At 34.6% G+C, this 141,484-nt stretch overlaps 16 protein-coding genes across 26 annotated transcripts; 9 read left to right on the forward strand and 7 right to left on the reverse strand.

Annotated features, from left to right (window-relative positions):
• Window positions 1-4,276: 4,276 nt before the first annotated feature.
• On the forward strand, window positions 4,277-7,632 carry HBP5 (SOUL heme-binding family protein). Of its 2 annotated transcripts, none has more exons than XM_007013261.3 (8): window positions 4,277-4,755; window positions 4,901-5,038; window positions 5,136-5,204; window positions 5,335-5,406; window positions 5,974-6,056; window positions 6,163-6,294; window positions 6,437-6,650; window positions 7,448-7,632. In XM_007013261.3, the coding sequence occupies exons 1-8, from the start codon at window positions 4,375-4,377 to the stop codon at window positions 7,490-7,492; spliced, it is 1,134 nt and encodes a 377-aa protein (XP_007013323.3). In that variant the 5' UTR covers window positions 4,277-4,374; the 3' UTR covers window positions 7,493-7,632. The 2 variants fall into 2 exon arrangements, with proteins under 2 accessions (XP_007013323.3, XP_007013322.3); XM_007013260.3 differs by having other exon boundaries at window positions 4,286-4,797.
• Window positions 7,633-11,629: 3,997 nt separating this feature from the next.
• Window positions 11,630-14,612, forward strand: LOC18588689 (3-ketoacyl-CoA synthase 11). Its single transcript, XM_007013264.3, has 2 exons — window positions 11,630-12,190; window positions 12,822-14,612. The coding sequence occupies exon 2, from the start codon at window positions 12,829-12,831 to the stop codon at window positions 14,371-14,373; it is 1,545 nt and encodes a 514-aa protein (XP_007013326.3). The 5' UTR covers window positions 11,630-12,190; window positions 12,822-12,828; the 3' UTR covers window positions 14,374-14,612.
• A 1,290-nt stretch (window positions 14,613-15,902) lies between these two features.
• On the reverse strand, window positions 15,903-17,841 carry LOC18588691 (putative histone H2A variant 3). The gene is made up of 2 exons (XM_007013266.3): window positions 17,597-17,841; window positions 15,903-16,581 (listed from the first exon to the last, which is right to left on the reverse strand). The coding sequence occupies exons 1-2, from the start codon at window positions 17,705-17,707 to the stop codon at window positions 16,285-16,287; spliced, it is 408 nt and encodes a 135-aa protein (XP_007013328.1). The 5' UTR covers window positions 17,708-17,841; the 3' UTR covers window positions 15,903-16,284.
• A 2,383-nt stretch (window positions 17,842-20,224) lies between these two features.
• LOC18588692 (uncharacterized) lies at window positions 20,225-24,619 on the reverse strand. The gene is made up of 7 exons (XM_007013267.3): window positions 24,068-24,619; window positions 23,602-23,737; window positions 23,028-23,109; window positions 21,886-22,061; window positions 21,245-21,382; window positions 21,010-21,149; window positions 20,225-20,748 (listed from the first exon to the last, which is right to left on the reverse strand). The coding sequence occupies exons 1-7, from the start codon at window positions 24,183-24,185 to the stop codon at window positions 20,489-20,491; spliced, it is 1,050 nt and encodes a 349-aa protein (XP_007013329.3). The 5' UTR covers window positions 24,186-24,619; the 3' UTR covers window positions 20,225-20,488.
• A 256-nt stretch (window positions 24,620-24,875) lies between these two features.
• Window positions 24,876-29,535, forward strand: LOC18588693 (26S proteasome regulatory subunit 8 homolog A). The gene is made up of 9 exons (XM_007013269.3): window positions 24,876-25,180; window positions 26,139-26,236; window positions 26,425-26,649; window positions 26,798-26,860; window positions 26,957-27,120; window positions 27,502-27,658; window positions 27,771-27,869; window positions 28,502-28,612; window positions 29,196-29,535. The coding sequence occupies exons 1-9, from the start codon at window positions 24,985-24,987 to the stop codon at window positions 29,334-29,336; spliced, it is 1,254 nt and encodes a 417-aa protein (XP_007013331.1). The 5' UTR covers window positions 24,876-24,984; the 3' UTR covers window positions 29,337-29,535.
• A 21,208-nt stretch (window positions 29,536-50,743) lies between these two features.
• On the forward strand, window positions 50,744-51,722 carry LOC18588694 (EG45-like domain containing protein). The gene is made up of 3 exons (XM_007013270.3): window positions 50,744-50,929; window positions 51,057-51,354; window positions 51,480-51,722. Exons 1-3 carry the CDS (start codon window positions 50,809-50,811, stop codon window positions 51,484-51,486), a joined length of 426 nt encoding a protein of 141 aa, XP_007013332.1. The 5' UTR covers window positions 50,744-50,808; the 3' UTR covers window positions 51,487-51,722.
• A 3,235-nt stretch (window positions 51,723-54,957) lies between these two features.
• On the forward strand, window positions 54,958-58,240 carry LOC18588695 (RING/FYVE/PHD zinc finger superfamily protein). Its single transcript, XM_007013271.3, has 7 exons — window positions 54,958-55,081; window positions 55,293-55,491; window positions 55,721-55,806; window positions 55,924-56,070; window positions 57,143-57,266; window positions 57,459-57,745; window positions 57,870-58,240. Exons 2-7 carry the CDS (start codon window positions 55,311-55,313, stop codon window positions 57,960-57,962), a joined length of 918 nt encoding a protein of 305 aa, XP_007013333.1. The 5' UTR covers window positions 54,958-55,081; window positions 55,293-55,310; the 3' UTR covers window positions 57,963-58,240.
• A 909-nt stretch (window positions 58,241-59,149) lies between these two features.
• Window positions 59,150-63,107, forward strand: LOC18588696 (boron transporter 4-like). The gene is made up of 13 exons (XM_007013272.3): window positions 59,150-59,253; window positions 59,349-59,431; window positions 59,520-59,712; window positions 59,800-59,938; window positions 60,042-60,207; window positions 60,298-60,464; window positions 60,606-60,779; window positions 60,889-60,984; window positions 61,076-61,192; window positions 61,327-61,643; window positions 61,846-62,128; window positions 62,587-62,718; window positions 62,823-63,107. The coding sequence occupies exons 1-13, from the start codon at window positions 59,150-59,152 to the stop codon at window positions 62,859-62,861; spliced, it is 2,010 nt and encodes a 669-aa protein (XP_007013334.3). The 3' UTR covers window positions 62,862-63,107.
• Window positions 63,108-63,193: 86 nt separating this feature from the next.
• On the reverse strand, window positions 63,194-70,152 carry LOC18588697 (potassium channel AKT1-like). 2 transcript variants are annotated; one of them, XM_007013273.3, is made up of 11 exons: window positions 69,800-70,152; window positions 68,095-68,460; window positions 67,902-67,959; window positions 67,493-67,813; window positions 67,039-67,284; window positions 66,830-66,928; window positions 66,635-66,667; window positions 66,365-66,550; window positions 65,946-66,140; window positions 65,772-65,847; window positions 63,194-64,372 (listed from the first exon to the last, which is right to left on the reverse strand). In XM_007013273.3, exons 1-11 carry the CDS (start codon window positions 69,985-69,987, stop codon window positions 63,483-63,485), a joined length of 2,658 nt encoding a protein of 885 aa, XP_007013335.3. In that variant the 5' UTR covers window positions 69,988-70,152; the 3' UTR covers window positions 63,194-63,482. The 2 variants fall into 2 exon arrangements, with proteins under 2 accessions (XP_007013335.3, XP_088665892.1); XM_088809766.1 differs by having other exon boundaries at window positions 66,365-66,667.
• A 17,793-nt stretch (window positions 70,153-87,945) lies between these two features.
• On the forward strand, window positions 87,946-88,696 carry LOC18588698 (uncharacterized). Its single transcript, XM_007013274.3, has one exon. It carries the CDS (start codon window positions 88,049-88,051, stop codon window positions 88,436-88,438), a length of 390 nt encoding a protein of 129 aa, XP_007013336.3. The 5' UTR covers window positions 87,946-88,048; the 3' UTR covers window positions 88,439-88,696.
• A 1,573-nt stretch (window positions 88,697-90,269) lies between these two features.
• Window positions 90,270-93,255, reverse strand: LOC18588699 (SH3/FCH domain protein). 2 transcript variants are annotated; one of them, XM_018126460.2, is made up of 4 exons: window positions 93,057-93,231; window positions 92,857-92,939; window positions 92,647-92,737; window positions 90,270-90,557 (listed from the first exon to the last, which is right to left on the reverse strand). In XM_018126460.2, the coding sequence occupies exons 1-4, from the start codon at window positions 93,083-93,085 to the stop codon at window positions 90,527-90,529; spliced, it is 234 nt and encodes a 77-aa protein (XP_017981949.1). In that variant the 5' UTR covers window positions 93,086-93,231; the 3' UTR covers window positions 90,270-90,526. The 2 variants fall into 2 exon arrangements, with proteins under 2 accessions (XP_017981949.1, XP_017981948.1); XM_018126459.2 differs by lacking the exon at window positions 90,270-90,557 and adding an exon at window positions 90,675-92,231 and having other exon boundaries at window positions 93,057-93,255.
• Window positions 93,256-94,702: 1,447 nt separating this feature from the next.
• Window positions 94,703-97,341, forward strand: LOC18588700 (GTP-binding nuclear protein Ran-3). The gene is made up of 8 exons (XM_007013276.3): window positions 94,703-94,843; window positions 94,966-95,035; window positions 95,474-95,530; window positions 95,649-95,766; window positions 96,162-96,251; window positions 96,355-96,534; window positions 96,621-96,698; window positions 96,939-97,341. The coding sequence occupies exons 1-8, from the start codon at window positions 94,841-94,843 to the stop codon at window positions 97,006-97,008; spliced, it is 666 nt and encodes a 221-aa protein (XP_007013338.1). The 5' UTR covers window positions 94,703-94,840; the 3' UTR covers window positions 97,009-97,341.
• A 15,496-nt stretch (window positions 97,342-112,837) lies between these two features.
• On the forward strand, window positions 112,838-116,796 carry BAS1 (Cytochrome P450 superfamily protein). Its single transcript, XM_007013277.3, has 5 exons — window positions 112,838-113,157; window positions 114,341-114,564; window positions 114,661-114,905; window positions 115,099-115,468; window positions 115,795-116,796. The coding sequence occupies exons 1-5, from the start codon at window positions 112,881-112,883 to the stop codon at window positions 116,245-116,247; spliced, it is 1,569 nt and encodes a 522-aa protein (XP_007013339.1). The 5' UTR covers window positions 112,838-112,880; the 3' UTR covers window positions 116,248-116,796.
• A 5,668-nt stretch (window positions 116,797-122,464) lies between these two features.
• On the reverse strand, window positions 122,465-129,435 carry LOC18588703 (Plant Tudor-like RNA-binding protein). 7 transcript variants are annotated; one of them, XR_001929556.2, is made up of 9 exons: window positions 129,224-129,433; window positions 128,089-128,521; window positions 127,132-127,737; window positions 126,206-126,260; window positions 126,002-126,098; window positions 124,637-124,759; window positions 124,398-124,532; window positions 123,186-123,362; window positions 122,465-123,021 (listed from the first exon to the last, which is right to left on the reverse strand). XR_001929556.2 is itself a non-coding variant. In XM_007013282.3 (4 exons), exons 2-4 carry the CDS (start codon window positions 128,488-128,490, stop codon window positions 126,901-126,903), a joined length of 1,146 nt encoding a protein of 381 aa, XP_007013344.2. In that variant the 5' UTR covers window positions 128,491-128,521; window positions 129,224-129,435; the 3' UTR covers window positions 126,584-126,900. The 7 variants fall into 7 exon arrangements, 2 of the variants coding, with proteins under 2 accessions (XP_007013344.2, XP_017983430.1); XR_016028426.1 differs by having other exon boundaries at window positions 122,465-122,682; window positions 122,797-123,362; XR_001929557.2 differs by lacking the exon at window positions 123,186-123,362.
• A 4,251-nt stretch (window positions 129,436-133,686) lies between these two features.
• Window positions 133,687-135,808, reverse strand: LOC18588704 (uncharacterized). Its single transcript, XM_018128196.2, has 3 exons — window positions 135,484-135,808; window positions 134,813-135,083; window positions 133,687-133,875 (listed from the first exon to the last, which is right to left on the reverse strand). Exons 1-3 carry the CDS (start codon window positions 135,586-135,588, stop codon window positions 133,859-133,861), a joined length of 393 nt encoding a protein of 130 aa, XP_017983685.2. The 5' UTR covers window positions 135,589-135,808; the 3' UTR covers window positions 133,687-133,858.
• A 145-nt stretch (window positions 135,809-135,953) lies between these two features.
• PRMT10 (protein arginine methyltransferase 10) lies at window positions 135,954-140,982 on the reverse strand. Of its 2 annotated transcripts, none has more exons than XM_007013286.3 (8): window positions 140,672-140,982; window positions 139,968-140,160; window positions 139,763-139,868; window positions 138,687-138,876; window positions 138,054-138,239; window positions 137,882-137,965; window positions 137,307-137,530; window positions 135,954-136,231 (listed from the first exon to the last, which is right to left on the reverse strand). In XM_007013286.3, the coding sequence occupies exons 1-7, from the start codon at window positions 140,858-140,860 to the stop codon at window positions 137,354-137,356; spliced, it is 1,125 nt and encodes a 374-aa protein (XP_007013348.2). In that variant the 5' UTR covers window positions 140,861-140,982; the 3' UTR covers window positions 135,954-136,231; window positions 137,307-137,353. The 2 variants fall into 2 exon arrangements, with proteins under 2 accessions (XP_007013348.2, XP_007013347.2); XM_007013285.3 differs by having other exon boundaries at window positions 135,954-136,519.
• Window positions 140,983-141,484: the final 502 nt, after the last annotated feature.

Below are 141,484 nucleotides of genomic sequence, written 5' to 3' on the forward strand. Positions count from 1 at the left end.
TCCTACGTGGCTTTATTGCAAAACAAGTTTACAAAATGCAAGAAAACGGTTGATTCTGTGTGGTGTTGATACAAGTGAAAGCTACTTTAGGCTTTTATTCGCGAGGATAGTAGCGGAGGGAAAGTGGTAAAGGTAATGTCGGATGGTGCAAATGAAATCTTTAGCATTTGTAGACATGAAAAGTCCTTTACTTTTGTGGTCAAGTATCATTCCACCGAACTTGTCCGTTTTCCAATCTGAAACCTTGGCAAATCTCCGGCCTCAAAATTAGCTTTCTCCATTTTTTTATTTAGTTATATTAATATTTTGTCCGTGCGTAATTATGAGGTAAAATTTTTTATTTACATTAGAAATATTTATTTTTTGACATATTTTAATATATATTAGTATAAATATAACTATATATTTTTTATAATAAAGGTAATTTTAATAAAAAATTAAATTAAAATTAAGAAAATTAAATATATTAAAAGTAATTATTTATAAATCACATAATTTTATGTCATAAACGTACTTATGGATATAATTGATATATTTTTTATTTTTTAAAATCATATTTTATTTTTTACCTTAACATATGTTAGTATTCATGTTATCAAAAAATGTATTAATAGTCATGTTATCAAATTTTTTCAAGGATAATAGTGTAATCTTGAAATAAAATCATCATTCAAAACATAATACTATAAATAAAATTATTTTCAATTTTTTTTCAATTTTTAATAAAAAATCATAACTTTTTATGATGCTTTAATTATATTTATGCAAATAAATATGTATAAACATGTTATATTTGTAATATGGCATTGAACAAATGCAGATTTTAAAATCATTCAAAACATCATATATAAATTATTAACACTAATTGACACTAATTGAATTTTTTTTTACCACACTAATCATATTATTATTGCAGTAATTATTAATTTATTCATTATTTTTCAATAAAATTATTATTTAATCAATTACATAACCATTTTTGTACGAATTATACCTTAAACACCTTTTTTGAAATTGATTTTGAGTCTAGGCTTAAAATTAGTGATTTGAGTCAAATCAGTCGGGCTTTCTTAGCATGGCCCAAAAGACTTCTTCCTCCCTTATTTTCTTTTTCTTTTTTCTATTCCAGCGGCCCATTTCGAGGCTTATATTCATGTCACGGGGTCTACCCTTTCCTCAAAGGATTAATATGATATGATGTGTACGGTCAAGTTTTTTCAATTGTAGGTTAATTTGATGAAGTATGCAACATCAAAATCTTTTTATTATTTGATATGAGATTGAAACATTTTATTTATTTTTTTTAAAACACTTATCATGACATTCTTTTCCATTTAATTTAGTGATACTTTTATTATTGTCAACCACCTCACTAGCTTCCTTATCTAAAAGTTTTTTGAGCAGGTCGTTGTATTCTCCTCCATCCAATTTAGTGATACCTTAGTCATTGTTGGTCATCCTATTAGCCTCCCTATCTAAAAGTGCTTGGTATTACAATCCTCGTGTGGACGTGAATCCCACATCGTCGAGATAATGCTCTCAATAGATTGAGCCATAAAATCTCACATCGAATAAAAACTTTTAACGAAGAGTAAAGGAGGATGTCATGGTCTTAGATAAGGGAGTCATAAATCTCACATCAACTTTATACTCGAGTGATTCTGAGAATATAAAAATTCATATTCTCTTCAACTCATGAGATGCCTTTTGTGGAACACAATCGTGAGACAAGTGGACCAAAATAGACAATACTTCACAAGAGTTGACACTTGGTATAGGTCGAGTTTAAGTTAATTAAGTTTGTTTTTATATCACTTTGTCACTTGATAAGATGTGCAATGTCCATACTTAATAAATTTTCTAAGATCCTTTTACTTATTTGATGTGAAATTGAAACACTCTACTTATTTTTTTTTTTAAGTGTTTGATGTGACATTTAAACCTAACAAAAAAATAAACCCTAAATTCTTATTTCACCTCACTTTTTTCTCTTTTCCAAGATCCTCCTATTTACGAGATGTGAAATTGAAGCACTTTACTTACTTTCTTTTAAGTGCTTAGTATGACATTTAAACCTAACAAAAGAAAAACCCTAATGGCACGTTTGGTTCACGAAATAAATAATAATGAAATAGAATAGTTATTACGTGAGAATAGAATGAGGTGGGAATAACATATAATAAGTATTATGTAGTTTGGTATAATGAATGGAATAGAGTAGGAATAATTATTATGACTTATTACAGTGTTTGGTTGGTAACAATAGCTTTAGAATAGGAAAGAAATAGAAAATAAAAAGATAAAAATACCCTTTTATTATATTTAATTATTTTATTTTTTAAATATTAATAATTTATAATTAATTAAAATATTAATAATTAATAATTTAAATATCAATATTTTAATATAATTTAATTACTAATATTTTAATTAATAATATTTTATTTATAATTTAATAATAATATTATTAAAATATTAATAATTTTTATTTTATATTCATTAAAAATTTAATATATTAATAATTTAATAAATAAAAATATTAATAGTTTAAAATATTAATATTTAATATTTTAATCATATTAATATTAATAATGTTTAAATTATATATAAAATATTAATATTTTAAATTTTATAAATAATTTATTCTTTTTATTCTATTTTTTCCCTTTTTCTTTTTTTCTTTTTCATGGGCCAGTCGCCGGAAAGGCGATCGGTGTAACAAAACGCCGATCTGGAGTACCATGTGGCCGGATCTGGCCACTACGGTGCCAAATCGGCGCTTCCCCGCGGCTGGATCTGGCCGTGGAGTGCCAGATCCAACCGTGGGATCTGGTCAGAAAGCACCAGATCCGGTGCTTCCAGCTGCCAGATCTGGCCGTTGAGTGCCAGATTTGGCTGAATTTCCGTTTGAATCTTGTCCGACCATATTTGGTCATAAAATCGCCGTCGCTTCCGCTGCCGTCACCGTCGCCACTAACATCATCTTCGACGTTGATGCCACTTAGAGAGAGAATAAGAGAGGAAAGAACATGAGAAGAGAGAGAAAGAATAAGGGAAAATGAGAAAAAAATATATATACATATATATATATATATATATATATATATAGGTATAGGGTTGTAATATTTTTAAATGATAAGGGGCATTTTAGTCTTATCATAATTCAGAGCTATTCCCATGGTCACGGAATAGCAAAAACCATGGAGAACCTCGGGTTTAACTATGCCTGAATTTTACCCCTTTTGAGAGAATAGCTATTACTAGGTAATAGCTATTCTTTGTGATATTACCATACCAAACGGAGCTAAGCTATTTCCTTAGGAATAGACAAGGAATAGCTTAGTTATTCATTGTACCAAACTTGCAGTAAGTTCTCATTTCTTCTCACTTTTTTCTCTTTTCCAAGATCCTCTTTCGTACTAAATGTAAAATTGAAACACTCTACTTACCTTCTTTAAAGTACTTAATGTTTTAAACTTAAAAAAAAAAAACCCTTAAGTTCTCATTTCTCTTCACTTTTTTCTCTCTCACCAATCGCCCCTTTCTTCTCTCTCAAACCTTTCTATTGCTAATGATGGCCATCACCTCTTCGTTACCAACAAGGTTCCCTTTCTCTCTCCCTTTTCCTTCCTTTTTTATTCTCTTCTTTTTCCTTGATTTCAACTTCTCACTTTAACTCTCTTTATTATGATATGCTTATATAACATTTATTCATAGTATATATATTAAGAAAATATAATTGATGATAATATGTTAAATATAAATATATTATTTTCAGATAATTTCATGATAAATGTATATATATAATTTTATTTAAAAAAAATTAAAAAAAATTATAAATAAATATATATATATATATCAATAATAACTTTATTAAGTACTTGAATATTTAATTCATTAATTAGTACATAATTTTTTATATAAAAAATAAAATTTATATATTTTTTCTCTTAATTATTAAAAAAATTCAAAATACGAAAAAATGCTCGATGCATCATTTTTTAAGGAGAAAAAAAAAGTAGAGGTTAGACAGTTCCGTTGGGCGAATGGCTCACCCAAGGCCCAAGCTCAACTTGATGAACACGTGTTTCAATATACTTTTAATGGGGGATGAGCTTGGACGAAGACACGTACGTTCCATAAATTTTTGGGTCGAGCCCAGGCTCAATTTGCCCTTATACTATTACTTATAGATTTATTAAAGGAAACTTTTGACAAGGGTCCCTCAAAGTCAAAGGCCGGAACCAACAGCAACCAATCATTTTCCTGGCTAACGTTAACCGTTTCCCTCAACTTCAAACCAAAGGACATCGCTAGCCACGTAAACTTAAGCAACAACACTCATTTTGAACTTAGGAACTCAAACAACTCGATATGGCTACCGCTCAACTTTCAACTCAAATTCTCCGGCCCATCCCCGCCGCTTGCGTCAGTTTCCGACAAGTTACCACCACCGGACTCCCTTCTACATCTCCTTCTCCTTCTACAACAATCTTCAAAACAAGAAAGGAAGCCATTACAACGAATCAAAAGTTGAAGTGGGCACGTAGACTAAGCCTCGTGGATCAAAGCAGCCCGACAAAGCCAACTGTTGATGTTGAAGGGTTAGTTAGTTTCTTGTATGATGATCTTCCTCATTTGTTTGATGATCAAGGGATTGATCGGATGGCATATGACGAGCAAGTCACGTTCAGGGACCCAATAACAAAGCATGATACAATAAGCGGTTACTTGTTTAACATTTCTTTGCTGAAGGTACTCTTTAGGCCTCTGTTTCAATTGCACTGGGTCAAGCAGGTTCGATTCACTATGAACTTTTTCTTTCTAATGTAAATTTTGATAGTGTAACAACTTCTTTTACTTTGGGTATTTGCTTATTTGACTGGTTGAGTTGGTATAGACAGGACCTTATGAGATAACAACAAGGTGGACTATGGGGATGAAATTCATGCTTTTGCCATGGAAGCCTGAACTGGCCTTCACTGGAACTTCTGTAATGGGCATCAATCCAAAGAATGGAAAGTTTTGTAGCCATTTGGTGAGGTTTAGTTCTCTAAATTAACAATTCTTCTTTTGATAACTTTAGTAATATTTGAGAAAAATATTTTAGTTTGTGTGTTCTATTATACTTGTAGGACTTTTGGGATTCCATAGAGAACAATGATTATTTTTCGCTGGAAGGTTTATGGGATGTGTTTAGGCAGGTATGGTTCTTTAATTATTTGATAAATGATTAGTCATTTGCTGCAAAATGACATTTAATGGCCATAAATTTGTGTATCTGCCCCATCTTACATATGGAATGTTATTTGTTATTTCATTTCTTTTTTGCAGTTGCGGATTTATAAGACCCCTGACTTGGAGACACCGAGGTATCAGATACTGAAGAGGACAGCAAATTATGAGGTCGAATTATTCTTTTTTTTTCTTTTAATTTTTGGAATAAAGTCAGTTGTGCATCCATGAACTATTGCTCTTACTGGTACATGCTATGGCCAAAACAAAATGTTTTGCCCAGCAATCGTGCGCTGGCAGCTGGGCAGACAAACTCATTTCGTTCTGGTTTTGTAACAATAAAGGCATAAGCCTTTGATTTGGAAAATGTGAATGAAAAATGGGAAATGTATTTGGTAAACTTGACTCATTATCAAGTAGGATCATTAGAGAAAATTTGTATTGATGATGTAGTATTAATACTCTACTTCTGGATTCTGTTTGTAATGTGTATTCATTTAACATTGGGGTTTTAATAATATGGACTTCGTATACTTTTATACATTTTCCTGTCATACTATTGTCATCAGTTTCTTATAAAGGTCTTTTCTGTCTAAAGTAAATTGCTGCACTTTATACACAGCTTTTATATTAGCTAGAATGACTCCTTTAACTAGTGTTTCCTGTTGCATTTTTTGAGAAAATGTAATTTGTTTGAATATCTGGTAATTGCGTCAGTAACACTTAGATGTTATGCAGGTAAGGAAATATACACCATTCATAGTGGTACAAACAGATGGAGACAAACTGTCAGGGTCAACTGGCTTTAATACTGTTGCTGGGTAAGTGTCTTTTAGTCTTCTGGGATCCAATTCATTATGTTGGTTTCAATTCTAATTTTCCTTTTTCTTTCTCACCTGATGTGGTTGATGGGTTCCATTGGAGCAGGTATATCTTTGGTAAGAATTCTACAATGGAGAAGATACCAATGACTACTCCTGTCTTCACCCAGGCACTTGATCCTGAATTATCTGAGGTATCCATCCAAATTGTTCTTCCATTGGAGAAAGATATAAGCAGGTGAGTCTTGTCAGTCTAGTTGAGGTCTGAAGCATCAACAGGCAGTTTCATAACACCAAAATGGATAAAGAAAAAAATAATGTTTTTTTAATACTCACATGCTTTGATTGAGCAACTAATCAGTGTATTTGTACCTCAACAGTTTGCCAAATCCTAGTCAAGAAACAGTTAACTTGAGAAAGGTGGAAGGAGGGATTGCTGCAGCATTGAAGTTCAGTGGAAAACCTACAGAGGAGGTTGTTCGTGAGAAAGAGAAAGCATTGCGCTCTAGTCTTATTAGAGACGGTCTTAAACCTAAGAAGGGTTGTTTGCTTGCCCGCTACAATGATCCAGGCCGAACGTGGAGCTTTACAATGGTATGATTTGGTTTTTCCTTATCACTTGCAAGGTTTCACTCCATGCTTAGCACGCAAAAGGGATTTTACTTCAGGCAATTGTGCATTTCACATCTGACAAATTTTTTGCATCACCTTAACATCGCTCATAGTAACTGTTGTTGGCTATACTGATAAATTAGTAACTGCATATTACAAATTTTGTACACATTATATTCACAGCCTTGAGGCCCTCGACCCACCACATGGAATATTATAGCAATCAAATGTAAGAATACATAACTGTCTGTAATTGCTGAGAAAGGCAACACACATTTCCATTGTGAAAAACATGGACTTATAAAAATAGAAGACATTGCCAGAAGTCCATTGTTTTTGTCTGATATTTTGTTTTGTTTCCCTGGATAAAAACAAACTAGAAGTGATACTCACCAACTTCATACATCTGGAGTCAAATTCCATGTAGTTACTAAATTTAGCCATGAATTTTCTATTTTGACGAGCTTGGTTTCCATTAATTTATTCTTCTTTTACCCAGTATGCCATGCTTTGTAAGCAGCATTGTTCTGTTTGCTTCTTTTAATGCAATTTGATGGTTCTTTAATTGGTTCTAGAACTAGCTTGGGGATGGTAGCTAGGTAGTAGCTAGTTTTCTATGCCGGCTGACTTGTTAGGACTGCAATGTTGATGATGCCATCTATACAATGCCAGATCCTTCCTTAACTAATTGTTAGTTAGTATTACTTTATTATCTGTTTTAATCATCTTAGTTATTGACTCCATTCTCTATGTTCTTTCTTTGGGTGACTACATCGAAGAGAAATGAAGTGCTAATTTGGCTTGAGGAATTCACTTTGGATTAGCAAGATTACTCCTTGCAAATCATTCTTTCCGGTTTTGAATTGACCAGTGACACTTTCTTGGAAGTTGTAATTAAGGGAACAGTATAGGCTTTCCTTGGCTAAAACACATATGGAATGTAAAGCATTTTGTTCTTGCTAAAGGTCATGGTCTCATGGATGCAGCAATTTGTTTATTCAAAGATGTTCAAAGCTCAGCACTCTCAACAGTCAATACCAGGGGACAGTTAAGAACTTAAGATCCAGTAATACGATCTCCGGCAGCGGAGCCTCTGCTTTAGGTCACAATGTAAAAGGAATGGAGGAGTTGCAGGAAAAATCTAATTACGGTTTGTGAAGTTTGCAGTATGCCTACTCAATTACAAGCTGAAGCAATAGTAGCTAATGGTCCTAATCATGTGGACGATTAATTTTAATTCATTGAATTTCTAAAGTCAGATAATTAAATGCTATTGAAATTCATTTAAAATGCTATATTGAGCCTTATTGCATGGAAGAAAATTTAAGGTCGTACCAACATGATAGTGAACTATTGCCTTAAGCGCCTGCATGAAGCTGAACTCTGAAGCACATTCTCATGCCTGAGATAGCAAGCATGCCTCTTTTGTGTCGAAAACAGCTAGGCATGGACCCTGAAGAATATTACAGCCATGAACCAAGGAGACAAAAGAATGGAAATCATGTGACTTCCAGTTGGTATGCATGTGACCAAAATCAAACCTGGGGGAAATTGCCATCGGTTTTGCCACCTGGAAAATCAACTGTAGAGCAGTGCTAAATGAGCTTGAAGAAAGATGTTTTTGCTTGGCATTAGCATGCAACTTTTAGCTCAAATTCTATGCACCTTCATCTTCAGTCTCAGCCTCAAGGTCTCGGCTTTGTCATTGTGTTTGTAAAATTTGAACAGTTGAACCATTTCGAGTAGCTGATCAACTGGAAACCAGTCAACCATCCGATTTGATTTAACTTTCTTTCCCAATATAATGAAAAGGTTTATAAACTAAAAGCGTCCAACCATGAGACCGAAGAACATTAGTATAATAATAATATTTGAGTATTTTACATAATTTAATTTTTTTTTGTAGTAATTTATGAAATAAATTATCATGCACTTAAATAGGTTCTGTTTGATGCTTGCTTTTGTTTATTTTCGTCTTGGTGCATTATTTTATTTATTTTTCCTTCCTCAAAAGTTGTCATATATATATATATATATTAAAGAGCAAAATCATATTTGACAAACAAAAAAGAGAAATTAAAACAAACATTCAAATGTAAATGCTTCATGTATATAATAAATATACTTTTTTATTACAAAATTAAATTCTATAGGATATTATTTTCTTTAGTTTTAACATATTTTTGTTTTTTACGATGAACAAAAATAAATAAATAGTAAAAGTAATAACTAAATTATGAAAGTTTTGTAGAATCCAAATCGAATACTCCACAGTCCACCCACCCTACATATAAGTGTCTTCCACTCACAAAAGATTTGGTCTAGGCTTTTAGTACTGGCAGGTAAATGTTCACATGAAAATGTTCCATAAATAGAAACCAACATGTGGTCCTAAGATGTGCTATCATTGGCTTTCGCTTCAAAAAAAAAAAAATTGAAAAATATTACAAATGCTTTAACTGTAGTTTTAACCACTATATAAATATATATATATATTGATTCTGTTCTACAGAAAGTTCTTCAATCCCGCGTATTCATGTTTGAAAAAATGGTCTCATGACAGTTGTAGTAGGATTTAGATGAAATTACATGGATTTTAAATGATATTTCAAATATTTCATTTGAAATGTCGTGTCAAAATGAACTCAAACTTGAAGGATGAGTCCATACTTCCTAAAGTTCCTTTGTTTTCCTTTTTAATTTTTCAAATTGCTTTTTTAAATGCTGGTTGATTTTTCTTTTTTTTTTCCATTGGTCTTATTTAGACTTGAAAATTTGACAACACGATATGAATTTAATAAGGCTTAAGTTTAGCAAAATTGTGTTAAACTCACTTAATTCATTTAAAATATATTTACAACATGATTAATTAATTATATTATTTGTACTCGTATAATCTGTCTTTTCTTCTTGAATGCCACATGTTCATTTTTGAAAACAATAACCTCATGACAGCTGTAGTAGGATTTGGATGACATTACATGAATTTTAAAAGGAATTTCAAATATTTCATTTGAAATGCATAGTTAAATTTAACTCAAACCTGAAAGATAAGTTCATACTTCTCCAAAATTCTTTTTTTTTATTATTTTAATTTTCCAATTTGGTTTTTTGAATGTTATTTGATTTTTTATTTTTGTTAATTATTGGTCTTGCTTAGACTTCACAATTTGTATATATCATGATATGAATTTAAGCGAGTTTATGTTTAGGGTCATCGTATTTCGTATATTAATCTTATCAACATGATTAAGGCACAAATAAATCGCGTCTTAATCATTTTATAATCATGTCAAACCCATTTACTTTATTATTTATCCACATATCCTGTGATTTGTTTATTATCTATTTATTTAGTCGTGTTCACGTATTGAGTAGATACATTTAGTATACAGTTAATATCTGTTTATTAATTCATATAAATACTAATATTTTTATGATGATTAAGATTTATTGATGTTAATAAATTTTACGATATTTTTTATTTTTTGTTGTAAATTTAAAATGTAGAATTATTATTTTAGTTTAATTAATTTAAACATGTTTTAATCATGTAAACAAATTATAAATTATATAAATTTTAACCATGTAAACAAATTATGTTATATCGTATAAAATTTAATCCAATATGTTTAATAAACATATTAATTATGTTGTATCATGCTACACACTTATTAAATGTATTCGTACACTTATTTAAGCTCTAGATATAATTAATTAATTAATCATGTTGTATTTAGTTTTTGATGTATCTTTTTAAAAGAATTATACACATATAAACATACAAAGTTAATTAGAAAAGTATCAAAAGAAAATATATTTAAAAAAGAGAAAAATAGAAAATAAAGTTAAAATTGAATAAAAAATAATTTAGCACAAATTTAAGAAAAGACAGTTCTGAGATGATATCAACTCTAGCTATTTGAAAATAGAAATCGATCATGTATAACTAGTAATTGTTTAGTTTTGAACTAATTTTTCTTTTAAAGAAAATTATTTTAATATAATATCACTGGAGCTTTTAAGGTATATTTAAAAATTATTTAAATTCCACCAACAGATCAAAAGATCATCACATAACTTTATCGGGTATATTTTAAAAAATTAAAAAATTTAATATAGCAAAATAAAAAACATGTGCGAATATTTTTTTTTGAAATTACATGTCATAATAGTTTAATTTCGTATGTGAAGTATAAAAATTTCACTATATATAGAATAATAATATTTTTTAATTAGATTCGTGGCCATAAAGGAAAAAAAATTATTTTGGCACATTTTTGTATAGATAATTTCTTTTTATATATAAGCTTGAAAATAATTTTCTCTTATTTAATTATTTTTTGTTTCCTTTTTTTTGTCACAAGCTGAAATCTAAGTCTAACCTTGTGTATTTTAAATTCTAAAAATAAAATTTAAATAAACGTATAAATTATGAGTTTACGTTTTCAATCAAAAAAATATATTTAATAAATAGTAAAAAATTTATTTTTATATTCTTAAGACCCAGACATTGCAAGAATGTACTCTTACTTTTCTCATACAAAATGCTATCTTAATAGTTTTAATTTAAAAGGTATAGATTAAAATATATTTTTAAAAAATAAAAAAAAGGCAACCATATAAATTATGTATAATTGTGGAGATATGGTTAAAGACATGATTGCTTATCAATCATTCAAATTTTATTTGTCCAAGATATGCATGAAATTGATACCAACCACTCATAAAAAAAATGAAAAAAAAAACACACGCACACAGAAATTCAAATATTTATTTGAATAGAGAAATTAATATCTATATTCATACAAAAAAAACAATAATAAGAAAATTGACAATTCAAATATGTGTGTACTATTTTTCTAGAAGACTTGAGAATGAAAATTTTGAATTCCACTTTATTATTTTTTGTCCTTTGGACCACTCACCAAAAATAGATAAAAAAATAAAATATTGCCGTCTGCCTTTTTTCTTTCTCTCTCTCTCTTAGCATTTTCTAAATTTAAAAGAGATGGGAAGCAAAAGTGATACTATAGCCAGTTACCAAGAAACTGGCAGCAACGGGCTGAAACCAAGCGGAGCCGTCTGATTGAAAACGACAACGTGTTTTTGGCCGTGAACCCCGAGAGAGAATACGGTCAAACGTTTCCAAACCCCAGACGGCGCCGCCTCTTCAATTCAAAACGCGTCCATTACGCCACTTTCTTCGTCGGTTTTGTCATCATTTTCCCATTTCCCTTCACGTTCCCTTTTTGTTTTTGGTTTATTTTTCTATTTTGGCAGAAACGGTTTTCATTTTTTATTTACAATTGATGATTCGGTGCTTTTTAAGGTTTACTGTACTTGATTCGTTTCAAATTTTTTAATATCCGTTGATCTCTCTTCTCTCTTTCAACGCACTTACGCGCCTCTTATTTGTAGTCTTTTCTTTTAGCATCTCTCTCCCTTCCTCTCTGTCTCCGTGGTATTTCTTGAATAGATTCAATTATCAAGCGACCCTTTGGTGGCTTTTGGGGATCAAGGTGAGAATTTTTTTTTTATTAATTTCCATTGACAGTTGATTTTATTTGTTTCAGTGTGAAATGTGATCTGGGTTTTTTTTGTAAGGTCTTTTATCTGGCTAATTGGTCTGAATTATTGGAAAAGTTTTGTCTTTTGATGCAAATTCTGGTCTGGGTTTTTATGTTTTTCCCCACGATCAGTTCTCACAACTATGTACGATTTATGAATTTGATGTGGAACTCTGATCCACGTTTGCAAAATCCTAGTTAGATTTGATGTGAAACCTTTTTTTTTTTAAAGAAAAAGACATTTTATGGTGACAGAAATGGGGAAAAGGAGTAACTTAATCATTTCTTTGGCAATGCATGTTCTTTATCATTTTGAATATAGGTTTTAAGGTTTTTAGGGCTTTGATACCAGAAAGTTTATCTCTTAAAAGGGAGAAAATTGATAAGTAGGTGCTGTGTTTTTTTTTTTTTTTTAGAAAAAATGACCATGTAGAATTCTCTGATTCAACTTTACCTTTGAAAATCCATCTTTTTACCTTCTTTTTGTCTGGCCGGCTCTGCACCTTGTTGGATTAAAATTGTCTCTTATTATGGCTCTTTTTTCACATTTGATCTGCTACAATTAGTTCAAATTTTTTTGCAGGGAAAAGATGGCTGAGTCCAAACCGGAACAACCTTTGATCCCATCATCATCATCATCATCATCTCGAAACCTTCCTGATTTTAAGAAATCCGTTAAGCTAAAATATGTGAAGCTTGGATACCATTACCTAATCACCCATGGAATGTACCTCTTCCTTTCCCCTCTTGTAGTTGTAATAGCTGCACAGCTCTCAACATTTTCTATCCAGGACCTTTATGATCTTTGGGAGCATCTTCAATACAACCTCATTTCTGTGATCATCTGCTCTACTCTTCTTGTTTTCCTATCAACCCTCTACTTTCTAACTCGGCCCCGTCCTGTTTACCTTGTTAATTTTGCTTGCTACAAACCAGAGGAATCTCGGAAATGCACAAAGAGGATCTTCATGGATCAGTCTCGAATGACTGGTACATTTACAGAGGAGAATCTTGAGTTTCAGCGTAAGATCCTTGAAAGATCTGGACTTGGGGATTCAACTTACCTTCCAGAGGCAGTCCTCAATATTCCCCCTAACCCATCAATGCAAGAAGCTAGGAAAGAAGCAGAGGCTGTAATGTTTGGTGCTATTGATGAACTTTTGGCTAAGACCGCTGTAAAACCCAAAGATATTGGAATTTTAGTTGTAAATTGTAGCTTGTTCAATCCAACACCGTCATTGTCTGCCATGGTTATCAACCATTACAAGCTTCGAGGAAATATACAAAGTTACAATTTGGGAGGAATGGGCTGTAGTGCAGGTTTAATTTCAATAGATCTTGCTAAAAATCTTCTTCAAGTCCATCCCAACTCCTATGCATTGGTTATCAGCATGGAGAACATCACCTTGAACTGGTACTTTGGGAATGATCGCTCAAAACTTGTTTCAAACTGCTTGTTTAGGATGGGAGGCGCTGCAATATTGCTCTCGAACAAACGCTCTGACAGAAGAAGATCCAAATATGAATTGGTTCACACTGTGCGCACTCACAAGGGTGCTGATGATAAGTGCTTTTCCTGTGTTACCCAGGAAGAAGACTCTGCGGGGAAGGTTGGTGTTACATTGTCAAAGGATCTGATGGCAGTTGCTGGTGATGCTTTAAAGACCAACATCACCACATTGGGACCTCTGGTCTTGCCAATGTCCGAGCAGCTGCTTTTCTTTGGTACATTGGTTGGGAAGAAACTATTTAAAATGAAAGTTAAGCCATACATTCCAGATTTCAAGCTAGCTTTTGAGCATTTCTGCATTCATGCTGGAGGAAGAGCCGTTTTAGATGAACTGGAGAAGAATTTGCAGCTGTCTGAGTGGCACATGGAACCATCAAGAATGACTCTTTACCGATTTGGCAATACCTCCAGCAGTTCTCTTTGGTATGAATTGGCTTATTCAGAAGCTAAGGGTAGGATTAGGAAGGGGGATAGAACATGGCAAATAGCATTTGGTTCCGGATTCAAGTGTAACAGTGCAGTGTGGAAGGCTTTGAGGGCAGTGAATCCAGCTAAGGAGAAAAACCCATGGATGGATGAGATCGATAGATTCCCTGTTGATGTCCCAAGGGTCTCATCCATCTAAATTCAGGAATCAGTTGCTGCGGGCTTCATGTAATGCTGTCTTGCTTTTGTGATTCATCCTTTCCATGACAGGATGACTAGTAGTTTCAGCGCATTGAGTGCAGGACATCTTGCATTTATTATCTAGTTTTTAGTTATTTCAGGGCTGTACCATTGTGCAGCTTGAGTGAGATTAATTCTTGGTGTAACAACTTTGGGAATCATTGATTTTATGGGAATATTACTGGCTCGTTTTCCTAAGATCAATTTGCGTGGCTTTTATGTTTCTCATCCTATGATCCAGATAGAAACTAGGATTGGAAGTTGTAAATAATTTAATTTTTGAGCAGTTATTTAGACTGGTGCTTTTGATCTTTATATGGTAAGCAATGGTTCACACACATCGTGCACTTGCTTAGTGGTTGACTGGTTGTGGTATTCTGTTAGGGTGGCTCTAATTGCAGTGCTATGAAAGTAGCCACTCGTGTTTTTTTTTTTTTTTTTTTAAATTCAAACCAATCAAACAAACCATAAAATCAAGTCCAAGGCCCATTTTTCCAATCCAACTCAACGGCAGCTTCATTGGACATTCTACTTATAGACCTAGTCAAGCCACAAAATTTTTGTATCCACTCTCCTAAGCTGCTAAAAAGTCCCATTAAAGCTTATGGACATCAAAATGGCACGGCATCTAAATTTCTTATGAAGGACCCAGATCAGTTACATGTCACCTGAAAAAGAGGAGTTACTTAATAGTTTTGACATTCCTGAAATTACCGGCCACTATACTCAAGCTGGTTTAACTCAGTAGGCATTTTATTGAGGCCGGTTCATTAGTCCTGCGCTTTCAAGGACACGAAATACAGTAACTTTGAGCACAAATTCCCTCGATCTGAGCAGCTCAAAGACACAGACATCTCCTTCCCCCAAATTATTCTCCAATGTAAATTCATACCAACACTGACTGAACTTAGCTCTGCCTCCTCTATAAAGACATCGCACAGGCCACTGTTTTCCATCAGGAAGCTGAAGTTTAATGAATCCTGAAACCCCACTTAGATGCTTGTCAGCCAAGCATGATGGTAAGTACATAATACATCCGCTGTACTCGTGTTAATCTGGTAAAACGAGCGGAAGCTAGGGAAGAAATGAAACATGCCACTGAAAGCATAGAGGGTTTCTCTGTCCTCATTCATTGGAAAATGGTTGTTAAATTGTGTACGCCTCCGCTGTGAAATGTTCTATGCCATTGCTTTGTGAAGGTCACATATCTTTAAACAAGAATATCACGATAACTAATCCTCCAGCAGTAATCAACAGGCGAGATTATGTAGCTTTAGTGACTGGAAAACCAACGAGGAACCGTGCGTAGTTGCATGTTTGAGCACTTGCATTGCGTCCAAAATTTTGTCTATGAATTGGCTCAAAATTTACCAAAGTGATCACAAAGAAAGACTTGATGATTTAGGCTTCTTCTGTATGCCATTCTCAGCCATTCCAGATTTAAAAAATTAAAAGTAAAAATCGGGCAAAATGAAAGCAGCTCAAGAATACATGATAATTTCCTGATATTCTTTGCTAAATCTCAAAATAACGACTTCCAAACAATACATCAATAACCCTAAAGCTGGTCATATATGTTAACCACGCAACAGCCACTATGTCAATCTGCTAAACAATATGCCAATGTCAATATTGACAGCATATATATTGGAAAAGGAGAAGAAATGAAAAAAAAAAAAAACAAACCAAGTCCAGCAGCTGAAAGAAGATTAAGCATAAGTATCAACAAATTAATTAAACACAATAATGCATGACCTAACTGTCATATCAGAACCTAACAAATTTATAATTTTAGTCTCAGGCTCACACCAAGGAAATGCAGCTCAGATAGAGACTTGGCAAATCTCTACAAGAAATAGCCCATTATAGTCTAGTCCTTGGATGACTTGTTAATGAGTGACTTGTGGATATGCGGAATCACACCACCGCCAGCAATGGTTCCCTTGATCAGGGTATCAAGTTCCTCATCACCACGGATAGCAAGCTGCAAGTGTCTGGGGGTAATACGTTTCACCTTAAGATCCTTGCTTGCATTTCCAGCCAACTCCAACACCTCTGCAGTCAAATATTCCAGGATAGCAGCAGAATAAACAGCAGCAGTGGCTCCTACTCTCCCATGTGCGGTGGTCCTTGACTTTAGTAGACGGTGGATCCGACCCACTGGGAACTGCAGGTTACACATTATAGCAAAAATTCACAAACGAAGGAAACATAGCATGCAACTCCAACCTCTAATGATGTAAAAAGAAGCAATTGGCGAGTAACAACTTATAAAAGTGATATTAATCAAAACAAACAGAAAACATACTCAAAAACAATTGGCTATGAGATACCACTTCAGGTCCCAAAGATTCAAAATAGATCAAGAGCAACACAGCATAACCACAGCAAAAGCACATTCAATTATTTCATGCCAGATATAATTGGAGAAATACTGAAGATAAATAGCAACTATAAACTATCTATACCATTATACTCACTTGGCACAAGTGAACAACCTATGGCATGAACAGATTTATGGGACCTGGCGATCCAAACATCCCAATACACTCCACCCATATCAATGAAACTTTCATGTGCCCGTTCAATGACAACACACACACACACACACACCGTTCATTAGAGGCTTTTTTCAAACTACAGTGACTGTTGAACCAGCTAAATCACATGCCAGAAATCCAAGGTCCATTTATGAACTCCAGGCATCTTGGATGACTGAAACACGTGTTCATTAAATTGCTAGGATATTACAGACAAACAATAACGAGCAATATCATTTGGCTTTGGCTGGCATAGCATCCCTTGGCATCCTTGTGCCAAGGAGAAGGATATATAAAAAAAAAAATTACACTACAAATCCTCTTATTGTCTAACCCGAAGGACGAAAAATGAAAAATAACAGTGGGCAACTTAGTCATCAACTATTAACCATAGTTAATGAATTAAACACCAAAACCCAAAAGCCGGCACTAAAAGCAGATCCTACTATAATTAGTAAGTAGGTAGATTAATTCATTATTTCTTATCAAATCATTATCAGGTACTCAAAACAAAACCCCGCAAGATTTAGAGGATAAATTCGTATCCATAAACAAAAGGGTCAAAACCCCAAATAACAAAAAAAAATTTAAAAAATATTACCATAAGAACAAGGAATTGGAAAGGACAAAAGAAAGATCTACCTGGAGGCCCGCTCGAGAAGACCGAGAGATAGGTTTTTTCTTGTCTTTGTCCTTGTTGGCAGCAGCGGAGGTTTTGCCCATAATCAAACCTTTCGCGCCTTTTCCAGACATCTTTCCCGCCAAAAATAAGAACGAACCCAAGATATTACAGATAAAATGGAAACGAAACACAGAATTTTTGTGGGCAAACAACGGAAGACAAAGTTTGAGGTCTCGCAGATAAGAAACAGAGAGAGCGTTTGGAATCGGAACGGAAGGGATACTTATATTGGATTCTTTGACTGAAGTGACCCTATTGTTTCTATGAAATTACGATAATGGTAAATATTATTTTTTAAGATAAAATACCTCATCTCAAATTTTTAATTGAAATTACATGAAAATTTATTAATTTTTAAAATATATATTATCTTAAAAAAATATTTTTTATTAAACAGGTAGGTACAATTTTTAGTTAATTATTAATATTTTTGTTAATTTAATGACATGATAAAAATAAAAAAATAATTTAGTCTTAATTAATTTTTAAAATTATTATTATATAATTTTATTAATTTTTTTATTAATTAAAAATAGCTCCCCATCTGGTGAACCTGATCGAGGCTCCCAAGGGAGCACAACTAGGGCTCCCCTCTCGATCGATGCTCCCCTTTCTTGAGGAGTTGAGGAGCATTGATAAGAGCTTTTTATTTTTATTTTAAATATTTTAATAAAATTTTAATGTAATAAAAAAAAATATTTTAATCTTTTCATAATATGATGTTTGCATTCTTAGAGTAGAGTATTTATTTTAAAAATTAATAGACTTATTTGAAATTTCAATTAAAATTTAAAAGTGGAGTATTATTTTACCTTATTTTTTATCGATTTATTTCCATTTAATTAATGTTATTGTTTACTTTAGCCACCGGCCATTGGTCTATAATATATACTGTATGCCGGTTGACTCCTCAAAGTTAGTGACATACCTTTGCAAAAATTGAATTTATAGAATAAATAAAGTTTTGATTTTGTAAGTTGATTTTTTATATTTTGTGTTTTTAAAATTAAATATAATAAAATTTCTAAAAATTAATATTAATCTGACCATGAAAATTTATTTATTAATTAATCAATATATTATTTTATCGATAAATTAATAATTTATTAATTTATACATTAATTAACAAAAAAATTAATTTATCAAGATATTTTTTATTTTTTTAAAAATATTGAACTTAATACATGCATTATGTATTGTGATTACATTAATATTACCTAATTATTGAATTATGAATTATCATTATTTATATCGAGTAAATTATTAAAAACGTCATAGGAAATGACAAAAAAAAAAAAGCTCAAGACTATAGTTTTGTATTGGAGTTTGTCTTATGTAAAGATACACTCAAAGTAACAACTACATTGTATAATTTAATCTTATAATACGAGAATACTATATCAAAGCTTCTTAACGCACTAAGAAAAGTTAGGGATGAGATCTAAGAATATATCAATTTAAAAAAAAAAAAAACAACATTTGAGTTATATTTTATAAAAATTTTATAAATAAATTATGTATAAATATAATTTGATATATAAAGAGATTATTAATTTATATATCAAGTGAAACTTATGTGTTTGTTTTAAAATGTGTTATTTTATAAATTTAACAAATTATTAATTTATCATGTTGGTATTAATAGAGATCAATAAAAAATTATTTAATTAAAATTATTAATTTATCGAGTGTTAATTTATAAAAATTTTACTATACTATGATTTTGTCTAACTTGTGCAGATTAAGCTAGTACTTTAACTATTTTTAATATTAAATGCATCAAAATTTTATAAGGCACAAGGGCTAAGTTTATGCTATTGAATTAGATGTTTCAAAGTGATCGCAAGATTACACGTTTTAGTGTTTAGAGATCATAAGCTAAGTAAGTGTACGTTGTTGTGACGAGTATATTACTTTTATTTCTAATTAATATTAGTAAATTAAAATGTTATGGAGATTAGATTTAAGTAAACGCATATCTTGTTGACATTTAAGTAGATACATTTAATAAAGGGTTCTTTTTAATTGACCAAATTTTATTTTAAAAATGTATATAAATTCAATACTAACTCAATCAATGAAATAAAATCACAGATATTTTTTTTTCTAAATTAATAGGACTTCTATAAATAATCATAAATGGTAGGTTCACATCATTTATAACTTTGAATTATAAGTTAATTAATATATTTATTAAAATGTTAATCCAACCAAGATTTATCAGTATAATTCACAATTTACACTTAATTGTTAATTACATAAAAAAAGAAAAAAGTGAAAAATTACATATGAAGTAGCCAAATCAATAATAATCATAAAAATGTTAACTAAATTCATAAATTTATCATTGCAATTAGTTCTTTTTTATTACTAATAATTATAATGTGGAAAATTATATTCGTTAATGAATTAGATGAAAAGACTACATTAATAAAGTGATAAGGAAAAAAATACAAGAGAATAACACAAATTCAAAGCATTATAGAGAAAAAATTATAATCCATAAAAGGTAGAAGAGACAACCAAAAAAAGAAAAAAAAAAGACTGCACTGTTGTACGAATATTACCATCAAAGAGAGGTGACACTGTTATGTGATTGAACCCTTCTTTAGTATATAGTAATACCAGTACGCACAGAATGCAGAGAGAGCACCATAAAGTTTAGATGCCACTATAACTTTGACAAAACATTTTTGGTCTAGTCTATATATGTTAAATGCACCAAGACTAGAAATTACACAAAAAAAAAAAAAAATGGGCTAGTCTATCTATCTCTGATAAGGTAAACTATCCAGAAGATCTTGGCTTGATGCGGCTATGCCAGCAGAGACAGCTCGAAACCATCCCCCACGTTACTCATTCCCTGCTTCTTTTTCTTTGGTCTTCACCTCTTCTGCAATGTGGAAACCCTCAATCTTGCGCGAAACCTCTTCCGCAGACACCTTCACCTGTCCAACTGACCCATTTGCTGCCATCGATTCAGCGTCGTCATGAGTCAAAGGGCCTGTCTGCCATATTCTAATGGTTCCATCCTCAGATCCTGAGGCATATGATTCCCCTCCTGGTGAGAACCGCACGCAATGTACAGGACCATGGTGACCCTTATTGCATGCTGCACACCAGATGTAAATCAGTAATTACAGGAAAATGCAAGTTCCCATACAGAAACAGAAACAAACAGAAAACGCTAGATCAGTATGATATTTGCATTCAAGCACCAAATCTACTGAACAAACTACAGCTACCAATCTTTTCTAGTATTTACGGAATTAGGAGTAGTATCACATATCATATTTGAATTTAAGCACCAAATTCACACACTAATCAGAATTCTGTCATCAAGTCCACTCCTATTTTATGTTTGAGAACATACCTATCTCATCCCCAGTGTGGAAATCAAAAACACGAACCCACATATCTTCCCCTCCAGCAACGAATTTATTTCCATACTTTGGTTCCAGTGAAGCTGATTCAACTGTGCATGGCATGTTGTGGCTCTTTACCAACCCAAAGCTGAAGTAAAGGCATAATGCACAGCATACTGTAATCAATAAAAGCAGAAATTCTAGCACAAAAAGCCAACATATCAGGCTTAAAAGTCATCTTACTGGTTTGCATCCCAGAACTTAACCGTAGATCCATCTGCAGTTGTGATATATCGACCATCTAGACTCACTTCAGCACTGGTCACAGAGGACTTGGTCTCTAGTGTTTGAACTATTTTACCACTCCTTACATCCCATAATCTGTATGGTCACTAAGAAATTCAGCACTAGGAGAGAGAAAAATGCCGTTAAAAATCAAGATAAGCAGTATATATAGTAGGTTAATAACAGCCTTGTGGGTAAACTCAACCTAGTTATATACACTGTTAAAACTATGCTTTAGATTAGGTAAAAAGGTTATTAAATCAACAAGCAGGCAAGCATCTGCAACTACTCATCCATCTAGTTGCTTCCTCCCTCTGGGCTAAACAGGAAGAAAATTTACAAAAACTTAAAAACCTTGCCCCCACTGAAATTCATGCATCCAAGGATTTGATCTCAAAAACTCTAAAAGAGTATCGTGGTACCAGAAATTGCAAAAGAATTTTGAGGTGATCCAATACAGTTTATACAACAAGACAACAACCTTCCACACATATAAATAACAAAAATACAACTAAAATGCTTGTTTATTAAGAACAATGAACCACACATGTTACAGAAATTACATTACAGAACCTTCAAACATGGCAAGATAAGGATACCTGACACCCCCCATATCAGTGCAAGAACTTAATATTGTCTGATCACTATGCATCCATGCAACAGTTCTGACTGAACCAGGAGATTTGTCCACTTCTCTTGGAGGTGCATCTGGACAATTCAAATCATAAATACGGAGGACTTTCTCTATTCCCCCAGTCAATAGAAGGTGTGTATCCTGTTACCAGATCAAAAGCCCTTGAATAAGATGAATAACTAAGAATAATAAGTAAAACAAACAGACATGCTAAAAAATTAGGGGTACTCGGTCAAGAAAAAAGTAATTAGGGGTACAACAAAGCCAACCATTCCATAACAGAATTTTACTGGAGATGAGCAAATACCTTTAAACACAACTGCAACTATTACTGTTTGCCAATAACATAGAACAATGAAATAACTAGCTTTAAATAATCTCAAGTTTCACCATGGATCCTATGACTTTGAATTTGGACAAAACTGCACTAATGTCAATTCAGAATTTTTTTACTATGGCTTTCTATAGTAAGATAAAGTAGTAATTCTTATGGCTTTATCAATGGAAAAAAGGTCCAGCTACATCTGTAACACCAGAAAAGAAAGACGTTCCTGGCTGAAAGTTAAACACATTACTAGATAACCTGTTGTGGTGTTACTAGTTAGAATCTTCTAATAAATTCCTTGCGCAAAGAAGAAGACGAACAAAAAGATGATGATAGTTATGACAACTACTCTTTAATGTTAATCAGGCCTTCAAAATTCAAACATGGTTAACATTTATTTGTCGAGTTAACCAAAGAAAATAAAGATCAGGAGAAACCACCTAAGAACTGAACTGTTGCAGAGTTAGCTTTGATTTAGTAACAGGCATTACTATTCACAACTACTGCAAGGGTTTGGCAGAAGCAATTAATTTTACTTTCAAAAGTTAATAATGAGGGCCATAGTAACCTAGAAAGCTGTACAACAACCTGTCTACAATATTGTAAAAATATCCATTTATCAAAAGGTTGATGGTTCATGCACCCACATTAGCTGTTACACAGTTCAAACACCATATCTCTCTTCCATTTTCCTACCATATTCCCTCATATACACTCACTTCAGAACACAATTAGGAATTACCTAAGTGAAAGTTTAAACAGAATGAAAGAACCAACTTTACCTCTGAAAAAGCACAGGCTCGAACTATATGCTTGTGCTCAAATGAGTGCAATTCATCACCTGTTAGTGCATCCCATACCTTCCTGCAAAGAAAAAAAAAGCATTTCACAGGATATGTAAACTTTTTATTATTGAACAACTCCATCCAGAAACAGCAGATGAAACAACACATGCCACTCCAGTTACAAGATCTCAATTCAAACTAAAGTGGTAAGAGTTCAAGTATGAGCAGCTATCTAGAGCATATCAAATCTTTATTAAGAGTTATGGTCCACTTTTGAGTGATAGAATATAGTATTTGTAAATCAATCAACAAGACATCATTAAACAGGAATATGTAAGGAGCAGGCACAAGAAAAAAGAATGATGCAAAAGGACAAACTATAATGACATAGAGTCTCTCAATGCTGTAAACATATAAAGAATTTCCCACAAGGCTCTTGAGATGTTCCAAGACATTTTGTATTAATAGGCAATCCGCATATATAACAACTAAGAGAATGACAAACAAAACAAATCATACAACTTTCTGAGTTAAAAAACAACATATTGTAAGGTCAAGAAGGATCACATACGCAGTAAAGTCAGCAGAACCGGAAGCGGCACGTAAAGCATTTGTATCCAAGCAAACACTCCACACCGCTCCCTTGTGTCCTTCAAACGTTCCTATCCAATCTCCAGTCTCTCCATTCCTCAGCATAGGACTGGAATCTGAAGCAGACGAGTAAAGCCCCATTTTTTTATGACCATGAGATCAATATTTAATTATCCCTCTACAGAAGTGCTTATCTCTCAGTTCTATGAAGAATTGCGGTCGTAAAATTTATAATACACAAATTATTACCACAATTCATACATATAAAGGCTTATATCTAATGATATCAAATCAATAAAATATAGACTAGAGCTTAGCCTAAAACGAGATAAAAAATCGCAATTTAAGATAATGGATTACTTGTATAAAAATTTATTTCCAGATACAATAAATCATAAATCATTTTACTCAAAAATTTAATCTTAGACCAACTAAATAGTAATTACCTTTGCTGGCACTAATGAGAAAAAAGCCATCTGGAGTAACAGGGCTGTAAAAGAGATCCACAACGGGACGTGAATGGCCATGGCATACAAGTGGGACCGCAATCCTCTTCTTATCCATTTTTTTATTCTTTTAGTTACAAATCAAACACACAAAAAAAAAAAAATCCCGTTCTTGTTTTTGTGATCTTTAAACAAAACGAGAAAAACAACCTTTAATCCTTACAAATCTACACAAGTCCAAAGAATAAAAAGACAACTTGGGTTCCTTTCTTTCTGGGTATTCTTTTTGGGATCAGAATGTACAGATACAGAGGAAGATTAGTAGCAGAGAAAAAAACAAAAGAAATGGCGGTACTTAAATACAGGTGGGAAGACGCTTGTATTTTTTGATTAGTGAGATTTGGGATATGATAGCGTGAATCCACACCTCCTAACCCTGGGCTCTGAGTGAGATGGTGGTGCAAAAATGTTAGGGAAAACGAGAAGAAACTAAATGTTTTACAGGAGTCCGGAGTCAGGTACAGAGCTAGGAAGAATCAAAGGGCTAGGCGCAAGGACAAACCTGCTATGGATCTCCCCTTATATTCTACAAGGCTGACTTCACACCTAATTTTCCCACTCTGCTTTTTCTTTTTTAATGAAAGCAAAATTTAAAGAAGGAAATCAGGCTACAGCCCAACAAGGTGGAATACCAGCCCAGCCCAATTAAAAAAAGGGTCTCAATACGGCCCAACCCACCTTACTGTCACCCAATAAGCCAGAAATTCCACCGAACTCTAGGACACTTTTATTGTCAGAACTCTGTATTTAATTCAAAATCCCAATCAAAACTTGTTGTCAAAGAAAAACCCCTTCCATAAAATCCCCTGAAGCGATTCTACTTACAAAAAGCGAAAAACTTTAAGAAGCAAGACTCAATGGCCACGGTGGGTATCGAGAGGAAGCAACCGGCGTCGACGGAGGAGATGTGCACCGCCAAGAGCGGCGCCAAGCAGGGGGAAGGCCTCCGGCAATACTATCTCCAACACATCCATGAGCTCCAGCTCAATCTCCGCCAGAAAACCCACAATCTCAACCGTCTGGAAGCCCAACGCAACGAGCTCAATTCTCGAGGTACTTTAACCCTAATGTTATATTTTTCACTTCGATTTATTGTCTTAATTTTTTTTAATTTTTGGGCTCGATTGAGATTGTCGATTGGAGATTAGGGTTTTGGTTGAAATTTTAGGGAAAGTTGTTAACTTTGTGTTTTGATCTGTGAGAAAATTTGATATTTAGTTGAATTAACTTTAGCAAGAATCTGAGGAAGATTGTTGGTTTAGAAATTTGTGGAGGTTAAGGTGGTGATTACATCTGCTGATTGCTTTGGAAATTGGGCTGTGTTAGTTGATCAAAAGCAATGAAACAAGAGATTTGATTGAGCTTAGAGGTTTGGTTGACTTTGTTCTAGATCTGAGAGAACTTTTTGGTTGATGCAATGGAAGTGAATTGGAAAATTTATTAATATTCTAATTTAACACCACCTGGGAAAGTCTTAACTGAAAGTTAATAGTAGATTATGAAAACTTTTGGTTGAATTTTGAAGGCCCCAATTTTTGCAAGTAAAAAGTGTAGCCAGAAGTTGTCATTTGATCTTGTCAATAAAATTTGCGTTGATATATCCATTTTTTCTGTATGGTTGGAAACTATGTGCCTTTGAAATAGAAAGGTAATATTGGCCATTGTCAATGCTGTGTAATAATCTTCTGTTGGTATTGCCATTTACTTTGGTGTTTACCAGTTTAATAGTCTTCTGATTGGAAGGGGTGGATGGGGTTTATTTGAACATCATTGCATTTTTACTTGGAAAGTGCATCTAATACATGTGACAATATTGTGCAATGGTTGTGGGGCCTTCTGTTTAGTATTTTTGTTGATGATAGCCCCTTCTCAGAAAGAAACGCATATATGGAGCCTTGAATCTTAGGGGGAAATATGTTTTTTTAAGAAAAATTTAATCTTTATTTTTGGTGCTTTCAGTCTTTTAGTCTGTTTCTTGTAGAAGTACTTATTATGTTTGCATACTGGATAGTGAGAATGCTTAGAGAGGAACTGCAGCTGCTTCAAGAGCCTGGATCCTATGTTGGTGAGGTTGTGAAAGTTATGGGTAAAAACAAGGTTCTAGTCAAGGTATGTGATCCTTTTATCCCTACTTAATTCTTAGCTCTCTCTTTAACTTTACTAATAGGAATAACATCTTGTTTAATACTCAAAATATGTCTTCAACATAAACTGTTTAAAACTGTAGATAATTTAAGAAGTCCATGGTGTCATTTATGGAGTGTGTGTTTCAATCTTACTCTGCTTTTATTCTCCAGGTTCATCCAGAAGGAAAATATGTTGTTGATATCGATAAGAATATTGATATCACAAAAATCACACCTTCGACAAGAGTTGCTCTACGCAATGACAGCTATGTGCTCCATCTGATCTTACCAAGCAAAGTAGATCCCTTGGTTAATCTTATGAAAGTTGAAAAAGTTCCTGATTCTACATATGACATGATTGGTGGTCTTGACCAACAAATTAAAGAGATAAAAGAGGTTTACTCTCACACTTCCTTAATTTGTTCATTTATGGCTGATCTCTTTTTGGTTTTTTCCTTTATCTGTAATGTTTCTCAATTATTTGTCCCATATTTTTCGTGGATTGGTTTAATTCTTTACACCTGCTATGTGGTAAACTTTGCAGGTCATAGAACTTCCTATTAAACATCCTGAATTGTTTGAGAGTCTTGGAATAGCTCAGCCAAAGGTACTATTATGGTACCAAGTCATAGCATTTTGTTGATTTGTTTCCCATATGATTAAATTGTAAGACTAAATTTTGCTCTCTATCATAAATTTATAGGGCGTCCTGCTGTATGGACCACCTGGTACAGGAAAAACTCTATTGGCTAGAGCTGTGGCCCATCATACTGATTGTACTTTTATCAGGGTGTCTGGTTCTGAATTAGTTCAGAAATACATTGGAGAAGGCTCCAGAATGGTTAGAGAACTTTTTGTTATGGCCAGGTTTGTTCTTTTTCCTTGCTTGTTATCCTTGAATCTTAGTGTTGAATGAGACTTGCATATTAAGCCAGCACCATAATGTATAAATTTAAATAAATGCAAATGCAGAATATCTTATATATAATAGCAAAGTAAAACTCTTTCAATATAGCAGCTATATGGATTTGATTTTAAAGCTCGTTTCCTTTTGATTGTGATCAAGAAAAGAAAAGCTTACTTGCTATCTAGAATTAGTCATTAGCCAATAGCCAGATCTTCTGTTTCCTGAAAGACGAAGTAAAGCTGCTTCTGTCTGATTACCTACCATGCTGTTATATTTTGCTTTGTCTTTCTTATTTTACTTAAATGGTTCCTTCCTCTGTTTTTCTTTTTTGCCCTTTCCAGGGAGCATGCTCCGTCGATTATATTCATGGATGAGATAGACAGTATTGGATCTGCTCGAATGGAATCTGGAAGTGGCAATGGTGACAGTGAGGTGCAGAGGACCATGTTGGAGCTTCTCAACCAGCTTGATGGATTTGAAGCATCTAACAAGATCAAGGTAGTGATTGCTTTGTGAAAATACTAATCTAATGAATGTGGAAGAACATCTCATAGTTTGCATGCAGCTATTTGTATTGCCTCCTTACCTGTATTGATGCATTGCTGAACAGGTTCTGATGGCCACAAATCGGATTGATATTTTGGATCAAGCTCTTCTTAGGCCAGGACGAATTGACAGGAAGATTGAATTTCCAAATCCTAATGAGGAGGTACATGCCATTTATTTTGTTAATTTATATGTCCCTGCAAGCATTTTAGTACCTTTCTCCATCTTTTTCATGTTAGGGCTTTATAAAGCCACTCCCTCATTGGCACCTTGTTGGGGGTTGTATTTGATGAAAATATGGAACTCTCACGAATTCATTGATTATGCATCATTGATTGTGTTATGTGTCAAGGTTGGCATTAATTCTTTTTCAACTCATTGTGTATTAACTCTCTCTCTCTCTCTCTCTCTATATATATATATATATATATATATGTATATCTGGGGGGAGAAACAAAGAATCATTATCATGTCATGGACTCTAGTGATTCCTGACATAACGAATTTTTATTATGCTCTTGCTGTTGTAATGTGCTGCTACTATCCAGTAGAAGGTTCTTCTGTCACTTCAGACGTTGTTATAAAGGCAAAAATTTTCAATTAGGTAGTTGTTGAGGTTCTTTTGCCATAATGATCAACCCTTTTGGGGTATTGTGCAGAACCTTCATTGAATAGAGCAATCATAATATGGCAGTGTGTTGCTGGTACAGTTTGTACCAGAATTTTTCTGTTTTTAGAGAGCATGCGGTGCAGATGCTATGCTGGTACTTATGTTATCTTTTCTATTATATGCAGTCTCGTCTGGATATCTTAAAAATACATTCTAGAAGAATGAATTTGATGCGGGGGATTGATTTAAAGAAGATTGCAGAGAAGATGAATGGTGCTTCTGGTGCAGAGCTTAAGGTAAGTTTGCAGATACTTGATCAATTAAATTGTGTGTGTTTTCTGGATAAAGAGATACCATTCTTGCAATGGTTGCAAGCTGCATATAGCATCTTTTCTTCTAGATCTTCCCCCTCGTCCCTATCCGTAACCTCCCAACCACACAGAGACAAAGAAAGTCATTTGAAGATTGTTATGTTTCAAGCTTTGTTAATTTTACACTATTAGCTCTCTCGTTTCAAGGTTTTATTATAATGTTGTGCTAGAAGCCTTGGATGGCGCTTATAATTATGATTCTGACTAACAAAAGAAAGTTCCTTAGTCCCAGTTAGGTTTTTTGACATAATTGTGTGGATTTTTTTTTTTTTTTTGTGGCACAAGTTGATATCTTGCTATTTATGCTGGAGGTCCTTCTTATAGCATCCATGAGGTTTATGATGATTGTTTAACCCATATTACAAACTTATTGAAAATGTTTATGCACGTGAATCTGGGTAATCAGATGCTGCTTTGAGAAGGCAAAAGGCTTTTGATTAATAACCAGTGTTTGTCAACTTAGTCCTGTGTATTTGGTGCTTGTTTGACGAACTCCTTTCTTTTGCAGGCGGTATGTACAGAAGCTGGGATGTTTGCTTTGAGAGAAAGGAGAGTCCATGTAACACAAGAGGATTTTGAGATGGCAGTGGCGAAGGTGATGAAGAAGGAGACGGAGAAAAACATGTCCTTGCGGAAGCTGTGGAAGTGATTCTGTTTCTTTTATTGTGCTCTTGTGCGTTTTGGGCAAAATGGAACATGTAAACCGGATTTATACGGTGAAAATGTATTTAATATTTGCTAGTAGAGCACTTAAATATATGAAGAACTTGGTTTGTCTTGCAGAGTTTATGAATGCATGCCGCTACGGCTTTACAATGGGGTAACTGGCTCCATTGAAATCCTTGCAACTTTTTTTGGTGGCACCATGTAACGACTACCAAAAGTCAAGTTTGAGTTTTGCTCTCATTGAAATTTAATTGGGTTCTCATTGTAAATCGGACTTGTGAAATTTGTTTACTAAAGTGAATTGGAGAACTTATGCCTGTGGATGTGACGGAAAATAAGTACGCATCCATTGGTAACCTTACATTGGCAATCTTATCGAAATTTAATAGGTAAATTGCTCAAAACTTTTTAAATTTTGATCATAATTTTATCTAGGTCTGATAGTATTAAAAATGGATAATTCGTTGTAAAAGGTTATATAGTTGTATATATCGTCGGACATATGAGTCTTGTCTTTAATATTTATTTATTTAAAGATGTGATACTGATATCATACCTATTTTATCCTTTCTGCATTTGATATATGCTTTTAAATGATTTTCAGAATTTTTTTTTCTCCTCACTTCGCTAGTGAGAATTCTTTTCCCCCTCCAAAAAGACATAAAAAGCGATCAATTAAGACACACTCCCATTGTCAAGATGCCCTGACTCAAGAGTGATCAATCAAGGCACTCGACGTGAAGCCATCACCAAAATATCGGCATGGCTACTTTCTGCTAGAAACTGATCACAAAAACTCAGAAAACCATGACCATGACTTCTTTCGGCCAAACCTCAAAGTTGCTTCTTACAAACAAAAACCCAGTCCAGAAACTATATGGTGAACCCAGCAATGCAAACAACAATAAAAATGCCACAGAAGCTGGCATCAGTTCATAAATATAACAACATTTTATCCAATTAAGCATGCGTCACAAGCTGGCAAACTCATAAATCTGGTTCTTGAACTTCCTAGCTTCAAAAACTTCCTACGAGTTGTATCCATTTTTTTTTTTTTTATGAAAAAGGAGCGAACAATTACTGCAGCTCCCTAACCTCTATACTTTATATATACGGACTTAAATTTACAAAGTTTGACAAGGCTGATCATAATAAACGAGGAGATGATTTATTGCACTATCTACATAAGGGACAAATAATTCAAACTAGCTGCCCTGATTTGTTAAGGTGTATACTTGCATGATGAGTACACGTGCACAAGATCTCTCGTTGGTTTGCTGTAAAGCAAACTTATAGCACATTAACTTGTTTTGTAACGTGCAGCCATGCATGTTCACTGTGTTGTTTAACCTAAACACTTGGTTCATGCAATATAACAAGTGTTAATCATGTATAATTCATATATATTACTTGTAATTAACTTTCAGATGAATGAAGCTAATGTTTGATGCGATTTTCTTTGCTGGTACTTAAGCTCTGTTCATCCCTGTTTCTCGTGTTCATAACAGAGGCTGTTGTTGCAGCCATTACTTCATCTTTTCACAGCATAACACTAATGGCACGTTTGGTATGGAGAATAACTAAGCCGTTCCCCTCAGTCCTTTTTCATTTTTATTCTTTCCTTTGGTTGGTTTTTGAGGTGAGGAATAGTCATTCCAAGCAATGGCTATTTGCTATTCCCAAAGAATGCAAATCTTCTGCCCCGAATTGGTGCCCCATTTCCTGCCCCCTTTATAAGATTATGCCATCAGTCCAATAAATGGAAGTTTATTAACGGCACGTTAACTCCTATCTTTTTTTTTCATTTCCAATCTATTCAATCGTTACTCTCCAGTTTTTGCTCTTTACTTCTTCTTCCGTCATGGTGGAGGCTTCAGACAATAGCAAGTTTTAGTTTTCACCTGGGTTCTTAATCGAGGATGACTTGTTCACAGACAAGAGTAAAGCTAAGAACAATCTCAAGAATCCCGAAGATTGTTTTGGATTAGACCACTTGTGCATGGACAGAAAGAAAGCTAAGAACAATCCCAAGAATTCCAAAGTTTAGTTTTTTGATAAACAATTATTGAGAGAAAGTACATACAGTGTCATTGTTTTGACAAGATGGACCACATTTTTTTGGATGTTCTCTGCTCTAACACTGTTATTGGGTTCAAATTTGCCAATATCAATGAAATGGTTGTTTTACAGAAAAGATTAATGCAATGGTGGAATAGCACAGAGCTTAAAAAATAGGGAAAAAGAAACGAAAAAGCCGCACTTGATCATCCTCTTCATATCTGGGTCTCTAGAGCAACCCCATTGGTCACAATATTTGAAACAGAGAGAACCAGATTGATGCAAGTAAAAGCCACATAAGCCATACAAGGCAATTGTCTTAATTTCATTACTTGAATCTGCGTATAGAATATCAAAATCAAAAAAATTGGTTACACTTGGGATGAAAACAAAGACTCTGCTAGACGCCCGACATATTCAGTCATAAGCTTAAACCCCACCCAAATATCATCCCACAGACATAATATCCCTGTACAGCAAAAGAGTCAAAAACACAGAATCTACAAGAGAAACACAATGAGTAGAAAGACCATCCTCCATTCCTTTAGCATGAAATAGAATCAGATTCGCCTTCACGCCCTGCTATCCTCAAAGCACTGCATAAACCAGAATAATGACACTATCTCGAGACATAACCACATCGGGTTACAGCACAGCAGCCAAAATATAATATCATGCCATTAATGCACACCAACATATCACAAACCACGCTAATCAAAGGCCATTGGTAAGTTAGTTGTCCACTGGATCCCATCTTTAGCAAAGAATCTCAAAGATGGCTTTTGTGTTCTTTTCGGATCTAAGTTCTCCGATGGAGTCTATTTTGAGTTTTGCTAAAACAGGGAATGACAAAGAAGATAGATACCACTTGAGTTTTTAACTGATGACTAACTGTTCATGAAGAAGAGCAAAGCGAAGAACAATCCAAAATCCCTAAGATGGCTGACGGTTCCAAGATTGGAGGGTAATGATTGAAAATATCTGGAAAAGAAAAAAAAAAGAGTTAACGTGCCGTTCATAAACTTCCATTTATTGGACAGATGGGATAATTTTATAAGAGGGGCAGGGAACGGGACACCAATTCGGGGCAGAAGATGTGCATTCATCAAAATCTTGACGTAGTCATTCCTCACCTCTCCATGTTAGTCAAAAATTTATTGGATAAAAAGTTCTTATTTTTGGAAAATAATTACAGCTTATAAATAAAAAATTATATTAATAATTTAACAATAAATTATTAATCTTTAAATTTTTAATGAAAATAGAAATTAAAGGATTTTAAAAATAAAATACATATAAAGAAAAATAAAAAATTGAAATAAAAAATTATATTAATAATATAATAATAAATTATTAATATTTTAAAATTTTAATAAACATAAAATTAAAAAAGAAAAATATTATTAAATTATAATAATAAGTAATTTTATTTAGTTTATTAAATTATAATAAAGGGAAGTTTTATAATTTTATTATTTATTTTTTAATTATTTTAAAATTATTTTTATCAATCAAACGTAAGAATGAATTATAATAATAATTCTTAACTTATTTTATTTTATAAATAAAATTAAATAATAATTATTTTATTTTATTTTTACATGATAATTATTTTATTTTATTCTATTTCATTCCAGCAAATGTGCCGTAATTGTTATCAATAAGTCAAACCACCGGCAAATGCATCTCCATCCTGAAGTAAACTCTGTGTCAAGTGTCAACCAATAACCATTCCATGAACCACCAATCCTCTACACCATTGTAAATTCAAATATTTCTTCCTCCTCTAGGCGACTTCCAAGTATCCAAACCTGTTGCTTGAATGGGTTCTCCTTCACAAAACAAACTGCTCAAGATCTTTCTCTCCTTGTGAACAAGCAATAATCGATAAGTTGAATGGTGCAGAGATTATATATACATACATACATATATATATATATATATATATATATAGCACAGTAGTTATAATCAGTTTGGATTCGGTCAACTGATTATATGTGTTGCTACCGCGTGGAACGTCCACAGAAGAAAAAAAAAAAAAGAAACTAACAATTCATGGTAAAGTTTAAACTGAAAACTTTTGCTTCTCGATTTTGACCTCAAGTACGTGTTTTATGTTGGCTTGGTCTTTGTATTACGGAGTGAGATCTAAGATGATACAGTTATAAGCATGTGCTATGGTGTGGGCAGTGTATAAAGTAAAGGTGGTGTTTTTGTGCTTTAATTTGTATGTTTGGGGCTTGAAAAGATTAGTGAAGTTGAATTGGTGTTACGGCTGTCAAGGGGTGATGACACATAGGCTCTCGGGATGGAGTACTTGTTTGGTGGTGCGAAGGATGGTGCTGGTGGTGGCATGGATCCGGGGATCTGCAAATGAACAAGGAGAGGTTTAAAATTGAAGAAACGGTTTTAGAGGGAGAGAGAAAAGAAGAAGAAAGAAAGAAAGAAAGAAATTAAAGCAAAAAGTGTGCATGCGGTGGCTTTCACTTCATAGGATGAAATGAAATGTCTACTTTTAATATTAAAGGATTTAAATTTAATTGTGATTAAAACTTAAACTGATTTCAGTAATTTACCCAAATTTAATTAATAAAACAATGATGCTCGTCAAAGGAAGCCTTCGGTTTAAGGCTTCTTTAGACAGCTCAAAGTAGGTGATCGAATTGATCGATATATTTTGCAATTTTTTTTTCTAGAGCGTATATTTATTATTAAATCAAAATGTTCAAACCCAACCTCGACTAAGCTTTACCGATAATGTATGAGCACTCAGCCTGGGTCAATGGTCAAAACCTACCATCCCAAATTATTAATTTCTCCAGACAACTGCACCAATTATTTAAACATGAAAAGTCAAATAAATTAGTTGTTAGTTTCATATGTAACATAAATGACTCTCAGTTCTCAACTTGTGTTGGTGGCTGGTTGCTCTCACGGGCAGCTCGCCGTGGACATTAATCAGATCCAACAGACACTGCATGCGTGGTACGTAATATCCACTCCTCCTCGAGTGATTTGAGATTAATAGTTGCATTTTCTTCAGCTGTTAAAGGACCTGCGAAAATCGCCAACTTAGGTAGGCCCTTAGCAGAATACCATTTAACTAAAAGATTTTCTTAAAGAATTCCTATTAATTCCTGTTGTGTGGGAGAAAGCCAAAGCCTGGTTACTCGTTTGGGAAAAAGAAAAAGACAGTGTAGAGATATTAGAGGAAATCGTGAGAAAAAGATCTCGTGATAAGATGATTTCAGAAATAACTATTTATATAAAGTTATTTATTTCTAGCAAAAAAAAAACATGAATAGACCAAAATGTCCTTAAAAATATCATTTCAAATTAAGATCCCGATATCTCCCTTCCACCAGAGAGAAAATAGAAATAAATAAATGCTCAGTTGTTTGAGCTCGATCATCTTTCTCTTTCAACTCTCTGAATTGTCTCAACTCTACCAACTCTCTGTTGAGCACCATCGTCATCAGCTCTTTCAACTCTCTGAACTGTATGAGCTCTGTCAACTCTCTGTTGAGCACCATCGTCATCGGGCTGTGGTCTATCTCTCGGCATCTGGCCATATTGTCGTAGATTAACAAACCCTATAGCAAAGATGACATCAAGGTATGTTATTGGGTTTGGGTTCATTGTTGCAACACTTAATTTCTGAAACATTTAGTGTAAATTAGAACTTGGATTAGAAATATTGCCCAGAGTTGTTACACACCATGCATCTATAACATGTGTTAAAGTTATATTAGCATGTCACGACATTAGTTATTTTAGACGTGTCAGCTTTGGCGTGTTATAACACTTTACGTTATATGCATGGTGTGTTACCACATTTTACGTTATATGTATGGTGTGTTACAACATTTTACGTTATATGCATGGTGTGTTACCATATTTTACGTTATATGCATGGTGTGTTACCACATTTTACGTTATATATATGGCGTGTTACCACATTTTATATTATATGCATGGTGTGTTACCACATTTTATATTATATGTATGGTGTGTTACCACATTTTACGTTATATGCATGGCGTGTAACAACATGACTGATAAATTTTTGAACACGCATGTATTGTGTAAAATGATTGACAAATTTTTTTTTAAAATTTCAGTGGGGTTCCAATTGTGCGACTTGTGATAAGACACGGTGGTTAGTGGGTGGATGGCATTTACAAGGGTGGTGAGTCTCGAATGCTGAGGGTTAGGAGTGTTTTGTTGTTTGCGGGCTTGATGAAGCTGGTTGAAGATGTTGTTGGGGTAAACTCAGAAATTGACGAGATTGAGTTACATGCATTGATCAGTACACCTGGAGAGCTATCACGGCCAATTATCAAGGACGATGACGATGTTGCATTAATTCTGCTAGAACAGAGGAATGTTTCGGCTGTGTATGTTAGCATTCAGGGACGCCAAACAAATGTTATGTCACATGAAGAAGTTGAACAATATGGTAATCAGCTTAATCAAAATGAGATTTACAATGCTTCACATATACCACAACATTCGGTCTGTAACACACAACAATGGCAATTGAGGTATGCACAAGAGTTTGTGCAGCCTGGTAGACAGATGACATTCACAGAACAGTTGGTTGCACAATTCCGATCAGGATGTGCATCAAACCAATTACTTGCTTCTGTCTAACAAATGCAACGATCAGGTGAAACTGTAGAGTGCGTAATGCCATTGTCAAATGAGAATACGACACTTAAGGACTACACTGTGAGGTTGAAAGGTGACACTGCGACACTGGAGGATAATACTGCATCTGATGAGGGAAATGAGGATTTGTTCGCTGCTAGTGAAGATAGATTTGATGACAATTCAGATGATGGGCTTGAACAATGGCATGATGACAGTTCAGACAATGATTGGTTTTATGATAGTGATATTCCAATTTGCAATAATGTTGAAGGCGAAATGGAATTTGTTGGAGGTGTTGATGTAGGGGATGTTCAATGTGATGACCCCATATACAATAACCCCATCGCTGGTGAGAACGGGATTCGTTCCCTTGATACATTGCTCGATGACGGTTATCAGGAAAGGGGAAATACAGGGATATCTCGTATGTGGCTAATTGCAGGTGTAGAAAGGTTCTCCTTCCAAACAATTACCACTGAGGAGTCGACATGTTCTGATGATCGCTTATACAAAGGAAGAATGTTTTCGTCGAAGGCCGAGTTGAAACAAGCTTTGAATATGTTGGTTCTAAAAGAGAAGTTTGCAATAAGAGTAAAAAGGTCATGTAAAGGTAGTTATGAGGTTGGTTGCACGGACAAGGCATGCAAGTTCAGTGTGCGTGCAACGAAGTTACTTGATAGAGGAAAATATTGGCAAGTTTGAACGTTCCACAAAGTACACACATGTACTGTTGATGGTTTGCAAGGGCGATTTTCAACTACGAGTGCGAAGATAATTGGTGAACTTATGTCACACAAGCTTCGGGTTAATGGAGTAACATTGAGACCTAAGGACATAATTTGTAAGATGAGGGTTCAGTAGAAATTGGAATGCTTGTATGGTAAGGCTTGACAAGTGAAAGTGTATGCGGAGAGGCTTGTTTTTGATCCCTCGAAGGAGTCATTGCAACTATTACCCTCGTATTTTTATATGTTGTCACAAGAAAATCCTGGCATAGTGACTGCAATGGCTACTAATGAGGCAAAAAGATTTAAATATTGTTTCTGGTCATACGAGGCTTGTATTCGGGGATTTAGGGATGTAATGCATCCTACGGTTGTAATTGATGCGACACATCTGAAAGGTAAGTTCAAGGGTGCTCTGTTTGTTGTTATATGCAAAGATACGAACGATTGTGTATATCCAGTTGTGTTTGGCATCGACCATGTTGAAGACGAAGACTCATGGACGTGGTTTCTTAGCAAGCTACGTGATGCCGTTGGTTGTCCTGAAAACACTATGTTCATTTTTTATCAGCATCTTGGCATTAAGAAAGCAATCCAAAATGCATACCCAAAAGTGCACCATGGTTTATGCGGTTACCACTTGAAAAAAAAAACTTTAAAACCAAGTTCAAGTGCGACGACATTTCTATGATTTTCACCCTTGCTCGAGATTGCTATAAGGTTTCTGATTTCAACAGACATATGAACCAGCTTAAGCAGATTCACGCGGAAGCCGACGCTGACCTTATGAAAATAGGACCTAAGAGATGGGCATGTGCATGTTCACCTACAAGGCGATACCAAATGATGACATCCGATATTGAGGAATGTGTTAATGCATGCTTGAAGCATGCAAGAAAAATGTCAATCACTGTTTTGATCGAGTTCATTAGAGACATGTTTTAGCGTTGGTTCCATGATCGATACGAGGAAGCTGTCAAGGTGACCATGCCCTTCAACCCTTGGGTTGCCAAGTAGTTGAGCAAACAGTTCAATGATTCACATTGCTTTGTAGTTAAGCCTATCAACGAGTGGAGTTCGAAGTTAAAGACAGGAAGATGGATGGACTTGTAAACTTGTCCAGGAAGACGTGTTCATGTTGTGAGTTCCAAACAGATTTACTGTCATGCAGCCATGCCATTGCAACAATAAGGTTAGAATATTTTTATTTCTTATTTGAACCCTAATTGACATAGCATTTACATTGTGCTTGAAGATTGAGTTTATTGTATTTTTCAGTAAATGTAAATGTGAAGCCATTGAATTCTACGCTGACTACTACAAGACAACCGTTTTGGTGGAGGGTTATTCGGGATCCATTCGCCCGGTAAGGCATCCTAGTGAGTGAGACGTCCCCCCTTTTGTGAAATAAATTGTCGTCTTGCCACCACCTTGGTGAGGCCAAGCAGGAAGACCTAGGAGGAAAAGGATTCCATCAGCTTGTGAAGGCAGTCAAGCACGAAGATGTTCGCAATGCAAGAGGTATGAGCATAACAGACATAATTGCCCATCCCCACTTGCAGTTCCATCCACAAATCAAGCACCATTTCCAAGTCAATCGACGCCTCCACGAGTGCACCGACCCAAAGCATGTTCAAGTTACAGACAAACCAGTCACACACGCAACAATTGTCCAATACGAAGGATAATGTCTGAAAATGTAGGGTGTGTTATGGATGAAGACAGCTTGTCTGCCTAACTAAATGTGTAACCCATGTGCAATACCTTTCTCACAATTTCCCCTTGCAGTACCTTACATTCATTCATAATTTTTAGTATTTGTTAGTTTCCTCTTGTAGATGAGTTTTTATTTTTTTATTAATTTTGTAGATATGTTATTTGAGTATTCATTTCATTTTGTTCGTAGTTTTGAACATTGAATAGACTTACGAAGTCCCTATACTGTTACCCCATTTCTCACATTTTATTACCACTTGTATTAAACAATTAATGATTTGATTTAATTTCTTTCTATTTCATTTAATTTAACCTTTTATGTTCTTACAATCAAATCTCCTAAAAGATATAAAATTTAATTAATTCATCTAAATTATGCTAAACTAATAAAAGAAATGCTAGTGGCAGTTTTGATCATCTGGTGTTAGGGTTGAGATTAGGCTGTAATTGGTAGATGTGAATGACATCTTGTGGTGACATGCTGAGTAGGAGCAGATGCTTGTGGTGACATGTTGAGTGCACACAAACTTATGGCGTGACACGTTAACTTGTTGCAGTCTTGTGGGGTGACACGGCACGGGCCAATTGTGGTGACACGTTGAGTGAATGCAGACTTCTGACGTGACACGCTGACTTGTTGCAGTCTTGTGGGGTGACACACCACGGCCCAATTGTGGTGACACGCTGAGTGCATGCAGACTTATGGCGTGACACGCTGACTTGTTATAATCTTGTGAGATAACACAACACGGGCCAATTGTGGTGACACGCTGAGTGAATGCAGACTTATGACGTGACACGCTGACTTGTTGTAGTCTTGTGGGGTGACACGGCACGGGCCAATTGTGGTGAGATGCTGAGTGAATGTAGACTTATGGAGTGACACGTTAACTTGTTGCAGTCTTGCAGGGTGACACTACATGGGCCAATTGTGGTGAGATGTTGAGTGTATGCAGACTTCTGGCATGACACGCTGACTTGTTGAAGTCTTATGGGGTGACACGGCACGAGCCAATTGTGGTGATACACTGAGTGAATGCAGACTTATGGCGTGACACGCTGACTTGTTATAGTCTTGTGGGGTGACACAGCACGAGCCAATTGTGGTGACACGCTGAGTGAATGCAAACTTATGGTATGACACGCTGACTTGTTGCAGTCTTATAAGGTGATAGCCATGCCCCACTGGGGTGACACGCCACGTGATTGCAGTATTAATTTAAAAATTTACATTAACTTCTAATATTTATAGGCACTGTGTTTGAAATGATAAAGAAGAAGTAATAAGAAAGTAACATATAAAATGTACGAATATTAAAATTAATAAAATTAATTGTATATACAAAAAAAAATTATGTACATACAATGGCCGATATGTTTAGGGTTTACTTTCACAACTGTTGAAAAAAATTTCTAGAGCGTATTGGCGACGCATATTTGCAATCATATTCTGCTTAATTTTAATATTTTTTTATTACAAAATATCGTCAATGTACCCTATCATGAATATACCGCAGCTGACATTATTATTCTACCGATACAGTTTAGCTTTTGGCAAATGGATTTCCAATGGCATCGATGTCAAATCCCGTGTCTTCCGGCGTGTTTTGTTGAAATAATCGGCTTGATGGCAGATGATTGGCATAATAGTTGTAAAAAGTGTCATCTGAGCTACACGTACTCCATTATCCTTAGTATCTGAAGTTCTTGCGAAGTCCACCACCTTGATCGTCCACCTCACCAAGTCGATCTTCGCTACCACCCATTGCCCACCTACATTGCAAGATGCGAGGATGAAATCGACATCTTCCCATTTTTTACCATATGTCGACCTCTCACCCTCCACGTACCCCCGTAACTCATCCGAAATTTTCATAGTGGACCAGGCATCTTCAGTTGAAAATGCGGTGTGTAGCAGATGGATGGTGTCCTATGAAGCATGTATACATTAGCTTACACTTAATGCAATCAAAAACTTAGTATTTTCATAATTGAAAATTTTTTAGATAAACTTACGAAGAATATTGTGTCAACCACACATGCACAGGTAGTGTACAACTTCGACTTCGACCCTGTCATCAGGCATGCATCTATATGTTCACTACTCTTTTCTTCTTTGGGATTCTCTAATATTATGAAAAATTCAGCAACTTGATCCCCTAAGATCCAGACGTTACGCCTGCATATGTAACAAAATGAATTTCAAAAGCCTTGTGGATTAATGTTTCATTAAAAAATAATATTTACAATGTTATTTATAAGCTTACCTCGCACACTCGTCTTTCTTGAAAGCTTCGTATGCTTCCACCAATGCGTCCTTCATATCCCAAAGGCTCACTGAGAGGTTGACATACGAGCTTGACATGTATTTGCTCACCAGTTTGACCCGTGCTCGCTCAGTTGGGTCTGAAATTTATGTTGTATGATGATGGACATCAGACTCTGCTGACAACAACCGTGTCCTGTTAGCTTCAAGAGTGCTCTAAGGAAGATGGTCCCCTTCAGCCTGAAGTGATGCAAGGTTCTCATCCCCTCATACTGTTGCCTCGACTATTGCATAGGCTTTAGGAAGAGCTCTCCTTCAACCACGAGCGACTGAAGGTCCCCTTCCCCTCTTGCAGATGCATCGATAACCAGATCAGCCTCAAGAACATGGACTCCTTCAGCCACGAGTGAGTGAAGGTCCCCTCCCCTTCCCGCAAATACATCGATAACCGAATCAGCCTCAAGAACATGGACTCTTTCAGCCACGAGAGAGTAAAAGTCCCCTTCCCCTCCCACAGATGCATCGATAATCAGATCAACCTCAGAAACATGGACTCTTTCAGCCATGAGCAAGTGAAGGTCCCCTTTTCTTCCCGCAGATGCATCGATAACTAAATCAGCCTTAAGAATATGGATTACTTCAGTCACAAGTGAGTGAAGGTCCCCCTCCCCTCCCATAGATGCATTGATAACCAGATCAGCCTCAAGAACATGGACTTTTTCAGCCATGAGCGAGTGAAGGTCCCTTTTCCTTCCCCCAAATGCATCGATAACTGAATCAGCCTTAAGAATATGGATTCCTTCAGCCACGAACGAGTGAAGGTCCCTTTCCCCTCTCGCATCGATAACCGAATCAGCCTGAGGAACATGGACTCCTTCAGCATCATCTGATTGAAGGGTCACATCCCCTACCACAGCATCATCTCTGTCACGACTAACAACATCATCGTGAATGTGAACTACAGCTTCATCATGTTGCCTATCATCAGCATCATCGTCGTCCTCACCAGCATCGTGAGATGAAGGACCGCTCTACAGAACAAGACAAATGAGAAAATCCTTTAGCTCATAAAATACCACAAACCATAAATCGAGAACAAAAAATAGAACTACACCTACTAAACATAAACGACCAATATATGAGCGAAGATAGAATATTGTATTTGTGATTTCAAGCCCTCTAGAATATGAGCAACAACATAGTCCTCAAATGTTTACATGGCCAGAGTCAATGACTGAATCGAAGCCTTCAACTTCGACATGTCTTTTTTATGCCGATGCATGATCCGTCGCAGTTGACGCTTCGTGACTACTCCGTCATTAACTCTTGTCGAATGGGTCAACTGCAATAATATGCATTACTGTGTTATTCAATAATCATATAAGGAATTATTGAACATTGACCGTTAGAACTTTAAAATCCATACCGACGGCTTGTTACCATTGTGCGGTTGAGCAAGACTGATCGGTGATTGAGGAGGTACTGTCGCCTCCCTCAATTGTAATAACAGAAATTATTGTGTTACTCGATAAACATATGAAGAAATATTGAACACAAATCGTTACAACCGATCTTACTAACAGCTCGTTAGCAGTGTGCATCTGAAGAGGACCTGTCAGTGGCTGAGGAGTTGTCGTCACATGGTCCAACTGTAAATACAGATATGTTATTCTATAATCACATATGAAATTGTTGAACACAAACTGTTAGAACCGTTCTTACCGACTGTTCATTGCCATTGCCATGATCGTCCCCTTCCTCCATCAACTCAGGGCCCAACAGCTCATCCACTAAACGGATGAGGCCAGTCGGGAGTATTTTGTGGACATTGATGTCCCGTTATCTGAGGGCCACCAGTACGTGCCAATAGGGCACTTGAAAGATCAGCCAGACTGGGGCTTAGGTGCTCAAGAAAAAAAGAAAAAATTAAAAGAGAATAGAGCCACTAGTGGCATGAAGCGAAGGCGCACTGTTGCTACTTTAGTGGATGCAGCTTGGTCGCGTCGCCTGGTCATTGAAAGTTGCCTCTGCAGAAAGCATCAAGCAACTCCTGCAGCTTAATGCTCTGCTGTCCGTTCTAGTATATGGCATGAATTTCGTCCGCAACAACCTTGTATGGTCGTTTGAACACATCGGGCATTGGACCAAACTTCAGTTCGGTGATAAGGCAGAACTCCTGCTTTGATATCCGCCCCTTGCTCTTACCAATGGCAAACCATAACTCGTGCTCCATTGCCTTTGTCTCATTGATTTGACGAATCATGATGTTATGCAGAAGACCAGTGCTGAAGTAGCTTTATGGATCTACGTCCAGTAGCATTCCAAAATATGTACACTTCACTGCATCGTACTCCCCTTTCTCTTGGAGAGTCTTGTTGATGTAATGCAGTTGCGACCACTTACAGTGGGTGTTGATAGCGACATTGAATGCCAACTTCTCCCTCGGCACAAGAAGCAAACTATCAAGATCTGTATTCTGACCGAACTACACCTGCAAAATATGGCACACATGCACGAGTGAGTTAACCCATAATGTGGAAACAAGGTATATTGAAGAAAGACATAAATGTTGTTAATTGCAAAGCATATCAAGTCAAATGTCGTGACACGCCATACATATCAATGTCGTGACACGCCATGCATAATAGTGTCGTGACATGCCAATCATTGTAATTACTGACTTGTTACACTAACAGCTGTGACACGTTAAAAACACAAAATCAATTAACCCACAACATGCCAGGAACAACCGTGACACGCCAAAAACCCAAAAATCTAGTTAACCCACAATACGTCAGGAACAACCGTGACACGCTAAAAACCCAAAAAATCAATTAACCCACAACACTTTAGGAACAGCAGTGACACGCCAAAAACCAAAAAATCCAATTAACCCACTACACTCCAGGAACAACCGTGACACACTAAAAATCCAAAAAACCAGTTAATCCACAACATGCTAGGAACAGCCGTGACACGCCAAAAATCTAATTAACCCACAACACATCATGAACAGTTGTGACACGCTGAAAATTCAAAAATCCAGTTAACCCACAACACGCCAAGAACAGCCGTGACACGCTAAAAACTCAAAAAACCAGTTAACCCACAACACCCCAGGAACAGCCGTAACACGTTAAAAACCCAAAAAACCAATTAACCCACAACACACTAGGAACAACCATGACATGCCAAAAACCCAAAAATCCAATTAACCCACAACACGCCAAGAACAACCGTGAGACGCTAAAAACCCAAAAAACCAGTTAACCCATAATACGCCAGGAACAACTGTGACACTAAAAACCCAAAAACTGGTTAACCCACAACACGCCATATGCAAACGCGAATCCCCTTCAACAATTTGGTACGACCATAAAACCAGGAAGAAAACAGTTTAACCAAAGCATAACAATTTCAAAAAACACCAACATATCAAACCAACTCAGCAAAAAATCAACGAATAGAAGAAAGTTTTAATTTTAGACTGACTGACCTCTTTACTGATAACCGACATTGTTGCTGTGATATAATTAATCTTGCAAAGAGCAAAGTTGAACTCTCTGCTACCTTTCGGAATGAGGAATGAATGAAACTCTCTTACTTCCTTAAAATAGACGTTTGCAATTTCAGAAAAATATTTAATTAAAATGAAATGACCTTTTATATTCATTTCAGTCATTCAATGGAAGTCTAAACGCTTTCCTCGTCATTTGCCAACCTTCTTTCACACCATGGCGAGTCACATATTCAACCCATGGCGTGTCACGTGTTCAAGCCATGCCGTGTCACATGTCTGACCATGGCGTGTCTCACACTCTAAACGCTGTCGTGTCACACTCGTCTCACATATTCTCACCGTGTCGTCTCACACATTATCACCCTAGCGTGTCATAAATTCCCTCTATGGCGTGTCACACCCGTGTCACACATTATCACTGTGTCGTTGCACACATTATGACCTTGCCGTGTCACACGTTCTAACCCTTTGAGAGGTTTGGGCATGTGGTGGAGTGAACCCTGGGGGATAGGGTGGATCTTCCCTTTGGTTTCCACTGTCTTGTGCTGGTGGGTTTTCTGACGGAGCTGGCTCTTCGATCGCTCTTTTTCCTTTACTGAGACTCATCATCAATTCCATCATCTTTGCTAACTGTTCTCTCATTTCTTCCTGAGCTCTTTCCATTCTGTCCATTCGCTCTCTTTGTTCTTCTTCCATGATCCTTGCTCGTTGACGCGTATTATGAACACGTTGATCACTTGGCTTAGGTGGTCGAGCTATTTTGGAACCTTATTATTGATCATAAACATGAATTAGATGCGTATTTGATGCATGAGTGAACCCATTATCTTTTTAAATGAAAATACTTATTGCCATGAAATGATGATTTATGCATGTATGAATGATTATGTACTAAAAGTATTCATCACATGACACCCAACAACAAAAGTCATCCATTGCATAAGATATTTGTCTTAGATTACAACTCAAAGGCCATCTAGAAATATTCGCCAATCTTATTATAATGGCTATACACCTCATCTAAATACTTGATCAACTGTTGCTCTTGTTTTCCAACTGGAAAGATCTGGCTTCTTAATATGTCCGTCTTCCAAGCCATGCTTCTCGCCTTGTAAGCCACCTCCCTCATTTGCCAAACCAAGTAATCCATCTGGTTGTACTTCTCTGTATAAGCTTGTCTGTACGATTCACCCCATTCTTGGATTCTGGTGCTCTGTTGCTTGAGGCGCTCATATTCCTGTTGATAAGTCGTCATGACCCCTTCGAGCTCTTCATACTCCTGTCTTAGTAATTGGATGGACTCTTGTTGGAATCGCACTTGTCTTCTTAACCCATCATTGTGCGTTTGAAGTTCATTGCCTCGATTTTCTCTCACCTGTATTTCCCTTTGAAATTCGCTGGTTGTGGCAGAAAACTTATCATTCAGGCTTTCATACTTCCCTTCCATTTTTCGGACTTTCTTTCTTTGCTCACTTACTTCTCTTTTCATTTTCTCACACTCTTTTTGGAGGTCTTCATACCGTTGCTTCCAACTGGCATTTTCAGCTTCGGACTTCTTTCGAGCCAACTCACTTTCGAGCAAAGCGTCTCGTGGTTCTGGATCAACTGGGCCACGTAGTGCATCTTCTTTCGGATATACCACGTCCTTAACTCGTTGGTCATGCCATATCTGATATCCGGTAGTCACTTCATCGGTGTACCTCCCTTGATCAACTCGGCTAGTTTTCTTCCAAGCTTGCGCAATTTTCTCGATCCTTTTCAGAAAACCCGGCTCTCCATAAGCAAACTCTAAAGTATTAAGTCGGTGTGTCATCGGTACAAACTGTTCTGACCCAAATTGTCTTCTCACCATAATTGGGGCGTAACTGATGGCTCCCCATGGCCCCATTAACGGTACCCAAGGTTCGTTTCCACATTTGTACAAGACCGGGTGATGCGGCATCCACGGAGCTCTCCATGTCACTTCCACACTCATGAGTTCCCGAAATCTAGTGATCCATTGCTCCTTAGTCCTATTTTCTGGCCATTCACTCTCACAAAATTCTCTAATAGGGGCGGTTTACGGATGAAATGGCTTCTTGAACTTATCGACCTTACATTCAAAGTGGCTCACTATCCAGATGGAAAGAAGCTGTGCACATCCCACAAATCGTCCCTCACCTTTTCTTCTGCAGTAATTCAGTGATCTGAGAGTTTCCGCTAGAATAGAAGGCGAAGGATTGGCCTTGTTGACGATTTGCTCGAAGAAGTCTATAATTCCGACTTCTATATGTCCCAAAACTTTGGGGAAGATCACTAGCCCATAAATTGCCAAGGCCATCACAAGTTGTCCTTGCTCGGTGTCCCGTTGCTTCATGATATAACTACGTAGAAAACTCCACGGGATACATTCATTGTCCCCTTTTTTCCTTAGGTTCTGATCAACTTCCGCCGAAGTAATACCCATCATCTTGGCTAACTTTCGCCTGTGTCCGGTCTTCTGTCCCCTCCAATATATCTTGTCCGGATTATCGAGATCGATTTGCAGGAGAGCCGAGTATTCTTCGATCGTGGGGACCATATCCACCTTATTGAACACGAAGCATCTATACGACGGATCCCAAAATTGCACAATGGCCTTCAACAACTGTTCATCTACCTGGACCTTAAGGAGTCGAGCAATGTGACCATATTTCCTATCGAAATTTGCCCGAGTGGTAGCCCCCCACTTATCCCATATGTTGACCAAATCGGTGAAGTCGTTCTATTTGAGATCAAGGTGGACCCTATCAGGTAGTGATGAGAAGTGATCCTTTGACAAGCAATCTCCTTCACTTTGTTGGGTACTCGCCATATGCTGAGTCACTTGATAAATTCCATCGTAACTGGAGGATAGCCATGACGACTCCATGTATGCAATTGGATCTACTCTGTTAATGGTTGTCAGGTGACAAATACTTTTCCTATTATGATGCAAATATGCATATGACAAAAAATTCAAGTTAGCACTACAAACAAAAATTCCAAAAGATGAATGAAAGTAATTAGTAACCTGATACCTTTATTATTCGAGGAGAAGAATTTAGAACAAGGGGATTATGAAAATTCCTTCATGTGTACCTAGTCAAAAGGTATATTCTCACGGGTGAAGCTCTACCTAAGCAAAGGCGACTCTCGGTATTCTACATGCTGAGTTTGGGTTGAAAATGGAGCTAAAGGTTCCCAAATCGCTCCTCACTGTCGTCCACACGGACTAGTAAGGCACCCCGGTCCTCACCCATTACAGGCTTCAAACGGACTAGGTTCGATTTGAGTGGGAGTCTTCACTAGCCCATGCGGAGGTTATCACCTCACGAGAGCGTAGCTACTTAACTCCCTCCTAATTAAGGATAAAGCCCGGGTGGAAGGCTTATGCATGAATGCAAGATGTGTAGTGTGTGAGAAGGAATATACCGACCTTGGACCAATAATTTCACATTCCCCTTATCCTAAATTTCCCGCAATTATTAAAATAGTGAAGTAATAATAACAAACAAATAAATAAATGCACTAGACAAAAATATGCAAAATTAATGCTAGGGAAAACAACAAATTATTTAAGGCTTAAGATAACTTATGATTAATTAATGGCTTGACTCTCGAAGTCCCCAGTGGAGTCGCCATCTGTCGTGACGTGCGGGTCCGGGAACCCGTCCGCCAGACGCGGGGCGAAAATTAAAATCATGTGGGTGTGGGAGTCGCCACCAATCTTTTTTATCTAGGTGTGATTGGTCACCTATTAACCCGATTCTTAATCGACGAAGTCCTAAATTAATTTTAGGTCCGTCGAAAGAACGAGAACTGGTCCACGTTTTAGAGATGGGTTCGGGAGTGCGGTTACGCACGGAGAAGGGTTAGCACCTCCGTGACGCCCGTTCTACGAACGGTACCATTTAATCTTAAGTTATCTTAATATAGCCTTTTCTTAGTTTAATCCCTATTTTATTAATTAAATTTTTATTGAATTGTCAGACTGAGTTATTCACTTGGTATTACGTATGCATATGATGCAAGCGTAGAATGATGTCGTGACTTGTTTATTTTAAATGATGGAGTCGGTAATCTTTTATTGGAAAATTATTCGAAGACTATCCCAACGCTTTGGTGAAGTCTCGAAATTCTCCTCACCTAGAGATATCCTCGGAAGAACTCGTCTCTACGAGCTCCTCGGGGAAATCCCATCATCGGGATTCCCTCGCCATTTGCAAAATATGAATGGCATGCAATGACAGTGTAAAATGATGGTATCTATATGCACGCGTTTATTGATTGTTTAAAAAATTTTGGTTATTTATTTATTATTTATTATTATTTAGTTATTATTTTTATATATACTTTATTTTTTGGTTATTTAAATCCATGTTTGTTGTTGGTCAATTTTTACTTGTTTACAAAGCTTATCTAAATAATTAATTAATTAACTTTTAAATGATTAATTTAACTTTGTTTAGTAATATTTATTTGAATTAACAAAATCTTTCTACATATATTATTTTCTAATAATGACTATTTGACTTAATGGGTTTTGAAATTTAGAGTTCAGATTTATCCCGACGCTTCGGTGAAAATCCATCTCGAATTTCGTACCCGGAAAACATCCGCCCAAAAGAGGCAACTCTTTGCCCCCTTTTTGGCGGTAATACTCAAATATTTTCTTCCAATTATATTATTTATTATTTTTATTTATTTATTTTTTATTTTATTATTATCTTTTAATTTTCATATTTTATATTTTTTTATTTTTTTATCTTAATATAATATAATATATATATTTGCATCATAAATTACTATTATTATTATTTATTTTATTTTTAGATTTTTAATATTAAATATAAGTGCCCATATTATATAAATATTTATTCCCTAAAAAAAATAAAAAAAATAAATGCATTTAAATTAAAAATGGGCTAGACCCAAGCAAAACAAAAAGGGTTATACCTTGTTGGGCTGCGATTGGCCCAACTCGGCGACCCGTGGGAGCCCAAGTCCAGCACCCCGGCCTGTTTCAGGAAGCCCGCACGGTGAAGTCCAAAACGCACCGTTTTGATGCCTGCGAAGCCGCTCAAAACGACGCCGTTTTGCCTGGTCCTTTCAGCTTCTGCTTGCCTCTCCGAAACGACGCCGTTTTGACCACGAACCCTAGGTATTTAATCCCCTTTTCTCTCTTTCTCTCTTCACTCTCATTCCTCGCTTTCTCTCTCTAGCAGCGGCGCCCTCTCCCTTCTCTCTAAAAATCTCTTATCTCTTTCGGCGCCGGCGTCTTCCCCTCTCTTCTCGCCGACCTCCCTCTCTCTTCTCCCTACTTGCCGGCAGATCTCTCTTTTCTCTCTTCCGAACGACAGATCGGGCACCCCCCTTTCTTCGGTCGGCGGCGACCCAAACGGGCCTGAGTTTTCTCCCGGATCTCACCCTTTTCTCCCTGTTTTTCTTTGTGTTGTTTCTCTCCCCTTTTTGTGGCTAACTACTGTCCTTTGTTTCTCTTTTTTGCAGGGTTTTTAAAGAGCCGGGTTGTCCAATTTTTTGGACAACCCGGCGAGGGGGTTCTGGCACCCCTGGAGTTGGTGGCCAGAACCCCCCATCCCGCGTAGTGGGTGGGGGATGGGACGGCGATGGGATGGCTGGGCGTACGCCCAGCCATCCCGATTTTTTTTTTATTTTTTTTATTTTTTTAATTTATTTATTTTTTTTTTAATTTATGTGTCTACAATGTCACAAACTCTATACCCTGCCATGTGACACCCGTCTTACATATTCTCACATTGACGTGTCACACATTCCCACCATGCCGTGTCACACATTCCCACCATGCCGTTTCACAAACTCTAAACCCTGCCGTCACACAAACCATATGGCCTGTTGTAGCATGACCATTTCTTGCTTTGGATTCACATCTTTTTCCTTCGATTCACCATCATATTAGGGATTTCTGAGTTCACATCATTCCCGAAGCTTTCGATTCATCACAATCGGTTCCTCGTTCGATTTAATATCACCTTTCGTATTATCTGAATGTCATGTCCGAAATATCTGAAAAACTATCTCATGCAATATTATTTTGTTTTGCACAAGCTTCTAGGGAAAAAATTGGATGTTTTGTACAAAAGTAGATATTCGAAAATTTTTCGTATATTTATTTTTTAATTTTTCGTATATTTGAGAGTACGCGTTATCGAAGATGTCTCATCAAAGGTATTTTTGTCTCAAAATCTTTTCTGATAATTAAAAATAATTAAATTTATTTGGAAGATTATTTTTAAAAAGACTTTGTTTTCAAGGGCAAAAAAAAAAAAAATTTCCCCTAAAGATTAATTCCGCGTGATCAGTTGGCATTCATTGACTATTCCAGCAGCCGTTTCTTCTAAAAGTTTCTTAATACTAAACTTGAATTTTATTGGTTGACCTAAAAGGTAATTATATAATACAAATATAAAAATCTATTTGCTTCGTTGGCAGGGACGAACTTTACTGTTTTTCCATTCTTCTCTACTTCTTTGGCAAAATGCAGATCAAGAAACTGCCACTGTTTCAACTTCTGTCATTTCTCCTCTTTCTTTCAAATCTTCTCCATTTCTCCCATGCCGATGTTGGCACTGCTGCCCGGTACAGCCCCCCGTATTTACGTGAGTACCCTCAGGTTCAATTCAAGCTGCAAAACCTTCAGCCCTTCACCAATTTACTTCATCTCTCAATGCTTTCGCTCAAAACTTGTTTTTTGTTTTCCTTTGTGGATTTGATTATTATGTGCAGCGACGGCGTGCTATGGTGATGACCAATCCCAGTTTCCGTCCAGCAATTTGTTCGCAGCAGCTGGAGATGGGATATGGGACAATGGAGCATCGTGTGGGAGGCAATACTTGGTGAGATGCATCAGCGCTTCAGAGCCTGGAACTTGTGTCCCTGACCAGACTATCCAGGTCAAGATTGTTGATTATGCTCCCAATGCACAGTCTCCACCTTCGGCTCAATCCACCATTGTCCTATCCGAGACGGCTTTTAGTGGAATAACAAATATAGCAATTGACTCCATCAACATAGAATTCCAACAGTAATTCCATCTCCTAAATATATATTGCTCTATGCAAGATTTTCTTTTTTTAATTTATTCATTGTTAATTTCCTTCTGTTTTTCCCGATATTGAAAGTTTCAGACTTCTCTGCTTCTTCGTACAGGGTATGATACAGGGGGTCTAGTCTCTATGAAATTACATGCGTACCCTTGCGTTCACGGCAGGGCCGGGAAGAAGGAAACATGATCTGCTAATCACTTGGAATAGTCAGAAAGAAATTTGATTGGTTGAATGAGACTCTTCTTTGTCATTGTCATTACTAAATGTTTATGGCATTATCCATTACTCTTCGTTAATGTTCATATGCATTTTGATAAATAAAAAAAAAAGGATCCTTTCATTGTCATGGCTCTTTAGCGTGTGCTTCTCGCCTTCGGAAGCTTCCGCTTGAACTAGACATTATGGCGTAAATTATACCTAAAAACCTTCACCCCAAGAGAAGCAAAGCTCACATCATGTTAATTGGAAGACTAGCAAAGAAGACTCAGTCCATATATGTCGCAATCGTTTATAAATCTATGATAGAAGTTTATCACATTCTTCGGTGGTGATCCCCAACGTTATCATTACATAGAAATGGCCATATCTACAGTAATTATTGCTCAGTTTTTCCTTTTGGATTTGGCTATATGGAGGAATCTTAGGCCCTAAACAAGCAATTTCTGTAATAATTATTCATACTCGAAAATAGGAAAATCTCATCTCTTGAGAGTCAATCCTAAGACATACACACACATTCAATTACTCTATCCAAACCTATTTGCTTGTTACATTTGTTTGAAAATGAATGCTTTCCTACCACTTTTTCACTTTTTTTTTCCTTTTGGATCCACTCAAATCTCGTGCTATGCTGCTTTTGAAATTTTTAAGAGTTATTTGGGATTTTTCGAGCTTAGGTATGGATTTTATTATTCTGTTTAATTAATTAATTGTTTTCAAAATATCAAACTTAATCCCTTTCAAAATGAAAGCTTGACAAATGGTAAGCACACGTGCGTGACATGTACATATTAAAATGTTTCTACATGGTTATGTAGCATTTTGTTCCTCATGTGTCAAATTTTGATTAATTGATAGATATATTTGTAATTTTTTTAACGTGTTAAAGGGGTCTAACTGTATTTGACAGACAAAATGAAAGCTTAAATACTATGTTGAACATTTTTTAATACAAAATCAAATTAGACTATATGGCAACTATTGCTATCAATAGTCGAAGTTCATGCATGATTCAAAGCAACGCTCAATGCAAAAAGAGAAAGCAAATTTGGACCCGTTTCTACCAGAAAGACCACCTACTCATTTAGAAATTGAAAACTAAATGCAGCAAATCCACGGAAAATTTCATGTAAACCACAACTTAGGTAGATGAGAGAGAGAGATCACGGTTTTGTATTGGAGAATGATGATTTGCAAAGAGAGGAAGAGAAAATGGAGATTGATTGAGAAAAAAAAAAGTATTTTTTGAAAATTGAAGTATTTAAAAAAAAAAGAGAAAAAAATTTCTTTTTTGGAGTTTTTTATTAAGCTTTTTTTTAAAAAAATTATTTTTTAAAAAAAATTCTTTTTTTAAAAATCTTATTTGACTTAATTTCTGTTATTAAGAGATAAATAAAATTTTAAAAAATCAAATTAAATAAGCACTTAATCAGTACTTTTTCCTTTAAAAAATTTTTCTTATAATTCCAAAAGGGTAGAAATCTTTTATTATTATCATTATTATTTTGTAATTTAAATTGTGAGCTCCACTTGAGGAGGATCCACAACAGATTCTTCACACGCATTATAAGGAAGTACTAGTAATATAGTTTTAACTATGTTTATTGAGTAACTAAATATGAATAGTGAGAAAAAAGACGTGACAGACTACTATTTTTCTCCACTTTCCTATAACCTTTTTGCACTTGTAAAAGTTTTGCTCATTGTATCTTATGCGGATGCCTGACAGTTGTATAACACTACTACTTGTCTACTTGCTCCTATTTTCTGCAAAAAAGCAAAAGAAAAAAAAGTTATTTCCTATCTATGGATTGACCCAAGGGCCAATGGTGTAAGACCCTCTTTTTGGTGCAAATTGTATTTCTGACATATTTTCTAGAGTCCTGACAAAATGTGTCGAAAGACTTGCGGGAAGACTGACCTGACATGTTTCCTGCCCTTTCAAACCAAGCGAGGCAACCACTAAAAAAAGTGAAAATCAAGTCAGCCCCGTAGTCAACACGAGAGACGCATGGAGTCATGGAGATAGGACCACTTTCGTTATTACAGGTTTTTAACTGCGAATCTTGCTGTTGTTGCAATGGTGAAGACATGAATCCTCATAGGAAAAATCTTAAACAGAATCCGTCTTTTCTATGGTACTACTATCTTGACCCATGCCTACACGATACAGAATGAAACTCCTAAAACCTTTAAATATCAAATTTTAAGTCTCATTATCAATGAATTCACTTGGATTGGAAGCTTTCCCCAACCTCAACTCAACTGATCCATTTATAACCTTAAAATAAACATAAAACCAACGTGTGGGAAATTCAAATCTGTCTACCCATGTCCCAAAATTATCAGTATTAGGTTTGGTTTTTTGTTAAGCCTGTGCCATGTCACAAACATGCCCAAACCATGTTACAAACACTCCTAATTTTTAGTGCATCACAATTGTTAAAAGTAAGACTAGATTTTATCCGACCTGAATATATTTTTTTAAAATTGTATTTAATTTTTTATCATTAACAATTAATTACACAGTGCATTAAATTTGTTTTTTGATATATAAGTATAATTTTAAAAATTAACAGTATATTCTTAAAACAAAGCCAAAACAAAAACTACTAATCCTTTTAGCAATTTGATAGCCAACAATTGTTTTATCGGTAATCACATTTTATTTGAATTATGACATGATAAGACACCAAACTTCATCTTAATATGTAATATGAATATATGATTATAACGTTGAATGTATGAAGAAGCTAAAAATAGACTTTGTAAAAGTCTTTCTCTTTACTTGTAATTGTAAACATTATATTTGATAAACAAAAAGAAAAAGGGAGTACGGATTGAAAGGAAAAATTATTTTATTTTCATCATTTTTTTTACATTTGGTAAGACGAAAATAAAAAAAAGAAATGAAAAATTGATAGATTTTTCATTTTTCTCATAATTTCGAATCCAATTATTTCAAAGGTGATAGTAAAAATATAAAACATTCCTCCAACTTAAATTAATAATTTTATTCTTAACATTCTTTGTACCAAACATAAAGAAAAGAAAAATAACTTTCTTTCCTCTATTTTATTTTATTTATTTCCTCCATTCTCCTTCCTTCCTTCCCATCAAACATAGTGAATTCAAGGCATAGATTTATCAACGTCATTTCCCTCAATTCCTCGTTTGATCAATAGCCATAAATCATTACTAGTAAATTTTGAATTCAAGGCAATGCACTTGCTTTCTTTAGTGGGCCTTCAAAATAATAAATTGTGGCCCGAAAATAAATTTTGGTTGGGCCCAAAATTGCCCATATCAAAACCCGTTAGTCCACTGCCATTAAAGGAGGCAGAAATCCATGTGCGCGCGCCACCTTGATAAGACCAAACCTCCCCAAGTAAAAGCAATTCCTCTTCCAAAACAAAAACCAAAACCCCGAGGCAAGTCAAACTCTCTCTCCTCATATTCCTCTCTAAGTTTCTCGCCCAACTCCAGGTGCGTTACTTGCTTCATTTCTTTTAATTAATTAATTAATCAATCTAATTATCTACCATAATTTGACCTTTTCAACCAATCCCTAATTTCAATTCCCTCGAAACAAAATAAAATTTTTCTTCCGCAAATCTCTCCGCTTCTTGTTGACTTAAAACATTGGATTTTTATGATCGAGTGATTGCTAAATTCTGGAAATTGATATTTTGGCTAGGGTTTTCTTTTTCGATCAATGACGGGGGAATTGCAGCTAGAGCCAGCAGGTGCACGAAACCCTAGTGACTCTGATCCTCTGTTACAAAACCAGGCCGACTCGTTATCTTCTGCGAGTTCAAGTGAGATTAGGAGTGAAGATATTGAGAATGTTTCTGCTCCTTGTTGTCGCATCTGCCTCGAATGTGATGGCGAAGAAGGTAAATTTGCCTTTCTTTTTTTTTTAATGTTTAATTATCGATCTAAGCTTTTTAGCTTAAGTTTGTGAACTGTAATGTGATGATGTTAAATTATGTTAAGTTGTAGGAAATCATATTGTACATCAATATTTTTGTCACGTTTTTCATGTTGAATTTCAGCATGTTGTTGAATTTACAAGATTATTATGTATATGAAAATTTTGGCCTAAGGCTTGTTTCATTCTTGTAGATGATGAACTGATATCCCCATGCATGTGCAAAGGCACCCAGCAGTTTGTTCATCGTTCCTGCCTTGATCATTGGCGTTCGGTAAAGGTAATTAATCTTGTTCTATAACTGGATATGAAGGCCAAGTTTTTTAGTTATGTGTTAAAGTTTCTGTTAGTACTTGGTAATTGATCTAATGTGGGCCTTTTCCTCCTCTTTTGATAGGAAGGATTTGCTTTCTCCCATTGCACAACTTGCAAAGCGCAGTTTCACCTTCGAGTTGAATTGTTTGAGGACAACTCTTGGCGTAAAATAAAATTCAGGCTTTTTGTGGCAAGAGATGTGTTTCTTGTGTTCTTGGCTGTACAAACTGTAAGTCTGCTTAATTTTCTATCAGTACATTCAACAGGATTGTATGGTTACTGCACACTTACTAATTAACAGCCTCTTACTCTTCACATATATCTGTCATTATTGCTAATTTTGATTTGTGTATGTGGTGATTACTTGTTGGGTTAAGGTGGCACCTACTTGTGGAAATGCCTGCAACTTTTAGTAAAGTGTTCAGATTTTTTAAACAATTTCATATTTTCATTTCTGTTAGCAAAAGTGTTTAGATAATTTAGAACAAATTCATATTTTCATTTCTGCTAGCAAAAGTGTTCAGGTACTTTAAACAATTTCATATTTTCATTTCTGTTAGCAAAAATGTTTAGGGTGGCATTTTGAAAAGTTCATCATGAAAATTTTCATTTTACCATTCTATTGAGAACTCTTGATTACAAAGCTCTATCTCTAATTTGATTTCAGGTGGCATTTTGATCTTTTGTTTGGTGTTCTGTGTTGGTTAAATTGCTGAGGCTATTGCATTCCCTTGTCATGTAACTGTAGGCTTTAAAAACATTTCTTTCTCATGAATCATGATATATGAAGGTATATAAATCCACAATTTTCGGGTTTGATGTAGGCTGTGTGTGTGTATATGTGTATTTTACATTTTTAGTTGGGAACATGGGATATCTTGATTTGTTGGCCCACATTTGAGGATTCTTTACTGTTCCTAGATCTGTCTGCATTAGCCTCTTTCTAGATGTGGGTACTTTGCAATAATTTTTCTCAATACTTTCTAGATGTTGTCATAATACCATACTAGGGTCAGACTTCTTTACATGGACACATTGTAAACGGGAACTGTGTCAAAGTACCTTAATGCCACCAGGTTCATAGATTTGCCTTTCTATTGATGGAAAAAAGAAAGGAAAAATAAAATTGAAACAAGGCAGGGCCTGGAAGGGTGGAAGAGGTCAATAATCTTCAAAAACCTTCTTTTATCCAAGCCATTAGGTATTCAGAAGTCAGAAAGATTGAGAAATTGAACTCATCTGATTTATTTATCCTCAATTTTTGGCTTGAGATGATCATTATAATGAATTTATTTCTTCAGGTAATTGCTGCTATGGGAGGCTTTGCATATTTCATGGACAAAGATGGGGCTTTTCGGAAATCATTCAGTGATGGTTGGGATCGCATACTGTCAAAACATCCTATACCATTTTATTATTGCATCGGTAAATTTCTGTAATTATCTGTGTTTTTTTTCTATTGTTTAAATATTTTGCGCATTAACCACACTGTTCAACATTCCTGTTTGCATTGTTATGGCTTAGTACATGATTTTAGCAGCATATGCCAATTTCTGTTGTAGTACCATGAGAAACTTCCTATGTTTTTTATGCTTTATTTTTGTTGTGCTTGCAAAGGGGTGCTTGCCTTCTTCGTGCTGCTTGGATTTTTTGGGCTTATATTGCATTGCTCCTCCCTCAATAGCAATGACCCACGCATGGCTGGATGCCAGAATTGCTGTTATGGGTGGGGCATCTTGGACTGCTTTCCTGCATCTATGGAAGCATGCTTTGCACTGGTGGTGGTTTTTGTTGTTATCTTTGCCATTTTGGGGATAGCTTATGGTTTCCTTGCTGCCACAATGGCAATTCAGCGAATCTGGCAGAAACACTACCACATTCTTACTAAGAGGGAGCTTACTAAGGTAACATTGAGAGCTAGTCTTCAGATTGTGTCTTCATTCCTGTAATTACTGAAAATTTAAATTGATTAAATCTAAAATTACTGAAAATTTAAATTGATTAAATCTAACATTGGGTGTTTTGCAGGAGTACATAGTAGAGGACCTTCACGGATCTTATACCCAGCCAAAACTTGACCCAGAACATGAAGAACGCTTGAAAGTGATGAAGCTATTGTAGTGATGGATGGATAGGTGAAAAGCACGAGATGTATTCGAATCTTTCAAATTATTCAGGATACAAAAGTTAAAATTTTGTGGATTGGTCGGCAACTTTATCAATAGAGTGAGTGGGGGAAAGAGTGCTGTCCTTTGTCTCTCACATCTCACAATCTCACTCTTAAGTCTTACCTCATTGCTGACTGAAAACGAGGCAAACCAGGCCAGCAGGGAGGTACATAAATGATCTGTGCAGTTAATATATTTATATGTATACAAATATGTATCTCTTTTCCTTGATGTTTGTCTAACCAGTCACACTTTTATTATACTCGTGGCAATTTCCCTTGCCTTTGAATACCCTCGTCCTGTTAATAATCCGTACGTTCTTAAGTTATATCTATGCTCAAATTGGATAATGAATTTTCAGTTTTTCTTTACATATAAATATTGATGAAGCTATTTTTTTCCTATATTACAATCTTTCATAATGCAATGCGAGGCTGAATCAAGCTGGACTTGTTCACTTTGAAATTTTCAATTGCAACAATAGAAAACATCCTTTAAAAAAGAAAAACAATTATATTCTTATTTTAGTTAAAAGGAAAATAATAACAAAGTCAAATTAGTCATTACAACCGAATTTTAATTAACCAAAAAAAGATTACATGAACAACGGTAGCACCGCCCGTTGTGCGTCCAAACAAACAGACCAATAACTTAACTCTATGTGTCTTACGGTCGACTTGCACCCGTTCGAATCCACAACTGGTTCGATTCAACATGCCCTTTTATGACCCAACGAACGTAACAACATGGGACCAGCGTTGTGGCCCATATTTATGTTTTTTTTACTGTAAGACGCAAAATCAAACGGAACTGAATTCCGCGTCTGATTCCCGTCGTTATTCAAACTCACCTCCTCAACGGAATTACCAGAATACTAATTATTATTATTATTATTTTGTTTCTTTAATCAACATTTGAATCCAACAAGCTAAGAGCTTCACAGTTTTTCCACGTTGTTGAAAACAGCCAAACTTCATCACCATTTAATTTATATCCAGGCACATCATTTCTTTTTTCTTTTGGTTTTTTACGTTCTTTGGCCCTTTCATGTATTCAAGTTCGTCCCTCCTTCGGTTTTTTCCCCTCAGAATTGTTTAGAGACTGCAAAGTATAATCTTTTTTGTATCTTATTATCCAGCAATGGATAATCTAAGAAGTCCGTTCACAGGGGTCCTTCACGACTTCAAAGGAAGAAAATCATGTTACAAGCAGGACTGGGCTGCTGGACGTTGTACGGGCCTCAGGTTTGCTTCCTCATTTCTTCGTTTTCACTTCATCTTCCTGTTTCATTAGGCTTTACATTTTCGATCGAACGCAATGATAATGGCTTTCATTTCAGGATATTGGCACCAACTACTTATGTATTCTTCGCTTCTGCTCTTCCCGTCATTGCCTTCGGAGCTCAACTTAACCGAGAAACAGGTTAGTCTTCGTGACATATTTCTTTTCTTCCAAAACTCGGTCTCCTTTGTTGTATCTTTTAATGATAACATTTTTTATTTCCTCTCAGATGGAAGCTTGAGCACTGTGGAAACTCTAGCTTCAACTGCCATATGTGGCATCATACACTCTATCTTCGGAGGCCAACCTCTGTTGATTTTAGGAGTTGCTGAGCCAACGGTTATAATGTACTCTTATTTATACAGCTTTGCAAATGGAAGGGACGATCTTGGCAAAGAACTCTTCTTGGCTTGGGCTGGATGGTAAGTGAAAGCAACCCCTTTTCATAGTCCGATTGCTACAAGTTCTAAAAAATTGTAATAATGAATTTTTTTTTTTTGTTTTTGCAGGGTGTGTGTCTGGACCGCTTTCCTTCTCATTCTTCTTGCAATATTTAATGCTTGTACGATAATCAATAAATTTACAAGGATTGCTGGGGAGCTTTTTGGCATGTTAATTGCTGTTCTATTCATTCAACAGGCCATCAAGGTACCCCATTTTTTTTGTAGTTTTAAATTAGAGCTGAAGCAATATGTTCTGTCATTTCTAGTTGAGGGATTGCGGTTGATCTTAATGTTCTGTTTCTACACAGGGGATTGTGAGTGAATTTGAAGTACCAGATGCTGAAAATCAAAACTCAGAAAAAGATGGTTTCCAGTGGCTTTACGTAAACGGGCTGTTGGGTGTTATATTTACGTTTGGACTACTCATCACCGCTTTGAAGAGCAGGGGGGCAAGATCATGGCGATACGGCACAGGTTATATATATGAAGGGATCATTTCATTAGATGATTTCTTCATTGCAAATGTCTCACTCTTATCTGACGTTTCTTTTCCATCAATTGTAGGGTGGTGTCGAAGCTTGATTGCGGATTATGGTGTTCCATTGATGGTCGTAGCATGGTCAGCAATGTCATTTATTGTTCCTGGCAAAGTTCCTTCTGGAGTTCCCAGGAGACTTGTTAGTCCCCTCCCTTGGGAGTCTGCCTCGTTGGACCACTGGACAGTAATGAAGGTAAAATAAAAAATAACAAGATATTTAAATGTATAAGTAGTGCTTCGATTTAGAAAAAAACAATACAAACAAAATATTTAACATAATGAGTTATCTATAAACATATTTAAACATGCTGCTTTTTCCACATTTGGATTGCAGGATATGGCAAACGTCCCACCGCTCCACGTATTTACTGCTTTCTTACCAGCTATAATGATCGCTGGTCTTTACTTTTTTGACCACACTGTTGCTTCACAATTGGCACAACAGAAGGAGTTTAATCTCAAGAAGCCATCTGCTTATCACTACGACATTTTCATTCTCGGCATTATGGTACAGAAGCCTATGTTTGGATTCTTTTGTGTTTTGTCATATTACTTGGTAAATTTTCAGCATGATTCTTGATTTGCAATTGTTGTGTTGCTTTGAATCTATTGTATAGACTCTGATCTGTGGTTTGATTGGACTCCCTCCTTCCAATGGAGTACTCCCACAATCTCCCATGCACACAAAGAGCCTCGCTGTTCTCAAAAGACAGGTTGGTAAATGGATTTAGTAGGTAATATAAAGCAATCTGTATTGGCAGCATAATACCGGTGTAGTTTAAAGAATCTGGTTTATGAATGCAGATAATTAGAAAGAAAATGGTGAAGGGCGCCAAGGAATGCTTGAAACAAAAAGCTAGCAAATCTATTATTTATGGCAGGATGCAAGAAATTTTTGAAGAAATGGACTCGACTTCAGCTGTAAGCACTCTTGTTCTTTGCATATTGGGGTTCCTTAAGATATACCATAATGATCACGTATAGCATGTGGTTATGAGCTTGCTTACTGTAAAAGCACCATTTATTCCCTAATGATGTGTGGTGATTTGTTGCAGCCTTCTGCAGCTCAAGACTTGAAGGATTTGAAGGCTGCAGTTTTCAAAGCTGAGGATGGAGGAAACACAGATTGTAAATTTGATCCTGAAAAGCATATAGAGGCTCACCTACCTGTAAGGGTTAATGAGCAAAGAGTGACCAATCTATTACAGTCAATTCTAGTGGGAGTATCATTACTAGCCATGCCGATAATCAAGAAAATACCAACATCAGTTCTCTGGGGATATTTTGCATACATGGCTATTGACAGTCTACCTGGAAACCAGTTCTGGGAAAGAATGTTACTGCTTGTCATTGCTCCTAGCCGGCGGTACAAGTAAGTCAATATATAATGTAGATAACATCTGTATCTGGTTCCCTGATCAATTAGTAGTATCTTGTTTTTCATTTCTTCTTTCTACTTATGGAAAACATCCCCTAGCAAAATGAAATTGTCTTCCCTGGGGGTTAGGCTATATATTCCCCAATGAAGCTCTGAAGTCTGATGTACCATACGGATATGGAATTCTTTTGAGCAGGGTTTTAGAAGGGGCTCATGCTTGTTTTGTGGAGTCCGTGCCTTTCAAAAATATTGCTGTATTTACACTCCTACAGCTGGTTTATCTTCTGATGTGTTTTGGGGTGACATGGATACCGATTGCTGGAATATTATTCCCCTTGCCCTTCTTTCTGCTCATAAGCATAAGACAGCATATTCTCCCCAAATTTTTTCAACCACTTCATCTTCATGAGCTGGATGCAGCTGAGTACGAAGAAATTCCTGCTGGAACCTATAATCACAATCATGGCATTTTATTCAAGGTACGTAACCTCACTGCATATATCACTGTATTGACAATGGCCAACTCCCAATCTTTTTTATTCATTCACAAAGTTTAATTGGTTATCTCCAACGGGTTCCTGGTGCTGTTGGAAAGTAAGCACATCTGGTGCAAGTTGAGCCTGTAGTTCAATTTTTGTTCTTAATTTCAATTAACAATATAAGAAAAGGATTTGGCGCTTAAGATGATGATTTGCAATACGGTCTCTCATTTACTATATAAAATGCCTTGGCGCATAGCAGAACATAGATTGGCTTAGAAATCATTGCCTTAAATGTAGTAGTTCACTAGTTCCTTCAACAGTTAGCAATCAGAACTGCTGAGATGATTTTGAATAGCTGAACCATATCAGGAATAGTTATTTGAAGAACATACACTGAGGTAGGCTACAGCTAGTGTGGTATGTTTAACTTATGATTCATGTATCAACTGGAGCAGGAGCAAAATCATTCAGGGGATGAAGATAGTGAAGTAGAAACGGACGATCAAGAGCTATTTGATGAGCTGACCACTAGCAGAGGAGAGTTGAAGCTTAGATCAAGAAGCTTCAGAGAAGATAAGCATGGTCAGGTAAAGATAATTTTTAGCAATCTCTCTCACAAATGGATCTAATATTGTTTCTCTGTCACCTTCAGAGATCATAAGCTTGAAGGGCTTTTGTGCTAACATTGCAGGTTCATCAGGGAGAGGTTGACCCAGAAAATGGAATGTAACATTAAGTCGTTAACCTGAAGTTAACAGAATGGAAACTGATGATTGGATTGGTGATCAAAAGATTTGACATAGTGATATGTGCAAAAATGGCTAAGCATCGTCCGTGCTTAGTAGTAAGGGAAGGCAAAGAAAGAAATCCAAAACAGGAATGAGGTGCAGAAAAAGAAGTGAATGTTGATTAACTTTGTTTTTTTCAAAATCATTTGTTCGTTAAACCAACTGAAATGATTTAATAGTATATGATTACAGATGATCGTTTTTCTTCTTAAGGGATCTTCATTACGTGGTTAACAATGCAGGGCTGGTAGTAGGCCTCACTCTTAGATCGAAATAAAAACAAGGGTAACAAAAAATGATTAATAATAATAATAAGGAACTAATTACAAATAAAATACTCCTGTACAAGCATATTGAATGCACATAGCAAGGATGAGCTCTCCTCTTTTTTTTTTTTGTGGATTTGATATTGTAAAAGGAAAAAGAAAAAAGGGTAAAAAGATTGTTAAAAAATAGGGATCCACCTCCATCCAGATCTTATAATGGATGTTAAGTGAGGCACTTTAATTTCCTGAAAATGTAAAAGGAAAAGAAAAAAAGGGTTAAAAAGGTGCACCTATGCTCTAAGAAAAGCCATTGCATTGGAGGTTTTGGCTGTTAGTATGGTGTTGCATTCGACCATCACTAACAAAAACAAGATGGTCACCGTCTCTAACAACCTCAATATCATCAATTTCAGCTCCTCCTTTACTCAAAACTTTAGCAGCAGAGATCCCAAATTTCTTAGCACCGATGTCGAGTAACTCCTGAAAGCTCCCTGGAAGTACAACAAGCTTTCCAGTGGTTTCTCCCTTTTCCGGGCAACTAATTACCACTCTAGCAGAGTTAACAACAGAACCCTTGACACCATTGGGTTGATGAATTGACAGTAGTAAATCTTTCTCCCCATTTTGTGCAGCTGACATTATCCCAAATAGTGAGTTGTGGAAATTACTAGTCTTACGCCTTGGACGGGATTGGCTCCAGGATCCATCTGTACCTTCCTGGGCTGCAGGACGGATAACTGGCTCACTAGTAAACCTCCCAAGGTAGCGTGTCTCCTGCTTCTCAGGAATAGACATGATAGTTTGAGTTTTCATCTCTTTAGTTGATTCGAAAATCATCTTTATTTCATCATGTCCTTGTTGCTCAGCTAGATCCCTTGGGGTCCAACCATGGATATCTGGTTTGTCAATGTCAGCACCATGCTCCAAAAGGAATTTAACTATTTCAGTGTTGCCTTCACAAACTGCAACATGAAGAGCTGTGTAACCATTGTGCCTAGGACGTGTGACATCTCCCCCATAACGAAGAATTTCCTTGAGCAAGACTATGTTGTTTTGCTCAGCAGCAGTGCATGCATAGTGACCTACATCTCCGGCATTGATGTTTGCCCCATTTTCCTTTAGCAGTTTGGTTGCTTTATTGTGGCCAGCTGACATTGCCTCCCATAGTGGTACAATTCCTTCAGAGTCTGCACAATAAAAAATTAAATAAATCAGTTGAACCACAAATTATTTCTTGAAGCATCTCCTGCTGTGGGATTAAAAAAAAATGCTTGACGAGGATCTTAAAGGTTTTGACCAAATAATTCAAGCTATTTTAGCTAATCCATCATAATTACAGAATTATTTGAAATATTGAACATGAATTCACACATCCATAGGCTTATAAACAGGACATGTTACCAAGAAAGGAAAGTCAACTATAACAAGTCTTGTCAAGATAATTTTGTTTGACATTTTAGGGCTAATTGTTTAACTAAATCATAGAGGGTGCCAACCATCTTATCAGAGACATTTTAAATAATTTCAGAACTATTAAATCAAAAAGAGTACTATTTTTTTTTAGCAACTATCACAGAAGGATATCTGATACATAAGTCATACAAATAGCAGTTCTATATGAGAGTATAAGCTGGTCAACAAAAATATATTGGCATGATTTGGTCTTCATATTAAGAAAATAATTGACCAAAAATTTGATGATGATATCAAAGAGATGCTACTCAATATTGAAACTAAAAGGGCAAATAGAGGAGAAAAAAATGTATCTCTAGCAGCAAAGTAAAACTTCTGTATTTTCACAAACTTTCATCTGCAAATCTAAAGAGAGAAAAGCACCCGAGCATTTAGCTCATTAATTGGTCCATGATTCCCCTGCCTAAAGAGAAGGGTTTAAATCTCTTTCCCCTAATTAAAAAAAAAAATCTAAAGAGAGAAAAGCTAATGATATTAACAAGGAGTCATACAAAAAGAAGAAAAGTCAACCGCTTAAAAGGAAATTTGAATTATTAAGTATACTAGAGTTTCAAAGTAGCAGAGCTTTTCTCTTTTACAAGAAGCAATGTGGGTTAACAAAAGCCAATCAGTATGTGCATATGTTTATTTATTTCGACAGGTAATATGATTTTTTTTTCCTTAGCATGTGCAGAAGTCAACAAATAATGTTGTTATTCATCCAAATTATACCAAAATATAATATAATTTGACAAATAATTGGCGCGCATGCAATGATTTCACAAAAGGAAGCCACAATGGTTTAAAGCATAAATAAAAAATGTGGTAACATATTTTATAGATAAATCAATATTCTTGGTAGCTATTGGGAAATATTTATAAATACGTAAAAGGCAACTTAAAGGTTCAAATTTCCCTATTTGATGATCTGATAATTTAAATCTGAAGAAAGAATTATCCAATAATTTTTAAGAGTTGAACCATGGAATGGGAGAGACTTGAGCATTTAAAATATCAGAGATACAATAGATGAAATCAAAGACACCTGCAGGAACAATGAACCAAAAAATGCAGAATCGCCTAAAGGAAAACAAAATCAAGATCAACTGGTTTAAACAATAACCTGGAGAATACCTTTACAGTTAGGATCTGCACCATAATCCAGTAAGAGAAGAACGCAGTTCTCACTTCCTTTCATTGCAGCTATATGCTAATTTTATACAAAAACACAAAAAGTTAAGGATTAGCACCAACGCCCAAAGAAGCTGGGGTATTGACCAAATTAAAGCTAAAAAAATTTTCACGAACCAGAGCTGTTCTTCCATTGTTGTCTGACTCATTAGGATCAAGGCCCCTTTTCAATAGCTGGTGCAACAACAAGTCATCTCCCCTGAGTGTGGCAAAGCAAAGATTGACGGGTAGGTCCATTCTCCCACGAGCTAGCATGTTCTCTGTCTCCATTAAAACTCCCTCCATAATTGGGTCATTCATGTCTTTCAAATGCTGCCCCAAAAATGAATTCAAAGAGTTCGGTATAAGCAAACATTTATTCTCACAATTTTGGGTGATTTCTTCTGCATATTTCATCTTAAATGTCTATCTACAAATTTATAATGCAGCAATCTATTGATACATTACAGTCTAGGCTGCAATAACTACAAGTTTAAAATGGATTTTGATGGATTCTATTAGTGACAACGTTATATCTTCAAGTACAGCATGTATACCTGAAGGAGATTATTCATGATTATGGTCCCATCTCCAACATTGGCCTGAATAATATTCAGGAATGTAGTACGGTTTAGCCGCAGTAGTTGGCATAATCGTTTTGTACGTACTGTAAAGAGTTGTGGCCTATAACAAAGTACTCCTATCTCACCCAAGAGATCACCTGATTTTGCCTCTCCAACAACCTGAAACCAGTTAGCATTTAATTCATTAAGCATCCTAGACATGATTTTGGATTGATAAGGTGTGTTTTGAGTGATACAACTTGCCTGTTCAGCTCCATTTTTGAGAACCAATAGATCCTATATGAAAGCAATAGAAAAAATTAGGGACCACTTCGAGAAAAAGTTTAAATTTAATCAGACAACATACACAACAACAATCAACAGCAACTTGATAGAAAAATTTGATGTAAAGCATTTAATTGAAAAACAAGGATTTTGCACACAAAAAAAAGGTTTTACCACAGCACCAGTGACAAGGATGTAGAAATCTGTAGGTGCTTCATTCTGCAGGATGACATCTTCTTTGGGAGGAAAATATTCAGCTTTCATCTCTGAGACCTTAGACATTTATTCACAAAGAAAAGATATAGTTCCCACGTAGCTAAAAAAAGGGGTAAAAGAAAAGAAAAATTTTAATACGAAAGCTTAGCATGTTTATAGTGGATTACCAGCTGAAAAAGCAAGTCATTCGATACACCATGAAACAAGTACACCTTATCCATAAGAGAGTAGAAAAGATAGTGTGAAATGCTTGATCGGATAGCTTTAGGAAGGGAATCTAGAGTCTCTTGCTGCTGCAGCCCCTCGGAATCTGTCCTGAACTTCAGACATAAATGTGCAAGCATCTGATCTTGTAGGCGAGCTGGCAATTGGTTTCTTTGGGCAAAACTTGAAGCAGCTTGAATGGTATCCCTCTGATTGTCAGAAACACAAGCAAGCAAAGATGATCAAAAATAAATCCTGAACTGGTGAAAATGGAAAGTAAAATTAAGGAAACTCAAAGTTGAAACCACTCCCCTTCACCCCCCCCCCCCCCCCCCACCACACACACACACAAGAAAAATAATAATAAAAAAGTCAAAATTAGTTGATTAGCCTGATAAACAATAATAATTAACTCACAAATCTTCTGGTTCGGCTGGTTCCATGGACAACCAAGTTTGTCATGTTTCCAATCAAATATGCTGTCAATCCAAGGTTGAAGAGCATGTAGAAAATGTCAAATATCATTTCCCTAGTATTCACAGGATGCAAATCCCCATAGCCAACAGTAGTCAGTGTGGTGATAGACCAGTACATTGATGTCACATATCGAATTGACAAGCTCTGTTCAAGGAAATTGTCTCCCAAAGATGATCCAATCCATGTTCTTCCAGGATCATGATATCGAGCAGCAATAAGATAATAGAAGCATCCAGCACAATGAACCGCAAAAAGGGTAACCTACAAAAACCATCCAGATTCCATGAATGCTGCATTGCTAGAAAAAATTTCCATGTAAATAATCCCATTTCCTTTCTATTGTACTCACACAAATAAGTTTTGCACATCGAACCCAAAAGTAGTTGTAGTTCTTGTCTTTTTCTAACCTGTAAAAAACAAAAATTAGTCATGCCAAATAATAGTTTGCTCGAAACACTTGGGACTACATTGCAAGTGAAGGCAACAAACAAATCTCATTATTAAGTTAAAAAGCTAGCTAATGAAGGAAAAAGCCTCTGTACCTGGAAAATAAGGCACTAACTCTGCGCAGACGCCAAAGGCGAAGCATATTAAATAAGCCATATGAACGCAACGGCTTAGGGGAAATCTTCTGAGCAAGTTCGGATGGTATTGTGGATATAATGTCAAAAGCCAACCATGAACTGCCATACTTCCAAGCAATCTTCTTCGGATCATCAATGAGTAGATATGTAGTTTTATCAAGGTATGCAACAAAGAAGGTGAGAATAATATCCAGGGCAAAGAATCCATTAACAACATTATCAGTAACGGAGAGTGGTGACTCTGGTTTTTTAAGGAATCCAAATTCAAATGGTGATACCCAAGCCGTATAGACGACCAAAATAACCAGAAAAGTCTCCCATACCCTGCATGAATCAATTTAATTATATAAGTTTCAGTCAACATTTATTGCTTCTGTGGACTTAGAATTGCATAAAACCTTTCAAATCCATTGAAGTTCCTTCTATTATAGGCATCAACCAATGCAAAAACAACTCAAATTGCAAGTACGGAACACGTGATTGAAACCTGAAAGGAAAATGCTACAACTACCACCCCACCCCCGAAAAGAAAAAGAAAAAAAAAAAACCAAGGCACCGAACTAGTCAAAAGTCTCTAAAGATCTCATCACATCAAGCCCCTCAATATGATATTAATATCATTCTTTTGGAAAACAAAAACAAAGGAAATTCTTAAACCAGCAGTGAAGGAAGAGGTAGGAAAGGCAAAAACGTATGCTACAGAAACTTCAAATTGATTTCCATAGAAGTCAACCCTCGGATTCTCACGCCTCCAACAAAGAACTGCTTTAGTCTGAGTTAAGACAATTCAACAAACGCACTCTAACAACATTCAAAACGACAAAACAGAAACACTCACTTTTTGAATACAAATCCATCATCTTACAATACATGCAAAGAACAAACAACATTTTTCAACAGAAATTATTGTTTTATTGCTTTTTAATAATAAAGCTATTCACCACAGAATCAACCTGAAGATCTTAAAAAAAAAAAAAGTCATAATAAGATACCATTCTCAAAGAGTTACACTTACAAAAGCGGTGATGGCTAAAAGAAACATATGAACAGAACAAAAAAGTGAAAGTAATACCGGTAACACTTTCAATCAGTTAACCAGAACACCATAAAAGATTCTGATTTCAGACTAGTCCTTTTCCATATACCCCAACAAGGGCAACAAAATAATACTACTAATAACAACAAAAAAATAAGAAAAATAATGATAAAAAGAAAACAGCAACAAAAAGTCAAATGCCAAAAGAAAATAAAATAGATAAAAATAAAAAAATAAAAACCCGGAAAGGAACAAAATTTGCAATCCTAAATACCAAAGAATGCCATTTTAATGTGAAATCAGCCTCATATGGAATATTGTAAACAGAAAACTAGCTTTGCTTTTCTTGCTTAAAAAAAAGTGTGAACCGAAGTAAATACTCACAAGTTAACATTAAAAAATACAAAAAAGGCCAATTTTCTATTTTGTCTATAACAAGGCTCACAAGATTCAATGCCGTGATTTCCCCAATTCCCTCGTTGAAAAGAAACGAAATTTATTATACACATTGGTGACTATGACCCCTTAACAATAGACACTTAAGTCAGCATTAAAAAAAAAAAAAAAAAAGATGAAGATGAAGAAGAACCCAGAGTCCAAAACCAAGACAAAAAGCTGTTTGGTCACCTGTAACGACGATCATAAGGGGAAACAATGAATCTCCTGAGCTTAACTCTACGGTTACTTCTGGCTCCAAGCGAAGGGAGAATCCCAGTCGATAGACTGTAATGACTACTTTCTCTTGACAGATGCTCTATCTCTTCTTCCCCACATACTGACACCAGAAACATGCCTCTGTTTCTCAGACTATCCATCTTTCAAAGCCTCTCTCTCCCTCTCTCTCGCCCGGGTTCCTCTCCTTCGAAAACGCTCTTCTAGCCTCTATATATGTATATATATACGCGCAAAAGCATTGGGGGGGAGGCTTCCTCCTCTTACATGAAAACCTTTTTGTTCGTTCTCGTTCATTTACAGTTAATTGTCGTCTTACTAGCAAGATTTAATGAGACCTTTGGACAATTTTGCCCCTATTTAATGGGACCCTCCGTCAATTTCCCTGCTTTGGTCTACTCAGATTTTCCGTTTCAGTGCTCTGTTATAATTGTACATTTTAGACCCTTTAATAATTTTTTAATACTCACGTTAATATCGATTTAGGGTTACAATATCTATAATGATGATAATAATAATAATAATATCTTAAACGAAAAAAAATAAAAACATAGCCGTGAAAAGAAATCGATTAACTTAAAATATTATTTAGTTCGAAATATTTTTATTTTTTTCAAGTCAATATTTATACAAATAAAAGAAAATCGAAATAATTAGAAAATATTCAATTATATTTTTCTTTAATTTAAATATTTATTTATGTGTTATAAAATTAAAATTAGTGATATTATTAAATAAATGAACAGGTATAAAAAAACGAGCTTAAACAATTATTACAAAATAGAAAACCTTTTTTAAATATTATAAAACTTAACAACCGATGATATCTAAATCTGTAGAATTTAGTTAGATTTTTAAAAAAAAAAATCCGTAAACCAGGGTGCAACAGTGAAGCGCTACGCTAGTAATGCATATCCGTTTTGACCTTGGGGCCGTTACTTGTATATATAAGGAGGAGAAGACCGAAGGGGAACTTGCTTACAATGTTCAAACTGACGACTCACCCGATGCGCGTAAGTACCACTTTCCATATACTTCTTGGACTCTGTAACTCTCGGGGAAACTCACGTGTTTGTCACGGGATGTGAAAAAATTCTAAACTAATTCAATCAGAGTTGATGGATTTGATTTTGCTTGCCTTAATTAGATGACGGGCGATTTAATCTTTCTTGAATCCCAAATTGGGATTTGGGAACATTTTAATCACAAAGGAAATTATTTTTTGAATCGGGTAATTAACTTTAGATTCATTGCTATTTTAAAAAATTATTTTTTATTCAATTTACTTTTTTTTTTCATTAAATTCGAAAAGCAATCATGCATGAGTCACTATATTTTTTTTATAAATATCATGATTCAAATCATTACATATAATATTTTTTTATTAAATTTGGTATTATTTTTAATGAGATTATTTCATAATCTATTTATAAAAAGAAACCAAAAGATTTAATTGCCTTTTTAAAATATATGTATGAAAATCAAAATAAACCCATTAAATGCTTTAATGACAAAATAATTTGTCAAGAAATCATTTCATTTAACATTGTGATTTTGAGTATTTGATTAAATATTGCTTTCCTTTTAAGTATTTTGTTTACCTTATAATTAAATTTAAGTTATTAATGTTAAAAAGCAAGAGCTTGATTCTAGCTATGATTTCAATTTGACAATTTTAAAAAAAAATCACAAAAATTTTATTGAGATTGGAGGTCAAAGAGGCCACAAATCAACCCTATAAATATTTTTTTTTTCAATGACCAAGCCCTACAAATAAAAAGAAATATTTACTATTCTTTTTTCCAAATGAATATCAAATTAACATTTTTATACATTTTTTTATCAATGGACCTAAAGATAAGCTTAGTTTGCATTTTAAAAGTTGCCATTACTGATTCAAAATAACTTAATAACCTTGTGATCCACAATGAGTAAACTCTACCAATTAAATTTATAATTTTTTTATTAAAAGTTTGTAATTGTTAATAATAGGTTGTTGTCAACAACCAACATATGTGACTATCACGCAAAGGTGTGACCTTCAATTAAAATGTTTCCCTATCATTGCCTTAAAAACTCTCTCCCCGTACATTTTGAATAAATAATAGTAAGTACAATTTTTTAAATTTGATTAGCACTAATATTTATATGAATTATATTGTCTTATACATAAGGGGCATTGCAACTAAATTTTGGTTTTAATTACCTTTTTTTAGTAATATATCTTTTATGTAACAAAATTTTAAAAGATAAAGTTATTTAAACTCTCAATTGTACTTATAATTACATTTTATTTATAATATTATTTAAAATTCATATAGTATAGTCAGATCTACAAAATAACTATAAAAAGTATATAAAAATATTATTAAAATGTTTTTAATTGCATATTTTAAAAATGTTACAATTCTAAATCAAATTTGTTGCGGTGGGATAAAGTTTTCGAAGTATTCCATTAATAGTTTTAGATGCTTACCACATGCTCAAATGAGTGTAAACACATAAATTATTAAACCTACATTACAAGGAATACTTAAAATGAATTTTGCGTATAAGATAATAATAATAATCCTATTTATATTTGTAAAATTATTTATAAATTATAAATTATTTATATGGGTAAGCAGCAACAAAAAATATATATTCATTACTTTGTGCTAATATTACAAGACTCCTATAAGGGCTTGGCAGCATCGTTATATGGCACTAATATTACAAGCAACATGTGTTCCATAACACAAATAAATGTCCCACAGCGTCTCTCAAATCGACACTTGGAGGACCACTTAATACTAATTTTGATAAAGACTTGAAGATGCCTTTTGCAAAATATTTGTTCATGTCCTCCTTATTCACCATCTTGGCCTGACATGAAAGCCATTTGAAAATATTGGAAGTATGTATCATTTTTAAGACTGTTGTAATCAAATTAAACCCAAACAAAACAAATTGTAGTGAAAAACTTCAAATTGGATTTTATTAGCTAAACCAATTTCCTATATAGAGAGAAATTTAGGCCTCCCTATTGGGTGGAGATATGTATTATAAGTCCTAAGAATATTTGATATGTGAATCAAAATAAGATATATTATTTAAAAAATTTATAAATTATTCAAAAAAATTTAATAAATTTTTATTATAGTTAATCCAAGTTATTATATTTTTATTTTAGATAAATAAATTTTTATAATTAATAATTGACTAATTAGCATTAGTCCAAATATCATTTGCTATTCAATATCATGTATACTAATATTATACGTTGACATATCATAGTAGACAATAACATGATATATTGATGTACATGATAATATAATCACGTGATATTTTTTAATATTTTATATTAATGCCATGTTAACACCACGTGCCTCTAAAATTATAAGTGGTATATTGATTATTAATAGTTAGTTAATTGTTAATCATAATAAATTATTTAATTTAAAATAAAAATATAAAAATTTAATGAAGGATAATAAAAAATAAAATATTTATTTAAAATTTTGTGAATAAATCAAAAAAATTTTAAAGCATAATTTCTCAAAATAGTCTAAATAAGCAGTATTACATGAATCTTTATACTACTTACACGTAATATCATCACCTTATTGTTTACATTTCAAATGCTTTTCTAAAATGGTTTGGTTTGGTAGGCGTTTTACTTCTGCTTTCTTCTTCGACTTGTTATGGTCATGATATAACAATTGAGTCACCGACCTATATTGAAAGGACGCCACGTTTTGGTTCGGGCTCTCAGAAAGGTTAAATCAATCTTAATTGTCTGTACAAGGCAAGGCACACCTTTTCAACCCGTGGAAAAGTATTACCCAACCGTCAATAAAATCTGAACTAACTAATCCAATTAATTTTAAAACCTTGAATTACAAGAAAGCCCCTCTACGGTTTACCCACCCCGTCATCGGTCATCCCACGGGGGAGTGGAATCAATCTTAACTACCCTGGACGTTGACTTTTGCCTACCATTAACTAACCCCAATGCCCCATGCGTCCCATTTGACCATTAGTCATCTCAGAAGGGCCTCCATTTGGTGAGAGACACTCGCTTTGAACCTGCATCAGTTTGAAGGCTCCCATCCCGTTCCATTGTTTAGAACCAAAAGAAAATGCCTTAGTCAATATTATTGAGCCACAAATAGCATTTTTGCCTTCTGAATTCCAAACATACTCCATTTTAGAATGGACTTTTCAGGTGTATACGGTGACTCATGCAGGATAAAACAATTGACCTTTCCATCGTAATGCAAGGTTGTGGAAGGTGTGAAGGTTAATCGCCAATGGGGTCATACATCTTTGCTTCAATTAATAATCTAATCTATAATCTATTATATATATATATATATATATAAATACATATGTGTTCACGTCAAGCATGCCAAATGACACGTAGCATGCCGAATGACTCTAATATATAGCTGTCTAAAGTCCAAAGGCAGAACATACTCTTTCTTTCCTCTTTAAAGTCCAAAGGCAAAGCATGGACTCTTTCTTTCCGAAAAAGAAGATAACGAATTTAACAAAAATAGAAGACTTTCTGATAAAAAAAATAGTAGCCTTACTATTTAATACATATGTAAATGATAATTATATTCAGTAGATGCTTATTTTAGTATTGGGAATATATCTAGGAAGTAGATGTACATATTTTTTTATGTTATGAATATGTAAGGGAAAGAAAGTCAACGTATAATTTAAGAAAATTCATATATTAATACTATTTGGAGAAAAATGGTATGTCCAGACTCAATAAATAAGAGTATGGATTAATTCAGATTATTTAATTCAATCAATACAAAAGAGGATGTGGGGCAATGGAATAATTTCTTGACAAGATTTTCTTGGTGAAAATCACCCCCAAACTTTTGCTAATTCCAAGTTATAATTAGCGAGAGACACTGCAATTCCGTATGGATATTAATTGAAGATGCATGGGAGGACAGGAGGAGGCAAACTCATGTCATGTCGACCCTCCACAGTGTTGCTTACCGACTTTGACTAATCGCCATAATCTTGACCTGTGTTTCCAAAGGATCGAAACGTGTCTATTTGCAGTTAGACGTTAGAACCGCAGGGATATATAAATGCAATGTAGTCACCTATGACACGCGTGAACTTTACTATCAATCAGAAATGTGGCTAACCATTTCTACAATCCTAAAAATCAACCCTAGTCTTCATTGCTAAGATTGGGTCCTTCTCACATTGAAGGAGCAGACAAAACAACTGCAAAAGTTGAAGGAACAACCACTAAATGTGAAAGAAGGAATCATGTTACATGTAAAGTGAAAAATAATTAAGTAGGTAATGATGATTATTAACTATGGTCTATAGTATTAACACCTAAATAAAAACATATTTAATTAAGGCAAAAGGGTCGCCATACAAATGATCGTGCACATCTTCTTTCTTAAGAAATTAATTTTTCCCTACCCTCTGTCTTAACACTACAAACCATTAAAAGTGTAAGGTAAATATTATAGAATTGACTGACAATGAACAATCAGTGGCCAAGTTGTTACGGTAGTTTGCAACCTGGGGAGGATTTTTCTGGTTTTCTTCCCAATATGAAAAGGAATTGCACACCGAAACGTCGTTAATCGTTGTCATCTTGTTGTCTCCAAGCTTTCAAAAGCAATTTAGGCTTTGTCCAATAAAATGAACCCTATCTGCCCATTCTTTTTGAATATTGTCGAAGAACCTGAGTTCAACTCTTTCAACCTCTCCAACTACTGTAATTAAACTTTCATTTTCCAATTGTATCCTTTATTGAACGTAAATACTAGTCCTAAACAGCAAGCTATCTAGGCTCTTATCCAGTGTTCATGGGAAATCAGGAAGTAAAGTTCATATTGTAGAACATGCCAGCTATAATTTGAGTTATGTGAAAGCAAGTATATATATATTATGATAGTTTTGCAAATTGCATTTAAAATTATGAGAACGCAACCGTTTGCAAGAACAAAGAAATATCTATTCAAGTGGATGAACCTAAAGAGAAGTGCAACTATGCATAAGTAAGATTATAAACTGATAAGGAAAATGAAAGTGCATGGCTACACCCTACCATACCATACTATAAAGTCGTTTTATGCATTAAATTCATGCGTATTAATTCCAGTGCATGTGACGTTAATTAATTACAAGGGGACGCCTTGGAGAATGGGGTAAGTCTGAAAATTTTCCAAGATGAAGATCATACATCATCCCTGACAACAAATGAAGTGACCCCAAGGACATCACTCTCACTGCGGGATAAGGAAGTAATATTATGGGTTTTTAAAAATTGACCTGCTTATCCAAATTATCTCCAATATCTAACTAACCATTCTTCTCATTTATGCGATCAATTGAGTTCTTTTGAGATGGTATAGAAATTCTCTTATGACATGTTCGGTTTACAAAATAAAATAAAATAAAATAGAATAAGCATTTTGTAAGAATAGAATGAAATTATTATTATATAATTTGGATGATAGAATAAAATAAAATAAGAATTGTTATAATAATTTATTATAATGTTTGATCGATAAAAATAATTTTAAAATAATAAAGAAATAGGTGATAAAAATAAAATATTATTTATTTTATTTATATTTTAATTATTAAAAATTAAAATACTAATATTTTATTTATAATAAAAATATTATTATGATTTAAATATTAATATTTTAATTAATTTTTAAATTTAAAATATTAACATTTTATAGTATAATATTAAAATTTTAGATATTTTATTATAATAAGATTTATTTAAAACAAAAAAAACCCTTTATATAATTTAGCAAAATTTATACCCAATGACAAAAATAAGTAAACTTTTTCTTTCTTAATCATTTAATTTTATTTTTATTAAAATTTTAAAAGTTTAAAATTTTAATAATTTATCATTAAAATATTAGTATTTTAATTTTTTTAATTTATATTTTTGCTGAAAATTTAAAATATTAAAATTTTAATAAATTAACTATTAATATTGTTAAAATATTAATATTTTATTTATAATTTAAACATTATTATCATTAAAATATTAAATATTAGTAATTTAAAATTTTTAATAAAGAGCATTTTAATCTTGTCAATTTTAGAGGCTATTCCCTCAACCAAAGAATAGCAAATCTCAAGAAAGGGTTGGGATTAGTTAAGCCTTATTTTTGGAAGATTTTGGAGATTAGTTATTATAAGAAGATAACTATTCCCCCATCATAGAATAGCAAATCTGAGGAGAGGGTTGGGATTAGTTAAGCCTTATTTTTGGAAGATTTTGGAAATTAGTTATTAGAAGAAGATAACTATTCCTTGAACTATTTACCAACCAAACAAGAAAAGAAATAATACATAGCAATAGAAGAGGAGTAACTTTAAGTATTCCCCAAACCAAACATGCTATTACAAGTTTCAATCAAGGACATGCTAGTAAAATCCGAGGGGAAATGGGGATGGAGGACTTAGTCGGGTCCAAACTGATTTCATGGACCCCAACATGTTGAGGAAAACGTTCATTTGAAAGATGAAAAGTTTGACATTGTTGCATGTGGGGCCGTGGTGGCAGAAAGCCGTGGTCTGGACCCAATACACATTGAGACGGGGAATCATGCAAAAATGGACGACAAGTGCATGAATTTTCTATACAATTCCAACGTAAAAAAAAAAACCTCATTTCTATCTCAAGTTTAACCCTGGCAGGCCTTTACCCAAACAAGTGTACATGGTGACCATCTAACGTGGAAGGAATTGAGGTTCCATCTCCCCATCATCTGCTCGCTAGCTCAAACTTTCCTTAGCAAAAGAATTTTTAACTTTGGGTCAATTTATACGTCCGGGTCATGCTTTCTGAAATAATTAGAGACTTCCCGATTGCTGTAGATAGTCTGATTAGGGAGAACGATAAACTTGAAGACAACATATTTTCTCCATTTTTCTTCTTCTCAGTGGCAACTAGATGACAAATCATAATTAAGCAAGATTTTCAAAAACAAGTTGACAATTGTTTCAACGTCTAGGAACGTGGATCCTTCATTGTTGTTTCGTGCACTGAATAATTCAGATTCTTTCAACTACATTATGTACGTTTCAATAATTCAGCATGAATTTGATCAACACGACACTTAAAAAGAGCAATAAGCAGCCCTCGATTTGGCAGTTTGATGTAAGCCCATAGCCTAATGGAGTTTATAGCTCTTGACACAATGGAACGACTTTCAACTGACTATACATAAGCAACTTTCAATTTTATGAATTCATTATAGTCAATCAATCAAGCATCATTCAAGGAATATTAATTAATCCATTTCAACAATCATTTATGGAGTTATTTATATCTTTTTTGTTACCTAGCTTGCCATAGATTAGGAAAGAGCCAAAACCAAAAAAGATTTGATTTACAGGCTTTCGTATAGGTGATGAGAGGGCTGTGAGGTAGGTATCTAATAACGCCACTTACTATAATTTTTCTTGTTTAACCTTTGCGGTGCCGACCGAGGTGGAAAGAGACACAGTGTCTTGACAAAGGCAGTACTCATGCCTCCTAAAATCTGTAATGAAATCTCAAAGTAGACAAAGGCATTCCCTAAAAGACTAGGAAACATGCCCATTGTGAAGATGCATTGAACTCTTTAGGGCACGCTTCCAGGACGGTTATAATCAGCAAAGCCTACCAACCCATAACTCACGCACAAAAGCTAGGGCTACAAAGTCTAAAGCTACTTAATTTTTCGTTTGTCTGGTGCTGCTCCACATTCTTTCGTGTTTTGGTGAATTATGGAAAGTCGAAATGATGGGAAGATAGAATGGAATCCCGGAAAGGAATCCTTTCAACTCCCAATAATGATAGCGCACAAAAAGCTTTGGAAATTGTGTCCTGCTTGCTGCTGACGTTTTAAGGAAACCTTGCTTTTGGTCTAGCACTAGTTACAGTGTTACTGTAACGGTTCGCAGACTCGTGACTAATTCAGTCCGTATGGGCTGCTCAGATGCACCATCACCTATCGCTTCAATAGCCAAGCAAAATATTTTAGGGTAATTAAAATATTTTTTTAATAAATTTTTTTTTGTTGATTAGTTTTTCATCAAGAATGTATAGCACATTTGATTCGTGAAATAAATAAAAATAAAATAAAATAATTATTACGTGAAAATACAATAGAATAAATATTATATAATTTAGTATGATGAATAGAATAAAGTAAGAATAATTATTATGACTTATTACAGTATTTGGTTGGTAACAATAGTTTTGAAATAAAAAAGAAATAGAAAATAAAAAAATAAAAATACCTTTTATTATATATAATTATTTATTTTTATTTTATTTTTTAAATATTAATAATTTATAATTAATTAAAATATTAATAATTAATAATTTAAATATCAATATTTTAATATAATTTAATTACTTATATTTTAATTAATAATATTTTATTTATAATTTAATATTATTTTTATTAAAATATTAATGATTTTTATTTTTATTTATACTCATTAAAAATTAAATATATTAATAATTTAATAAATAAAACATTAATAGTTTAAAATATTAATATTTAATATTTTAATCATATTAATATTAATAATGTTTCAATTATATATAAAATATTAATATTTTAAATTTTACAAATAATTTATTCTTTTTTATTCTATTTTTGCCCCTTTTTTTTTCTTTTTCATGGGCCGGTCCCCGGAAAGGCAACCGGTGTAATAAAATGCCGATCTGGCACACCATGTGGTCGGATCTGGTCACTATGGCTCCAGATCAGCACTTCCCCACGGCTAGATCTAGCCGTAGAGTGCCAAATCCAACCGTGGGATCTGGTCGAGAAGCACCAGATCCGCTGCTTCCTGCAGCGAGATCTGGCCGTTGAGTGTCAGATCTGGCTGGATCTCGGTTCAATGTTGTCGGAAAGGACTAGATCGACGCTTTTCGATCATATTTGGTCACTGTCGTCGTCATTGCCGATGTTGAGTTCCAGTTAGAGAGAGAATGAGAAAGGGAGAAGAGAGAGAAATAAAAGGGAAAATGGGAGAAAAAAAGTATTTATAGGTATAGGGTTGTAATATTTTTAGGTTATAAGGGCTATTTTGGTCATTATATATTTGAAAGCTATTCCATGAGCCATGGAATAGCTATTACCGGGGGGGGAGGAAGGGAATAGATAAAGATGACTTTTAGCCTATTTGAGAAAATTTTTATTCTTGCGGAATTGCTATTCCGTGTTTCAATTTTGTACCAAATAAAAGAATAGGAAATGACCGGGAATAGAGGGGGAATAGCATAGCTATTCCCCGTACCAAACGTGCCAGTATAGTTTTAAGACTTTTTTTTATACTTAAAAGGAAGTCTATATTAGATATTTTTATATTTATTTTTACTTGCACACTAAATTTAAGTTAATTAAGATATTATAAATAACACTTTTAGGAATCATTACAAAGCAATCAAATGAAATTTGTCGAATCAAGTAATTTACTTGTACTTAAATCATAAGTACTTTGTTTTTCTCTCTTTGGAGTAATAATACTTATTTATTCTTCATAATCTTTTTTTTCATACTTATTTGTTTCATGTTTCCACGTCGTTCCACAAGGAACATCGTTTAGGCTTGCTTAGTCTCTTAAGCACGAGATCATAGCGTCGCATGAAACTTGGCTAAAGTTTCAAGCCCGTGATAGTTACAGTCTCCCATGTAATTAAAATAATAACAAAATCTTTGATACGATAAATGAGTCTTTTTTTTATTTTATGAAATGGTTATTTAGGGAGAAATCAAAATAATTATTTTTTTATCTTTTTCGATAATAATTATTCCATAGGTCATGAAATGAATTCAAAAAATTTGAATGAAAATACCTTTAACTATTTTTATCAAGTTACTACCTTATAAATAATAAAATCTAATCCTAACATATAAAAGCTCTTGTTCCAACGAAATAGTTATTCTATTTTCATTCTATTCCACTCCCTTAATCAAACATTAAAAAATTTTTGTTAAGAGGTGATAACTCTATTACATAGAGTTATCATACAATTTTGTGGAGCATAAATTGTACTTATTCTTTTAATTTTCAGCATAGTTCTTATCAAATTTTCATGCTTTTTAGTAAGAGTTAATTTTTAGGATGTTTAGTGTCATGAAGGCAATTTAATCTTCATTTGTGTTATCAAAACTCTCCTCAATGCAACCTTTGATCATTCAACTTTTCTTTGATTTTGAAGGAATGGTGGGCTGAAAATGAAGCTGAAGAATGGACCTCATCAACTCTGCACTTGGTGGCTTAAAGGAGGAGAGCATGGTGGCGGAAGGATTAAAGCTGCAGCAACAAATTGTCCAGGCAGAAGGATTTTCGCTGCAGCGAGAACAGAGCACAAAGAAGCAGAAGGATTTTCGCTGCAGCGAGAATCCAATCTCACTGTAGCGAAAATGAGGAACTCGTCAACCATGCCAGATCAGCTTTAGCTCGCTGCAGTGAGAATCCAATCTCGCTGCAGCAAGAACATATCAGAGATGAGGAATATTCTGGGTTGGAGATCCTAGGTCAAGGCTGAATGAGGGGACTATAAATAGTATTCTTTGGCACAGAAAACGGGAGATTCGGCAGAGACACTTTTGGCAAGAGGAGCTGCAACAAAACAGGAAAAGAAGGAAGATTCAAGGGGAGGAGATTTTAAAAGCTACAACAGATTCTTTTTGCTCTCTCTCTCTCTAGATTTGAAGCTTTCTTTCTCTCTCATTTTGTAAAACTATGCTCTTACTGCTGTATTGTGTACTCTATTTCTTTGAAATGTTGAGCTAAGCTCAATTATCTAAGATTATGATTAACTCTATTAATTAGTTTGGAAATTGGTTGGTTGGGTGTTTATTCTTAATGTAGCTCATGATTTTTTATTCAAGCTGGAATCTATTGTTCATTAATTGATTGATCACCAATTAATTGAAATTGAGTATTTGGATGACACTTGAAAAGGTTAATCTAAATTAGACTTAGGCTTGAGTAAAGTGTATTCATAACACAAAAAAAAAAAAAGAGAATGAATGTTAGTGTTTTGATGTGTGGTTAGGGTAGAAATACAACTAATTGCCACACTTACTTAATTAGGAATATCTTAATTTCAAGAGCTTAAATTATTTGTAACCGATAAACATATAAGGAGGCAAATAGATTGGGCAAGTGTGTAATACCTTGACAGAGGATTGGTTATTAGATCATTGATACCATTTCCATTTATTGATTGCATTACTTAGAGTAGATTCTTGTTAATTAGTTTACATTTTCTATTTAATCATAGTCCAAAAATTTATTTCTTGGATAAGGTTAGCTTGTGTCAATTTTGGTAATTAGCAACAATCATTAGATCAACTCCTTGAGGTTCGACATCCCACTCATCACTTATTACTTGTCACGACCGTGTACACTTGCACGAAGTCTTTGCTAGTAATTTACATTCAATTTGAGCATATTTACATACTGCATAGGCAGGTTTATTATTATTTTTAGCTAGCAACAAGAGGTGTTTTAAGGATTTTTTTTAAATTAATTAAATTATTACTTATTATAGTAATATTTTTGTGTTAAATATAATAATTGATAATAAATGTAATAATTTGTATGCATTGAAATAAGATATTTACTTTATATGATCACCTTCAAGGGTGCCTTTAAAGCACTTATTAGCAAAATCAAGCTTAATCACTGAATTCGGGGAAGGATTAATTTTTTTTGTTCCTTTAGACCTAGGCAAACACTAGCTTATCACATGGCTTAAATTAGGCTTGGGAGAAGAGTATATATTGGAGTAAATCCGTTATGATTCCTTAGATTAATAATTAAGTTGAAAGAACTAAGACAATTGTATCTAAAAAGTGAGTTTTAAGGTTATTCATTACTTTGTTTAAATATGAAAAGATTAAAGTGTTTTTTTTTATTAATTTTAAAAGTTATTATTGTATAATTCTTTTTACAACAAAATTTAAAGAACACCGATCGGTTATCCCAACTTCCTAAGGGAGGGAATCACTACATCTGGTGCTCCCTTGATTTTTTTTACCAAAATATTATATAATAGTAATTTTTAAAATTAATAAAAAGTAAAACTATTTTTCAATATTGTCACAATGTCATCAAATTAACGGAAACACCAACGATTAGCTAATAGCTTAACCTATATGTCCAGGGAAAGATATTTTAAAAATTAATAGACCCGTTTGAAATTTCAATTAAAATTTTAAAAAATAAAAGTATTTTACCTTAAAAATTAACCTTATTTAAACATGCTGTAGATAAAATATAAGTAATTGTCGATAATATTTTACTATCTTTCTACTCATTACTTAACCAAAAAAGATTGAGAAACGTATTCCTCTCTTGTCTTTGTTATATGCTGTAAGAGTCAGGTCAGCTCTATTATTGATGATTGATGCAGTGAACATTAAGAAGCATTATGAAGCGTTGCAAAATTGACTTTCATGCACATCATTTTCCTGGTAAGTGCCATTGCCCAACTGCAAATATATTGCATGCTGGTTTGGAGCTTGGCTGCTTTGAGCCTACTGTCTCTATTGGGTACCACAATAATTAGGCCCACAGGCTGAGTTTTGAGAATGACTTAAAACGGTAGATGGACTAGTTCTGTCTTGTCTTGAGAAATTGACATTAACCTTAGACAATGTTTGCCTTGTTCTAAGGGTTCGAATGAGTTAGGTCTTGCTTGCATGTGGGTTTGTGGGCGCAATGGTCACGGATTGCAGTGGACCAACGTTTGAAATAAATCTAGTTCACAGCCATGCTTTTTGCAACTCACGCCAAGTGGCCATGTGTAGTTATTGTATATATGGAATTGACTTAACAAAATGTTACGAATCTCAATGTCAAATCTTTCTTCGTAGAAGATTCTCCCCTTTATAGCTTCGTGAGAGGATAAGTTTCTTAAAATATTTTACTTAATTCTAATAGTATTGAATAATATAGATTAATATTATAAAATTTTAATCATTTATATTTCAAACTTTATATTTTAAAAATACTTATATGAGTTTTTTAATTATTATTTAAAAATAAATAAATAAAAGAATTATGTAAAATGCACGTGACATCAAATATTAGTTTTAATATATTTATAAAAGTAGGGATGTCGGTAGAACTTTTGATACGATGAAAATGGACATTTTTGTTAATTATATTTCTAAATTATCATTTTAAATATTTTTTTATTATAGATATTAATAACATTTATCCGAATTATAAATAAAAATCTTAATTTTATTGAAATACTTTTATGAAATGGATTTATTTGATAAATAAACAAGAGTGAAGAGTTCTAGTTTATATTGAATTTCCATACCTTGAAAGTTTTAATTTTACATTAATATTAAATGTAAAAATAAAAAAAAATGTTAGTTTGATATATTTTGCACATTGGATAAACTATACATGTTCATGCAAATTTCTATTAATACGCACTTTATTAGTTTCAGTTTTTGATACAATATGCAACTCTATATTCAACATGTAATTATATAATTGAAAATAGATAAAAAGAAAACAATGTAACTCTATGTTCAATATATAAGCATTATTAAAAAATAGATAAAAAGAATAAATATTCACATACAAAGCACGTGATATAAAATACTCATAATTAATAGAATAAAATTTCACATCTTAAATTTGAACTAAAGTATTATCTTACTTAGAAAAGTAAAATTCAAGATGTAAAAAATAATGGATGAAATGAATCAAATATTTGAAGCAATGAAGAGCACAAACTTTGTAAAATAAAATTATGATTTGTGAAACCAAGAGAGTTATCCTCTGGACTCCAGAGTTTCAAGTGGATTAGACATTGTAAGATGAAAATAACTCATTATATCTACTTGAAGATATAGGCTATTTACATAGAGTTAGAGGCCTTTCTACTGCATGCTTGGTGTGATGGAGTCACTTGTCAGGCGGGACAGATACCCATTTTAATCAATCCATTTCATTGTGTAAGTGACAGAAAAAGAAAAGAAGAAGAAGAGGATCCATTTCATTTGTGATAATATTTAGGTGAGCTTGCCGCTAGTTGACTTCGGGAAGAGCTCAGATTCCTCACCATTTGGCCTTTATGGATACGCCAAACCAATACTTATAAACCCCAAATATTTAACTTTTTTGCCAGTATCTTAAGATAGAAGCCTTTGACCATTGGGATTGGGATTGCTTCTTAATGATGAAATATCTTTGTATGGGTCCAAGAGAGATTTTTCTCTCGTTTTTTTTTTCTTTTTGCATGGGCACATTGAGATTATAGTTTTCCAAACCAACGAAACGGTATCGCATCTTCAAGAAAAAGCTTTTAACAAAAGAGGCCCAACCTTTCACCGAGCCAACTTTTGGGGTAAGGTCATCTTTCAAGTTGTCGCCCTTGGGCCTAAACCTTGGGCCCAACGTTGTCGCCCCCATAGAAACTAGAAAGCCCTCCGTCTTTGGTGTCTCTTTAAGCCAGAATAGTAAAGAAAGTTAGGTCTCATTGGGCTCTGGTGGCCCACATCGTCTAACATTGTCCAAGTATCGAAAGTTCACGAAATATTGACTAGCAAAATTCACGGCTCCAATAGGTGAAAATAAGTTGGAACAAGCGAGAGAATTTACAAGTTAATTTCACTATTGAGATGTTTTAGAAAATTTAAATTGGTGATTCAGATGTGAAGATAATTAAGAAATTTTATTGTTAAACTTTTTTTAAAATACAAATACTTTATCTTTTCTCTCATTCTTAAGAAACATGTGATATATTGTTAAGTGTTACTAAGCTCCATTATGTCATTAAACCAAAACATACGTCTACTATCAAATATGCATAGTGAGTTATCGTGTTATACCCATGATCAATGTGTTATTGTATAATGGATCTATGTTCTTCCATAATGAACATAGTCTCTCCGTAAACATGTTCTTCTCATGATGTCTAATCAACACTTTCTAGCCAACTACTTTAAATAAACCGTTTGTACTTTGCGTTTATAAATTAAAAATTAATGAGAGACACACTATCTAATAGACTATTGACTCTACGATATTCTCTCTAAAAAGCTCCTCTTACCAAATAGTCTCTTTTCTTTACTTTACTCCACAAAAACACTTAAAAGAGACTTCAAGAACTGCTGCAATGTTCTTTCTATTGCCTATATTGTATCTCATTTTATTTATTACAACATTAATTTTCTTTTTACCAAAAGAATCCTCTACAAACACCTTGTTGGGTCAAGGGGGGGCTAACCTCTCTCATTAGGAGGCTAATGGGCCAGGTTAGCAGGTGGGTATGTTTCCATCGGGTGTGATGTCTTTGGCAGGTCAAGCTTGTCATGGCAACCCTTTTTTCTCAGTCCTTATCTGTTTGTCCCAGATAGCTAATGCTTGACTTACTGAGAATGCGCTTTGAAAGTTACATTTGCCTACTCAGAACAGACACAATGCTTACAATTAGATGATTATATGCAACTCTCACCTTGCAGTCTCGCCTTGTGAGTCCATTCTCATTTGTTCTTCGTCTTCAATGTACTACAGTCTTAATCAAACAATCTCATCCAAAAGCACATAGCTTCGCAGGATTGCATTATTGCAAAGGCAAAACTAAAAACGATATATAATAAAATTAGCTATATTTTATCAATTTTATATAAATTAGAGTGTTTAAACTAACATGCTTGATTAAAAACTATCCCCGAAAATACTAGATGTCACCATAAATTAACTTAAGGTCAATAGTGTTCGATACGTTCGGCTGGGCCGGGGTTGAAAACCAATCCTTGACCCAGAAACAACGGACGGCCATGGTTGCAAGTCTCAACTTGGAACTTGGAAGGGTGTGGCTCTACCGTCTAACCTGCCAATTCGACTGTTCAAATTTGCCAGCTTAATTTCCCAACAAAAAGACAGAGCCGGCTAACCAAGATAAGGACACTGGCCGGATACATACGAAGACATACCCCCTTGCAAATTTCTCCAGAGACTCCGCGTTTCCACCCCGGTGATTGAATGCCTCCAAAAAACACAAAATTCCACGTGCTTGTCTTGTGCACCCACGGGAAGCTCAGGAGAGGAAGCGCAGTGGGAAACTACCTTTTCTTAGCAAAGTTATAAAAACTCCAGTTTTTTGGAGCGTTTCAGCGTTCAAACTCGCATATATCACAATAACGTGGAGATTGAGAATGACTCGCTCACGTATGTCCAGGTTCACCGACTCCTATGTATATTCTGACAAATATGCTAATCAAAGGAAGACAAATTGCATCCAAATTGCATCCAAATATCGGTCTGATCTTTAACATGCAAGCATCAGAATGGAGAGTTAAATGATTATATCTGTTGGAGTTACCCTTTATTTACCATAAGAACAATTCATCTTTGTATTAACAGAAATGGGTCAAATTAAAGCATGACAAGGAATAGTCTATACCACAAAATTCAAGAAAAAAAAATGCTCTATGAGTTATCTTCAAGAAAAACAGCTTAATAATTGAAATTTGAGTATATTGAAAGTGGGAGTTTCAATGTTAAAATAGACTAAGTCAAGTCTATCGGAGATGAATCTTCATATGCCTTTTTGGTTATTTGCGTAATTAAATTATCAGGGGCATTTTGTTGAGATATTATGGATATGGATATTCATAGCCTGCCGTTTTGCTCTCTTTTCGGTGCAAGGCCAGCTACATCGAGTGGGACTCCATAACTGAAGTCTTGGTACAATCAACCCTTAAATTATTGATTACAAAATAAAATAAGAGGGTCAATGAGAATAAAATGAAGTTTGGAAACTGATCAAGATAATGAAGTTTAGACATATGCAAACGACTTTGATGTCCTAGCATTGAACGAGGGTAAAATAGTCAAATGGATGTGTCATAATCCACGCCCATCCCAGTCATCGCCATATTCTTTCCCATGACCCACAGGACCAGACCAAAATGACCGGAGGTTCCGGTAAAAAAGTAATAAAAAAGGGCAAAAAGAACACAACGAATCACCTCCACGCGTCCAATCTTATCCGTTACCCCACCACCTTTCTACCTTTCCCCCCATTTTTTTAATACCATCGTCGTTCCTCGGTAACCGCCCTATAAATCGTTCAACCTCAATTTCCACTTCTCCCCAGCATTGCCCCCAATTCCAGAAACCCTATATTTCTCTCTAAAAACCCTATAATCAGGCGTTTCAATGGCTACCCATCTTCTTACTTTTAGGCCCACCGGAATCCAGGCCTGTGCTATTCCCGGTTATCGAAAACCCGACCCCAACCGCCGGAAGAGTACGTCGTCATCCTCCTCCGCCAATTGGTGGGCGCCTATGTTTGGATGGTCCTCCGAGCCCGACTACATTGACTCCGATCAGAAAACTGAGGCCAAGGAGAAAAGAGATGGCGAATCGGAAAGGGATCTGGGACAACAGTCGGCGAGAACGAAGTTCTCCCCGGGTTGCTTCACGGAGGAGAAGGCGAGGCAGCTCCGGATGATGACGACCAAAACGTCATCGTTTCACGATGTTATGTACCACTCAGCGATCGCTTCTCGACTCGCCTCCAATTTCAAGGATCCCTCCGATCTATAGAGTCTCCGGCGAGTCAGGGCTTTATATGAACTTTTAATTTTCTTTTTTTTTTTTTGTGTAATTTTGATATATGTATATATATATATATATATGTCAAGTTTTTTAGGGGCTTAGAAAAGAATGGAAAAGTTAAATGATGGAATGGGTGAGTGATGACGATTTGTTCATCGTTTTAAAATAGTTTCGTGTAAGAGACGATGAATCAAAATGTAATTATTGAAGGTTTGATGTACATAGAATCATTTGGAAATCGTATAATTTATCAATCTTTCTGGATTATTTTGCTTTGATTTGTGTCGCATCAATAACCTCATTTGCAGGTTTTAATTAGTAAAAGATGTCAAGGACGAAGCGGATTAGGAGGAAACCATTGGATTAAGGATGAAGTGATGTCTTGGTCGGGGTCCCACCACATGGAACCTATTGCGTTTCTAGGGTAATTTAAGTTTGGATCTTCGACTAGGATTCTCCAAGTTGCCAAATATGCTAGAGGAAATAAATCAAAATATCAAAACAGGAATATGCTAAGATGCCGTCATATTAGGCTAGTTGCCTGTTATACTATTCCTGGGGTTAATTAGCTTCAGAAGTATTATGTGGCAAACACATAATATCTCATTCATTGTTCAGCAAAGTTTTTATGGTAAAAGGTGGACAATCTTTTTGAGACACTCATGCAGAATGCATGTTAAGTACAAAAAGAAAAAAAGGTTAGGAAAGAATGGTCTTTTTGGCATAGTCTAAGGTTACTCTTTCAAAAGTCGAATATAAATATTTCTAAGCATTAAGTCATGCACTATCTACCACTATTTATTTATTTATTTATTTTAAATGAAGACTTGGATATGAAGTTGAAAGACTTCATAAAGAAAAAAAAGAAAAAAATATGAAAACTTGGATATAAAATTTACAATACGCAAATAACTATACGTGATAAGTGCCCAAAGCCGGGCTGAAGAAGCCGTGAGGGGAAGAGTCAGTGGAAAGGAAAGGAAAGGAAAGGGAAAGATAAGTCAGCAAGAAATTTGAGCATGATGACTATAATAGGCCTGGCTTGAAAGTTGAAACCCAAACGAAACACTATAAGACAAGTACGACGCAGTAGGCCTGACCCATGACTGGCTCCAAGGACAGTTTCCCTCTGCTTAACCTATCTGGAATTAGGCTGATAAGTTTGCTCCAATGGTGTTTACTTTTAAAAGCTGGTTCTTGATGCCCATAACTCTTGCAGATGGCTCTGAAAAGCCACGACACTCAGGCACGACTTGTCTGTGCCCTTGGAAAACAAAATTTTCTGCCCGCAGGGTTTTAATTTACACATGAATATTGAGTGAAAAAGTGCTGACAAAGAACGCTAAAAATGTCCAAGAAGGCAACAAGCATGCCCTGGAGCACATGACACTGTGGGCCTGCTCCAGGACACATACAGCCAGCCACTTGTTCATTGTTTCCTCTCTGTTCTAATTTAAACGGAAACCCCAACAAGTTCAAAATTAAGTAAATGATAAGTATGGAATGAAAACTCAAGTATATCCAAGCAAACTTGAGTACGCTACTGGGTTTAGCTGACAAAAAAAAAAAAAAAAACTCTTGCAACATCTAAAATTTTTTTGCCAATCATTGTCTGCAAAACCATTACATGAGAATGGTGCAGATAAGCAATGCATGGTGCATGGATGGCAGAGCAGAGTTTTTTTTCTTCTTTTAAAGACAATGGAGTTACCCATTCTTCAGGCAAAATTCCCGGCATTGTGGCTCCCCTACTTCAAATGCATATAAATGTAGCCTGCACATCAACCACATGACATTTCCCACGATAGAGCAGTTACAATTTAACAAAAGCAGCTCACTCTTATCTTATTTCTCTTTAAAACTGAAACTAATTCCGCAACCTGCAGCCATTAAATCCTTGGCGCAAAAGAATTATAAGTGCAAAATACAATTATCATTCCACAATTAACGGAATGAGAAGAATACAATCTTCAACTTGTTCCAAGCCACTCAAATTTCAGAAGATCAAGCTGCATAAGATCCAGAAAACAAGAAGAATTTTGAAGAGATAATCACTTTCTCAAGTCCAACGCATTTTCACTTGCTCTCAACATCATACAGATCCGCTCTGAAAATTTATTAAGGAAAATAGACAGAAGAGGAAAAGCAGAACTAAGAGCATAATTACAAGATAATATCTATAAGAGGTGTTTCTAGTGAACAGGACAGACAATACTTATAAGGCTCACCACCACAATGTCTGAATTCATGATGATTACGTAGAGAGTACACAAACAATCGGAATACACATAAACCAAATTACCCTCAACAGACATGAAGAGAAATAGGTGAACTAAGAGACCCAGATGTATTTAATGGATAAAAATCATTTATGGCGCAATTCCACAGTCCCAATTGAACACCTGCTCTCATAAATAGCCTTTGTACATTCCAACGAGATACTTCACCTTTTTGTTTCTCAAGAAAAAGAAACTTTTCTTGACAACATTTTCCCAGGAAGCATGCTGTAAAATGATGAAATATCATAGGAACGTTGCTATTGAAATGGGGGCTAGCGTAGATAATACTCTCACCATTCCCTTATCCCCACCCAAACCAACCAAACAAAAACGAAAAAGCGAAAAAGATGGCAATGCTAAATTTTCCAACTTTTGGAGCTTGTATGTGTTCAATTTTACAAAAGGCAGAGTGAGTAAAATATGTATGTAAAAATGGGAATTATACAAATAGCATTATGCAAAATGAGGTTGTAATAAACTCTAAAACACAGCTTCAGAAAAGGTCAAAGTTAAATGCCAAATAAATTCGACAAGAGAGTGAAAAATCATTCTTGATCAACTAACAAATACTATTATAATTTTCAATGCATGTTTCTCTGATACGCAGCCCTCATAAATTTCTCCTGTAATGCTTTTTACTCTGCATGTTTGTTAATTAACTGGAAAGGAAAAGATAAATTCCCTTGTTACACATTTTAACAAGAAAGTGAAGAAAACACATTTCAAACAAACCTTTTTTTTTTCTTGGGGGGTGAAGGTGTGGCAGAAAATGCCAGATATGAATAAATTGGGAATGTAAAGGCATGCTTTTGTAAATATAATTACTATAAATTTGCACCTTAAATTGAGGAAAAATGAGGTTCTAACTTGACTTTTAGCAAACAGCAACAGCTACAAAAATGTATTAAGTTATTGACTGTTGCCTTCCAAGGAAGGAACATGAATGCATGCATGGATACATATTAGATCTCACAAGATAGAAATCAATCATCATATATTTGATATGAAGCATAACTTTGCCGACAGCTTAAACATAGTTCATAGAGTATGAATCTTAAATTGATTAATGCGGTTGTTTTGATTTGTACTGGTGCAAAATATGAGAAAATATAACCTTCTAAATACTTCTTGCACTAAGACCCAATCATCTAACTCTATTGTATAGAGGACCAATGTAACCAGAAGAGTAATTGCACTTTAACAATTGCAAAAGTTGGATCCAATAATCTTAAAGCATCAGTGTAAAGAATTGAATTTTACATGATTACTTTGAAGCATTTGAGAAACCAATGCACCATAGACTCGATGCTTTCCCTTATCCTTCCCAACTAAACCAATCATTCAAAGGCATAAACACAAATGACCTCCTATTAAGAAGTCCTGTATAGAAATCACAGCAACATTACTGTGAGACATTTTACAATACTTCTGTTTTTATCAAAATACAATCTTGGGGAAGGTGGGGCTCAAACCCAACTTTTTGTGCTCGAGGATCCATGCACCTATCAAAATACTCAGGTCCAACATTTTACAATTCTTGAATGCTCACAAATGACAGTTCAGATAGACAGTATGGAAGCAATCTAAATGAAAAAGGTGATTGCTTTGTATGAGTTGTATCAATTCGAAACTGAGCAAATACACATGCTATCAAAAAAATCCCTAAAATAATTGAAAAGTCAAAAGAGGATAGAATATCAAGCAAGCGTAGAGCATATATAGTTCAGATCACAGAAAATGGAACAAGAATCTCCAATTTCCGTAAAGGCAGTGAGCACATAAAGAGAATATGCAGTAGCACTACTCAATAATTTAAGCACGCATGATTAAGAGAAAAAAAAAGATAAAAAAATAAAAGAGAATCAACAATCAGGTTATAATAATTAAAGCAAAAATAAAATTAAAGAATAAGGATACACCAAATAAGAACCATGAACAAAAGCCCCAGCCAATACAAGAGTAAACAAGCGGTCCCTTAAAACTGGATTCTTCCTCAAAGAAAGCCGAACTGACCAAAAAAAAAAAGGAAAACCAAGAAAAACCATATAAGATTGACATCTGAAAAACAAAACCCAGATAGCAAATTCACCAACAAAAGGGAGAAAATGAGAGAGATTTAAGACTTACTTAAAGGGAGAACAGGGGCATAGACTAAAGGGACTAGGAACTTGAAAGGGGGTCCCTTGTTTTGTCTCCGATAAACAACCTCTCTACAAATACAGATTAAAATATAAATACTAACAAAGTAATTGTAATAATTAAAAAAGAAAAATTGTCAACAAATACCAAAAAAAACATATAATATGGGAATGCTTTAAGAGACTTACGAATCAGAGGGGTGAGAAGGGGTGGCCATGACAGGTTTGAACACAAGGATTATTCGGAGCGCTTTGGGGGTGAGTTTTGCGGGAAGTGAATATGGCGAGTTTAGCTATGATCTGGTGAAAAGGCCTACAATTTCTTTCTACTTATGTCCCGCCCACTGTTTGGGGAGCGGTTTTAGGTTGATCTGGTATTTTACTATTCTTAAAAAGTAGGTGTTACAGAATCCTAGTTGGTCTAAATGTATTCCCAAGTCAGCGATGGCATGCATGAAGTGGGTAGTTATTGTTGGACACTGGAATTCGGCTATTTTAATCAAATTATATTTTTCTCGAATTAGGCTGTGACCTAAAAATTAAAAACTGCCTGGGTGGGCTATCCTTTCAAGCCCAAACGCGACCCGTTTGGGTCCATATCCTATTTTAATTGGTCTATGGTTTATTGCTTATTAAGTGATAGCAGCATTTTATTAAACAAAATAATACTAATATGTTTTATTTAGTTTAACATTTTCAAATATATTTGAAGCTATAAAAATATTAGTATTATTTTGAAAACAAAAATATATATGTCTATGAATTAAGTCCGCAAGCTTATTGAGACTTAATCATGCATATATGGATTTCATGTATTATTTATGCATAAAAATATAAATTCCTAATTAATTAGGATGAATTTTCAAAATACGATTACAAACTTAACACTTAAGTTTTAACATTTCTTTTTATCGTCACGGAGACATAACCTAATCAATTGGACAATTCTAAATATAAATCTCTATAACAACATAATATTTGAGATTTTTATTTAAAAATTACATATTTGAGTCATGAGATAAAAGGAATCTGTCTCAATATGTTTTAAAAAAATAATTATAATTAAATTACACTTGTTCAATTTTGAGAGGTAAATATGATGCGTGTAAAACAAATAGTATTACACCAATAATGCTAAAACAGACACATGACCAATGAAATCAAGTAATGTTTGGAAAGTAAGCTTTTATGACAGCAAATCAAAATTAGTTATCCATAGTCAATTTGGTAACTTGTGCCCTTTTATAAAATAAGAATGCAAAATGGGACCTGTGAAGTAATTGGGGGGCTTGGAGAAAGTGCATTGCCCCCATTCGGGGGGGCTAGAAGTCGATCAATGTACTAATAAGAACAAAACCAAGCACTTCTCGTAAGATTCACTTGATTGATTCCTCTAAATTTATTCCATGACTTATAATTTAGGATTATTCAAAAAGGAGACCTAATTCTTTTGTGTTTTTCGATCACTTTTATAAGCTAAATGAACAAAAACAAACCACAAAAGGGAGGAGGAGGAAAAATGGTGTGCATTTGCTTTGAAATTAAGCTTGAGCTGGCAAGGATGGGTGCGTTTCTAAGATTACAAAGGGAAAGAATGTCGAAAATATCTTTAACTTGTTCACATGATATTACCCAAAATTACCATTCTATCCCTTAAAGACCGAAAAGGGATTGGCGCGGCATAGTAGTCAGTGGACCCCATGGGGAAAAAAAAAGATCGGACGGTGAATAGGTTTAAGAAAAGAGGACGAAAAAGGGTTGGAGTAATCAAATCCAACGGCAGAAAGAGTTGCGTCAATTTAAAGCCAGGCTTAAGAGCGGAGACCCTGAAAAGCCCTCACTCTTATAAACCCTCGCTATCGCCGTCTCCCAAATCACTCCATTTCCCTTCCTCTGCAGTCTCTGCCTTCGCCAAACAAACGCAGCTTCGTAGATTCGTTCGCTCTCTCTGCGTCTTCCGAGTTTCGTAGTCAATGGTGAAATCTCTAGCTCTTTCTCTTTTCTTTGTTTTGTTGTTTTTGATATCTTCATCATCTAGGGTTTTAGGTTGCGATAGATCTTGATTTTTGTTTTTTTGTCTTTTTTTTTCGTGATTTAGGCTTTGCCAAACCAACAGACTGTTGATTATCCGAGCTTCAAGCTCGTGATCGTAGGTGATGGAGGAACTGGTAATTTCTTTTTATTTTCTTTACTCGTAGTTGCAATTACGAAGGGTTTTTTTTTTTTTATAAATTTTTTTGATACGATTAAATTTGATCTTTTAACTATTCCACTAATGCGGTATATGAGGAGTTATGATTTTGTTGGTTTCGATTTACTATATTTAATTGTTTAAGGAGATTTATAAAATGGTTGGACTGTGTGCTAATAATTACAGATTTGAACTTAAAAAGTAAGTTAAGTTCCCAGTATATATTAATTTCACCATTTCGTTTCAAGGGCTTGTGATTCGATGGAAAACAAAGCCTCTGAATATATTGGATTTTTACTCTTAAAATTAATATGAAGCGTCGACTGAGGTTTTCTTTACGTAGTCATGGAAACAAAGTTTTTTATTGATTAAACGTACTCATTATTTTGGACTTGAACTTGTTGTGATGGTGCAGGGAAAACAACATTCGTGAAAAGGCATTTGACTGGAGAGTTTGAAAAGAAATACGAGCGTAAGTGTTCAATAAACATTGTTTTGGGAAAAGTTCTATTTGATGTATGAGCTGTTTGAGCCTTTGATTGGCTTGTTATAATTGTTTGCTGAAGTGTTTTATCATTTTGATTGTACAGCAACCATTGGTGTGGAGGTTCACCCATTGGACTTCTTCACAAACTGTGGAAAAATCCGTTTTTATTGCTGGGATACTGCTGGACAGGAGAAGTTCGGTGGCCTCAGAGATGGTTACTAGTAAGTGTTTTATTAATTGTTCACATTTGGTAGCCTTTTGTTTTATACGTTATAATCAATTGAGGTTGAACTAGTTAATATTCTGTTGGCTACATGGATCACCTATTATATCATAATTGTGCACTTTATGATTATCCATTATCATTGATAAGTACTGCTGATAAATAGCTTTGTAGTGTTATCGTATAAGCAGGCATTGAAATTCTTTTAACTCAAAGTTCAAAGATATTGATTTCCTTGTCACCACTCCGTGGCTTATACCATAGCTTGTTCATGGCTTTTTCTTGATTAACCCAAGATGTCATACTTTCCACATTCTTCTATAACATTTTATTGCTATTTGGCATCATAGAAAAGAAGCATGATTCCTTACACCTATCTATTATGTGGTGCAGCATTCACGGGCAATGTGCCATTATTATGTTTGATGTTACGGCCCGCTTAACATACAAGAATGTTCCTACATGGCATCGTGATCTTTGCAGGTGTGTTAAAATCAATTGACAATTTTTTCATATATGGTATTGTTTGGGTGTTTTTGTGGTTCTGTTATAACAGCTTTATGTAATTATGTTGTTGCGAATGCAGGGTGTGTGAGAACATCCCAATTGTTCTCTGTGGAAACAAGGTTGATGTGAAGAACAGGCAGGTCAAGGCAAAGCAGGTCACATTCCACAGGAAGAAGAATCTGCAATACTACGAAATTTCTGCCAAGAGCAACTACAATTTTGAGAAGCCTTTCTTGTACCTTGCCAGGAAACTTGCAGGGTGATGCAACGTTACTTTCTTGCATGATTACTGTAAAAGCCAATGCTGTGATGATGCCTAATATTTGATGATGCCTTTGATTTTAGGGATGCTAATCTTCACTTTGTGGAGTCTCCTGCTCTTGCTCCACCAGAAGTACACATTGACTTGGCTGCACAGCAACAGTAAGATATTTTCCCAGCAACTTATTTTGCGTTGATCTTTATTTTATCTGCTGTTATGAGGGTTATGAGTACTTAAACTGGCTTTGTATTATATGCAAGAAGGATTTTAAGCAACCTAATTGGATTGATTCTTTCTTTTAAAGTTATGAAAACAACATATCTATGATATTGTTTTCAACATCGGTACATTTACTAGATTCATTTCTTGTTTAACATTGGCATCTTCTGGTTTGTTTGTAGGCATGAAGCTGAGCTTGCTGCAGCAGCCAGTCAGCCTCTTCCTGATGACGACGACGATGCATTTGAGTAGAGGGCTCTATCCTGAGGGGCATTTCAACATTTTATGCTGCTTTTTCATCTTGCCTTCATTTCGACATGCTGTCATCTTAAAATTTTCAAAACATATGGAAGAGTTTGGATATCAGAAGTAGGGGGTGTTGTCAGCTATTCAGGACAGCGGACCGTTGTAGTTAGAATTTTCGCATATATTTGTTTTTGAGTCTTTGGTGGTGGTGTTTTCTTATCTTTGGTTGCAATGTTGGTGTTATGGATTTTGCTTTCAGTGAAATCCATTTATGAGCTAATTCTATATGTTTTAAATTTGAACCAATTAGTGGGAAGAATATTCGTAATTCTCCTTTAATATTGGCACCATCATAACTACTTTATACTTGTATATGGTTGGATTCTTAAAAAATGGTGCTTAGGTCCAGGTGGATGAATGGCTCTCATCCTTAGTGGGCTGGAATGAATCTGGCCACGGGCCCCTTATTATAGGTTGGGGGAAGGCAATAACTGGCCTAAGCCCGAAATGAAGACAAGAACCAACTGCTATAAATTACATGAGCTAATTCCATGGCCCATATAAACGGTTGAAGGAGAAAGATCGTTGACACAGTTCCAAAATGGTTTGGGGAGAGACTGCGAGTCTCTTGTTTCCATAATCACAGTCGTCTCCTGCCCACCGAAAGTTTCAGTCCATTATTTAGCTGAACACTATCATAGAAACAAGTACAGACTTCACTTCATCTCCATCGGTCATAACTACATCACTTAACATCCATCGGCAAAGCCGTTGCATTCAGCCCTCTTTTATTAACTATTCTCTGGCAGAGGCATAAGTCTTGACTCCCAAAATATAAAAGAAAATACTTGTTTAATTGCTATGTTTTTTCTTTTTCTTTATTAGTTTTGGACAGTGTTAACTTGTTATTTGAACTATTTGGTATTTTTTTTTCATTCTTATAGAAACAAAAAGCAAAACATATGGCTGGGATATATAAACAAATTCTTGGATTATTTTAAGTATTATTTGTGTGAAACATTTTCCTTTTTAATATTGAAAAAAGTGTAATTGCACTGTAGTTTTTTTTTCTTGTCATTTTTATTTAATTTCTAATGGGTTTCGATAAAAAAAATAAAACTATATACGTCGACAAATATGACTCCATCATAGTATTGATTAATCTGGTCAATCCAAAGCACATTATCCCCACTTGTTTTTTTTATGTTGGGTGAGCTATCATGCATAAAGAATTTCCCTGGGGAGTGTCCGAAGGGAAAAACAGCTTGGGTCAATGGGCTGGCCAAGTGTAGAATGTGAATGAGTAGCCCATGTATGCATACATTAACTTTTGTACATATATCAGAAATGGAGAAATGGGCAATTGCAGCATCAAATCACGAGAAATTGACCTTTCAATGGGCAGTTTTGAGAGTTTTGTTATGAATTTGAATGCATATTGATGCGGCTTAAATGATTAAACATGGAAAACGTCGTCCAGTACTTTCTCCATTGTTGTTTGACAAAAAATATAAAAATCATAGTACCTCTGAAACTGAGATTGTCGTGCAAAAAGGTTTTTCATGTTTTAGTGTATAAATGGCTTGGCCGTGTGCTCATGTCATCATGTATGGCAAAGCAGAGCAGAGCATTTGCAGTATTGTATTTCATGTATTACAGCTTGGGAACACAACATTTGGTTAATCATGTCATGTGAATGCCGTGCATGTACGCGCACCCGAATACACACTCTTCCATCACTTCCCCACGTCTGACTTTGCGCGTGCTCCATTTCGCACCAGGAGGGGAGGAGGTTCCTCCTCTTCACTTAAGTTGAAAAGAAAACAACCCTACTGAGTCCCCAAGTGACAAAGGAGTTGTCCCTATCGGAGTTGGTTCGGAGCAGAGCAGAGGCAATAGGGCTATATTTGTTGTCGCACTGGATTATACAAGCACTATTTATGCCCACCACGCATCCACATCATTCCAACCAAGAGTGGGGTACACGAAAGCTGGTCTTAGCCCTTGCCAGCATGTTTACACAAGGTGGGGTGGGCTCAAAAGGACAGTGTCCTAATTTTCAGGGGCTCATTACCCCCTAAATGGGCCCCATTTTAGGCCTTGGTTAATTCAAGCTTTGCGGTGGGCAATTACTGTCGGTGGGTGGTCGGATTTTCGCCCCTTGGGCTACTGCTGCCAGGCCCTGCTCCTCATATCTTTTCAAAAGTCAGCTTCCCATTGCTGTTATCCTCAATGGGCTCTCCTTGCTATAATCCTGCTGTCTTGCCCCTTTTTGGTGAATTGGCTATTCTTTCTTTTTCTTTTATCATAACTTCCCCTCCCCTCCCCACTCTTCCCTTTTTCCCCTCCTCTCTTAATGTCCATATGTATTTTGTTTCCGTGTCTTTCAATTTTGTTATCTATCTATCATGCCCCCTTGGCTAACCAACAAATCATCTATATAGCTGTAAAAAGGGCCACATTTCCTTCTTTTTTATTACTTACATTAATTCAAACAAGACCAAAACTAACCTTATAAATTACAACATCCATAAAAACAAACCTTTACTTTAGACAATACAACAATATAAAATTTTATGTGAACTAAATGTCTTAGTTTTCTAACTAGCTCTAGCTGGTAGCCCTCCATTTCAAGTACAGAAATGAAAAGCAACATGAGCATAGGGAATAGGTTTTCCATGCTCCTAAGAAATAGACTTAACAGAGCCGATTTGCATGCATGCAGACATGTTTTTGAATTGGGGATTATTAATTCAAATAAGAAATATCTACACACATTTCAGAGATTTCACCACCCAACAAAAAACAAAACGTTTGTTTGGTGTTTGGTTTTTTTTCTTTCCTGCATTATAACAAATATAAAGAAATTATATATAAGTTGGGGGGACGAAGAGCACTTATGACAGATTGCGACCCTTCATCTTATGGCCCATCATGTTGAAGATACGAAATTCAATTGACATACATAAGAGGGAACATGAGTGTATAGAGGAGGTCCTGACGGTAGGGCATGGTGAATGATGAGAGAAGAACAAGAAGGAAGAAAGAAAAAACTTAAATAGGCTCTGAATTCATGTAAACTTGGAACAGGACATGTTCTGCAACGGGAGCATGTGCTTACACATAAACGGGAGAGGCATAAATGGGAGGATAGGAAGCAACTGTCATTGTCTATCCCATATTGCTCTGTATTCTTGATGGTAGCCAAAGAGAAAACACCCCAAAACCTGAATTTATTGCTAGAGGACTGGAACCTTCACCCCTTTCTCTCTCAGCCTGGTTGTTATTATCTGGCTTCTTGTGCTTTTAAACACTGTCAATCTCATGAAAGCTCAAACTTGTTTTCTTTTTCATTATACTCCCCCCCCCAAACTCATGTTCTGATGCATAATTATAAAAAATTTGAGCCTGATTACTAGTGTAATTTCAAGATTCATAGATATAAATCTTAGGCAATTGATGTCAATCAAATGAGAGTGTGCTTAAAGTTTCACCCTCCCTCCAATCCAAATATCCAGTGCTAATTGAAGAATTGGTTATTTATCATCACATAAATGCTCTAACCAGAAGGCTGCAGGATCTGTTAAATAGGCTGTCATTCCATGGATTGACACTCCCTAGCCATGCTAGTGGCAGCATTATGAAACAAATCCGATTCCAAAAATTAAAAAAAAGAAAGAAAGAAAGAAATCTATACTAGTAACAGCATTTATTTGTTATTCTAACGTGGTGTTATCATGCCAATTCTTCTGTTCTTTCTTCTTCAAATTCTTTTTCATGATTGTGAGACTAGAAGCGGTTGATTGCATAAGGGAATCACCAAGAAATCTCCCCTTCCCCTCACCCCCCCACCCCACCCCTTTTTTTTTTCTGTGATCTAACGAGTAAGAAGACAAGATTGAACTGTTGCAATGGTGGCAACATTCACAATAAACAAATAAGTTTGTGCAATTGATATGAAAAGACATTATGCAACATCACTTGATAGGTAAACAAGACAAAGTTGGAACTGTTTCTTACAAACTAAATCAACAAATTGCCCACACTTTTATATGCTGATGGGCATCACTGCTTATTTGCCTTTGCCCACTACAGTTTTTCACTTTTAGTGTGTACTTTTTTCATTCAAAATAAAAAAAAAAACTCAGGATTACAAATCTACCCAAAGTGCTATTTTTTATCATGGATATATATATATATATATATGTATATATAATGGTGTATTTACCTACAATAATCACCAACACCAATATTATTAAAGAAAGACTTAAGTAAATATCTCTCTTCATGCTCTTAGACATTGATTTAATTAAAGAAAAGGAAGTATTTTGGGAATTAGTGTGGTGTATGGATCTTGTAATTTTATTATATTGGGAATACATGGTAGTATGCTCAACTTGATTTACTGATCTGGTAGAAAAAAGTTTATTACTATTATAGTATTATTATATTATTAAAAGGAAAGAAACTGATTGGTTTGAAGAGGAAATGAAGGAAAAAAGACTTTTTTATTTTTTATTTTAAAAATACAAGCAGACAAAGACATGGCCGTTGGAGAGAGACATAAATAGACAAGGATGGTTTTAAAGGGACAAAACACATGGCATGAAATGTAGTACCTTGTGTTTAGTTTTCCCCTCCTTTTTTCTTAAAATAAAAAAAAAATTAAAGAATAAATAAAAGAGTGTGGTAATAGAATAATATAAAAAGAGAAGAGTATTTTGGATAGAAAATCTTGGGGAAGGCAGAAAAAGGTAAAAATGGCATCATAGATGGCAGTGAAGTGTAAAACAAATAAATAAACAAAAATGAAAGCAAGGATTTAACTGAGAAAAGTGAAAACACGGCCCCTCGATTCACGAGGGCTCAAACCAAAGTACGGATTTGGTCTGTGGATTCTTGTATCACTGCCAGAGGTTGTTATCTTTGTACTCAAAATTAAAACTGACTCACTGTTCTCTCTTTCTCTCTTTTTCTAAAGATTCATGTGATTTCCCTCTTCCTCATATTTCCAAAACATGCCCTTTTGTCAGCTTTGTGCCTCAATCAAGATTACAATGATCCAATTAGGCCTCACATTGGAACTTCAGCAGCAAAAAAAAGGGTAAAACCTCATGATGTAAAGTATAAGCATGACCCCATGATTATCATTACCACTTTGGAAGAATCATTCTTCTGAGTATGTGGATAAGATTCTGTTGATTGTTTGAATCTAAAATTGGTATTCGTGAGTATTTAGTTTAATAATAAACATGTATCACGGACTTTTTTATGTACTTTATTATCGAATTAAAAATTTAAGTACAACCATATACATGATTATTAAATCAAGTCTTATCTTATAATGAAGTTACTCAATTTCAACTCTTGTGTTAATTTAACCATAGTCAAGTAAATAAAACATATCAAACTTTACTCCAAAAAGTATCATTAGATGAATATGATAATCTTTCAAGAGGAAAAACAATAGAAGGGTGATATGGTAATTATGCAAAGCGAAAGCAAGCAAGCAAGCAAGAGGAAGGGGCGCAGCGCTGCAAAAGCGGGCAGTGGCGTTTAGGGCTTTTGAGGTGATGGAACGAACGGGAAGAGGGGGTTTGTACGAGGACAAAATGGGAAGGCAGGTAAACAACTCGTTGACATGTGGCAATTCTTGATTTGATGTAGCGGGGTTTTTGATATGGTGGAACTAAAAGACAGAACAGAGCAGCAGCTCAGCCGCGAAGGACCCGTCACACCGTGGATTGCGTAGACGAAAACTCGTTATGACTTGTTTTTTTCCTTATTCTCATCATTTCTGATTTCTCTGCCTCTTTTTTGTTTCACAATTTTACATTACATTAGTATATTCTTCAATTTGTGCTGCTTTTTTCAGTTATCTTTATCTGCAAATAACTTACAAAATATACTGTACTTTGATTTAACTATACCATCCACACTGAATTTTAATGTCAAAAGCTGCAATTTCATTACGCTAAATTAATTTTTTTAATCATATAGTAAACATATTAAAGGATTCTATATGTGGAATGCAGCAAAAGTATATGCACTTACCCTTCAATTACTTAATTTAAATTTGGTAAAGTATTGAAAATTATCATCATAAGAAAATTGGGTTGTTTGTACCACTTTGAATATTCTTTGTAACTAAACCAACAAAAAAGGAACAAGAAAAGAAAGATGTGACTATTATTGGCAGGAAATCTTCTTTTTTGAGCTCAGCATATGAATTTGTTTAGCCAAGTTTGGTGTGAAAACAACTGTTTTCAACATTGAAAAACAAATCCCTTTTAATGAATTGGCTAGTCTTCGTTGATTCTAATTTCTGATTTGATGGTTTGCCTCTTTTCAACTCATAATGAAAGCCTGATTTCGGGTCAATTAGATTAGATAAAAGGTAAGATCATCCCTAATCCTATCTTAGGATCCTTCACAAAGTTGGAACTTCTTTTTTTGGCTATATAGCCTTGCGCATGCAAATGCAAATTCGCTAGTGAATGGATGCCTTGTTGATTTATTGCTTGACCATAATCTAAGTGGCCAATTTTTTTCAAACCTTGATAAAAATAATCAGATTTATTAATGACATTATTATGTTCATGAAAACTAAGAGCCAATTCTCTTTCAATTTGGATTTGCCATTGAGTAGCTATGGATCCTTCAAGCTGTCATTATGAAGGTCAAAGGTTTCATTCCCCCTCCCCTCCCTTTCACATTATGCCGTAAATGGAATGACAGGTGGCCACACTCCAAAGATGAGTATAGAAAAATAAAAATTGATGTTGCAAGAAGCATGTTGATTGTGGTGGATAAATATAGGGATTAGAGGTTAATGATAAAAAGATCTGATATGGTGGTTGGAGAGGGATTTGCTAGCAAATCATACGTGCATATCCCTTCTTTCTCTCTTGACTTCACCAACTGTATTGATCATCTCTTTGTTTTTTTACTTTCAAAGTCTTCTTCTTCTCCTTCTCACAGATGATGAAAACAAAGTGATGATCAGTCTGCTCCAACTGTTGTCAATTATTTTCTTGGCATATGAGTCCAAATTTATGATTAACCTTTCAATTATTTGCTTCCATAACTTTGTCTAATCATTCCAAACTTCATGTCAATGCCTGCTTTTCATAACTATTAGTACTAGGGTTGATTTATTATGGATTTTTTTAATAAAAATTTAAAGCAATTTGATCTACTGTCATGTCTTCCACATATTCCTTTTCTCATTTCTTTAGTAGGAGCTAGTAACTAATCTTGGCACATCTGTTTTTCCAACCTTTGGGAGACAGTTATATGCTAATACTAAATATCAAATTAAATCTATAGAAAAGAGGGAACTTTTTCCCTTTTTTTTTTTTTTCTGTTACTTAATTTTTGAGAGATTGATTTAAGATCAAAACTTCTGGTATTGAGAAAAAAAAGATATGTCTATTTTTAAAGAAGATTCATTCAATCGGTCAAAAAAGTATTTGATTCAATAAAGAAGTATATGTATATATTTTCTTACTCAAATAATTGATTTTTTATATCGGATGTAATAGAAACGTAATATTTGTCTAAAATTATTTGATTATGATTGGAAATTAATGTAATGTATATACTTGTAAATGCTGTCTAATTAAAAAGAAAAGGAAGTTATACCTTCCTACAAATGACCATAATCTTCTTAAACATTTTCTAGTGCAAATCAAACTAGGAAAGCTAAATTACATAAATATTAAAAAAAATTGTCAAAAAGAAAGAAACTATCATCAGGTAATTTGGTGGGTAAATGATGCATATATATAAAATATCTGCTAACCAGGTTTCAAGAACTGACAATTTCTATATGTAAGCATGAAATTTGGTTTACTCTAGAAATGCTACAAGTTGGCAGCTTTATTTTGCATCATTCAAATCTTTAAAAGGGGCAAAAAATGAAAGGAAAAAAATAAATAAGTATTGCAATCAAAGGTACCATATCATCTGCAGGCTTTTTCTTTGTTGGAAGTATATTGGTCATTTTCGAAAACTCCAGAGACTTGTTAGTGATTGCATATTCTGGCTACTTTGTCCTTTTGTCTTTGATCTGCAGGGAAAAAAAAAATTAAAAGTAAAAGAAATTATTTAGCAGTGACTTGATTCTCTATTATTATTATTATTTCTTTTTTCCTTTTAAAAGCTTCAGCTTGTATCAGCTCTATCTAACTAAAGGTAGACAGTGAAGAGGGCATTCAAGGACCTGTTCATATCTTCCTAGAAGTATTCAATTGGATGCTCCCCCTCTCCTCCGCCCTCCTTTTCATTGACGTGGAAGAAGATCACAATGCCTCAAATCTCTTTTAGATTTCTTTTTTCATACAAAACTTTCTAATTGGATACTTTTCTCCCTTTCCTTAATATTACAGCTCTAACCTAGGCTTGAAGCATTGTGGCCCTCTCTTTTAATCATATCTTGTACTACATGGTTTTCCTTTGGCTACAATTTGCCATGTACTTTTTTTTTCTTTTAATCCAAAAAAGAAAAAAAAAACCTGGAAGTAGTAGGTTGTTTCTACATGTAGGTTAGGGTGAAAATGTGTAATTTCCCAACTCGAATTTACCAAGAGAATTACATTTTAGATAATGACAATTAGATGTTATGAACATTTGAATCCAAAATCTATTACTGTCAAAATGAATAAATTAATTAATTGAATTGAGCTCTTTTTTTTTTTTATAAAACTAATTAAAAGATAAAAAGGAATTACATAAATAAATTTTTTAGATATCTAAAATGATTAATCAGAGTAATCAAATTAAATCTTCGGCTGATGAAGTTGGTCAGAATTTTGAGCTACCACAAAACATGAATGGTTCAAATTGAGAAAGAAATTTGACATTGTTCTTACATCAGGTGCAATGAATATTTGTTCATTGTCATGATATGACATCCTAACTTGAGATTTCAACTTCATTAGACCCTATCAGAAACATCTTTGCACTTTTGACAAAATAATGTCTTTACCACAAGCCACTAAACTGTTTCTAAAGGCCAAAAAATAAAACTATAAATCGGTTTTGATATATTATTGTTATAAAAGTATCCACTCGATGGAGTCAAATCTATGCAAATTAACTAATTGGATCAAGATGTTTGAAAAATTAGAAAAAAATGAAAAAAAAAAAAAGGAAAAAGGGTTTGAAAGGTTAGTTTGTCTAATCTAAACATGAAATTAGACTTCTCAACTTTTCCTTTTTTTTTTTTGTGATCCCCAGTCAAGACACCGTTTGTCCAAAAAGAAAAAAACTTCCTTTTAACACTGAAAGGGGTTAAGTTTTTTAATGGTGTAGGGACCCATGAAGGGGCACATGGCCCCAGCTTGTCTTGGGTGCATTAGGACAGGATTAGGGAAGGAGCCTTTGAGTGGGTACCCAATGTTGGGTCAACCAAAGCATATTTCCCCACCTCAGGCACAGGGAGAAACCCTAAAATAGACAGCCTTGTTCCCATGTGCACCAATTTAAGAGTAGCATTCCAAAATAACAACCCCCTTTGTGCCCCCCCTCCCCTCTCCTTCCTCCTCCTTTCTTTTTTTCTTCACACTCCCAAATCAATCTTTTTGGGAACTTGGAAGAAGCTCTTACTCCCTTCCCTTCGCATACAAAACTTTTCAATTTTTATACATATGGGCTTACATTATTCTTTTAGATATTTAAATTATTTTACATAAAAGTATATTTAAACCAAAGACCTTCTTTACATATTTTCACATACGTAGAAAAATGCAAGATATGAACATTACTCATCCATACATGATTTTTTTTTGGGGCTTTGAATTTGGATTTTCAACATATATATATATATATATATATATTCATCGTTGAATTTAAAGTTTAAGTGATTCTTACATGATTCCTATCTTACTTAATTATTAATAAGAATACATTAAACAACAAGTTGGATGATTATCAAGTGAGTTCATTAAGTTGACACAATAGTTTCTCCAATGGATATGAAATATATTCAATTATTCACTTTTAATTTCAGTGCATGTGGGCCTCGTTTCTTTTCTTTTTTTTTTTCCCCTCAATTTCACCTTTAGACTTGATAACTACCCAAATCCCAATTTGATCATGAACGCGATTCTTTTGTTTTTTTCCCCCCAATGCAACAGACTCTATATTCACATATAATAGGCGGAACATGTTCATGATTAATATTCAATACTTTAAGTTTCAATTTCAAATTTTGTATGATAATTTTTTTAATAAAAACTTAATGAATTGGTTTTCTATGTCTACCCAAATGATTTCTCAAGACTTAATAAACCATATATTATTCATTTGAAATAAAATTTTATTTAGGCATCAAAGTCGAAAAAGAAAAAGATCACAATATTTTTTGAGTTTTGTCTCATAAACAAATCTAATTTAGCAGAGACTTTTTGTTTTTCGACAAATTAAGAAAAGAATGTGTATTATTGTGGCAATAGTCACAACAGGTATGTAAAATCGAAATTTTCAATCAGATATAGAGGCATTACATTTATAATTAGCATAAGATATAGAGGCTAAAGAATAAAATCAAATGTAGTAAAATTACAAATTAAAACACATTTAATAAATACGGGTAATCCGGGAGTCCCGTGCTAGCAACAACAATATTAATAATTTATTAAATACAAATAGTGAACTATATTAACTATATAACAATATTGTATACAAAAGTACGAATTCCAAAAATACAAGTAGTGAAGGACATATATGTCTATAAAAATTTATTAAATTGATTATTATATCCTTAATTAGTGGTTTTTTAAAATTAAATTATTGACTAATTTTTAATTATTTCTTGATTAAAGTTAAGTTTTTCTTAATTGATTATTTTTTTATTAAATTAATATTAATTAATTTTATCTATCTATTTTCTTATTAATCATTTCCTTTTTAAGTATCCCTTGTCACTGGATCAAATTAGCAATTTTATCAATAATAATATTCATTTTTAATTAAACATAATTATTTTCGAAGTCCTAATTACCTAGCTCTGTCTATCTTGTACGTGAAAGTCAAGCTATTATATGCACTTGGAAATTGCTAAGGAAAAAAAAAAAAAACTTTTTCTTTCATGGCCATGATTCTTTGTTTGTTGCATCCATAGAGAGTGATTTTATTTTTGGTAGGTTTGATCAGCTAGGGCAATGTGAAGAGTGATAGTAGAAAAAATTAAGCATGGAACAACTAATTTGTATTACATTAAAGTAGCATGTATAAGTTATAATTTAACCAAAATTTCTAGAATTTTATCTATTAAACCATTAAAAAGTTTAAATAATTATGAGATTTACATAACTGGTATGTTTTAATAAGTTATACATCCAAATAAGGATACACAGTAATTGCAAATATGAAGGGGTTTTTGTTGATTAACAGATACATTTTTATCTAAACGAATGGTTAGCCTATAAAGTTAAGATGAGAATCCATTTTATGTATTTGTGTTTTTTTTATTAATTAAATTCATATTATATCTCAATACTTGTGATTTATGTTATCAATGATTAGAAGTAACATATAAACATTATAATTTTTGTAAAACGGACCAATATACAAAATTTTTCAAAGAGAGTCAATTAGTTAAATGTAGTTTCTATAGTTTGGCAAATTACTATGTATAATCACTAATAAATAACACTTTCTTTAATTGAAACTTTTATATTTAAATAAATAATAAAAATAATAAACATTTATAATGTAATAAAAATGATAAGAACATTATTATTTTAAATAAATTAATTAAATGCAATTTTTTGATTTTCGTATATTGCTAGTAAATAATGTTTTACTTCAAACATTTTTCCTAGTCTATTCAGGACTTTAACAAATAAATGGTCTCCGGATTAAGTTAATGTCCCATGCCTAAAGTAATGAGACCAAATGTTTATCATCTAAAATAAATGGAGTAACAAAATGAATTGATATGACTCGCTATATTCTAATTGAATTAGATAAAAGAATGAAAAATACTATTTGTTCTCACATTTTTATCCCAAAACATTTGTCCCACCGAACGTGGCAATGACTTATTGGTCTAACATTAACATCTTATTCATGAATTAGTTACTTACCCATAAATTGATGGATCTCGCCTTTGGATTTATTAAATAATAACATGTCATGTAGAGTAGAAATAGTTGGGATAAAAGTGGTGAGGCAAGTAGCATGACTCAAAAAGAATTTATGTTTTTTAAAATATTTATTTTATTATTTTTTCCATATAATTATCCTTCAAGGATTTTTCATTACTATCTAATCCTTTTGAATTATTAGTTTTATATATCGCATGTTTTCATTAAATCATGATCCAAAAACTTGTTTTCATTATTATAATAATTATGAAATTCACAAATGTATTCATCCACATATAATATACGTGTAACATAACTTGGAGATTTTATACTTAAATTGAGTTTAAAAAAAAAAGAATATTACTTTCTACATATTACGCAATCACACTCAATAAATGTTAACATTACACCTATCTTTTTCTCCAACTAACTCCCTAAAGATGTTAGTAAATAGATTTACAGTGGACATGTGGGGGCTCAGGAGATGGGAAACCAAACCCTGCTTTTATGTATGTCTAACCCTAAAATTTTATGCATGCAACAACACAGCGATTGCGGTGGTCGTCGCAGCGATTGACTAATAAACAACCAAACAAGAGTGTTAGGAAGGAAGCAAAAGGTTTCCAACAGACCACGCTGAAATCTTCAACTTTTGCCACATTGAGACAGCTAGACATCGTTTGTACCCCCTTTTAATGGCTTGTTTCACGCCTGTATTTCTGTTCCTCCTTTTTTCTACAGTCTATCTCCCCAATCCCTTTCTCACTTATTATCTCTATTAAGACATCAAAACTCTCAAATAACCAACATATATGCTGACAAGGAATAGCTATCAAAAATCAAACAGAAGTTGAAGCTTTTGGCTTCAACTACATGTGATGCTTTAATGTTTTCCATCATGCTTGTACGTTATCAAGTCTCCTCTCCTCTCCTCTCCTCTACTCTTTTCTTTTCTTTGTTTGGATAAGCGAAGTCTCATATAATCATTGATTAAAAAAGTTAACAAAGAAAATCAGGAATTCAATTCAGTAATCATGGATGCTTATGTCGTAATATTAGATAAGTACCGATTTAATTTTGAAGAAAAATGTTAAAAGTGTTAAGACAATTATTTCAACTATCCAGTTGTTATTCATTATCTCTATATAACAAATGGAAATATCAGATGCGACAATATACATGTATAACTCTCAGAAGGTGATCTAATCTATTTGCTTTATTAGCAAAGAAAAGACAAAAGGAAAAAAACCGTGTTTCAGGTTGTTTAGACTTCAAAAAAAATGTTGTTTGAACGTAACACATACACCTGGTATGAGTGACGTCTTCAAACTTATTATTTTGTATTCACTATCTTATTTTCAGAAACTGAAAGAGGACTTACTTTTCAACAATCAACATAGACCAGATTTTATTTTTTTTAACATAATATTTAAATAAATTTTCAAATTATTTAAAAAATTTTAAATAAATCTTCATCGTTTTATTACATTAATCAAGTCTCTATAATTTTATTTTAAGTTAAATAAATTCTTATAACTAATGATTGATTAATTATCATTAGTCAAAATGTCACTTATCATTTTATATCCAAATGACATTAACATGATGTTAATGTGGAGAGTGAAAAATATCATATGATTTTGTCATTATACCAAATTAATACTTCATGTTATCATCAATTATGATATGTCAACATGTTATATCATTATTAATTATAATATGTCAACATGCTATATCATTATTAATTATAATATGTGAATATACTATGTCAACGTTACACGATATAAAATAATAAATGACATTTTAACTAAGTTAATTATTAGTTATAAAGATTTATTTGACTCAAAAGAAAAATACAAAGATTTATTTAACTCTAAATAAAAAAATATAAAAATTTGATTGAACGTAATAAAAATATAAGAATTTATTTGAAATTTTTAAATAATTTAGTGATTTTTTCTAATATTATCACATTTTTTTTTTCAATTCTATGCACTGCACATTAAACTATTTTTTATTTCCTTTTCAAAATAAAAAAAACTAGTTGGACAACAAAGAAAATATATTTGCAGGCTCAAGTGATAAAGCTTTTATTGTAATTAATAAAAGAGGACGAACTTTGTATATTACTTGTTGTTTGGGGATTTGTTTTATATGTTGTTGTTTTCTTAATGAATCTTATATATATATATATGTATATATATATAAAAGAAAAGAAAGGAGGTTAGTTTTCATCAACCAATACCAGTCGATCAATTTTGACTTGGATCATTAATTATCTCAAAAGTTTGGCAGCATGTATAATATGTGCAAGTTCGTGTATAACATGTCAAATTTTCAAATTTCCTTGACTTCATCGGGTTTGTCGAAATGTTAAAAAGAAAAAAAATTGATTTCTTTTAATTATCCAAAAAAATGAAAAATAGATATAAAAATAAAATATTTAAATATTAAATAGTTAGCTGAAATTCATGTTAGGGCGCGATGAACTTTTCAGATCAATGAAAAATTTTAACTAAAAAAGGTTGTTTTGAGGATTTGGAGGATATAAAAAGGCCTTATATATTTAATAACCTAGATGGTAGATAAACATCCAAGAGAAAAGTCCCCTCCATATTGGGAATGGAATATGTTTCTTTTTTCATTTATTTGTTGTAGTTATAATTGGAAACAATTGGTTCATCATGATGTGTGTGTGTGTATATATATAATGGAATGGTTATAAATTCCAACTAGATATTAAAATGACTTTGAAGGTTATGAGAATTAGAGGCTTGAACCCCCTCAAAAAAAAAAAAAAACTATAGTCCTTTGAGGGGTTTGGAGACATTCCATTGTAAATAAGCAAAATTCTACAAGTTTATGAAATTTAATTATTATATATATACACATATTATAGACGCCTATAAACATTTGTATATAAGAAATCCTCATGTTCAGCTTTTGTTTCCCTTCAATCATGCCTTAATATTAGAAAATGCATCAAGCTAGACCTAGTGATAAAAAAATATTTTAAATTAACCTGGCATTGTAGGATTTCCAAGGAAAAAGACTATGTAACCTTAGGGACCAGCGCCCTTTAATTGAAAATTTTAGTTAGGTGTGTTTCTCAATTTGAATGTTATAAATTTAATTATTATTAATAATGGGACATTCTTATAAAAGAATGTACTTCCATGCCTTAATATTCGAAAAATTTTTAACTAAATTTTACATCAAATGGTTTTAATTTTTTTTGGGTGTTTGTTCTTGTAATTATAAATAAGAAAAAAAGTAGTAAATTAAATTTAGTTATTGAAAGATGGACCAATAAATTGAATCCCCCACAAAAGAATAAAAAGATACAAAAAGAAATCAAATGAAAAAGTGATGGAATAAAAACTATAAAGGGATAAAATAATACTAAAAGGAAAAGACAAGGGTAACATTGTCTCAAAAGGTTTGATTTATGTAGAATTAAAAAAACTCTTCACGTTGACCCTTAGAATTCCAATGGCGGCCCCTACGCCGTAGGCCTTGGCTTGCTTAATCCGTCTCTCTCTCTTTCTTTTCTTTTTTTTTTTTTTTGGCTCTCATTTTCCTCTCTCTCTTTCTCTCTTTCCTAGTAGTAATAAAAGGCCAACAAACGCTAGCAAGGAAACCAACATAAGCTAAAGAAGATAAGAAGCAAAAACAAAAAGGCTGCTCCACACTAAGGAGGAAAACTGTGCGCAAAGAGAGAAGCAAAGCAAAGCCATTTTTCTCTTTCTTTTCTTTTCTTTCTTTCTCGTCTTCAACTTCAACAATATGGAGGAGGTCTTGTACTGGTTGAAGATGCTGGTCGTCTCTTTCATGGTGTTAGTTGTCGTGTTAAAAGTTGCCGTGTTGCTTTGGTGGAGACCTAGGAAGATTGAGGACCATTTCTCAAGGCAAGGGATCAGAGGACCCCCTTACCATTTCTTCATTGGAAATGTTAAGGAGCTTGTGGGCATGATGTTAAAGGCTTCTTCTCAACCCATGCCTTTCTCTCACAATATTCTCCCCAGAGTCCTCTCTTTCTACCATCATTGGAAGAAAATCTATGGTACTCACTTAACTGCTAGTATATATATCCTTCTTCAGTAATCTTCTTCCTTCTTTCAATTCTTCTTTTCTAAACTTCTTGTTCAGAATTTTTTCCTTGTTCAATGAGGTTTTAATCTTTCGTTGGCTGTAGCAGCAATTCTATCTGCTGTTTCCATTCTAAACATGGTTTTTGGGCAGTCACATTAACGCATGGAGCGTGATTTTAGACCCCTTTTTTTGGAACCATTAGTATACATATTTTGTTCAAGGGGGAGAGGGGACCGAGTTAATGTGGTTTCTTGAGTGTTTATGTTTGTGTAAAGCAAAGAGTAAGTTGTTTTTCGATGATCATTAAAGTAGAGGGAAGTGCTTCTTTTTGTGATGTTCCTTTACCTTGGTTTATGATCGATCCTTCAAAATTTGTGACTTTTAAAAGGCTTGTTTTTTGAGTTCGGGTACTTCCTTTTAAACTTTACAGCTTTTTCCGAGCTTGGATGCTTGATGTTGAAGTTCAGAGTTTTTGGACGGTTCCACTTCTGTTTTCTTCTCTTTTCCTTCTTTTCTTGCACCTTCTCCTTCTTACGGATATTAAGAAAATAAACAAAAATATAAAATAAAAGCCTTGATTTTCAAAATTCAGTTTTTGTCTTTGTATTCCAGCAAGGACATGCTCATGGTTGTAAGATTGCCCCCCATATTTCTCTCCTTCCCAAAATAATATTAGTAATTAAATTTTGCCATTCCCCGTGGTAAAAAGAAAAACAAGAAGAGATTGGCTTGCTGTGTTTTTGCACCTCCTTGGTTGTGGAGTTATCATTTACTTTTCTATGCTGTTTTTTATATGTCTATCGTCCTTTTGTTTTCTAGGAGCTTGAATTCTGATAATGAAGTTGTATATGTTTGCTAGTACACACAGTTTTGAGTTGTCTTCTTCCCACTTTCTTTTGGCTTTGTATGTTCTCTCTTCCCCTTCCTCTTCTCTTTTTCTCTTGTAGGGTCTACACTATCCATGCTTTCTTTGAATTAATGGTTGTCATTTCTCTCCTGCTCATTTTCCTCTTTTGCAAACTTGATACTTACTACTTGAGGTTCCCTGGCACTCCCTACTTGGTGTAAAATAACCTTCTCTCTTTTTGCTTCAATTTTTTTCCCCTCTTCATTATTAACTTGTTTGATCATCTTTGTTTTTTTCCTTTATGCAGGTGCAACATTTCTTGTTTGGTTTGGACCCACGGTTCGACTCACCGTCTCTGACCCCGATCTCATTAGGGAAATCTTCACTTCCAAGTCTGAATTCTATGAAAAGAACGAAGCCCACCCTCTGGTTAAACAGCTTGAAGGGGATGGCCTCCTTAGTCTCAAAGGTGAAAAATGGGCTCATCATAGAAAAATCATAACTCCCACTTTCCATATGGAAAATCTCAAAGTAAGCGTTTGATTAATACTACTAACATTTCTTCATTTTTAAAAGAAACCCCATGAAGAAGATTCTTACTAATTAATTCTTTTCTCTTATATATAGTTGCTAGTGCCGGTGGTGGCAAAAAGAGTGACGGATATGCTGGACAAATGGTCGGCAATGTCACGCAGCTCCGGTGAGATTGAGATTGAAGTCTGCGAGTGGTTTCAGACACTCACAGAAGATGTCATTACCCGTACCGCGTTCGGGAGTAGCTATGAAGATGGAAAGGCCATATGTGGTCTACAAGCCCAACAAATGGTACTTGCAGCCGAGGCATTTCAAAAAGTTTTCATCCCTGGGTATAGGTAAACTTTAATTTTCTAAATTGCTGCTTATCTTCAATCATTACAATCATCATCCTTGTCCTAGTATTTCACGTTACAAAGGTTTTGGTCGTTATCGCGTGGTCGTCCGTCTTGGTACTACTCTTCTTGACTAGCCTAATCATTGTACCAGAGTTAGGAAAAGGAATCAATCGTGTGTTTCTCCAATTTTCAGGTTTTTGCCCACCAAGCGGAACATAAGTTGTTGGAAATTGGACCGGGAGATTAAGAAGTCGTTGATGAAGCTGATCGATCGCCGGAAAAGGAATTCGGGGAACATACTGCAAGACAACGGTCCCAAGGATTTGCTAGGATTAATGATGCAAGCCTCAATTTCGAGTCCAAGTATCACTGTCCATGACATAATTGAAGAGTGCAAGAGCTTTTTCTTTGCGGGCAAACAGACCACATCCAACTTGCTGACGTGGACAACTGTTCTTCTAGCAATGCACCCACAGTGGCAGGTGCAAGCACGTGAGGAGGTTCTAAAGGTGTGTGGATCACGTGACACACCCACTAAAGATGATGTTGTAAAGCTTAAGACGGTAAGCCCAAGCCCCCCTTCTCCCCACTCTCTGAATTAAAGACAAAAATCATGTCTTGTCTCTTAGCTCTCAGTTGTTTTCCTCAGATAACTATAATACTCTGTCCGCTGTCTAATGCTTTTTGCTTTTTTATATTCACTTGGTTGGGTTTTTTTTTTTTTTCTTTGAAGGCAAGGAAAACCCTGCTACTGCCACAGTGTTGTCATTTGTTTTCTTTTCCAATTTAACTTAGGAAAGGGCCTAAATTTTCATCGTTTTCACAATGGGTATATTTGTCACATTCTATAAAACATTTTTGATTTTGGGTCACATGTTCTGGTGTGCAGATGAGTATGATCTTAAATGAATCCCTGCGGTTGTACCCACCAACAATAGCCACAATCAGACGGGCCAAAGCTGATGTTGAGCTTGGGGGTTACATGATCCCTCGAGGGACCGAGCTTTTGATACCAATCTTGGCCGTTCATCATGATCAAGCCATATGGGGCAATGATGCTAATGAGTTCAACCCGGCTCGGTTCTCCGAGGGCGTGGCACGTGCAGCCAAACATCCTGTTGGGTTCATCCCATTCGGCCTTGGGGTCCGTACGTGCATTGGGCAAAACCTAGCCATTTTGCAAGCAAAATTAGCCCTTGCTCTCATACTTCAACGCTTCTCCTTTAGGTTGGCCCCAACTTATCAACATGCGCCGACGGTTCTGATGCTACTTTACCCACAACATGGAGCACCGATCATCTTCCAACCTCTGTCGGAACCGCTATCTGTCCCTCAGAGATGAAGGGTCCTGATTTGATCCCAACTCGTACAATTACCTATCTCTTGTGTGTGCCTGCGCGTATGCTAGTAAGTTGCGTGACCCCACAGCACCCCACCCCCCCCCCCCCCCCCCGAGAAAAAAAGCCCTCTCCATTGCTACCTCTAAAGCATAAGATGATAGAAAATTGGAGATATTTTGCAAGGAAAAAGAAGTAGAAAAAAAGTGTCGTTTACCTATCTTTGCCAATTCCTTCTGGCTTTGCTACAACTGACCCTCCCCAAATTCCCATGCCCGTGGTTTTTTAACCAAAAAGGTTTGCCATGAAACTCTTGGTTTTCACCATAATGTGTTTTGCGCCTTTGGCTTGGAAGCTCTGTATTATCAGTTTCTTAGGATTTAGGCAAATGGCTAACAAGTAGATAGGTTTCCTTCAACCCTTTTGTCTCTCCCATATGTATGTAATGTATATTTGCAACACAGTTTTGTAATGTTATGCAATTCATGAAAAATTGGTTGTTTTGATGAACGTCTATTCTTGTATATGGAATCAGCAGCAGCCTGACAACCCAATTCTCACTTTCATTTTTCTTTTTTCCACTTCTTTTGGCCATTGTGAAGAACAGAAATCCAGATTCCACCTACCTAAATACCTTTATCATCAAATTCAAAATAAAATAACTAATTAATATTATTATATTATGGAAAAAAAAATAATTCCTCTGCAAACCCAAAATTCCAATTTTGACTTTTTGCTGGCTCAAGTTTAAAGTGCCTTCTTTTTCTTATAGAAGATCTACTAAGTAAAAGTTACTTAGATTTAAAAATTGTGTCAATGTGTTTGGATTTCCTCTGTACAAAGAGTTTTTGTCACTATCAAACCAGGAAGGGCTAGAAGTTATTGCAAATAATTAAAGTAAAGCCATACTTGATTAATAATCATAAGGCCTCTACCTTAAATTAAGATTTCATTGGCAACAGTTAAGTTAGCAAGCACCTTTGTGTTTAGAGTAGAATTAAGATTTCAAATGCCTAAGAACATAGGAATGAGGGGGGGGCTAGTGTAAGCCAATCCGAACAGAGGAGCCGACCCTTGATGGAAACTTGCTGTAAGCACACTCAATAATGCAAATTTGTTAATTGCAATGGCAGATATTGTTGTAAAAAACAAAAGCTTAAAGTAATTTGGTTAATGGATACCAGTTAAGATTGCGAAACCCAACAGGAAATTTATTAGATTTCTAAGCTTCTTCGCGTTAAAGTTACACTATTTAGACATTGATGTGCGCACACTTTGATAAATTACCATGGATTCTGGCACTTCTCTTGCACCATTTAAAAAAACATATACTACTGTAAAATCCCTATCTATTTTAATCAACCAATCCTTCCGTACATCTTCAAATAGCAATTTAATTAGGTAGCATATATATATATATATATATATATATATTATTGTTAATAATGATACTGAAAATATAAGATAGGAATTGGAATGGAATGAGGAAACTTCATGGAGATATCATTCACCAAGTTTCTGATTTTCTTTTGGCCATTGGGATCCAAAATGTAGCACAAAGTAAAGACACTTGGTTTAAATATTATTAACATAAATATTGTGTATTATTAGTTAATATCTAATGCATTTTAAATACACAATTGTTTGCGAAGGATACTTAGAATTGCAGCATTGACAGGAACTTGTTTTTAATTCCTGAGTTGCACATTGTGTCATCCTATTGTAACTTCATTTGTGATGGAGAATGCCATCTCCATTCTCCAAGAATTTGTTGTTGCACTAACGATTTCAATGAGTTCAAGAAAGAAAAAAAGATATATTGTAACCCAAACATTCTGTAAGAGAGAGAGAGAGATTTCATGGGAAAATGGTAAGGGTATGGGTTTCCCCCATGGTGCAAAGACCGAAGACGAAGTTTCCTTGCCATTTTCTAAGGGTTGTGGGAAAAAGGGAACAAAGGGGCACCCAAATCGGTGATCTTTGTGCTACTACAAAGAGCAAAAGCAAGGACAATTGCAGTACCCCAAGGCATGAAATGTTCTTTTAAGCAAAGGTGACTGTAATCCAGCATGCAAATACACTTATATATATATATATATATATATATATATATATATATATATATATATATATATATATATTCATTTCTCTCCTTTATGGGGTTTAGGGCTTTGAGTTGTAATGTAGTGAGAAATAAGATATACATTTATATTTGCATTACTTTTTGGGATCTCCTCATGCTCTCTAGAGAAGCTCTAATTAAATAACTAATTAATTAAGAATCTGATCATTTTTTTTTAAAATAAGAAAATAAAAGAAAGGAGCCCTAATTAAAGGATTTGCTGGTCCCCAAGAAGCATGTGGTTGGGGTAGATTTCCTCTCTTCTATTTTGGTGTTTTTTAGCTTTTGTTAAAGGAATCAAAGCATGCTATCAAGCATGTGATCCCATCTATGATTACATGGTAACCCTAATTCTCATTTCTTTAATCACCTTTCTTATTAGCTAAATATATATATTTACGTGACCCTCTCTCTCTCTCTCTCTTTGAGGACACACACTTGTGCATTAATGGCAAATTATACAGCCAGCTTAATCTTCTCACGATGCTAATCTTGATTATCGAGATTATTGTTATAAATAATTATAATTAAGTGAGTGGTTTGGACATACATTAATCTTGATAAAGTGTGTTTCAAACTTGATTGATAATTAAGGGCGTGGGTAGAGCCAGAATTGCCTTTAGGGATACCTCAATCACATAAAACAAAAATATAATGTCTTACGTACTCATTTCCCCATGATTTTAAAAAACTATGCTTCCTCCTGATTAACAGTAATCCCTGTCCTAATCTTAGCCTTTTAATTTAATCCATTTTATTTAATTGGGAGGCTTTCTGTTCGTTTGTGCTGTGTCTTAAGCATGCCTCCACATTAACATCTAGGCAATGTCTCCCCCCACCTTACTATACGACAAAATCAACATTCCAGTGGACCAAATTACATTCTACTTAAAATAAAATATACATACTGTGTATTCCCATTTCTGCTCCATATCTTGCTTTTATTATTATTATTTTCATTTCTGAGTACTGTATTTTCTTATTTGATTTATCACCCATATGGTGCTGTTATAAGTATGGAAGATATCCAATGAAGTCAAATGAAACTACTTATTATCTTCTCTTTAATGAAATTAATTTCTACAATTTTTTTTTATTCAGATTGTAAGGTAAGCAAAGGTCAAATTGGTTCTAACTTGCAAAGAGCTAATTAAGGACTCTCAAACCCTTTATAAAGTATTTGATGATTTAAAACGAAATTTGCATGCATGTTTTGAATTCCAATTGTTAATTAACGTATGCTAGAAATTATAATAAAAAAGGATCCCCATAAGGAAGAAAACGACTACCCTAGTAAATAAATTTATTTATAGATCCCTAAGAAATGCACGTAAGGCTTTTTGAAGTGGCAAAAGAAATATATCTATAATGAGAACTTGCCTTAGTTTAATGCCAAATGTCTCCAATTTTGGCACTGATGCCAATGTCATTGAGCTGGCCAATGTCTGCCCTTGATTAATGCGACCTTGTCTGGCCTCTCATAGACCAAATGGCAAGGCCTCCAGCCTCAGGCCTTCGTCTCTTGGGATGTGATTGGCCGAATTATTCCACCCCATCACCATGCCAACTTCTCTCTCTTACTCTCATAGATGATCCATATCTCAGTCTTTTCTTCCCTTTTTTTTTGGGGGATTATTATTAAATGGTGGAAGGCATGTAGGTAGGTTTTCAGAAGAAAGGGGTAGTTGTGCTGACCGCCGAGAGAGGTCTTTTGCCAGTTGTGATCCTAGTAATTATATCTTTATAATGTAGTTAATGTGGCAAAGCTGGAACAGGAAACCCTCGTGCTATGGAGTATAGAGCAATGACCTACACATAATCTCCCGATATTTTTCTATGAAAAAAAATCTGCCAAATGATTTGGGAATACTAGCATATCCCTGAATTTGTACTTGTCATATATATATATATATATATATATATTCATTTATTCTTTTATTTCTAAATTTGAGGCACTTCAAGTACAGAGATTTAATCTTTCACTACAAGAGTAATTCGAACTTTGTCATAGTTTTGAAAATGAATAATAATTGTTAAATCAAATTTAGATCTTTGATACACAATTGATTTTAAAGCTTATCATTTTTCATTTTTTTTTTGGATTTGGGTACAATGTTCCTTTGTTTTCTTTGAATTTCTCATGAAAAATTATTTTTGATAACATAAATATCAAAACAATTTATAACAAGCTAAGTTAACCAACATCCTTTAGACGACTGGGTTTTGTTACCTTTATAATTACTCCTTTACCTACACATTATTTTCCTTTCTATGCTTTTTTTTTTATTGGACTAAAGTCAAATTTGTCAGTACTCTACGTGTCATAGTTAAATTTTTACATCATACAGTTTCATTAAAATTTTGTCATTATATTTTCAATTTTATTGATTTTTAGACAAAAAAGTAACATAATTGATACAAATTTATCAGCAGAATAATTTGTAAAATATTCTAATTTTGATACTATTTAACTGAAAATTAACGAAGTTGAAAATATAGTGACAAAATTTAATAGAATTGAAATACAGTGCATTCAATATTAAACCATAGTATACTGTTTGTTCTATTATTATGAATTGTCTTTTCATATGTGTAGACAAATAAAATTACTTGGATTTGAACCTAGGAAGGATATGGTGGCAGCCTCTTGGATCCCCAAGTGGCGGGTTACCACAAGAACAAACATTACTACTACTATCATTTTTCATGTAAGGTTTGGGTTTTTTTTTTTTTTTTAATTTTCTTTTTGGCGTGACACATGACAACAACGTAGAATTCAAAATAAATGTAATAAAAGTTACGAAATGATGGGTACACTTAAATATCTACAAGCAGCAGTGTCATATGATGGCCACATTTAAGATTTGGGACCAACGTGACTGTCCAATATTATTTTTCCCCCATACTTTGATACGAATAGAGGAAGTGACAATTGTCACCATTATTTTTGGTGTTGCTTCAATATTTGCTCATTTCTATATCATGAAAGCAGCAGCTGATGGCACTTACCAACCCCCCCCATACATGCAAATTGCAAATGCTCCTTTTTTTCATATACCCCAAATTTTCAATGTCCACATTAGTATTTTCAACAAAAAAATTTCAACACTAAAGAGCACAGAGGAATAATGATCTGTCTTTACCTTTGTTATTATTGTCTTTAATACCTTCTTATAAGGTTAATTTTTTTTTTCTTTTGTAAATTTAGCCTAGAAACAATTTGGAAAGTGGTTGCCTCATGGAAACTCTGAAAGATATAAGAACAAAAAGAGATGAGAAGAAAAGAAAAAAGGAGGGGGGCAATCTAGGAAAGGGCCCAAGGGGAGGGCTAGAGAAATTGGTGTCTCCCTTTCAGAAGAGGGGGCATGATCACATGGTGAAGAGATGCAAATGAGACAATGGCAGAGGATTTGGTGGAGCCCCATAAATGCACAACTCCTTTGTAGCCTTCCTTTCCTCCACCTTGCTATCCATCATCAACCCCTTGTTCTGAAACAGTCTTAACCCCCCACCCTCCCCCAAAAACAAAAAACACTCAAATCAATCTTCTTCTAAATAATAAAACAAAAGCTTTTGATTGATAGTTCACACTGTCTCTATTTATAATTTGCTGTATATACTGACCGAAGGAATGACACCTCGGAATTTTGCTGCTCGTTTCTGTGACACACCCACCTGTGCCATTGCCCCCCTCTTTTCTTTAATGCTTCCTCAACCATTTTTTATTTAGACCAAAATCAGATTTTCCTTTAATATAACACATCGAAAAACAAAGGCCAAAGATTCTAGAAAGACCTTGTCCTGTTTTCTATGTCACGTTGCCGACTCACCAGCAACAGTAATGATATATCACAACTTTTACCATATGGGAAAAATAATATCATATTTACTTTGTTTCTATAGCTGATCTGGTGAATCAGATAAGTAGTTCAATAGTTTTTTTCATCTACAAATATTAGTTTGTGTGTGTTTTTACTGTACATTTTGCAACTTAAAGCACTTGATTTCTTTAAACTCATTGAAGAAGATAAACAACTACCAAGGCAAGATCCAATACTTTTAAGGCATGTGAGCTTACTGTAGAGAAAGAGATGAAAAGATAAGCCTGGAATGCCAGATTTGCTTTAGTGGAGTGGAGTCGATGCACCAAAGATTTTTGTTCTTGGGTAGGGCTTGGGAGGTAATACAAAACTTTGGTTTCTAACTCAAGCAGATTGTTTATCACTAGGCTGCTGATAATCTGTTGCCCTGGCTGGCTGCTGCTTCTCTTTCCACAATTAACCACTCGGTTCCTAACTTCCCAGCTGATCATATTTGACTGAATAAACAGTAAACATCAATGTTAGAATTGTGGGGTGTTGGTGTTGACTGCTTTTGCTCTGGAAGTTGGGGCGTGGCTGTCAAGGACAGACTGAGTTTTGAACATATTTACCAGCCGGCAGCTATTACCCTTAAACTCCAGACTTGGTTTTTCAATCAACTTTGTGGGCAAGTTTGCCTTCAGGTCCATCAAGTCTTCAATTCTGTCCCATGTTGCAGACAAGCCTGTCCATGTATCAGGTTCACTAAAATAATCAAAGCCCAAGCAGGTTTTTTGGCAAAAGCACCCCATCGGAAAGAGTGAATGAAGCAGCCTTCAGTTCCACCTGTTACAAAACTGAACCACAGCACAGGAACAATGATACCAATAACAATATTAATGATAGCATTATCGAATCTCAAAACTGGCCACAAATTAGCAGAAAGATTCATATATATCATTTGCCAACAACATGATTGACTGCTGAACTAACTTTACAATGTTTTGGAATTGTTATAAACCTGTTTGGGACCCCACGTTGTTCCTACAAGAACAAGATCGGGCATATAATCAAGTAGGACCGGAGTACCCCAAGAAAGGCTCCTGCCCCTCCAAGAGTAAAGGGTTCTGACAATGAGAAATTGCTTGGGGACAACATCCACAGGCTATATGGTGGATTTTAGCACCACTGCACCAGGCTACAGATATAATTTCAGCAAAAACATCAGAAGCCATAAAAACACCAAAATTTAAATTTTAAGTGCAGTCCACACACACACAACTAGAGAGAGATTGTCTGAATAGGATCCAGCAGAGCAAGTTAAAATAAGGATAAAATATTGAGTTTGACATGTGGATAGTGCAAGAACCTACCGGACAAGTATGACATATTGACAACTTATTATCGCCTACCATTTTATGTGATTATACTTTTGAACTCCTTAAAACTCGTTGCACAGATGTTGTCACGAATACAAAGCAAAAAACGGTTTCTAGTTTTAGAAATAAATCAAATAAATTGATTTTTTTTTTCACTTTTTGGCTTTTGGGTAGTCATCAGAGTTTGGATACTAGCATGTAGACGGATCTGCCATGACAAACAGAAATTGCTTTTCAATGCAATGCATGAGAAGAGCAGCAAATAGTGCAACAGTAGGACACCAAAATTTCTACCATCAAAATACCAATGAGAAAATGAGTATATAAATGTAAATAAAGTTCAATCTTCAATTCGTCCTAGTTCCTTGGGAAAACATGCAAAGAGATCATTATTCCACAGGGAGGAGACCTATTTATGTCTTGAGTCAAATTTTATAAACTATATCATAGAGGGCATAAGTACTGAAAACACAGATAGATGATCAGGCATTAGATTCCAAATCATGCATCTCTAAGCATTCAATATTTTGGAATTACCCATCGCCCATCTCAAGCATAACACTTCATGGCTCAGTATAGCATCTAATGCATAAGATCACAACAGAAGAAAATGCCTCATCTATTGTGAAAGCAGGTACTTTACAAGTTAGCTCTTGTGTAATCAAACATTTCAAGACATCCAAGTACAATTAAGCAACAAAATGCACACTGTTTGCAACTAGCAAACAATTTATTGTTCATGCCACAGTACAAGTTGAATTCACTAGTCACTACATTGTTGCCAAAAAAATGACATTAGATAAAGTCACACTCCAAAGAGGGATCATCCTTATGCTACTTCTAGTTATCAGTACCTGTAATAATCTTTCCCAAAGTTTGCCAATTGCATTTGACTCTGACATAAGCCTCTTTGTTAGATTTGTTTGCACCCAAAATGGACCAAATCTAAAGCAAGAACAAGAATTTGCTGACTGACGCAACCAGATCACCTGGAAAGAAAAAGGGAAAAGAAAAACCGCATGCTGAAGAACTAAATCTAGAGTAAAAGAAAAAAGGAAAAGAGAGAGAAGAGGGAGAGGGAGAGCAAAGAGACCCATGCGCATCTCTTGCAGAGTGGTCATTACAGCAGAGCAGCACAATAGGGATCGAACCATCCTCAAGAAGGGGACATGAAATTCTGAGAGCAGACAATGATAAAGCTCCATGTTCATCAGCCCTAGAAGCAAAAATTAAGTTTAAAAGCATCATACTTTTGTTGCCTGCCACGTTCAGAAATAATTGAAGTTTCCTTAAAGAGAACTGATTACTGATGGAAGAAGATAATTCGTAGTCACCAGAAAGAATGTTCCAAATATGTTTTAATAAAGGAAAAAGGAGAAAAAGAACAAATGTGCCAGAGCTCTAAAGGCACTCCTACGCAAGAAATACTAATTCAAATCACCGCTGTTAACTGTAATTAGGTTAATTAGTGCAAGATAACAACATCACTATATGAAACATGACTTAAGATGAGAAACTCCTAAACAATTTCCAATATCTCTTAGGAAGCAATAGCCCCTGGGAAATACTGGCTATCATGTCATGTTCAATTTCCTTGTGCATGTAGACCAGCAGATAGCACATAACAGGTTATAACAGATAACGTGCTTATTTGAGTTGTGAAGCAAATAACACTAGAGTGTGGAGCTGTGGCTTACCAGAAAATCTAGGGCTAGTTGTCTATGTTTCTTAAGTAATGAAGTTTTATTCTATCCAAAAAAAAAAAAAAAAGATAACAGCTTATATGTTACCATTTCCTACTACTACCAACCAATTAGTGGTACAGAGCTGCTACTTTCCCATGTAGAGGATAGATGGCAGCACCTAAACGACCAAAACAAATTTCATTTGTGCTAGACAAAGAATTCATCTAATTGGATAAAACGAGCAACAGAATCTTAAAGATTGAATCCAGAGAATCAAAAGCCAACTCAGGACTACCAGACTTGGACAGGAAGCAAAAGAAACCACAGAAGAGGCAGTGAGAAATTAGGATCAACTCCTAGACATTACTAACAAGGTCAATCCAATTGCCAACTAGACAAAAACTGCACTTCAGGTGCACCTCCCTAACTTAGCTAATAACAGTTTTAATTTTATTTTACAACGATCCAAGTGGCATGAATAAAGACATGCCATGTGAGGATGGTTTATGCAATATTTTCTCAAATTCATGATAACATGTCTGTTGCATTTCCATCTTATGCTCGTGCTTGGCAAGATCATCAACCAAGCCTGCTCAAAATCTCAGTCCATCCATTATGAACAAGAGAAAAAATCAAATTATGAACTGCACAAATGGAATACATGAAAAGTAAGATTTCAGCATGATTACTTTGCAAGAAACAAAGTGAAACACACATGGGCCAGCAGAGGATGTCATACAAGGATAATCTTACATAAAGGTCCAAAAGAAAACCTTTTGGAATATCCACATATCAGGTCATCCCATGGCAGCCACAAGATTCTGGTCTTTTATCCTTCAGCAACACAGATATCTAAGGCTCACAGGAGACCTGAAATAGAAGAATCCAGCAAGCCACAAACTAAAGAAATTAGTGCCACGTAATAACTTCCCCTACAAACTGCCCCACTGTGGAAAAGCAAGAGAAAGGTGGCAAACCCCAAATCATCTTTGGACATTTGGAAGGAAGGTGCCTAAGCCTCCTTCTTCAACCCTGGAAAATACAGGGGAAGCATCAATAATGTCCTCAAATGAAAATGCTTATGCTGAAACACAGAGTATTATACCCTGAAAACATTCACATTAAATAGAAGGCTAGGAACATCTTTCTCTAATACTAAACAAATTTCAAGAAAAGCATACATAAACGCTTAGTCAGAAACAACAAGAGGGCTTTTGTCACAGGATAACATTTTTAATAACTAAAGAATTCAAATGTCTCCAGAAGATTACTCATTCATCCATTGTACATCAAACAGATGCAAGAAATATATACAAGAGAATGGTCAGAAAAATGCTTTCTTGATATCTGCCCAATTGTTGGCAAATTCCTGATGTGCTATTTCTCAAATATTTGTTTAGCTAAAATAAATGTACAATATGAGGGAGAAAAGAAGAGATAGAGGAACTGATACACAATGCTTAGCTCAGAAACATATAAAGCTTTTCAGTTTTTGTTGTGTTACATTCATTTCAAAATATATCACTATATGCTGTAAACCTAGATGAGGAAAATTGATAGCATATTTCATCAAGCTTCATACAATTGAGGGAGCTGCAGGGGTAATGATTTATCCAAATCTATTTCTAAGGGGAAAAAATAAAGAGGTAAAAGAAACCACAGACACTCCTGGTTATCTAATTGGAATGCCACTATCAGCAGAAATTAAGTTTCTTAGCTCCATCAAATGTTCATCATTAGATATATGAAGTGAAAGACGAAGATTTGTCACTAATGCTTCTTGTTCCCAACTTAAAGGCCCTGATGCATGCAAGGCCTCCATGGTGCAACGGTAGGCATGTAACTCTATCCTATGGATCTCAGCAGCGAGTTCCTCTTTCGTAGGAAGGAGACAATTTCCTACCTCATCTCCCCTTGGACAAAAAGATTCAGCATCACTACATTGACCATCAACATCTTCAATAGGACCTGCAGAAACACGATGAGGCAACTTATATAGATTGTTACTACTCACGCTACAACTACCAACAGAGCATGTAACACGCTCAGTGTCATTGGTTTCTAAGTGTTCTGCAATATAACATCCGACAGCACCATTTGGTTTTCTCCTCTCCGCATCCACTTCAGACAACCCAGTTCTGTTGTCAATAGAAGCATGTATGTATTTTTCACCCAGCATATCTCTTGGGAAAGCAACAGCATCATCCTGTTCATGAATGGATGGATTTGCAGCAACCAGTCGGTACAATCTTCCATCTTTCTCAACTGCTCTAAACTTCTGTCTAGCTCCAGCAAAAGCTTCTGTTTGAGAGTAGCATCCTATCTTTAGAGTTTTTGAGGAAGCAATAACGGATACCTGGTAATTAACCTTTTTGTTAACAGGACCACATTCACCTTTCAGATGTCGATTTGTCATTCTAGTTGTATTCTGAAATTGGGAGCTAGAATTTTGATTGTATCTAAGAGTATAATTTTCACCATATTTCCCATCTTCACAACTGCCAGAACCCTGCATGTAGACACAATATAAATGAACATCTTCATTTATGGAACCAAAAACAAGAATATGACATCAGGTTTTGCCTGAACTTATTAGAAATACCGAATGGTACTTAGATCACAATCTCATAGAAAGAAGGCTTACTGTCAAAATGAAGGATGTCTCATTCAGATGATTAAATAAAAATATTGAAGCTAACCTCAACTTATAACAAAACTGAAAATGGATATGGTAATGATTGATATCAAAATAAATCAACTCGAGTAAACTGTTTAACTATTAAACAATGAATGCTGGAAAAGCTTTGAAAATTTTAAAAATTTCTAATGCATGAGGAACACAGATTGAGGTAGGAAGTACCTTTCCAATCACAACCCATTCATCATCTTGCCATGATTGTCTCACACGGATGTCAAATCTACTGACCTTGAATTCCAGAGATGATCCCAGCAACCTAACCAAAATGTACTTTTTCTCTAAAACCCCTAAAACTGTTGCCATCTTCCAGGAAAAATTGTCAAAAACCTCTACAACATCACCAGGAACCCAATTATCCGGAACTACCAAAGCAGGAGGACAAGGTCTGATAGCCTTCCTAGATACCCTCTCCACAATCATCTTGTCAGTGGCACCCGAATAGCCTTGATACCTAACTGTATAGCTGTGGCCATTGCCACTGATTATCTCAGCACACTGCCAGGAGCCTGATGGCACCTCTTTTTTGCTCAAGACTTCCACTTTGGTCCCTTTCTTGAATCTCATGATCCCTATTACATAAATTCCAATGCACAAACTGCAAAAGACATTGAAAAATTGAGATGATTAATTAATCAAACAATCTCAAACAAAAAACTATAATAAAAGTCAACAAACACTGGATAAAACATACAATTAGAATATACTAGCATACTCTAGAAAGAAATAACAAGGGAAAAGTTTTTTCTTTTTTTAAAGGCAGTTTCTGCAAAGTGTGCATAAGAGAAAAGCAAAAAAAAAAATTGGAATTAGGATTACAGAAAATAAAGAAAAAAAAAGATTAGGACATGTAATAGAAAGATCTTTTCTAATGAGAAGAATAAAGAAAATCTAATGCAAGCGTTATTCATTCTTGGAAATTAATTTAAAGTAAACAAACAAAACAACACGGTCAGGAGCAGGCTCTGTTTGGTTCCTAAGAAAATGCAGCAAAAAAGAAAAGCAATCAAAATTTCAGGGCAAAAAAATAATTCGAGTGATCTACTAAGTTCAAACTTTTTCTATTTTAAAAATCAAAATTAAAAATAAATTTAAAAAATCATAAAAAAATTAATCGTCTTCGTTTATGTATCCACCGTTTTCTCAGTAGCCAAACAGAAGAAAAATAACAACAATCACAAAAAAAAAAAAAAAAGAGTTGTAAAGCGAAAATTTTAAACTTGTTCGTAACCTAAATAATCAGAATTACATTCAAATAAAATACTTAGAATTATCGAATTGAGGAAGAGATTTAACTAACCTTTGATGGAGGATTCAAGAGAAAAACAAAAGAAGATTTGTTTCTCGGTGCTTTTCAGAATTTAATTTGTTGTTATTGTTGTTATAGATTTTTTTCTTTTTTTGATTGGGAAAATTAATATTTATATATACGGCGTTTTTTATAAAAAAAAGAAAAAAAAGAAAAGCGAATAAGGGAAAATTGGGTACAAATAAACAACTAAACAAAGAATAATATGGTAAGCTTTCTATGCCAAGTCGCCAACTGCCCAAGAATAGCTTGTTGAGGTGGGATTAACTGTTTCCATCTTATTGTGCGCATTCCGCACTCTCTTTTTTCCCCTTTTTTTTTTTCCTTTTATAACATTGTAATTAATTTTAAATAAATATTGTAATTAATTTGATATTTTAAGTTTAAAAGTTCCGAATTCATATTTGTAAAAATGAACAGAATAAAATTTATAAAATAAAAAATTGATATTATTACTTTTAACAAGGATTAAAGGTGATAAATATTTATTAAGGTTAAATAGAAGAATAATAATGTCTTAATATTTTGACTAAAATCTGTTAAAATTAATTGAGATCTTAATGCGATATTAATAACAGATCACGATAATTTTTTTGAAGTAATTTCTTTTTGACATGAGCATGCTCTTTTCCATCATCACTCTTTAAGGCTTTGAGTTGTTTGGTTTTTTTTGGAGTCTTAACTCTCACGTTGTGGGTTCCCTTGTTCTCCTTAAACACCCAGGATTTAACTCAACCGACTAATTTGTTTCTGAGTTTTGATTGGTTATTCACATAGAAAGGATTTTTATTATTATTATTTTTATTGGGTACAATAAAAGGGCTTATTTGAGCGGTCACTTTCTGTGCCTGTGTGTTTGCCTTTTCTTTTTTTTTTTTTTTTCTAATATAAAACGTAACGAATTCTATTCTTTGAAGGGAGTTTAGGTATGGCACAAGCCAACTAATTGCGTGAATTGCAATATTGAAATTAGTTAATCAAAGAATGAAAACATTTTGGAGAAAGCTGGTAGGGGGAATAGAGAAGTATTATTTTTAATTTTAAAAAATGTTTGATTATAAAATTTTATTTTTGTTATGTATGACAAACGGTGAAATAATTAAAGACGTAATTAGTCATCTAAATTCTTAATCTTGGCATATTAAAAACTATATAAGTTAAAGGCTTGAATTTACTGATTATGATCTCCATGTTACGTTTTGTGGGAAATATATTGTAATGGAACTTAATAAAAACTGTAAGCCTCTTAAAATAATCATTGTTTAAATTTTTGGGGAAAAAAATATCTTGGGGCAAAATGGCCAAAAGAAAAGGAGGGATAAAACAAATTGATTCCTGCAAGGGGAAATTAAACTGAAATTTGATACATCCAAGACTTTTGTCCCTAAAGGGCACTTCAACAGGAAACTTGAATTGCAACGGGAAGGTTTTCGATTTGAATCTTGAGAAAGTTGGGATAACATTTATGGGAAGGAAAACACTTCCTTTTTTTATATAATTCAAAGTTTATATAAAAATTATTTTTTTTAAAAAAAATATATATATATGGAAAGTAAATTAATATACTAGATGAATCTTTAAATTATTACAAATAAATCTTTATGTTTATAAAAATATGTGGATGATACATTTGACTTTATTATCAATTGATATTTTTTGTATTCAAGATAGATGACGTGATTTTTTTTAACATGGCAAAATTGATTGAAATAATCATATCTGGAGAAAAAAACATTCCACCATATCATAAAAGCTACATCAGTAATCACATATGCAGGAAATGTAATTTGGTCAACATATGTTAAGATGATGTGATACAATGATATCCATTTATGAATATAATAACCTATTCAAATACAAATAAAAAAAAAACTTATATTGGTATAAAAAAAGATTATCTAACAAAAAATGAAAAAGTATAGGAATATATTTAATAATTTAGTAAAAAAGAAAACAAAATAAAATTCCTCATTCTACTCAACATCTTATCTCTCAGACTTATTAATAAATCGTCATTTGAAGAAACAAGATTCTAAAAACCATGATACAAAATTGCACATTATTGTTTAAATGTGGCCATTTTCTGTAAGCTATTTCCTGGCAAAGAGTTGATTTGCTCAGAACTCAAAAGAACCAATGGTCAAGCCGTCAACAGATTTCCTCACACAACTACAAAAAGATTTCAATTTTCTATAGCTAGCAGCCTCTGCAAACTACTACATTGCTGATTTTCTTTTTTTGACTAATGACTATAGACTTTTGAACTTGTCAACACACTTTTTTATGACACATCATCAATGGGCTATAATATCTGTCTAACAAAAATTTTTTGGGTACAAATACTTAATTTATTTGGGATTATTTGGAATCAATCCTATATTTGTTTTTATGAATTTTATTTTCGGAGTGAACAAACAATTTGTTAGGCCACATTTCTAGCAAAGGAGGTTTTGGAATAACGGTACAAGATTAATGAATTTAAGGGTGGATGCTAGGTGGGATCAATTTTATTCTTTAAGTAAGTCAATCATGTATCAATTGATGAATAAAATGCTTGGGTGCATATTATTATTATTGTTCTCTTGTCTATTTTTCTAGTATTTGGAAAAATACAATAAAATCATATACGATAAAAATTCAAAATTAAAGATGACAAAATATATGTATATATCAAAGGGATAATTAAGAATATTCATTAAAAAAATTTGTGAGAGAACAAAGTCACCTTATAAAACACCATTAATATCAATATTATCAGTATTATTTCTCTTTTCACTTCTTAATAAGAAATGGTGCACAAAACTCTCTCCCTACTCCTCCTCCTTACCTCTGTTTCCCTTTCCGTCAAGGCTCTCAAGCATGATTCATATATCTCATTCGATTCCAATCCTCCCCAAAAGGGCATAGCAATGGACAGTGTGCAATATTAATTCCTATGGCTTTTCCAACTGAAAGAAATGTTGATCTTTAGGGCACCTCTCCTCCATGATGTTAGCAGCAACAAAATTAAAGAGTAAAGATGCTTTTGGGGAATGATAATTGCGGATTGCCAAAGCATCAAGGAACTGTTGTTTTCGGCTGCTACCACTTACATCACTTTCAAATTTTCAATTCAATTAAAAAGCCTTCAATGCATTATGTCTCCATAGCATTCAATTCTGCAGTTAACGTTCCTACCCATTCTATTTTCAGGTTTTTACCTTCTCTTCTATACAGGCATTGATTGAAATATTCCAGTAAAAAACAAAAAAAGATTGTTGATTATCAAATAAATTATTCTCCAAGCAAAACCAAATGTGGACATCAAGGGTTACAAGTTAGAACAAAAATGTTCTAATAGACGAGTTCCTGCCCAGGGTTTAGACTTGTAGCCGGTTTTCCAAGAAAAATGATATAAGTCTTTAGAAAGCAACACTTTCATTATACATAAAAAAAAAAAAAAGAAAACCGTGACATAAAATAAAAGCATCAATTTTGTACCCAAAGACACACTTTCTTGGCAGCAGCAGAGATAAAGACAAATTAGGAAAGGGCATGATCAATTCATTATTTAATCAATTAATACCAGTAGCTATGAGAAAAAAAATGGCGATTGCCAGCTGTTTTTTGCGTGACATGAATGATTTGCTTGGACAGAAGAATTTTATTGCAGATAGCAATAGCGTGCATGAAATAAGGGGTAAAACACGTTTTTTTCAGTTGTTGCACCTCATAACAATCCTGTTCCTGTCCACCTCCTTATTTTTGCTTGCTTTTTTAGCCCACGGAATCACCAAAGCCTCTCTCTCTCTCTTTGTTGGCTACTATTTTGTAGTTTAAAAACTCTTGATAATTCTTTATTTAAAGCGTGGTATACCAATAAAACAAACTTTACGTTGCCCATTACAAGAAAAACTTCAACCGGCTGCTTGTTGGTGGCTTTTTTGGGATTGGCCTACCCTGCTCAAGTTGCAATACTTCTCTCCTATTGTAAAAATAATAATAATAAAAGCTAGAGAGAGTTGCAATTTAGCAAACACTACTATTGAATAAATTATTTTTTTTGTTTAGTACTATGAGAAATTAGATGCAATATTCAGAAAACCTACGGGGTGGTCCATGATAGCCTTTATCAAAAGGAATCTGATATCTTCAACTTCAAACTAGATCAATGGCAATAAATGATTATTGTCCTTTGAATATAGTTTTGGTTAAACTATTTTGGACTACATGTTAATTTAATTTTATCTTAAACTTACGGTATTTTACCCTTTCATGATTTTAATAAAATGTGATTATTCAAAAACATAATTATCAAGTATAAAATTATGTTAAGTAAGAAAAATACAAAACTCAGTTTATTTAATTAATATTTATACATACAGTTAAATTTTAGTGATTATTAAAAATATATATTTATTCATATAATCATATCTGGAAACCTATTTGAATTTAAAAAACTGTTCGTGATGATAACCATCAGGAACTTCATTGGTTAATATAAATGGAATCATTACGGAGATGATTTGATTGGACGATAGAACGGTCATGCTTTCACCGCATATACATCAACCAATTAAAAAGGTTCAGCCATAGATACGGATGTAAGAACCAATTCCAACTCACAAGATTAGCCTTCCGATATGCTTAAAGATCATCTTGACCTAAAAGAAGCAAACGACTTAAATTAGTACATTGAATTAGATATGCAAAAGAAAAGAAAAATCAAAGATCTTGTCTGGGGGTAGAATAATTGAAAAGGGGATTTGATGGAACATTTTATGGGCCCAAAGATGGACGACGGGATATCTCTTACAATATTCTCAAACACCAAAAAGCATCCCTTATTTTATTCTTGCTTTCCTTGGATAAATATAGGCAGGAAATTGACATCATCAAAGTTGATTCGATTTCTATAAATTAAATTATCTTCTCAAAATTGATTCGATTTTTATAAATTAAATTCTCTCTTTTTATTTGATTAGACTTTCGAAAATTTTTTACTCTTATTATTTTATGAGTTTGTGAGTATTTTTTATCTCTTTTATTCAAATTCTTTCTAAAGGTCTGCAGCTTTATGTTATAAAGAAGAGAAATTCGAATTCATACACTTTAACTTTAATTAGAGAGATTATGTATTAATCTAGGAGACCAAATACTTAGATATTATATATTTTTTAATTAAATCAAATTAAAAATAATTATTCAATAAAACAACATGGGCTATGTAAGTATTAACCTAGGCTCTGCCCAAAAATGGGCTTCAGTTTGTAGGCCTGAGGCAGTCTCCTGGCCTATAGGCAGGTCGATTGCAAACTCTCAACCAATTACATAATAAGATCATTAAGTAACGTACAGTCTAAACCGTCAACGGCAAAGACAGACGAAAACGAGTCACATGGAATGTCAAAATAAAGGTACCATCATTTTGCATAGTTCCATGAAAAATTAAAAAACCAATGGGCTTGTTGATAAATGATGAACAAGTTACAGTTTACAATACATGGCCAAAATTTCCAAAGAGCAAGAAAAAGGCGAGAAAAATAATTACCCAACGGCATTGAAATATGAAGCATCGATGGGGCTTTCGTCATCTTTTACCTGCAGGACGAGAGAAAAGCCATAGAGTCAAAGCACATAGAATTAACACGACCGGGATAAGGTGAACGGCCTTCTCTCCCGTTGACTTGTGATGATGGAAAGCAGTTTCTTTTTTGGTCGTTTCGGTGATGTAGTCATCGTACTTTGGCAAATCATCCGATGCCGCAGCAGCTTTGAGGAGCGGAGATGCCATGGCAGCCTGGGACAAGTTCACGAAGAACTCGTCGGAGAGTCCTGCATTGCTTGATGATGCTGACCTGTGCATTCTTGACTGTTGAGAAGATGAAAACAAGAGAACCCGGGAATAGTAAGGTTGAATTCAAGAAGCAAGGATCTTTATATATAGCAAGTGGTGGTTTGTTCAAAACCTTAATTTAAGGAAAGAAACATAAAAAGCATTTGCTTCAAGATGTTGTTAAAGAGAAAGTTAAGCGCTTTGGCTTCCGAGCTTCAGGAGCTGATAATTGATAGATGTTGCGAGTGTTTTTTCTTTTGCGTTTTTTCTCAACGGCTCCAGGATTCTGCTTAGCTTAAAAGCAGCTTGAAATGCAATTAAAGGCGCATGCATGTGGATGTGACAGAGAAACGTTTAATGCAAGAGATTAGTTTATGGCTTTAATTAGCCCTTTTATGGGAAAGTCTATGCATGGAGACTTCGAGCACAAGCTTACCTCGAAAGAATCATAAGACCCTAATTGAATATTCACATAAACCAGAGGATTTGCTTGGTCAGCACGCACTCGTGAGCAGTAGTCAGTAATCAACGTCCTCAGCATCAGGCTTTGCCAATCTGCTTCTGTTATTGGGTCAGTTACCCAACCCAATGGTGAACATAGTAGTAATTACAGAACAGATATGCAAATGCTACTAGTTGTTGAGTCACTAGCAGCCAATTAAAAACCAAATACGGATATATAGAAATCCCCCATCCAAGAATTGATGAACGCAGGACCTGCCAACATTGAAGGCATTTCTCTTGGCAATTTAGAAGCCAGAGGCTGCCATGTTTGAAGTCGTCTATAGCCAATAGTATCTACTACCTCCAGTGGTAATATCCTTAGCGCAACCACTTCTTAACGCTATCCCTTGATCTTGGTTCCTAGGTTTAACAAATTTTCGGATAATTTAGGTTTTGGCCTGATTAAGACATCATAACTTGTCCCTCGCACATTTTCACAAAAAGAATCATGTTCCGCTTTTACAATTAATACTATTCAATTTGAGAAAGTACAATATCACTACTCAGCGGCCGGGGTATTGTGCAGTGAGCTCCCTTCCTTTAGTAAATGTACTGATGATCAGAGCTGGAAGCTTCCTGTTAAATGACCTTAGGCTCTATTTTGGACCTCAAACCATCCAGAGAAAGAAAAAACTGAATGACCCAATGATGCAGCAACAAGAATATATTCCTTTGGAATCCTGTATAATAGATTTAGTTGAGAAATTTCAGCTGTCAATTGCAATTCCGTACGTTTCTGCTGCACATATTGTAGACATGCATCCCCAAAAAAGAAGTTTAAAGATTACGAATGAGAAAGGACACTCTAAAATTTGATACACGGCTTAAAAATGCAACAGGGCTACTCAATAAAATACTCCAAGCGGCTAAAAGATACATCAAAGTGCTAGTGATATGTATTGATGGGGATTCTGAGAACCATATAATCAGCACCAAACATACCAGTGCCATGCCCTCACATGCAGACACTGAAAAAACATAGGCCAATAAAAATTATGGTGAGAGGTGTACCTGCTTCATTCTGTTATAATTAACAGGGAAAACAGTAAAATGAGGGGACATATACAAAGTAATTTCCATGTTCATACATACAAGCAAATCAAATTGTGCACCAAAAAGAAAGAGACAACCATGAATAATTTTGCCAGCTACGACAAAGTTGAGAAACTTCTAGAATAAACCCCAATGGTATAATGGAAATTGGAAAATCTAAAACCATAGAATATGCATTAATTTAAATATTTTGGCATTTACAATTTCATATGGTCAGGAATTCACAGAATAGAGTTCTAATCAGGGTCTACAGCAGTGGAGTGTTGGTTGTATTACTATGAGCAATTAATCACATAATTTGTTTTCTTCTACTTCATTACTTTTACTTCTAGTGAAGCAACTAGACAAACTTTGGAGCCACAAAAAGTCCACTTTTTGTTTCTGCTTTAAAAAGACCATAGAGGATCTGAGTCCTTTCCATAGTTTGCCTCAATAATTTGACAAGTTCAACACATTGAGTAGCTTTCTAATAAATATGTATCTAGAAAGGCTAGAAGGGCAAATAACTCATCACAAAAGATCTTCCATGCATAAGAGCATGTTGTTATTATATGACAGGAAGAACCAAATAGGGATAACTGGCAAGAACAGAAGCCCGCATAACTCATGCTTACAATTAGAAAAGTAAGAGGAATGTGATGGTAGCCTGATATGGTAATAACCAAGTTCATAATTCTAGTATCATCAAGCTGAGAGATATACCTTAAAAAAGCATTGAAATCTGCAAAATAGGAAATCCATCGCCTTCATCACTCTACGTAGAACTTCTTCTTAATTGGAGGAAGTATTAGGCCAGAAGGTTGGCTGATCTTAACATCAAAGTCAACCTCCATTAATCTATGGTTTTCCTTAGAACGGTTCATTGAGAAAGAAACATTGAGATTGCTCCCTTCATCAACATGAGTAGGAGGATGCAAGAGAAAAACCTGTCCAATAGTAAAAGTGACAAAAAACTCATCAAGACACTGAAGAAGCACAGACACATGAATACACAACAAATCAAATTTCCAAAAACATCAACATATGAAACATAGGCAGACCAAAGCCTCCTAAAACGAACAAACACTTACTCCCAATGCATGGGTAAAATCAATTGATCTCTCATTAAGCAAAACTAGCATGAAATTAGGACAGAAGGGCAAGTAATAAGTTGGTCCATCAAGGCTTCCTTGAATTGAAATTCCATTTCACTATTTTAAAACTGTTCTTGTATGTTTAGTAACCGTATATTATAGTTGAAATGCGTGTGCGTGTGTGTTTGTTTTAGCAATTCAGACCTGTTGTCCCCAATGGGTGCCATTATTTGTACTCGGTGCAGTTGTCAACTCAATTTCTTGCTGAGCTGGATCCTCCCTTCTTCCCTGTCGCACAAAGCAAGAACAAGAGTTATCTATGTACACATAGTGCCTCTTCATTTTGAACAATATGGAATGCTGAGGCTTAACTTACTCGGAAATGGACATCAAACCATCCACCAAATCCACAGAAGCGAGTATGCTCCATGCTGATGGCAGATGAAAAAGTTGATCTGACTTGAAGGATGTCATTTACAGTAGCAGTTAAACAATCAATCTCCTTAATAACAGCAGCTGTCCCAATAACTTGATGTGGATGAAGGTTGCTCCATAATGATGTCTATACAAATTAATAGATTTTTTTATAGAAAATGATAGGACAGAGAACTAAACCAAACATTATTCAAAGGACAAATAGGGGCCAAAATTGCAAACAAGTGAACATCCTTCTTAGTTCTTTAACATAATAGCAGCGACAAAGTGTCCCGCAATAGCCTTGAGTAGCTAGATTAAAAGGGATTAAGTACATAATACATCTGATAAATGGGTCCATTTGACTAACCCTCACCTAGAGACATCAACTTGGTGCTTCAATGCCTAAGATTGGGAGGTCTTTTCTTTTTTGGTTTTTCTCTCTTCTTCTCCTTGTTCATTTTTAAGAAAAAGGCGCTAGTTTACCAACATTAATTTTTAAGCAGCCTGTGAAAGTAAGATATTGTCTTGCCAATAAACTGAAAAAAAAAACAATAATCAAGGGAATCCAGAAATCACAAAATTTTAAAATCACCTGCAGGTAATATTTCTCCTGCTCTTCTGAGAAAGGTTTTGTTAAAACACTCATCTCAACACCATAGTAATTCTTCGTATCTTCTATAAACCCATACCAATCATCCATTGCTCCTTCATAATCATTTTTCTTTTGATCCACCAATCCAGATCGGATAGGTGCCACCCACATGCGTGCATGGCTAGGATACCTGAAAAATGAAAATTTGTTTGTCAGATATTGAGTTTGCACAAAAAATGTTAAGAATGCTAAGGTGATTAACAAATATTACAAGCAGCTCAAGAAAAACATTGATATTATGACAGGGAAAATCAGTAAAATACAGGTATCTCAGCAAACATGCAAAGGTTAGAGTCCAATTAAAGTGCTTCACATCTACATCTTATTTATTCATATATATATTTTTATTGACAAGATACCCTCCCACCCCCTAACGTTTACTATTTAGCCAAGGCCTATTTGTGCATGCATTTTCAGTTGGTTCAAGCTGACATCTCTCACTCTTTACTTTGACGATAACCCACCTTTCCACAAGATAGAAGGCCTAAGGTTTATCCCACCACCCCAACCACTGAGTTGGTAGCCAGCTCCTTGCAGTTAACAGTGCCTCAAATAAGACCACATTACTCATTCTTTGACCTTTTTTTGTCCTTCCAAGAATCTCAGCCTATACTCTCAAATGCATGGAAAGTACAAACTTAAGCTTTACATCAACAATACACCCTTCAATAAGAAAAATAAACAAAATAAGGGCATGCACATACTCATGCATATTACAACTATCCAGTAAAAGAATCCAGTCACTGAAGCTTTTTGGTGAAGTATTATTAAAGTGATGCAGGATTAACCCAGTTAACCAAACAGTTTTTGGTGGCAGAGTGAACTGAATTGTATATAGTAGCAGTTGCTTAAGAAATAGACCACATGTCATATAGCAACAAAGATTAAAGAAAAGTGAAGCTCTTAAAAATAAACAAAAATGTCAAATTAATAACACATGAGACATCCAAAAAAATTTACAAAAAAAAATAATAATAAGATAGGTGAAGCAAACCTCTAAACAATTGATTACTTACATGACTCCAGTTGATTTAAGCCAGTGATCACGAGCAAATATCACTGAGTCAAACATAGACTCACGCAGTAGAAAGTAACCCATCCACTCAGAGATAATCACATCAACTGTCCATTAACCAAAATCTAAGATTAGAGTAAAAAAATCTCAAACCCTCAGTAAATCAATCTGGATGTAAGTAACAAGCATAATCCAAAGATGCCAACCTTTCTCTGGCAAGACGACCTCCTCCATAGAGCCCTCGATTACTTCAACAATGTCTTGAAGATTGTTTGCTTTAACAAGGGTCCGGGCATACTCTGACATTTTAGTTGCTTCAACAGCATAGACCTTCCTTGCACCAGCCTGGGCAGACCAGATTGCAAGAATGCCACTTCCTGTTCCTACATCCAACACAGTCTTCACCAGGACTCACCAAATTAGTTTTCTATCACTATTTAACATAGTTACAAAAAGAAAAACCCCAAATAATATAATTAATAAGAAAACTAAGCACCCCTGTCTCAAAGTCTTCATTTTCATTGCTTTTCAAGTCTAAAGTTCTTAAGTTATCTCAGCTCCACATATACTGAGACAAACATGATAATATCAAATGTATCTGCGTCAAAATTTTAACTTTCATAGCTTCCTCAAGTCTTATCTCCACTAACGTAACAAAGCTTGAAATGTAAGCAAAAAGAGTAAATTTTAGGCCTTTCAGACAAAAAACGGCAACACCAATTGCAACCCCTTTCTTTATAAGTTGCACCAACTCACAAAAACAAATAACTTACTAAATTAATACGAAAAAAGGTTTTTTTTTTTTCATATTCGGGCTCAAGTTCTAAGCTTTAAGCCAAAAAAATCCTTCTCCTATGCTGTAAATAGCATTTAAACAAAAGGGTAATGAATAAAAAGAAAAAGAGGTTACCTTTCCTTGGAAATGATGCTTGTTCTGAAATATAGCATTGTAATAAGCGTCCATGCGGACTCGATCACAGAGCATCTCTTTCTGGTGGTAAAGAAATGCATATGTGCAGAAGTAATTTGCAAAATCAACTCCTTTATCCACCGCCCCATTGCCGCTGCTGCCGCCGACTCCATTTGCACGGCTCCCCATCTCCCTTTCTTTCGCTAATCACTGTAAGCTTAAGCTGACTAACACGGCGGGGAGAGAGTAAGAGAGAGAGAGAGCAGAGACTGTTCTTTTTAGGGCAACGTAGCCAAAAGCCGGAGGGGGCTTTTGACCTTTTTAGGTCGAAACAATTCCACAAATAATAATAATAGGATTGCCATGTCATCTGCTTTAACTCTCAAAGTGCCAAAAGCGGGGTCCATTGGGATTTCCTCCTCTAGCTCTCTAATGACCGTTGGATTGATGCGTTTTCTTATGATTGGCATGAGTTTTTTCGTTGGATTCTGATTTAGGTATATGAATCAATGGTTTTTCAAAAATGTGGGTCGAAGTCAGAGGTTAATCCTATTTTATTTTAGTTCTTACTTACAAAGCTTGTCAAGATTCACTGCACCCCACTGTTGGCTAGTGGATTCATAGCCAGTTCTTGTTGTTGTTAGCTTTTTGTAGTACAAGGAATTAATGCAAGTAAATGTAACATAAGGGTTGGATAATAATAAGGATTTAAGATTGCAAACATTCTAGACTCAATCTTTGTTTTGAAATTTTTATAAAATTGAGTAAGAACTATAATGCGGTACAAAAATCTTCATTGGAGTTGGTTTTTGA

Source organism: Theobroma cacao, chromosome 9 (genome assembly GCF_053813885.1).
Source record: "Theobroma cacao isolate CCN51 chromosome 9, ASM5381388v1, whole genome shotgun sequence".
In the NCBI taxonomy this organism is placed as follows: Eukaryota; Viridiplantae; Streptophyta; class Magnoliopsida; order Malvales; family Malvaceae; genus Theobroma; species Theobroma cacao.

Coding starts and splice junctions, on each gene's coding strand:
- PRMT10 (XM_007013286.3), bottom strand. CDS start 140,860: ATGGGGAGCCGTGCAAATGGAGTCGGCGGCAGCAGCGGCAATGGGGCG. Junction 139,869..139,967: donor GGTCGTCTTGCCAGAGAAAG/GTTGGCATCTTT, acceptor GTTAATGGACAG/TTGATGTGATTATCTCTGAG. Junction 137,531..137,881: donor GCACCCATTGGGGACAACAG/GTCTGAATTGCT, acceptor ACTATTGGACAG/GTTTTTCTCTTGCATCCTCC.
- LOC18588700 (XM_007013276.3), top strand. Junction 95,767..96,161: donor GGCCTCAGAGATGGTTACTA/GTAAGTGTTTTA, acceptor TATGTGGTGCAG/CATTCACGGGCAATGTGCCA. Junction 96,252..96,354: donor TGGCATCGTGATCTTTGCAG/GTGTGTTAAAAT, acceptor TTGCGAATGCAG/GGTGTGTGAGAACATCCCAA.
- LOC18588689 (XM_007013264.3), top strand. CDS start 12,829: ATGGCTGAGTCCAAACCGGAACAACCTTTGATCCCATCATCATCATCA.
- BAS1 (XM_007013277.3), top strand. CDS start 112,881: ATGGAGGAGGTCTTGTACTGGTTGAAGATGCTGGTCGTCTCTTTCATG. Junction 114,906..115,098: donor GTTTTCATCCCTGGGTATAG/GTAAACTTTAAT, acceptor TCCAATTTTCAG/GTTTTTGCCCACCAAGCGGA. Junction 115,469..115,794: donor ATGTTGTAAAGCTTAAGACG/GTAAGCCCAAGC, acceptor TCTGGTGTGCAG/ATGAGTATGATCTTAAATGA.
- LOC18588691 (XM_007013266.3), bottom strand. CDS start 17,707: ATGTCTGGAAAAGGCGCGAAAGGTTTGATTATGGGCAAAACCTCCGCT. Junction 16,582..17,596: donor CTTCTCGAGCGGGCCTCCAG/GTAGATCTTTCT, acceptor TGTAACCTGCAG/TTCCCAGTGGGTCGGATCCA.
- LOC18588696 (XM_007013272.3), top strand. CDS start 59,150: ATGGATAATCTAAGAAGTCCGTTCACAGGGGTCCTTCACGACTTCAAA. Junction 59,254..59,348: donor GGACGTTGTACGGGCCTCAG/GTTTGCTTCCTC, acceptor CTTTCATTTCAG/GATATTGGCACCAACTACTT. Junction 59,939..60,041: donor TCATTCAACAGGCCATCAAG/GTACCCCATTTT, acceptor GTTTCTACACAG/GGGATTGTGAGTGAATTTGA.
- LOC18588692 (XM_007013267.3), bottom strand. CDS start 24,185: ATGGATAAGAAGAGGATTGCGGTCCCACTTGTATGCCATGGCCATTCA. Junction 23,110..23,601: donor GGTTCTGCTGACTTTACTGC/GTATGTGATCCT, acceptor TTTTCTTTGCAG/GAAGGTATGGGATGCACTAA. Junction 20,749..21,009: donor CCACACTGGGGATGAGATAG/GTATGTTCTCAA, acceptor TCTGGTGTGCAG/CATGCAATAAGGGTCACCAT.
- LOC18588698 (XM_007013274.3), top strand. CDS start 88,049: ATGGCTACCCATCTTCTTACTTTTAGGCCCACCGGAATCCAGGCCTGT.
- LOC18588694 (XM_007013270.3), top strand. CDS start 50,809: ATGCAGATCAAGAAACTGCCACTGTTTCAACTTCTGTCATTTCTCCTC. Junction 50,930..51,056: donor GTACAGCCCCCCGTATTTAC/GTGAGTACCCTC, acceptor TATTATGTGCAG/CGACGGCGTGCTATGGTGAT.
- LOC18588697 (XM_088809766.1), bottom strand. CDS start 69,987: ATGGATAGTCTGAGAAACAGAGGCATGTTTCTGGTGTCAGTATGTGGG. Junction 68,461..69,799: donor CCTTATGATCGTCGTTACAG/GTGACCAAACAG, acceptor TGATTCATGCAG/GGTATGGGAGACTTTTCTGG. Junction 67,960..68,094: donor GTTAGTGCCTTATTTTCCAG/GTACAGAGGCTT, acceptor TGTTTTTTACAG/GTTAGAAAAAGACAAGAACT.
- LOC18588703 (XM_018127941.2), bottom strand. CDS start 128,490: ATGAGATTCAAGAAAGGGACCAAAGTGGAAGTCTTGAGCAAAAAAGAG. Junction 127,738..128,088: donor AATGGGTTGTGATTGGAAAG/GTACTTCCTACC, acceptor GTCTACATGCAG/GGTTCTGGCAGTTGTGAAGA.
- LOC18588699 (XM_018126459.2), bottom strand. CDS start 93,085: ATGGCCACCCCTTCTCACCCCTCTGATTC. Junction 92,738..92,856: donor TGCCCCTGTTCTCCCTTTAA/GTAAGTCTTAAA, acceptor TTTTTTGGTCAG/TTCGGCTTTCTTTGAGGAAG. Junction 92,232..92,646: donor GTTCATGGTTCTTATTTGGT/GTATCCTTATTC, acceptor GTATTTTGATAG/GTGCATGGATCCTCGAGCAC.
- HBP5 (XM_007013260.3), top strand. CDS start 4,375: ATGGCTACCGCTCAACTTTCAACTCAAATTCTCCGGCCCATCCCCGCC. Junction 5,205..5,334: donor TATGGGATGTGTTTAGGCAG/GTATGGTTCTTT, acceptor TCTTTTTTGCAG/TTGCGGATTTATAAGACCCC. Junction 6,651..7,447: donor GAACGTGGAGCTTTACAATG/GTATGATTTGGT, acceptor ACTACATCGAAG/AGAAATGAAGTGCTAATTTG.
- LOC18588695 (XM_007013271.3), top strand. CDS start 55,311: ATGACGGGGGAATTGCAGCTAGAGCCAGCAGGTGCACGAAACCCTAGT. Junction 55,492..55,720: donor CGAATGTGATGGCGAAGAAG/GTAAATTTGCCT, acceptor TCATTCTTGTAG/ATGATGAACTGATATCCCCA. Junction 55,807..55,923: donor ATCATTGGCGTTCGGTAAAG/GTAATTAATCTT, acceptor CTCTTTTGATAG/GAAGGATTTGCTTTCTCCCA.
- LOC18588704 (XM_018128196.2), bottom strand. CDS start 135,588: ATGCTGAGGACGTTGATTACTGACTACTGCTCACGAGTGCGTGCTGAC. Junction 135,084..135,483: donor GGTCTTATGATTCTTTCGAG/GTAAGCTTGTGC, acceptor TCTTCTCAACAG/TCAAGAATGCACAGGTCAGC.
- LOC18588693 (XM_007013269.3), top strand. CDS start 24,985: ATGGCCACGGTGGGTATCGAGAGGAAGCAACCGGCGTCGACGGAGGAG. Junction 25,181..26,138: donor CAACGAGCTCAATTCTCGAG/GTACTTTAACCC, acceptor CATACTGGATAG/TGAGAATGCTTAGAGAGGAA. Junction 27,870..28,501: donor TTCCAAATCCTAATGAGGAG/GTACATGCCATT, acceptor TATTATATGCAG/TCTCGTCTGGATATCTTAAA.